This window comes from Centruroides vittatus, unplaced genomic scaffold, assembly GCF_030686945.1.
Source record: "Centruroides vittatus isolate TY-2023 unplaced genomic scaffold, ASM3068694v2 contig_628, whole genome shotgun sequence".
Taxonomy (NCBI): Eukaryota; Metazoa; Arthropoda; class Arachnida; order Scorpiones; family Buthidae; genus Centruroides; species Centruroides vittatus.
Window position 1 is genome coordinate 4,215,412 of NW_027122385.1, and position 144,179 is coordinate 4,359,590.

At 27.4% G+C, this 144,179-nt stretch overlaps 3 protein-coding genes across 3 annotated transcripts; all 3 read right to left on the bottom strand.

The window, feature by feature from the left end:
• Positions 1-7,532: 7,532 nt before the first annotated feature.
• On the bottom strand, positions 7,533-8,820 carry LOC136979524 (techylectin-5A-like). The gene is made up of 5 exons (XM_067275527.1): positions 8,538-8,820; positions 8,301-8,479; positions 8,128-8,233; positions 7,887-8,051; positions 7,533-7,814 (listed from the first exon to the last, which is right to left on the bottom strand). The coding sequence occupies exons 1-5, from the start codon at positions 8,719-8,721 to the stop codon at positions 7,567-7,569; spliced, it is 882 nt and encodes a 293-aa protein (XP_067131628.1). The 5' UTR covers positions 8,722-8,820; the 3' UTR covers positions 7,533-7,566.
• A 5,212-nt stretch (positions 8,821-14,032) lies between these two features.
• Aprt (adenine phosphoribosyltransferase) lies at positions 14,033-30,589 on the bottom strand. The gene is made up of 4 exons (XM_067275568.1): positions 30,362-30,589; positions 25,516-25,753; positions 20,219-20,297; positions 14,033-16,901 (listed from the first exon to the last, which is right to left on the bottom strand). The coding sequence occupies exons 1-4, from the start codon at positions 30,442-30,444 to the stop codon at positions 16,765-16,767; spliced, it is 537 nt and encodes a 178-aa protein (XP_067131669.1). The 5' UTR covers positions 30,445-30,589; the 3' UTR covers positions 14,033-16,764.
• A 4,514-nt stretch (positions 30,590-35,103) lies between these two features.
• Positions 35,104-107,673, bottom strand: ed (echinoid). Its single transcript, XM_067275569.1, has 18 exons — positions 107,422-107,673; positions 56,855-57,187; positions 50,684-50,983; positions 50,226-50,480; positions 49,855-50,136; positions 47,752-48,018; positions 46,731-47,069; positions 46,360-46,656; positions 46,088-46,270; positions 44,080-44,175; positions 43,902-43,913; positions 43,701-43,792; positions 40,883-41,063; positions 40,041-40,181; positions 39,708-39,738; positions 39,109-39,266; positions 38,826-39,032; positions 35,104-37,033 (listed from the first exon to the last, which is right to left on the bottom strand). Exons 1-18 carry the CDS (start codon positions 107,477-107,479, stop codon positions 36,873-36,875), a joined length of 3,393 nt encoding a protein of 1,130 aa, XP_067131670.1. The 5' UTR covers positions 107,480-107,673; the 3' UTR covers positions 35,104-36,872.
• Between the last annotated feature and the right edge of the window lie 36,506 nt (positions 107,674-144,179).

Sequence of the window (144,179 nt, forward strand, 5' to 3'; positions counted from 1 at the left end):
GAATTTGGTCGGTTAACCGATAAGTCGGTCGGACATAAGTCGGATAATCGATGCTCTACTGTATTATCACAACTTTTACAATTAAATAATTATAAATTTTATAATTTAATATTTAAAACATGTATTAGTTTTAATACGAAAAAATGCCACATTTTGTGTAATATTTCTCTCAAAAAGTAATTTTAAAATTATTTTATATGCTAATTTATAGATATTCATTTTTGGAATAATAAACTAAAAAACTAAATAAACAAATGCCTATCGATTTTTTAAATATATGTGAAAAGTATCCCTTTAAACGATATTAAAGTTTATTTGATATTATTTAAGTTACTAAAAAAATGAGAAAAATATAAATGCAATAAGACTAAAAATATAGAAAATTTGATTAAAGCTTTATCTAAAATTGTTATGTAAGTGTTGCAACATTTAAAAAACCTCAGAACATACAGACATCTAAAGAAAGCGAAAAGATATTTAATCTTTTAGATTGTTTACCTTGACTTAAGATAAAAAAATTTAATCTTAACAAATGTATATTTTTAAAAATATGAGATGATTAAGTTACACTACAACACGTAAAACTGCATTAGGCAATAAGGCTAGACATTTTTTTAATTTTAACTTTTTCCACTCAATGAGCACTAAGTGGGCTTTTTCTCATGCCCATCCGATGGAGCCTGACTGAAATCATCGTGGCTTCGATCGGGCCTCTAGTCATGTGAACCACCAAGCGGTGAAGGACACAATTTTCCCATTAGAAATAACGGAATGAATTAATCCATTTCCAGACTTTAAACAAAACCTATTTCGATAAACTTAAAACAGAAAATACGCCTAATTTAAGGTAAAAATAACACAATTAATGCCCTAGCAATAAATTGAAACATGAAAACCATAAATAAAATACGTAAATACTGTATAATAAAATTAAATTGCATTTATTGGTTGCGCATCGTGGACTTTCTTATCTAACAGAGATGTGAGATTTAATTATAACAGTTGTAAAATTTAAATATTATAGAGTGAGATTTTATTCCTTGTTTAGAATCTTACTTTAAACTGTTTACTTCACATTTTATTTGAATAAATTCAAGTTGTATTGTCTTCGGATAAAAAACATATTAGGTTTATTATACTTTATGACTTTCGGGAAGGATTTAACGCCTTACAAACAGTAAAACAAAAAAAAAACAAAAAAAAAAATTGTAGTATGAATGGGGAATATGCTTCTAAACTCCGAACATGCTACATGTGGCATGTTCGGAGTTTAGAAGCATTCGTTCCGTTCGGTAAATTTTGACCTAAAGGATATAAAACGTACGAGTGCCAAGAAATTATCGATAAAGAAAAATTGCAGAAAGAAATTTTTAAAAATCGACGAATAACACACAATACAGTATAAACACAGATTAACACCCAGATGGGACACGGCTATGGCAAGCCGACTGCGCCTTACAACTTGCACCATTCTGTGACAACTGCGGTAAAGTAATAAAACCGCTATTGATTATATCGGCTACTGGAGACTTTTTAATTTCAAACTGTAGTGATGAAAAACGAATAAAAAGACAATAATTAAAAAATGAAAATTGCTTTAAGTTCTTGCGTGCAGCAAAATGACTTGTTGCAATAAATTTAAACTTTATTTTTACTTGATTTCTTTAGCATTTTTTCTTTTTTCCTTTACAAAGTTTTTGCACTTTCTTTTTCATTAGTTTTTTAACGAAATGAAAAGTTCTCATATTACAAAATAATTCTAGACAATTTTTTAAAATATGTCTACATCCTGTAAACCAATTCTAATTAATACATGGTAATCATTAGTCTAATAATCTCCTAATACAATGTAAATATAAAATTTTTAGTAGACAATTACTACAAATTCTTTTCACATGTAGATAAGGCATCCAATTAGTTATAAGTACAGTTAATTTTTCAATACGTCCACTTTCTCCGCTACCTAACTCTTTAAAAAAACAAACATTTGATCGCCTGATAGAAAATTTGCACAATCACTTTTCAAATAATTAAAACATTTTTTGCAATCTTTGTGCTTACTTAGAATCTTTTTAGCTAGCCTACCTGCAATATATGCAAAACACTGTCTACTCATTCCAATTTATTATTTATCATATTAGATATGTTATTTTTCTCGATATTATTTAGCGATTTTGTTAGTTTTACTAATTCATTCAAGTTTATATCTGATAAATTAAGAAGAAATTTAGCTGAATCAAACTGACAATTCAAATTTGTGTGAGACTGCATTAGAGCCCTTAAAACTAACTTGAAAAGTGATTGGAAAAATTTTAAACAATCAGCATTATCACTGAATCCTCTTTTTGTCTAAATTAAATGTGTTTTCTAAGCAATCTTGTCCTAAACGTCTTGTTCGTAATACTTTTTGATTATATGAATTTTTAAAGTACTACGTATAAAGCATTACAATTACATTTAATGATCGAATCCAACCATCTATTCACGGAATTTTAGTTTGAGAGCCAATTATTTCAAGTTTTTTAAACATGTAGGTCCCATTCATGATCACTTCTGAATGCTCGTTTTCTTTACTTATTGTCCCTTTAAACTTGTTGCAATGCTTTATACTAAATAAATTACAAATATCAAATAATCTGTTTATCATGTTTTTCCTAACATCTTTTTTCTTTTGAGACAAATTAATTTATGAATCCAAAGTGTTGTTCACATAAAACATTTTTCCATTATTTGATCCATTCAAATTTTAACAAAATCAGAGCGACGACTGACAATCCATTTTTTACATCTACAAAAACATAAAAGAATTAACATACAGTAACATAATTTTACTTTATTATTTATGTTATCGATTTGTGCTTTTACTCTTTTACTCTCGCCTATCGTTTTCCTTAGAAAATGTGAAAAATGACAAATCAGGATTTTTTCCACGTGAATTTGAACAATTTTAGCTGAACACCATTGAGAATGGATTCTTTTGTATGCATTATAATTTTCATTTTTCATTCTTGCTTAATTTCTTTTAATTTGTTGATAAAATTTCAAGACTTTGCATGCATGTCATGAAATAATATCTAGTTTACCGTATTTGCCGCTAGGGATTACCCACAGTACCGCACGCACTTAGCAAAGCCAGTTTTACCATAACTGTAACCTGTCTGGGTGTTAATCTGTGGTGTAAATGACCAAACATCAAAAATAAAGCGGAAATGGCACTAAAAACATACAAGCATAACGCAAGGGCAAGAGTAAAAGACCACTTAGACACACAAGAGATCGCGTTTACGCTTCGAATACATTTTTTCACTGCGTGCGCAGTTCGAACTCCGAAGCATCGTTCGAACTCCGAGATAATTTTTTTAAATTTTGCGTTCGAACTCTAAAGCATTCGAAGTTAGAATCATTCGAAGTACGAAGTACCACTGTATATGAAAAATAAAAAATATTTGTGGCACGCCTAGCGGTTTGTGTCCAATTTTGCCCACCAATCGGAAGGCTGAGCGACACTGCTCTAACCCATTAGAAGGTGGGTAAAGTAATAAGATTTGGTCATTGATTGAGAGGACCGTTTGAAGATAAGAATCAGAACACCTGGACGAAGAGGGGCTTCATCGTACAAGTTCCCCTTTCCCTTAAAAAAGGTTTTGAAGTTTTCAGAAAAAGAATAACTGAACTAGACTGCTCTGTTCTGTTCTGAATTCTGTTTTTAAAAATTGAACGGAATATTTCAAAACCGCGTGGAACCCTTTTACTGAAGACCGAGAGTTGAATACCAAGAATCGTTACAGGTGAATCTTTAGTAAAAGGGTTCCGCGCGGTTTTGAAGTGCTCCGTTCAATTTTTAAAAACAGAATTAAAGCACATATTACACTCTTCAAAAGTGAAATCGCAACACCACGAAGGAATGCACGTAGTCACATGCAAATTGCAAAACCGATAGATGTGACAGAGATACGCAAATTCTTACGTTTGATTATGCATTGGGTCATGTGTAGGGATTGCAATTGCTGGATCTCTCATCCAGCAATCCAGCTGGATCCAGCGCATTCTTCAGCCTGCTGGATCCAGCACCAGGTGCTGGATCCAGGCCTGCGGATCCGGCTGGATCCAGGTGCTGGATCCGGCAGCATCCAGGTGCTGATCCGGCTGGATCCAGCGCTGCAGATAACTTTCTAAATAATGGCGCAAAAGTCTATGTTGTCGCGTTGCCGCTTTACTGCGCGCGCAATCGTTCGGCGGCGAGAGTGACGTTGCCGTTCAGTGCAGCATGTGCTACACCCCTCTCTACACAGCACCGCCCGCCCTTTTATCTCTGTTGATCTAATTGCCAGTTGACTTTCCGCTCTCGCTAAATAAAGTGTCTTCGCACTAAATAAAATAAGTAACTCCTCTACTAGTCCTGGTGCATAATTTTAATTTACGGTCGGTTGTGACGTCAATGAATTACGTGACGGAACGATTTATGATTATTTGATGACCCTGAAACCAACTAGCGTAGATGCAGAAAGGGCCTTTCCCGTAGCGGGATATATATGCAATTCATTAAGAAGTAGGTTGGGAGACAACACCATTAATACCATTTGTTTCTTGAGATCCTACTTCCAGAAAAGTCAAAAAAATAACAAGTGATTGATTTAATTTTATTTAATCCTTTAAAATATTTTATTCAAGACAAGACTAATATTTTATAACTTCTACTCTAATTCTATTAAATAAGAGTTTTTAACTTTTATTCTATAAGTGGTTAGTGGGCTAGGCTAGGCAATTTTATTGTGAAAATTAGTGAGAAACTGAGACTACCTAGTTAGTTAAATTGTTAATTAAATTAATGAGTATCAATATCTTAGATACATAATGATATGGACGTATGTGATTCATGATTGTGATAATAATAACTAATTACTTACTCACTACTTTACTAACACTAATAATTAAATTACTTATAAATAACTACAGACTGATATGTAGAGCCTATATAAGAAAACTGGTAAACTGATAGCCACATAGCCACTGATTATCTGCCCTTACATTATTATAATATATTAATATAAATTAATTAGTAGTATTACCTTTGCTATTATTTAACTTAAAGATTGAATTATAATTATAATCTAACTAAACATTTAAAGTTAATTATCTCGTTCTCAAGTGTTAAACCGAACCAAAGTTAAGTTTACTACCTAAATGTGTAAGAAGTTTTACTGATTTATAGTGACCAGTCTAAATAATAAAAGCTTCTTAAGTATTTTTTAAAAATGTTTTATTTCTTTAAAAAAACCATAAATTGCTGGATGGATAGATAGATAGATAACACTTTATTGCACCAAAAATACATTGCGCTGGATCCGCGCTGGATCCAGCTGGAATGATGTTGGTCCAGCAAAAATCCAGCTGGATTGAAAACACTGCTGGATTGCAATCCCTAGTCATGTGGTACCAGTTTCGGCCTATAAAGACCAGCAGCCGGCTCGGGCTGTAAATGCTATCAGTGAAGTTTTCGGCAGCCGAACTTTCGAAGAAGCGTAGAAAATGCTTCGGAGACGACAGCGAGTTGAATACCACTAGTTAACTGGGGAACAAGACCGTATCCTGAAGCTGTGAGACTTCGGTGTGTCGAGCCGTACAGTTGCCATGCGTGTCAGGATCGACGTGAATATCATCTAACTAGGTGTGACAAAATGGACACAGGAACATCTGCAAACACGCCGAAGAGGGAGTGGATAACTGGCACACGACAGAGCGCACAGACCGGCACATTCACCGAAAAGGCGGCTTCGAATGTCGACGTCAACGGGTGCATCTGCGTCCACCCAAACCATTCGCAACAGATTGCATAAAGTCGGGCTGTACGCACGGCTACCATTAATTAACCTCTTGACACAGGGCTGCACGTCTGGCGTGGTGTCGTTGTCATCGTAACTGGACTACTGAATGGCATCGAGTATTGTTTATAGATGAATCCCGCTTCTGTGCGAGTCTATGAAGGAATGACGGCTGTGGATGGAGTGGTGATATCCCGGAGAATGCCACGAGCCAACTCTTTTCACCGAGTGTCACACCAGCCCACACCGGGCATCATGGTTTGGGGAGGAATCATTTTCAATTAGCGGACAGCACTGGTGCACATTTCCGGTACTCTGACAGCGGACCAGTACATCACACAAAATGTTGGGCCTGCGGTTCGACCACTGATGCAGGCAGCACCCGACACAGTGTTCCAGGAAGACTTAGACCTACCACACGTCGCATGGTAAACTTTCACCAGCATGAATGGAATTCACATCCTTTCCTGGCCGGCAGCCTCGCCGGATCCCTCTCCCATCGAACACTTGTGGGACCTCATCCGACGTGAGATACACCGGGGAACACCGCCACACACCGTAAATGACATGTGTGCTGCAACGGACACAGCTTGGCAAGGATACCTCAGGTAATCATTAATCGCCATTTATAGTATGCCTCACCATATAACAGCCCGTCATATTCGTTATTGAATAAACAGGTATCTGTTGCATATTTTTGCTTCTTTTTTTAATCATTTGTATATCTCTATCACCTCTACCGGTCCTGCAATGTGCAGTGAATACGCGCATTCCTTCGTGGTGTTGCGATTTCACTTTTGAGGCGTATAGGGTATCAAACAGCCTTCTTTGAAAAGAAATCCTCATTCATCAAAAATAAAAAAAGAATTAGCAAATATCATCTGTTATTAGAAAGAGTACTTGATAGGATGAAAATGGCTAATAATGTAACAATTTTTAACATGTTTATCATTATACTATTTTGAATTACACAATATCAGTTTTTAATAAATAAATAAAAAACCAGTAAAAAAATTTTATTACAACTTTCTTTCCCAGTGAAGACATCTTGAAAGTGAAGAAATTATAAAATATCATATAATCACAAATGGCCACACAGTAATGGCGTCATTAATATGAATGACAGCATTACTGTGTGGCATGGCGTTATCACCTCGGTTATCGGGATAATTTCGTCATTGTGTAGGTTTTTATAATTAATTATAACCACTGTACTATCAATCTGTACATTAGGCTTATCAATAAGGTATGATATAAAGCAATTTAAACCTTGTAGCTTTCATTTCTTTAAGAATTTAATTTATTATCAGTAATCATTCACAATCTGTAGTGATAATTTCCTTAAAGCCATGGAGTCTACCCTATTATAATTATTAAAAATATTATAAAATGCTTATTTTAGTGAAAAATGAAAAATATAATGCAAGAAATATTTTCACAGTTCGAGTTACAAATAAAATTTAAGATATGTAATCGGACTCCCAGAAGAATGTGTTGCAAAACATACTTCTCAAATGGAGAATAACTGTTTATTCCGTTAGTTGATTTTGCTATAAAAGATTTCAGAACAAATAATCAATTGAAATTTTATATTAAATTTATTTCTTTAGTATTTAAAATCAATACAAAATTCTCATAAATTCTCAAAATTCTCATAACATTCACAACTATTATATCATTAATTCGTAAGTTTTTATAGAAACAGTTTGATTATTTTAAATAATTGTTGTAAATAATCACTTTCCTAAATTCGTCGCATTTTCATTTCCACTATCGGAATAGAGTAATAATATCCTTTCCATTTATACCAAATCACTCCACTACCAAGTGATTTATGAGAACCATCCAGATAAAGACCATTCAAATTAGAAGAATGGCAGTCATAGTACCACCACGCTCCTTTGTATAAACGTGCACAGTTACTTTGTGAATAATCGTTATCCCTATCTTTCGCAGTAAACAACAAATTATTATGGTCAGATAATGAATCGCCTAGAAGAAATTAAGATAATTACGTCACATTGCAAGTTACTTAATAAAACAAAAATTCAAAAAGTAATTCACCGGCATTTCCACTGTAACCAGAAACATGTAGTCTGTATTGCTGTCTTTCGTTTTCGATCCAGAAATCGTTGTATAATGCATAAACTTCGTTACCTTCTTCGTCTTTCATGTCGATTCTAAGAGAATAGTTTCCTTGATTTGTTAAGGAAAAAATTCTTTCATTTCCTGCAATAAGGCATCCATTTTTAATATAAACCCACTTTTAAAATTACCATTGTTATGTGTTATTTTAATGCTTTACCTAACCAAAACTCTCTCATTAAATGACCAAATCCAACACTATAATCAGACCAGGTCCCATCAAAATAATTTTTTGGAGAATTAAATTTTCCTCTTCTTTGAAAAACCTAAAAAATTTTCAAAAAATCAATATTTTGATTTACTGTAAAGTAAATCATACAGAACGTTACGTACGGTCCAACCTCCCTCATCAGTTTCCATATCACAATAAACAAGAAAACTACCATAGATTTGCCAGTTTAGTGGCCAAATTCTGTAAACTCCAGATTTAATAATACCATTATTTCGAATTTCGGAACAATCTCTGGGACCGAGATGATAATTAACAGTTTGTTGCGGTCTTGTTGAACCTCCTAGAATTAATCATTTCGGTAATTTAAATGTACAGTACTTAAATAATTTCATACGTACCATTATCAGGAACATTTGTTATGCACATTTTTAAGTTCGATAAGGTGCAAGAATTCTCTGAGCATGTAGAACAGAAGATAAATTCTGGATACCAGAACAAAATGGCATACAAGAACACATAGATTGATGTTCGCATCTTCGAAATGCAATAATTTAAATTTATATCTTTTACAGAACAAAACATTTTCTGATAATTTTATTTTATCATATATTAATTAATCAACTTATCAAAATGACAACATTGCAAAAATCTTATTATTTATTATTTTAATATCTTCGCAACGTCATCATTTTCTTTTGTATTTTTATTTTCTGTATTTAAATATTTCATACGTTTGCATAAATTATGTCTAATTTTCATATAACTACTTAGAAAATTTATATATTCATTAATTAAGTCATTTCATAAAATTTCTTTGTAATATGTTGTGGGATGTTTTTGAATTACAGGTAGGCCTCATACAACGCGGTAGATACGTTCCTTGAAAATACCGCGTTGTGGGAAATCGCGTTATAGGAGACACCAACTTAATACAAAAACTGGGATTCAGTTCTAAAAAGAGAAAAACTGCCTTTTATGGTGTAACATTTTCGTCATTTTTTAAATTTATGTACATAAAAAGCTTAAATAAAATTCAACATCATATAAAAACTAAAAAGATTATGATTTCAAGTCAAAATCAAAAAGAAACATAATGTTATGCTCAAATTCAGTTCTCATCGTCACTTATAGTTGTTCGAGAATGTTTGACTGGCCTTATTTCAAGATCTGAGCTTGTTCCATCAAGTTCCGCTGCACTTATGTGATCCGTTGCGATTTTTCTGTTATGTGAAAGATAATTCGTTTCTAAATACCCTAAACCGCGTTGTAAGAAAATTTCCGCTTTTTTCCAAACGCGTTGGAGCGAAAACGCGTTGTAAAGGTACCGCGTTGTAGGAGGCCTACCTGTACATTGTAAAAATAATATATCACTTAAATGTTTTTCGAAAAAAAAGCAACTTCTATTGAAATTTCAGAAAAACATATATGGAAGTAACTTGCTATAATTGCAAATAATTTATATTACAACCAGGGCCGGATTATCGAATAGGCAAAGTAGACAAATGTCTAGGGCCCGTAATTCGGAGGGGCCCGGCTTCAGTGCAGAAGATTTCTCTGTTTCAACGGGAGTTAAAAATTATTTAAGGAATTCGACAGGACAGAAAAGGCTGTATTTAACAATTTCTACTAAGCTCCGCTCGACTAGCCATTACCTAAAAAAAAAAAGAAGGTCAACAGCCACCCGTGCGTCAGAAGTAATGTACGCCACGAGATCTCTCGCACCATCTAGAAATATTCCTGGGGCCGCCTCTCGTGATAGTACTGATGTATGGTTATGATTTATTTCCTAAATCTAAACTTATACGTCGCGACATCGCATATTCGATATAGCGTTCAAGTTGCTCGAGTGCGAAGATATTACAATTCATTTGTGTTTTATAAAAGAGTTAAAAAGGGTGACACTACGGTGTGACTTGGGGTGACACCACGATATCCGCACCGGGTGTCACCCATGCTAGCTACGCTAATGTCACATTATATAAGATTTGTTTAGAAGCAACTTATTTAAATGGGGCCCCAATTTAAATTTTGTCTAGGGCCCGCTAGAGGCTTAATCAGGCGCTGATTACAACAAACAACAGTAATAGCTGCTTTTAATAAAATTTTGCATTTTCCCCATGATTTTTCCAAAGAATTAAAAATAATTGTAATTTATATAATACCAGTTCTATCATCATTTTCCAATTTAATACTTTTGATTATGTAACAAAATAATTTCTGATTAAATTTTTTCCGGCTTATTAATACTAATAAATTTTACAAATTTTATGAAAAGAACAATTTAATAAATTTATACTTCTCTAACGGATTTATTAATAAAAACTAATAAATTTTCTTTTTAATACATTTTAATTATCTTAATAACTTGTAAATATTTGTAATAATTGTCTTAATAATTTTAATAATTCTAAAAAGATTTATTTGGCTAATTAAAAATTTTTGCTTGCAAACTGATCTTTGAAAAATTCAAAATGATAATTCATTAGAAAAAAGTTCAACAAAAATTACTAAACAGATTAAATTATAAGAAAAACATTTACTAATCATATTTTAAAATCATTTTGCACATTTACGATTTTCATATTATACATCACTATTTCAAGCCTCCTAAATCAAATGATAACTTGAAATTTTCAAAGTCAGACGGCCAGACACAAGTCATCCACGGCGCGATTTAAGTTCTTAAATATTAATGATGTAGGCTAACACGTGGCAATTTGGCGTGGAAAATTGCCACGTTGCTCACAGCGGCAGAAAAACTGAGAAATAGTGATAGATCACCAAAATAGTTGAGAACAAGTAACTAATTTAAAAACAGTGATCCGTTAGAGCCTATATTTTTGTTTTAAAAAAATTATTTGTTTTCATGAAATGTAGATTTGGTTTGGTTACGGCAACGCGACACGTGGACCATCTGCCGAGAGGACGCCGCATTCTGGGGAGGACTTTCAATGGGAAACCTGTCACTATTTAGGTGTTACTAACGTGAAGAAAAGTCCTCGTGGTCAGCCCATTGGCCAGGCGCGAACCCACGTACAACTAACGCCTAACGGCATTCAGTGATTTTATCCACTCCGCCACTGGACTTACGAAATCTATCTTTATTGTCTAGTAACTGTAAATTAAAAATTTATAGCATGTAAAACTTGTTAATGTAAATAGATTTCACAATTAAAAGAGAGGTTGCGGCCGAAGTTTTCATCTTTAAAACGTGAATGTCGAACGTTGAGCGCCGCCATCTTGTAAGCCTAGAAGTTTGACAATGGCGTTTGGAACGTCGAGCATGATTCCAATGACGTTTCAAAAGCCATTGTCAAACTTCTAGGCTTACAAGATGGCGGCGCTCAACGTTCGACGTTTCACGTTTTAAAGATGAAAAATTCGGCCGCAACCTCTCTAATATCAATGAAATTTCAATACATGGGCGACACTCAAATGACATAAAATCGATCAACCATACTGAAATCTGTTAAAATTACAATTAACAGGTTTAACATGCTATAATATTGGAAACGATACTGTCACTTAACACGTTTTACTTCGAGGTTCTCATTTATACTTCGAATCTAAATCTAATTCGCACTTAATTTCTGAGCTCTGAAAAGGTCGAAAAGGGTGCACATTAAAATTGAATAAATACGGTAACATCATCTTTCCAAAAAAGACTTACCTTAGTGACATTTTTCGAAAATAATGATAAACAAAAAAGTGACTTTTAGTTTAGTTAAATAGCGAAGCCGTTCCAAACCCTTGCAATCAGTGTAAATTGCAAGCATTGCCGAAATGTAGACTGATTCTACATGCCGTTTACTCGAACGACACTTTGAAACCAGCTGCAATCGGACTTCCAAAAGAAGCTAACTGCTGAAGGCCGTGACACACTAAGTGATTTCTCGCCCCAAAGAACGTCAACAGGTTTTTGACGCCCTCTGAGCGACAAAAACAACCTGTTGATGTTCAGCGATGTTCGGACACACGAGGGGACAAATTTCATACGATTGGCATTTCTACATGGTAATCGTGATAATTTTCGCTAACGCATGTATCTGTGAGAACCTTGTAATATTCTTTAATAATGTGGTTGTACCTTCAATTGATTCTTAGGATTGAATTAATGAAATTAAACGTCGTGTTCTATCAACCGTCAACGACCGACTATCCTCCATTTTTATTTTTGTGTTGTAAACAAGAGTTGTACTTGCGTGATATATCTACGCGCGCTCATTGGTTACAGCGAACGACGGAACTTTTTTTCATCCAAAAGTTAAAGCGATTTGGCTCCTCGACGAATGCTCTCCCACTACCGAGAAACAAGTTTTTCTGTCGCTCGACGACAAGGTTGCCAATTACTTTTCAATGAATCCCGCAAGAAGGCGCACCTACAGTAGACTAGAGTACCTAGATATCAGGTACTCTACAGTAGACAGTAGGAAATCGCGTTATACGGGGCATACATTATCGGACCAATTTATGCAAGTTGAACAAGTCTATAACGTTGATGAATTAGCTTTGTATTAAAAAAAATGCCCACAGAACATATATTGCGAAAGATGAGATTTCCGCTTCTAGTTTCAAGGCATCAAGGCAGGATTACTTTTGTGTTCTAACGCAGCTGGAGAACATATAACTAGGCCAATGTATATAAACAACTGGTAAGTGTATATTTTCGCTTTTCTATACAAAAAATGTGAAACTATGTGAAAACGTTAAATTTATCTTACGCGTTATGAGGGGCTGTTTATCGCGCTGTATGAGTTCAAGTCGCAAAATTTTCGTCGCGTTATAAGAGAGCACGTTGTACGGGAGTTCACTAAGCTATTTATGATTGTAAAACCTAATATTTTTTTCATAAAACAAGTCACAAAATAATAAAATTTAAAGTCACATAATTCAAATTTGTTTTTTCTTGGAACATAGGAGTAAAAATTAGTAATTATTATTATACTTAAATTTGTAATCCATATGCATGAATCTTAAAATCATGCTTGTCACGTAACACAACGACACGAGCACTCAAATGGCTTCTGTCATTACCTTTTCCATTGTGCGATACGTCCTGCAATAATAATTTCTTTTTACGTTTTTCAGGTTTAATACCAAATTCCGAGATTTCCATGACTTTTTCCTGATCTAATAAATGCCCTGACATTTCCTGGCTTCCAGATTCGTTAGACACCCTGATCAGGGCGTCTAACATGTGATCAAAGGGTTTAAAGAGCATTTTTATCAAGTTACGTAAAATTATGATTGCATAATCATCCGAAATTATTATTAGCCTGGAATCTCACTGGTTTTGCGTAATTTTAATTTAGTGTCGTATAAAACTAACTGCTCATACAAGTTTGTTTAAATCCTGCACTATTCAAAAAGCACAAAATGGCGGCTCCATAAGCAATGTAACGTTCGTGTCCAGATCTATTTATATAGACCTTGTTGGGAATTGGGAACCACTGCTCTAGCCAGGATGAAAGATTAAGAAAGAAAATTCGTTTGCGCTCAGTTCACCAATATAAAAACATTTATACTTATGTATACTGTATTTTCTGTTCTAAATGCAAAACATAACTATACTCTAGATTCGAAATTGCTGCAGTTTTATTAATTTCACATTTTAAAAAACAGACTTAGTTCTGGAAAAAAAGAGAGAAAGTAAAGATTGATAGATGAATCAGTGTTTTATTGAATCTGTGATTACAATAATATATCATCCAGAATAAAATTTCTTCTTTTGATGGAACTTTTTAATGTTCAAATGTAAGTTCAAAAGAGTATCAAGTTACTAAAAAAATGAATACAAAACTAATAAAGGTTTTATGGATTTAGTAAGGTAGAGAACAGTTTTTCAAAGAATTTCATTATCTACTCTTAATTAATATCAGAAATAAAATTATAATTTATAGTTTTTAAACATCTTTAATACTTTCATAGCTCTTGTATTTCCAAGTGGTGCCTCACATCTTCAGGGATGCTTGCATCCCAAGTTAAAATCCACTGTTTAGAGACATGGAATGAGTATAATAAATGGGTCAAGGGTGTAATGTTAAATTATATTGTTTTAATATACAGTAAACTCTCGATTATCCGCACATGAATTTAATTTTTTTAAAAATAATTATACGTGTATGTATTTTTTAAATAGCTGCTCGCTTTCATGTTTACACATACTATAAGTTGCATGTGTTCGTATTTAGATGTTTGAAGCGAGTGGTGGGGGTATCTGAAGTCAGCTGGGCTGGTTTTAGTTAGGCGGCTTCTTTTGTGCCGGACGTTTCTTTTCAGAGGAGAAAACGAGTGAGTACATTTATACAAAGTTTCATTTAGTTGCATGTTATAATACGTATTACAATTTAAGATTTGATTATATGTACGTATGTATAATACATATTATACATAATATTTTTTCAAATAACTCTCCCACAAATACTTTTAGTGTAAAATTACTTAAAATAATGCATTTTTTTTTTCTTTCTAATTTTCGGATAAGTACCTTTAAAATGCCTAATAATCGAAAGAAAGTTGTACTTACTATAAAACAAAAACTAACGTTAATTAAAAAATTTGAAAAAGGTGAATCTACATAGAAGCTTTCTGAAGAATATGGAGTTGGTACCCAAACAGTTCGCGATATAATTAAACAAAACAGAAAATTAAAGTTTACAAGAGATTGTGACAGTAATGCAGGTCCTTCAAATCGAAAAACTATGAAAATGTCGTCATATGAAAATTTAGATTCAGCCATGCTTAAATGGTTTAAACAAAAACGATCAGAAGGAATACCAATTAACGGTCGAATGTGTACACATAAAGCTAAATTTTTCCATGATGCATTGGGGTTAAATGGCAACTTCAATGCCTCATCTGGATGGCTTACCAGATTTAAGCAGAGACATGGTATTCGGGAACTTACGATGCAAGGAGACCACCTCAGTGGAGACGTTGAAGCTGCTGATAAATTCTGCATCGAATTTGAAAAATATTTACAATCGGAAGATTTGCAACTCGATCAAATATATAATGCCGATGAGACAGGCTTATACTGGAAGTGTTTGCCTAGTAAGACACTTGCTTCGTCTAAAGATACATCCACCCCAGGTCATAAATCATCAAAAGAACGTATCACAATCATGTGTTGCGGCAACGCTTCTGAAACACACAAAATGAAACTTTTGGTGATTGGGAAAGCGAAAAAACCAAGATCATTTAAGGGAACAGTAATAAGAAATCTTCCTGTTGATTATTACAACCAGAAAGGAGCATGGATGGATAAAAGAATCTTTGAAGATTGGTTCAAAACTAAATGGGTTCTAGAAGTGACAGATTTTTTGAAAAGTAAGGAGTTATCACAGAAAGCAGTGCTGTTATTAGATAATGCTCCATCTCATCCAAATCAAAGCATATTGAAAACAGACGACGGCCTTATGGTTGCAAAATTTTTACCAGCTAATGTTACATCTTTAATTCAACCCATGGATCCGGGTTATCTCATTAATGAAACGACATTATCGCAATGACCTTATTAAAAGCCTTTGTAATGAAGGTGATGATTTGATTAAATTTTGGAAAAAAATGACAATACTGGATGCGATACGTGGTGTAACTCAATCTTGGAACAAAATAAAGCCAATAACACTAGTTCCAATCGTGGAGGAAAATTCTACCAAATGTAGAAGGTGACTTTTTGGATTCTATCGAGCCTGAGACAAGTGAAATAGTATCTGAAATAAGTGAGCTAAGTGCAAATTTACATGGCTTTGAAAATGTTGATAGAGAAAATATTGAGGAGTGGTTACTGATTGGAGAACATGATTCATGTGATGGAGGTTTTCAACTAATGAGTGATACAGATATTATTTCCAATCTCATTCAACCAGAAGAACAACAGAATGAAGCTGAAAGTGGAGAAGAAGAAATTATCAATCGCATTAGTCACAACAGAGCCCTGAATTCTGTTGACACTTTGTTGGAATACATCTACCAATGGGAATTTGAGTGTAACGACATAATAGCTCTTAGAAAAATTCAAACTGATATTAAAAAATCATCAAGAGATTCCTGCAAAAACCAAAATCACAGATTTTCTTAATAATAATGAGCATTAAACATGTTAAAATAATTGTCTGCCTTAGAAATATATAATATGTTGTATTTTAGAAATAAATAATTATAGTTTGGATTATCTGTGCCACCTCTCCCCACCTTAGCTCGGATAATCAGGAGTTTACAGTAACTCCCGAAATCTCCAGAATCAAAAGTACCAAAGAATTGAGGGTATTCCTATATGTCTATAGCATAGTTGTAAATATTGCTCTATTTTACCATTTCAATGTTCTATTTTCTTCATAGATAACTCAATTAAAGGTTCAATTGATATTTATATTTCCCTAAACCCTATAATTTTTTAATTATATAAAAAATAAACTTTTTAAAATTATTAAAATTTTAATGTTCATAAAATCACAATTATTAAATTTAAAATCAATTTAATTCAGTAATTGTTTAAAATTTTCTTAAAAAGTTTTTTATATTCATTTATATCTCTTGATTAAAAAATAATAAATGTTAAATATAATTTTATATCTAACAAGTAAAGTTTAGATTACAAATAAAATAAAAAAATTAAAAAAACTAAATTTTAACAAGAGAAAAGTGTGGAACAGACAAGTCACGTCCTCCATGTAAGTCCATTAACTCTATAACTACAATACATTCTGATACAATTGTTCCAACTTGCTGAACAAGTTCTATTGCTGCTTTCATAGTTCCTAAAAGATATAAGTAACTTAATTAAAAACTTAGTAATACACAATAAAAAGAAATTTAATAAAAATTTATAAAATTAAAAGTTTAATATTATATTTATAAGAAGTGTTTCTCATATCAAGGAGAAAATCTTATAAAACTTCTATAAGAGCTGTCCATAAATGATGTCCACACTGGGAGGGAGGGAGGGAGGGAGGGAGGGGGTTGACAAGTTGCACAAAGTCAGACAAGGGGGATGACTTGAATTGATGTCTGTTTTATTTTATTAAATTTTGTAGTTTATGAATTTTATTATTCATAAAATGATAAAGGCTTTCAGGGAGATTGAGTTTTGTTGGATGGACATCCAACAAATCTCAGGAGAAGCAGCAAAAGAGCAGGAGAAGGTTACAGAAACTTGGGCAAACAAGGACAATAGAAGAGGGAGAGTAAAAATTTCAAGAAAAATGCAGACATAATTTATGACAGCCCCTAATGCCTAGATTTTCCATAAATGTAAAGATACTGCTTTTATCTTCTTAATGAGGAAGTCTATAACTTAAACCACCAAAACTTACAACCAAGTAGGAACTTTTGAAAAATGTTCTCCAAAACTTTCTGGTAGTTTGTAAAATTTTTCTGGCTTAAGTTACAAGTACTCAGTAAAAGAGATCACTAGTTTACAAATTCCATATTGTGGAAATCAAAATTGGGGTACTTTTTTAATCAGAACATCATTCATAAGACAGCACATTATATTGCAAGTTATATTAAGCATATTATATTGCAAGTTAAATAGATGCAAACCTTCAGAATATATACATAATCTCAAAAGAAATCATATAATTAATTAAGTGAAACAATAAAAAATATACTACTTGTTCATAAATTACTTGTTTTAGTCAATTTATTTGAAAGGGGATGAAAAATAAACATGCAAAAACTTGTTTCAATGCTATACATTTTATATTTTATCAGGATGCAACAGAAGTTGCAAAAAAGGCTGCAGGGTTCACACCCCTGATCTATCTTTTTCAAAAAAAAATCATTTTATTCATTTTTATAATTATAAAAACAAATGAAAAAATTTATTATCCTTGTTCTTCATATATTTAGAATATATTCCCTCAAAGCCCAAAATAAACTGCTTCTAGTTAACTTAAGATTATCTTTTATTTTCCCAGTATGACTAAATAAATAAATAAAATAAATAATAAATAAAGATTATCTTTTATGAAAGATAATCTTAACTTTTCAAACTTTATTTGACATATATGGTAAACTTTAAATATACAATCACCAATAATAAAATATCTATTTAGGTTAAAGGTTAAATTTCCGAATCAAAACAAAAAACTTTTTCAAAATACTTCACAGAAAATTTAAAATGAAAATATTTTTATTTATGATATTGAAATATTTAAAAGTTATGAAAACAAAGTTATTGTTACTTTTTACATCATTGGTGTTTCTGAAAACTAATGCTTTAAAATTTATTACAAGAATCTGCATAAAAATATACCTTATCAAAAAAGTAAATTATTGTATTTTCATATAATTCCATTTGAAAACTTTCTTTTTGAACTGTTACATTCAAAATACATTTAATACTTTCTTTATACAGTAAGACCCCGCTTAACGCTAATTTGATATAACATGATCGGCTCAAAACGTAAAAAAAGCTCAACAATTTATACTGATTGAAATTATCATGGCATTTCATTGATTCATATATAATACAATTATTCCCAAACATGAACCAATCAGCAAAAGGTGGCAATTCATCATAGCACTGTACTTTCCTTAAATCTATGTTTGTTGGTGCAATTTTGAAAAAATATAACATCATGGATGCCATAGGCAATATCAACTTCGCTTGGCAAGAATTAACTGATAAATGCATGAATGAATTGTGGAAGAAGTTATGGCTGAAGGTATTCAAGAATTCTCAACAAGAAAAGCCTATTGCTGTATCGTTAGGTTGACTAAATTGTCAACCTAATCAATACAGCAGGACTAGGAAATGTAGACGAGCAGGATATTGAGGAGTTATTGCAGGTTTCTGGTGAGAGCCTTACCAACAATGATCTTCAAAAACAAGGAATTTATGTAGAACTGGAAAATAGTGATTCTGAAAATGAAGAACCCAAAGAATTTTTCTGCAGATTTCCTTAGTAAAAGTTTGGTAACAACTACCGAAATCATTGATCAAATTGTAACGAATGGTCCAGATTTTGAAAGGAGTGCAAAAGCAAAATCAGGCATTTTGGATGTGATATTCTGCTACTGACATTTGCTTAAGGAAAGAAAAAGAAAGCGACAAGTGAAACTACACAACTTTATTGCAAAAAACAAGAATTTCAGAAAAGTAAAGACCTTCATCACAAAAAATGAACTTTATATTTCTGTGTTCATATGTTTATATGTTATTTAACATATTTTTATATTAATTTGCATAATAATATAACTTAAAATTAAAGTAAAATCTGTTTATTTTTGGTCACGTGTTACCCTTTCCCTATTTACTCTGTGTTAAAATGAACTCGCTTAATACTGTTTCATTTAGCACTTTGTCGTCTAGGAATGTATCCCCCGGGGTCTTACTGTATTTACATTTAATATATATAAACAATAAAACCACGATACAAAATTACTAAAATATTTGTAGATAGACACAAGAACAACAAAAAACATTTTCTGAATTCTTCACATTGTTCTTTCACCTTCAGAACACAGTTGACCTTTATTAAGCTCTGTCTGAGCTTTGCATACTTAGGAAAAGCTTATTAAGTTCTAAGTTTGTAAAATTCTCAAAAAGTTTCTGGAAATAGTATAAAGAAAAAACTTCATATAAGTAATAAAACTAGGATGTAGAAAGGCGTAATGTGAAAACTTCAGAAAATAATTTTTCTTTTTCTTTTTGTTATGTCTACATATCTTAAATTTTCAAGTTTTTGAATTAAAAATTAGAGTTTATATAAATAAATGGAATCTGTTAATTTAAAATATTCAATTAACCATTTTAAATGTACTTTATATTTTAAGTTCTTGTGTTTTATATTAAAATTTTACATGATAAGTTTTCTGTAATAAGATAAAATCATATGAATTTATATAAAAGTTACAAAACTAATTTTTTGTTTATTTTAAAAAATTCTATATTCATTTTTCTATTTTCCTAATTATCTAATTTTCCAGTTTATATTTATTTACATAAAATAATTCAAGTAAAGAACTACAAAATAGATATATATTTTATGTCTTCCATTACTATATTAATTTGTTACCTTAACATAAAACTCTGTAAAAGCATAGAAAAACTGAAATTTGATGTTCTTACCTCCTGTAGCCAACAGATCATCAATTATTACAACTTTCTTAATATCTGTAAAAGCATTCACTTGCAATTCAAGAGAATCCTAAAATATAAAGGAAATGAAATAAATTATATTAATAAATAATTATTTCAATATTCTGTACATATGTTTTACAATGTGTTGCATAGGTTTGCTTTCTATAAATAGTGATGATTCACTTTAATTTTTACTTTATGAATGATGAAGTATGCTTGAGATTTTTATATATTCTTATGCAAATGTTTCAAAATCAAAATAATTTTGTTTTATTTTGCAATTAATTAATGAATGGAGCAATAAAAACATTTCATATATATATATATATATATACACTTGCATATTTAAAATAAAATGCTATAAAAAGAAAGTTAAAAATTAATTTTAAAATTAGATATCATAAACATATATTTTGTCAAAAAATCTTCTTTATTCTCCTATAAATTCTGACCAGCATCATCAAAATTAATTAAAGATTTGAGGAACCTAATGATGCTGGTCAGAATTTATAGAAAAATGAAGATAATTAAAGCTCATTCAAGACATTCTCTAAGAGGAATTTCTTGACAGTGTTTAAGGAATAAAGTTCCTTTAAGGTGAATAAAAATGAATATCAGCATTTTAGTATTGTTAATAGCTTTTTTGAGTTGGAATTTGAAATAAAACAAATTTTTTTTTCATTAAGGCAAAGTTTTCTTACTAAAAACACATCTACAAGTATTTATTTATTTGAAATTATTGTCATCAAGTTCAAGACTGAATTGTAAGTATTATCTTTTATGGAAGAGAATGGAATATTTAGAACTAGGAACCCGGGACGCCCCCTAGTAGGCGTTCATTACAAATTTTATGATAATTAAAAATCATTATTTAGTGTTATTAAACATTCTATAAATACTTTAAAATAGTTCAATTTGTTTATTTACCTTCGCTGGTAACATTCGCTAGGGCACCCCTAGTGGGTGTTAATTTAAATAATAATTTATATTGTTAATTTAAATGTTTGAAATATGATACACGATAGGGGCGCCTCTAGTGCCCGTTTTTGGCATACCGTTACGCGGACGGACGGTCGGACAGGCACGCGTTCAATAGGTTATATATATAGAAGATTAGCTTAACTATTTCACTTATCGTTTTATCGTAGCGGTTCAAATCTATCCGGTTTTTCGTTATTCGCCCCCTAGTGAACATTACAGGCATTCCGTGACAGTAATAAATTCCTATTACAAATATACTGAATTATTTATATTGTTATATTGACCAAATAATAATGTATTGGCCAAATGAATAATAATAAAATTGTTAATTTAAATAATAATTAAAATTGTTAATTTAATTTGAATGTTTGAAATATGACACACGATAGGGGCGCCTCTAGTGTCAGTTATCAAACGGTTATGGGACAGACGGACGGACACCTGTTGAATGGGTTATATATATAGATATTTTATAAATAATTTTTTTAATCTGATAAACTGTAAAAGTGAATTTAAAAAAAAAATTGTACCTTTTACACAACCAAATGATCACCTTAATTAATTGGCCTATAAATCCACTATTATTAGTGATTAGAAACTAAGTAATTTGGTACTAGAGATAGACTGACTGGAAAAGGGGTTCATGGAATAACAAAGGTTAACCCTTAACATATGATGACATTAATGATTAAGTATATAGATCAGGGTTGCAACTAGAAAGCAAACAGGGAATGTGGCCCTTGCACCAGTTAAAAGGAGTGCCAAGAAAATAATGTGTCAGAAGGAAGGTAGAATAAAGGCTGAATGGATTGACTTATCAAGTCATTGTATCAAATCTCCAAAATGAGAGATGGCCAGGCTCTTACTCTGTCTCAGGTAACATAAAGCCTAGTTACACTCCCACACAGATGAAAAAATTTTGAAGTGTTGAAAGTAGCATTTGCAAGATGACAGGCTCATAACTCAATCATTTTTGAGCTGAAAAATGAACAAGAGTTAAAACAAACCCAAATTTATAGATTGGACTTAAGAATGCAACCAACTATTATGATATATTCTTATGGGATATAATTTTTGTTTAATGTTGTTTTTCCTTGGCATGTTACTTTCAAGGAACATATCTATGATATTAACTCAATTGATTTATAATAGTATCCCAAACTTACATTGTTACACATTTTCAAGATTTATTTTAAAATAATAATAACTAAATAAATTTATTCTAGAATAATTTCAAAATATTAAGTGATGAAAATTTATGATAATCAAAACACTTATTTTATGCAGTCCGCAATGTGTTCAGCAGAGATAAATTAAAAACTTACTACCACACCCATGCATTTGCCGAGAGAATATTTTTATTAACAAACATTTTCAGCCTACTCCCAGAGGCCATCATCATGTTTTAAAGAACCATGATTATAAAACATGAACTATAAAACATGATGGGCCTTTGGGAGTGGGCTGAAAATGCCTATAAAAAATATTCTCTCAGGTGTGGTAATAAGTTTGCAATTTATTTTATATTTTAACACATTGACTGCCAACTACAATATAACTCGTAGTTTGTGTTATTGCCTAGGACGCCAACTATGAGTTATATCATAGTATATCAGTGTAAATATAAATACAGTCGACTCTGCATAAGTTGACACCGTAGGTTAATTAGTCAGCTTTCTGTGGTCCCGGCCGACTTACATAGGCAATAATGTTATTAAATGTTAAAAAACTCAGTTTACTCAACATCATTTAACTCATCACCACTGGATAAATCAACATACTTTTTCTGTTTCACACTTTAGATGTCTGGTAAGTCAACTCCCCTCCTGAAAAAATGAGTTCACACCATACAATAAGATGTGTGGTGTGAACTTATTTTTCAGGGATGGAGTCAACTTATCGGAATTCTAAAAAGTGTGAAACAGAAAAAGTATGTTGATTTATCCAGTGATGACGAGTTACACGATGTCGAGTAAACAGAGTTTTTTAAGGTTAATAACATTAATGCCTATGTAAGTCGGCCAGGACCACAAAAAACTGACTAAGTAACCGATGAGTGTTGTGTTATCCGGGTGTCGACTTATGCGAAGTCGACTGTAGATAGCCTCAGGGGCAAGAACAAAAAATCAGGTTTACTTACATGAACAGAATATTTATTAAGAAATGAACAGAAAATATAATCATAAAAAGTTTATTCAAAATCAAAAGAATATTTTTATTGTTTGTGATAATTTTTAAAACAATCTTCCATGCAAAGGGCTGGCTTCTCTGGACAGACTGGACAGAAATAATGCGTTTCTTGGGGTTTTTGGCTTTGGAACAAATTCGACATGACTTTGTTGGATGCTGTTTTTTTTCAGTAGGTGAGATACTTTGTAAATAATGAAGCTCTTGCAATCTAATCTTTTTTGAAATTGGTTGAATCTTTTCTCCAATCAATGCCTCGACAAATGCTTATCTAACTTTATAAGTTTTATTTTAGAAGAAGTTGCTTTTTGAAACAGTTTGTGTGCATTGTGTATATATATATATATATACATTGTTTATATATTTATAAACAAATTATAAATATATATATATATATATATTTATTTATTTATTTATAATTTGTTTGATTATAAAAATAATTATAAAACAACACACTCAAGAAAGATGTAAACGTGATAAACTTGACTCTATATCTGATTTATTACTAACAAATTTAGACGCATATCTCTGACTCGGCTGTAGCAAAGCAACAAATTGAATTGTGTTGGTGTACGAATTAACTCATAGTTTGGCTTTGGCAAAGAGCTTTTTGTTACATAAGCCAACTACAAGATAATTCGTAAGATCTTTTTTTTAAAAAAAAAACACATTCTATATGCGTTTTGATTATTACTATGTACTCTAATTAGAGTTTTTAATAATATAATATAATTAAATTAAGTTGGCGTTTTACATTGGAATCCTGAAAAGCAAACGTGGCAGTCAACGTGTTAATCAGAAGCTTAAAATTGTTCTAATAATGAATTTTGAGTTCTGAAAACATTTAAGAATGAATTAAATTTATAATATTGCTATAAAAATTATTCTTAAGTAGGGTTTCTCCAACAGGATCCTGGCTATATTTTTAACCTGGGAAATTCTTCTTATATCAGGAAATTCCACAAATTTCTTAAAAATTCACTTTTTTCTTATTTTGTGTTAAAGTTGAGGAAATTTTGCAAATAGAAAGTATAATTAACCTGTAAACTGTCAGAATACATTTGTATTTATTAATTTTAAGCCTGCTTGTTAATTTTTTAAATTTTTGCTTATTATGTCATGTGACAGATTGTCAATAATCAATATGTAGCCTATTTGTGATAGGACACTGAAAATTCTTTGTCATAACCTGTAATATCTGAAATAATTATGCTTATGCTATCTTAATTTTTAACCATGCCCAGTAGCTTCAATAACTGCATTATGCCAGGTTGTGCAAATTGGGCAAGGATACAAATGAATACAAAGTATGCAAGTATGAAGTTTTTCTTCATAAACCTGATTATCAAAGCCAAACAAACTGCTGAATTATCAGGCTGTAAGCTTGATGCCACTACTAAAGGTAGACAAATCAAGAATACTACATGGCAAAAGAAGTACTATAATGCATCTTGAAAATGAACTAGAAATCTTCCAAGCTACAGGTGAAAAAACATATAACATCCATCTTCTCTTAAATGTATTAAGACAATTCCACCCACATCAACTGAATTGAAAAGGAGAGTTTTGTTGCAGGACTTTTCTTTAGCAAAATAAGAATCAAATTGAGTGATCGAAGTATTGACCATCTTTGCTTTTTAAATCTTATTATAAAAATTTTTAATAAGATTTTGTATTATGATTTATTTAAAAAAACGAAAATATCTTAAACCTTAGAAGTTTGATATAAGTTCATTTTTTTCTTTATATTTTCAACTCAATTCAAAGACATTTTTGTTGTAAGCAGTTTCCAACAAACTTTAATAAATTTTTTTATTTTGTGAAAATTTCTACATAATTCAAAAGTAATTTTTAATACATATTTTACACAGCATTATTAATATTATTATTTTGGAGGTTGCAAGACATATTGAGTTACTTATAAATGGAAAATAATTATATAAGATTTATTTTATATCTTAAAAATAATTAATTATATCCCGGAATCCCAGGAAACAGTTCACTTTTTTCCTGGAATTCTGGCATAAGCAAAAGATTGGAAAATGAGAAACCCTATTCTTAAGTAATAAATTTACAACTCAGTTATAGTATAAAAATTGTAATGAATTTTATCTTACCATGCCATATTCTAAAGAATAATCTACTTTTTTAACTTCACCTGGAAGTTTTCCACTTTTACGGATTGGTAAAAAAGGCACTTTTAATTTTAATGCAATTATTGGTGCTATTAAAAATCCTCTCGATTCTAATCCTACAATACCATTCACATCTGGTATATTTCTTTTGATATGATCACATAATACATCTATTAGATCCTCAAATAATTCTGGCTTCTGTAATATTGGAAACAAATCTCTGAAACAAAATTGCAAAAATATATATATTAATTAAACATATAATGACATGTATAATAAACAGTAATATTTGATAAATGAAAAGATTATTTTATAATAATTCTACAAACTTTGCTCTCAGATATTTCTGATATCAAAATTCAATATTAATTTTGAAATCATATCAAACATATCTTGTATTAAACATTTAAAGTGTTTAACACCTCATCTTTCAAAAAACAGACAATCATTTTTTTGAATTGATTAATAAATGTTATTAACTTCAGGAAGTATGTAATCATTATCTAGTTATTTTGGATATTAGGCTAATAATTAATATTATTATCAATAATAATAATAATCAATATTAATAACAATTCCATTACTAATTTAGAGTATATGTCAATTACATTTATATGCTATTACATATATATAGTAATAAAATATTAGGCTACAGCTAATTGTTGAATATTGTGATGTTAAATACACATACTATGAATTGATTTAACACAATATTCATCAAAATTCTCCCATGAAAGAAAATGTGATTCTTTTATATACTTTAGTGGGGTATACTATAGATTACTCCCTATGGAATTTCGTGTGTTTGGGTATATATCTGAACTCAGGGGACCGAGACGAGTTCAACGATACTCTACTTTTGGACCGGAGACGAAAAATAAAAAAGTTATCATACTTTTTTCCGGCGATCGCACGATGATAGGGAGTCGCGTCGCTCTCCGCTAAGTCGGCCTCACTATCGCAATCGGGAGTCGCGTGCTTGCCGTTAAAATTGCCTTTAGTAGACATTTCCCCCCTTTTTTACTTTGTTCAAGAACTACCGTGAATCGATCACTAGTTTAGCACATGGCAGCGTGTGGTGGCTCTCATACGAGAGGTCAGTCGGGTCACCATGTTCGCTGCCATAAGTAACATTAACCGAGATGGCAATCACGCGATGATCGGAAGTCGCGTCGCTCTCTCCGCTCTCGTATCGCGTGTTTAACGCTCCGGGAGATGACCGTAGTCCGACGTCACGGTTTGCAGACTTTACTGCAAGATGGCAATACTAGCAACTACGGTGCCGTCTGCATGAGAGCATTAAAAAAGTATGGTAACTTAAAAAGTGTGATAACTTTTTTATTTTTCGTCTCCGGTCCAAAAATAGGGTACCGTTGAACTCGTCTTGGTCCCCTGAGTTCAACTATATAATCAAAGTCCTGAAATTCCATAGGGAGTAATCTATAGTACACCCCTTTAGTGTACTGAATATGAATCTGAAGTCCAAAATCTATTACCCAATTTTTTTTAAAATATCACTTTTTGCAGAAATATACCACTTTTAGACAAACTTTCTATTACCGTCATTTGAATGAAATATAAAACCACAGAAATCATATTTGTTTAATGTTAGAAATCATAAGAAGTAGCACTGGACTCTCATGGATCAAGTTATTCATCTTATTAGACCACAGGTGTCAGTTGTCAGGTTCCAGATTGCCCCATTCACCCACCTGTCAGAAATTGAGGTGTGGTCTGCCAGCTAGGTAAGATCCAGCAGAGATACAAAGAATTCAGTCTTGGACTCACACACACACACTCACTCTCAACATGTCACATGTGCAAAAACCAGCCAGAATATTTCTGCTACATTTGTGAACTGACTTTGAATGCACAATCATCAATGCCACTGATGAAGAAAGCATACCATTATTATTTCAGCTGTAAGTTGGGAGATCAAGACAAAACCTGGGCTTCTAAAATACAATGTAAGGCATGCATGCAGACACTGACTGGATGGTTGAAGAGCACATACAAATCAATGTCTTTTCTGTCCGTATAATCTGGCAGGAACCTCAGAATCACATAAATGATTGTTCTGTTACAACAGAAGAGAATCATGAAATATGAAATTTTTTCACTGGAAGACAATCGCAGTTTTTGCAATGATATACCACATTTGTTGGAGGAGCTTCAACTGCCAGAGTGAAGACTCATTGACTGAAAGGTTAGCCTTAAAAGAGTTTTGCTGCACAATGGCAACAAAAATCTGTCTGTTCTGGTCACTCATGCTGTTCACATGAAAGAAACTTACAAGAAGGTAATGCTGGATAAGGTAAAATACAATGAGCATAAGTAGAATGTATGTGCTGACCTCAAAATTGTTGCAATGCTAACAGGTCTTCAAGGATACAATAAATTCTCCTGTTCAGTGAATGGGGCAGTCAAGCAAGAACCAGTCATTACTTGGTAAAAAAAGTGGCCCAACCACACAGCAAACCTACTAGATCAAAAGAATATTGCTTTTCCTGCTCTGGTGGAGAAAAATAAAATTCTCTTCTTCATATCAATTTCAATTTGATCTTTGTGAAAGGTATGGACAGAGCAGCAGAAGGCTTTATTTACCTGAAACAAAAGTTTTCTCATCTGAGCTATGCAAAAATAAGAGGGAATTTTTACTGATCTCCAAGTAAGACAGGTTTGAAGGATCCTAGTTTCAAGAAAAAACTTAACCCAGCGGAAAGGACAGCATGGGACACATTCAAAAATGTGAGCAAGAATTTTTTGGTGAATGTGTGAACTAACAATTATGAGGAAATTGTGGAGAAATTGGTAACATCCTACTAAACACAATATATCACTCAAGATGCATTTAGATTTATTTCATGCCAATCTAGGAGCTGTTTCTGATGAACATGGAGTAAGGTTCCATTAGATCCTTTCTCAAATGGAAAAGTGATATAGCAGAAGATGGAACAAGAACATGTTAGTGGATTACTGCTGGACTCTACAGCAACAGTCTTAGAAGAATGTAAAAGGAAGAAAACATGTCATTAAGTGTTTCAGTTTTTAAATGTATAGAATTATGAAAAAGGAGTAATCAATATATATTTATTTGTATCTAATTAGCAATGTTTGTAGTCAATCTTCTTCTTTCCTAGCATTTGTCTTGCATTGAGGCAGGATCCACTTCTTTACATGCATTCATTAAACTTCGAAGAAAATGTAAAGAAGAAGCAAGCAGGTAAAGAAAAGCAGATTATTTACAATTGAAAAATAGCCCAATTTTACTCATTTTACCAATTTACCCAATCTAGCACATCTTTTGGTGGAATTTTTATTGTTTCCATATCTTCTACGATTCGGTCAAGCCACTGTCTTTTTGGGATGTCCACGAGGTTTGGTTCTCCCCGGGTCATGACTTTTTGCTTTTGAGTTGTCATCACTGCACATAACATGTCCATAACAGTACAATTGAGTTTCTCACATCTTGTCCATAATTAGCCTAACTCCTATGTGGTTAAACTGCATAAGACCCAATAGCCATCTTAGCATTTTCATTTCCATAGCATGCAGCACCTGTTGGTGCTTCTTTGTGACAGGTTCACATTCTGATTCATACATTGCTAGTGCTTAGACAACTGACTTATAAAATTTTTCCCTAAGATGTATTGATATTTTTTTATCACCAAATAACCCAGTTACCTCTCTCCATTTCATCCAGGCAGCATTGATGCATGCATGAATGTGTGGTGTTATTTCACCATCCGATGAGGTAAGAAAGCCTATATATTTGAATTTCATAGTTTTTATAATTTCTTAGTCTTCTATTAAGATTTCCCATTTGTCCATATGCTACTAAATATTCAGTTTTCTGGATTCTGAATATTTAGTTTTCTGGATGTTTAATTACAAGCCATTTTTGCTCAGGCAATGTTTCCAGCCTTGTGCTTGGTTTTTAAGGTTTTTGATTCTAGTCTGCAATGAAAACATCACCCGCATATTGTCCATGGGTGATGTGTTTATATATCTGCTGATACAGTATCTAGGCATAAAATAGATAGTAAGGGAGACAATGCCGATCCCTGATGCATCCCCACAGTGATTGGAAAAGGACCACAAAGTGTGATGGTATAAAACCTGAGCTCATTTCACATAAGCTTCAGATACACTATATGCTGAGTGTGCTTTCAATATGAGCTCATGCAGTACTTTGTCAAATGCTTTTTTCCAGATCCAGTAAAGTATGTAGCCAATAAATATGATATTTTGAACTGAAAATGTTTTCCTTCAAAAATCTAATATCTCTCAAAAGTGGTGGGTGTTAGGCCAATTCTGCTGACAGATTTGGATTCAGCATCATTGAAACTGAAAAAAAATCAGTGAAAATATTAACATTTGACAAGAGTGGAAATAAATTTCTTTTGCAGAACAGTGCAATCCATTGAAAATGTTAAAAATCTATTGAATATATTTCTTTAAAAACATTTTCTCAAATTATTAATTAAATACTTTTCTGAGAAATATATTATTAAAGAATGATAATCCAGATTTTATTATCTATTTATATCTTATCATTAATTAAATATATTAAAATTGGTAAATACAATTTAATGAAGTTTGTGCACGATGTTGAAATTATAAATTTTTTTCTATTATTTCTTCATAAAAATTAAATTGACGATGCCTTAAAAAATGCCTCATAATTGCTTGTCATCGTCAATCAGGTTACCATATCAGTATAATTATATATATATATATATATATATATTATACCGAAAACTGTTTATAATTAATATTAAAATTTATAAGTTACTTAAAATCATTGATTCATATGATTTGAATTTACCTGAAAATAATTCCTTTCTTCGGAAAGTCCGGATAATTTTCGATTGCATTTTTAATTCTTTCCACTTTACTTCCAGCTGACATTTGCAAATTAAGAAAAAAAAATTAACGACAAATCAATTCAGAAAATACGAAGTAATAACAGCGATGATACAACACGATTGCGGGTGGAATCTATAAACAAATGTATCGAGCATCACGTGAAAAACTATACGAAAAACCACGTGAGCCATCCTGAGCAAACCGCTAGAGGCCTACGTGTTGCCAGCTCAAATTTTTAGCTATAAATTTAGTTACGTACAAATGAAAATATATATTTTTTTAATTTTAAAGAAATGCTTTTTATTCACATAAATGCACTAAAAGGTAAAAATATTTTTTCAGCTTTCACGGTATTTTTGATATTATACGACCATAAATAAAAGCGATGTTTAGAAATAATCTTATACTTTCTATCAATTTTTATGGGTTTCCCGTGAGCTTTTTATTTTTGGACGCATAATATCAAGAATACCAGGAAAGACGAAAAAAAATATTTTTTTCCTTTCCTGTATTTATGTGAATAAAAAGCGTTTCTTTAAATATTTTTTTATTTTTTTACTTTTATAAATGTAACATTGACTTATCAAAATTCTTCTTGGTTTAGCATTTAAAGGAAAAGTATGATGTACAGGGCAAGACACTACAGTACTAATTTGAGGTGGAGAGCATATATTTTAAATTAAATAAATTAAAAATATGATTAAAAACTGTGACCCGGCATTTTGACGGTGTCACGATAAATAATTGCTCGTTTAGAAATAGGTGGCGAAAATTGAGTTACATCAGTGGCGCACTTAGGATTTACTCTTGGGGAACTGAGTTGAACAGATAAAAACAGCGAATTCAATGAAATTCCCACCGCTAATTCATAAGTAATATAGAAATAGAAGACACCACAGAATAAATAAAAAACTGAATTTTAATTAGGAAAAGATTTCTGAAAAATTTTCTACTGTTTGTTTTTATTTTACTTTGGAGGGTCCAGGCAAGATCCTCCAAAGACAGGGACCCTTGCTCCATCCCCGGGTACGCCACTGGTTACAAGATTTTATGTAGACAGTAAGACTAAAAAGGGAGCGAGGGCTAGCCGCTTTGGACTCAGTTTATTAAACTACATGTAGCAGCATCTGTTATTAGATTTGTACCAACGTTAATTTTTCGTTAATTTTTTGATAATTTCTAAAACTGTTTACAAACTCTTAGGAAAATGTATTATCATCAAGAATATGTATTTAGGCAAAGTTTCAACTAGATCGGAAATTGTGAAGTAGGTGAATATTGAGTTATAAAATATCTGAATAGAAGGCCAAACAGGGTAAGTTAATAAAAAGCGTAAAAAAGTGCTTTTATTAAAAAAATAAAAAATAAATGTACCTGTATAAATATGCATTCAGTAAATCAGTCATAATGAAGTTAAAATTTATTGCAAGATACGAAAACTTAAGCAACATTAAAAAGTACAAAATACAAAATAATGTTGAAATTAACATAACCGTCTCAAACCTAAATTTCTGCATATACAATAAATTTCATAAATTTTTTGCGTCCCATATATTCTGATTGATATTTATTATAAATTTCTTAAATTTAGTTGTGATAATCCGGGCTATTTTTTTAATTTCATTCAAATATTATATTTTATGAAGTTTAACAACAGCTAAAACCTTTGAAGTTCGTGAGATTTTCATCTCTTGATCACGCTTCTTCTCGAAATGATACATCATTCTTTGAGTTCGACTCACCTAAAGAAGTTTGACAAGAAAGCTCTGAATTGGATAATAATCTCACTCTCTATCCGATTTTACCGAATTTGAGTATGTCCAGATACATGAGAAAGAACAGAATAAAAGGGGAAGATGAAGGTCAGTTTGTCGTTTGTTCTTCAAGCACACTTTTTCGCCTGCCGTTTACCGCCGATCGCTCAAGAATAGTCCAATCCTGCCACATCGTCTTATCATCTTACCCAGAACTGTTCCTCTCTGATAAGTCCGAATGATCATTATGAAGCTCTAATAATTCGAAGGTATTTAGGCCTATATCCACACGCAAACCGATTGTAAACTCTCTCTAGCAGAGTTATTTAAAATTCTTTTTGCCCTGTGGGCACTAACAGGGCCTCTTTTAGCAGGTTCATTATGGGTTTAACCAGGCCCACAATAGGGCGACCGGGTAGTGAGGGGTGGAGCTTGACATATTGGAATGGACCATTCCCCGAAAAATTCTTGGAGATTTCTCAACCCATCCGAACAGTGGCATAGCGAACATAATTGGTGTCCGACACTTTATTGACGCCCCCTTCCCCCTCCAGAAACATATATAGTTTGTCTTGGAGACCATTTGGGCACCCTCTGTGAGTGGCGCCCGGTGCATTATACACCCCCTTGCATCCCCCTCGCTACGCCACTGCATCTGGATTCAATTCCGGGTCATCCAGAGCTGTAGCTGCCACCTTGACCGCTCAGCCATTTGTCCTTTCTCTGGCGGAGGTAGGCGTAATAGAATAGGTTTAATTATAAATGGTTTACATTTCGATGTGTTATATTAAATGGAGCTTTGTGTCATAGTACACTCCTCAAAAGTGAAATTGCAAAACTGCGAAGGAATGCACGTTGCCACATGCACGTTGCAAGATTGTAAGAGGTGACAGAGATATGCAAATGATTAAAAGAACAAGCAAAGATAGTGCCCACCAGTGGCAAAGTGGTTTTCAACAAAAAGCTTATTCACTTTCACACACGATTTTACTTTTAATTAAATTTTAAATATATAAAGACCATAAAACAACGACGAGACAATAACCTCCAAGTGCCCTGATGTTAACAATACAACAATGATCAAAATGAACGTGGCTGATAGCGTTAACTACTGTACATGTAAATCTCAGCTAGTTTGACAGATTTGCTTAGAGGTGGCGCCCTCCTTCAAATTAATTTAGATTCTTGTCTCACAGCATACTTTTGTTTGTGTGTGTAATGTTGCGAGACTTAAGATTGTGGTAGTTTCAAGATCGCTCAACAAATGTCATATAGTATAGTAGGGCGCGTCTACACCCGTAAACACGATACAAAATATTGCATGTATGCTATTAACTATGGGTCGGCCAACTTGCACCTGTACTAGATAGTTATTTTTTCTTTGGATTGGCAGCAACTTGTCTTTCTTTTGTCAAACATAAGGACCAATTTTTGGGGCATGCATGGCATGCTTGACCCAAAACTTGGTCCAGGCCATTTCTGCGCCCTGTACCTGGGCGCCGCTCTAGTTACAGCACTGTTGGAAAGTAACAGAGTAAATGCCTGTATACTTTGGAAGTGGACAGTACAATTAAAAGAGGAGAGTGCTGTGGTAAAGCTGAAGATGATTTGTGGTATCAACATCTTAGTCACTCACTAAGGGATGCACTGCAAAAGGAAAGACTTCTCGAATCCTTTCCACCGTAATGAAAGATGTGCTACTGACATAGATGACCTTGTGCATAGCATTTTGTGTGGATCAATTATGCCATCTATAATTTTTTTTAAAACTCTTTTCACCCTGTGGCACTAAGAGGGCAAGCCCATTATGGGTTTGAGTGATGAGGGACAGAGGCAGACATATCTGGTCAGACTACCCCAGAAAAATTCCTGGGAATTTTTTGACCCATCTGGATTTGGTCCTGGGTCCCCAGAGCTGTAGACTGCCCCCTTGACCACCATCTACAATTAATGGTGAAAGTATTTTCAGACAATCTTAGATGGCTTCTAACATTTTGTTGTTTGTTAAAGAACAAGAATGAAACAGAAGATAGCTTGGAAACAAATAAATAAAAGAAATAACTCAAGAAATAAAATCTCAACATGGCCATATTATGAAAAGATTACTGCTGGCAAATTTAATTCAAATAATTTTAAAGAATTTGCTAAACATAATGGCAACCTATTGGAATACACAATGAGCTACATCCCACAGATGGAAGAAAAGCTGAATGCATGAATAAGACATTATTAAACATGATCTGCACAAAACTCATTGACTCAGGAATCCCAAAGAAGTTGTGGAGGAGAAGCATTAAAGAACTCAGCCTATGAACTAAATAATCTCCAACAAGTGCTCTTTAGAGAAAGAAAATGCCATCACTTCTATGGCATAGATGGAGCAATCTCAGTAACCTGAAAATACTTGGGTGTCGAGTGTGGCAGAACATCCTACCAAAGCAAAATGTTATGGTAATCCCACCATAACTGCACGTTGTGACAGTAGGGCCTAAAACATACCGGAAAGCATGCAAGTCACCAGAGTGGAGGAAAGCTTTAGAGAATGAATTGGACTCTCATCAGAAACCTCAAACGTGGACATCTGTGGATTTGCCACAAGGCCATATAGCTGTAGACACAAAATGGATAATTTAAAACTAAAGATAGAACATAGGTCAGGTTAGTGGCAAGAGGATTCTAATTACTTTATGGAGAAAAATTTTTCTATGCACTAGTCTGTAGAATGCCTACAATTAGAGTCAGAGCTGCATTAAGCTTTTTGTAGGCTCTAGGCACTGTTTAAATTTTTAAATATAACCTTATTTTTAAATTTTTAAAAGTAATGAACTTATTTTGTTCCTTACAATTGTTTTTAATAATTGTGTGTGTAAATTTTAAGTTTATTAAGTGAAAAATGTTACATATAAAATATTTATAAGCAGTATAACAAAAAAGAAATTCATACAAATTGTTAAAAATGAACTGTTTTATTAACCAAATACACGATACATAACATAAGGCACACAAACAATTTGTTCTCTGCACATAACATATTATATACAACTATACTGTTCAATAAGTAATGTTACAAAGATACTACAAATTGTCAAATGGCATTTAGTAAAAAGACAATGTATCATGTAAAGTTTTAACAGTGAAACTTTTAAATAAAATTAGTTAAAAGATAAATTCTTGATATTTTCTGTAGATTAAAATGAAATGAAGGACAGGATAATAAAATATAACAAATTAAAATTCTTATCTTTTAACTAATTTTATTTCATGGCTTCAGTTTAAAATAAGTAAAAAAATTGTCAAAAATCCATATACATATATATGCTGAAGACACATTTAAATGGTTATAATTGATAGAACATAATATCAATTTAAGATCATAAATAATCTATACAATGATTTACATCACTGTTTTTCTTAAGTATTTAATATTACAATTTGTTTAGCTCAACAAAAATCATCACGACATCAGCTGGGCATTTTCAGCTTCAAGCAAGGCACAAGTCACACACTATAAAAAAGTGTTTTTTTTTCCTTTTTTTATTTATGAGAAACATTTTTTCAACATAAATATATCTAGCATGATTGATACTGTTTGTAGCAATGAGGAATGTTATTTACAAATAGGTATTAAAATGTCTGCCGTACTGCTATCACACAGTAAATCAATCCTTTGTCCGATACTGTGTCGAAGCTATCTCTTGTGGCTAATCTTCCGCGAAGTTTTGATTGAGACTTGTTTCTTTTCTTAGAAGAAACAAGTTAACATGTTACAACTATGTCACATTCAATAAATTTGGCACTGCGATAATTAATACCATTGCCAAATTATTAGCACTGTATAGCAATTATTAATTCCTACACAAATGTAGGTTTGAAATACTTAAAAAATGTAATTATAACATAGTCTATAATGAATACTGGTTTCTGTATCAGTGAAATCACTGATTACTTATAAAACAATTTAAACTTTATTTTGAATATATTAACGTAGCAAAACTTAACTGTTTTAATGATTATAAGATCTTGCAATAACTATTTGTTAAAATTCTAATGTCTATTAACATGACTTTATTTAATATTCAACAGAACAATAAATAATATCATAAATTGTTATAATTGCCACAATATATAGGAAAACTGTTTGATTCTTTCACTTCTGTTATGACGTATCTCCATTCATTAACTGTATTTCATGTTCAATCCTTTTTCATACTTTTTAACTGGGAGGAATTCATTTTCCACCTTAAAGCTATGCAGTATTTTGACTTGTGTAAGCTTTGGTTGTTTAAAATTCATTGACCTGATTTAAGTGTGTATATATATAGATAACTATTTATAATAATGAAATGAGAGTTTCTAGATGGGATCCAAAAATCTACAGAAATTATTATAATGCATGGCATTATTTTATTCTGCAAATAAGTAATGGCCTCTTAGTTCAAAGGCAGGTGTAAAGATGAATAAGTTCAAACACTGTGATAAACACAATCCAGATGATAATTGTGCAGTACTTCATCAATGATCACACTCATGAAGATTCTTTTTTATGATGCTAATTAATTATCCACTTACCGAAACAGTAAATATCAACTCAAATATCTTATTTCTGAACATCTTGCTAGGAAGTCTTTCATTTCTTTCAGTCAATTGTGAGATCATTGAACCACACCAAATAACTTTCTAAAGATATTTATTTGGCAACAGATTGAGCAAATTGACTCAGACGATAATTTCTCTTATAACTCTACGAGATCGTGAATTGGGAGTTGAATAACCACTCTCTAAACTTTCATCAAAAGAGAGAGACATTTGTTGAGTTTTTTCTTCTTCTCCCATTGCATATGGATCTGGCAAACCACTAACATCGTAGTATGGTGCTCCTGCAATATATTAAATTTTAATATTGTTTTATAAAACTAAAAAAAATATAAAAATTGAACAATATTTCTAAAAATACAGGAAAACATTTAAAAAAATTTTGTGGTCATAACATAATAACAGCAGAAAATTTGAAATTCTATTTTCAAAGTCTATGTCTTTAATAGAAAAGCTTTAGATTTATTCACAATTAAAAGCCTTAAATTAAACAATTTGATAAACCATTTCACTCTGCTGATTTGAACCTTATAGTTGTGGGAGTTTTGAGCTTTCAACCTTTCCTGAAATAATATATGTGATGTTTGCAATAGAAATTGGCTTCTTACATTTTCTACTTGAACCTATTTGGCAAATGTGTCACTCTGCCACTCCATTTTCAAAATTAATTCAGAAGATTTAGGAACTACTTTGGAACCAAATTTTAGGTATTTATTGACAACTAGAGGCACAATGACATCAGAAAAATTGTAATATTTATAGTTTAGATCTCTTTTTTCAGTTTATTTTGCTTTTTAACCAGCCAATGCAACTTTTTTTAAATTCAGTTGCATGATTCAAATCCCTTTGTAATAGTCTAACTTGTCAATGTTTCAGCTTTAGGTCAGATCATGGGTATGCTCGTGCAAAACCTTTTTTGTGCATAAAAGTCACATTTTTAGTTTTAATGTGTATGTAGGTCACAATTTGTTCATTTTAAAAACAATTTCCAACTTTCTCCTATGGCAAAATATGAGGAATTTCAAATTGACCCTAATCAAAAAACTCTAGCCAAGTTAATGCTATTAATAATACAGACTGCTCTAAACTAAGATCAAGAGTTTGATCAGTTAAAAGAAGTGTTAGCAATTAAGCAGTTGCTAAACCTTTTTCTTTTCAAATTAATTCCAGATCAAATGAAATATTCTAAATTCAGAAATTAGGATTAGTGATGGGATTTCTTTTGTTGGCAATATTAACAGAAACAGTGCTCAAAGCTATTGAATCCTATATATCTGATGCCCCATTCACAATAAGATACCTGTTGACATACCATAGATATATAGATGATGTACTAATATTATGGCAAAAAGAGACTAATCTCATTGATTTACTTACTGTCTTAATTGCTGCAAATTTTACATCAATTTTACTCTAGAGAAGAAAGTGGTAGCATAAGTTCTGGACCTTTGCAAAACTAGATTTTGGGTACATTCAGAAAGTCAGGATCTGACTGAGTGATGTTAAAAGAAATTTTATTAACATCAACTCATAAGATAATACAAGTGTTGTTTTCAACTGATTTTCCAAATGTGTTTTCTAGCTAAGATGGCAAAAGCTTCTAACTTAATATCAAAAATTGTTTCTACCTTGGCAGTAATAGTTGACAATGACAATAAATTAGCTTCATTTTATAAATTCAGATGAAGTTGCTGCACTTATTGTTTCCATTAGTGAAAGCAGATTTTACCACTTTAAATATACTCTCAATGCTGACCTGCAATGCTTTGTGATATAAACTCAGACAATTGAAACATGACTAAGTAAATATCTTGATTTCTGACCTGCCAGATCTGAATTTTTGCATGTGTTTCAGCAGACAAGCTCACATTGCTGACTTTTCAAATATGCCCTTAATTTTACTTTCTTTAAAAAATTTCTACTGATGGCTTTTAATTACATTTAGTTTTATGAATATAAATTTTTTAGCAACACAAAAATTAACCTTCTTAAAATAAACAAAAAAATGTGTTGAAACTAAAGTGTGCATATAAATAATATTCATAAAATAAAAATGTTAAGTAATTATATACTTACGTAAATGTTCTCTATTTTTAATATTCATGACTTCTTCAGTTAAAGGTTGATAATCTTCAGGATAAAAATAACCATTAGGCATGTTGGCATCATAAGGATGATATGAACCATCTTGTGGATAATCACCAGATTTAATCCACATGTCAGATTGTCCATCACTCCCTAGTGTTGGATTACCATCTCTTATTGAAGAGTTGTAAAGCATTCCTATAATTTTAATAATATGTTAATACAAAATAATAACATCTATTAATTAAATGTTTAAAATTTTAATTATTAATACCATTATTAGATTGTTGCATCATATGGCTATTCAATGATCCAGGAGTACCATCCACAATATTACTCATATATATGTTTGGTTTAAGATCTAGATTATTTTCAATACTTTTATTGAGTCCTTCAGAATAAAATGGAGCACTAACAGTTTTTGGGTGGCCACTGAAATAACAAAAGAATTAAATTATTACTGTTTATGTTATAGGAATAAATAGAATGAAAATCATTATTTTGTAAAGAAATTAATATATGTAGTCAACAATGTTAAAGATGATCAAAAACATTCGTCCTCCAAACGCTCCTATTGAATTATAAGGTTTTTGTGGTTTAAGTAATATACTTTAAGCTAAATTTATTTTTTGTTTATATTTATCAAGTTTTGTAGACTAAACTGTATAAACAGGTCTTCCATTTATTTGAAAAACATACAGTTTACTAGTAAAAATATAAAAACATGTCTGTTTATTTTTACACTTTTAGCCTTTAATAGCTTTAATTAAGCAACAATTATTTCTGGTTTTGCAAATATTTGTTTTACACTATGTGACCGTATAATTTCTAAACTTACACTAATTCTTAAAAAATTATTTTTAAAATAATCACCTTCCAGATTCCATTTCATAGTTCTTTTTCTCTGAAATTTAAAAAACAAAGAGGTTATCAGTAAGTTGTAATTATATATATATATATATATATATATAAACTAATAATTTACAGTTAGACAACATGAATCCAGATTCTTACAGAATAGCTTATTATAACAAACATTAAAGTCTATACACAAATTGATACCATTCATTTGTGATGAATTGCTAAGATATGAAGCAATCCATCAGTGTAAATTTAGCTGAAATAGTTGAAAATTAGGGCAGATCACAAAATATCTGGATTCATAGAATCTTTGTTTTAAAATTTTTATTACAGATAGCAACATACCATTTTTGCCTTTTCGACACCAACAACAACATATCACACTAATAATTAAAATGATAAGAACACAGCCTGCAATGACAATGATGATTACAATGTTGATTGTCGATAGTGCTGGTTTTGATTCCTTGGATTTTTCTACAGTAACTATAAAAATAAAAATATACTTATTGTAAACATGCAGAAAATTTTATTATAAATACAAAGATGTTTGAATGATCAGTGCAATTAAGGGTTTGAATTTGGGTTGAAATCTCAGAATTGGCAGTTTGATCAAGTTATAAACTCTTTCTGTCCTGCAAGTACTAAAAATTCTTTTTTTTAATGCCATTCATGGGTTCAGACAATCTATAATGATCTTAATTGTGAACTGTCTCAATGCATTATAAGCATGGAAAAAAGGCATCTTAGTGCACTTAAGGCAGAAATTGTTTTTTAAATGTAAAAATTTAACTCATGTTTTACTAATCTTTTATCACGATCAAGTTCATTATTTAATTCTTTTGTACCATCTTACAAACATAAAATGTTATATTGTATGTGAATATTTTTTGTCATGTGTAAAATAATGAAAGATAAAAATTTATCATCGCAATATGTTTCGCTAAAATATGTTAAATTTATTAATCATCACCTATTTACTTTTTTAAGGGTGTAGAATTTTATAATGTATATCATAATTATTTAACATTTTGATTATTTCACTATTACTAAATAATAATATAATACATTTCTGCAATCAGTTATAAAAACAAACAAAAAAATTTAAGTAATGTAATTTAATTCAACCTGCATTTGACAAAATGATAAATCAAAACCTAATATTTAAGAAGTTTTTATTCACTTACTTAGAGGACTAACTAATCTTTCATCACCACACCAAGAATGATTGGTTTGAAGACAAAGTACAACTCTAATATCAGTAAATCCTTCAACAGGAGGATTTATTTCAATTTCTTCTTCATAATTTTGCAAAGGGAATAACTTTTGTAATTGCCATTCTTCACTTCCAGGTGAACGTGCCTCTACCTGAAGTTTAATAAAATATAATTATTTAAAACTGTTGTAAAATTAAACAATTAAACTTTTCATAAATCCTTTAAATAATGAATTTTCAATTGAAAATTAAAGACAATATAAACTGATTAAAATTAAAACTTATTCATTTGTTGTTTATAAATGGATTTTTGAAATGCCAAATTGTAATGATAGCTTATAATTGTTTATTATATATCATTTATTATTTGGTTGCATTTATAGCTTAAATTGCTTGTTGGATGCATCTTTTTAATCAGATTATTTTCTCATATTTGTTTATTTTTAAAACAGAAAAGGATATACTTAAAAATTACTATTTAATCAATCCTTTTAATAGAAACTCCATTTTGATAGAAATTAAATTTAGAATTTTAAAAATAAAAATTTAATTTAAACACTTAAATAATTCTCTTATAAGCACTTAACTGAGTTTCATCTTCATACAAAAGTAAATAAGTTGTACTAAAGTTTCTAAAATCAACAGATGGTTATTTTCAATCTTAAAATTATGAGTATGTATTTTATATCATTAGTGATTTTTCAAAGATATCATTCGTATATTTATTCACAAAATATCTGCTACATGCATTGCTATCAAAAATAAATATGGGCCAATTTTCAACTAAATGATAAAGAATGTCATCTGTCATAAATCTTTCAAAAGATGCATGCAGGAATGAAAACAGTGTATATACAATCTGTTTAACCACTCAGCAGTGAGGGATGTATATATATGTCAAGGGCAATCGTGTGACAGTAGTGAGGGACATATATCCGCTAAATTCTTTTGGGGTATCGCCAAAAACTATCGCAAAAAAAAATTCACATAAAAAATGAATTATGTAACAATAAAAAATACTTTTTTTACTAGACATAACTGTTTACAAAACAGTAATGAGAAAAATCGCATGAAAAAATACTTTAAAAATTTCCCAGGTACATTCTCCACTACTAAGGGATAGCACCATACCTGACTATCCGACTGCTGAAAGGTTAACATATGAACACTGACATGATCAATGACAAGTTTCAATTACTTTCAATCTTTCTGAGGTGCTTTAAAAATAATCTCAGAACTGCATTAAGAATGATCCTGAAGACAATTTTAGATATTCATTCAGTAACATTATATCTTTATTCAGTGTCAACTTTTCTTCAAACTTGTGTCATACAATGTTATAGACGGAAACTGTACTGTCTAAGCCATCCTAGATGTACATTATCAAGTAATCATATCAAAAATTTTTTACATGCAACAACATTGAATTAATGTTAAACTAAGAATTATTTTAATTACAATGTAATCTGCACAAATATATTCTTGTATGAATATAAACATCAAACAAAACCCTATATTAAGCAAATATACACCATAACTGCCATAAACGATCGGGCTAAATTTGGATATAATGATTATAAATTAGAAATGAATTTGGCACTAGAGTGAGGCGTTAGATGTCATCTCGTATTAAAATTAATAATTATAATATTTAATTAATTAATTTAGATTAAACTGGAAGAAAAGAATTGGCCTGAAGCGGGACTTAAACCCGCAAATCCCACTTACCTTGCGGACGTGTTGCCAGTTACACTACCTGGACCTTCAGTCTGATCTCCTCTTCCAATGTCTATAAGTTTAACACATAATCATCAATGGTTACATGTTAAATTATATAGCGTAACTGGCAATGTGTCTGCACGGTAAGTGGGAGTTGTGGGTTTGAGTCCCACTTTTCTTCCAGTTTAATCTAAATTAATTAATTAAATATTACAATTATTAATTTTAATACAAGATGGCACCTAACAAATCACTCTAGTGCCAAGTTCCCTTCTAATTTATAATCATTATATCCTAATTTAGCCCAATCATTTATGGCAGTTGTGGGTGTATATACACTCTTATTAATAAATACAAGCTTATTATAGATCTAAAATTATTTAATATGATTACCCGATAATGTTCTAGATGTAGTAAAACCATGCAGTAAAAGGAAATTATATACTTCTAGAATTAGTGAATATTAATCTTTAATATGGATAGATTCTAAAGCATCCAAATACAAATATATTCTAACAATTAAATTAATTTCTTATTTTAATTCAATGAAAGCTTTGAATCAATTTCTGATTTAAATGAAATTATTTAATTTGTACAATTTATTTATTTATATTTTAAATCCTTTTTATTAACTAATTTGTAAACTAACAGATTTAAATCTGCTTCTTCCAATCTTAAGAAATACATCTTAGATGGTACACTACAAAATAAGAGAAAAACTGTCAGGACCTCATGTATTGAAAAGACCCTACTCAGTTCAGGAAAGTAAATTTGTTGGATTATAAATTGTTAGTTTTTTGTTATTTGGGCTATATAATGAGTAATAAAATATAGTAAATTAATTTTAAAAGATAAAAATCTAACAATCAAATTTATTAATATAGAAATATTACTGATTTAGTGTTTCATATATTTCTTAAATTCATACAAAATATTTTTTGTTTAAAAAATCTTTACTTTCATTTTAATTTCATTATTGATAATTTTTTTAAAGTTTTTTTAGTCAAGAATTTAAATGCAATCAAGTAATTTAAATATTAATAATTCTTAGTGAAATTTTAAAAAATTACCTTTGCTGCAAGAGGATATTCAGTCTTTTCTACTTTAAAATAAAGTTTATTTGAAGTCCGATCATAATAAGCATCAGAAGCACGGGGCATATCTATAAAATAATTATAAATGTTCATTATTATTCTGTTTAAAAATTGAAATTATTTAATAAAAAAATTTGTTTAACAAAATATTTTTAAAATATTGAATAAAAAACTCACCTTTCAAATTCACTGTAAAGAAAAGAAATAAATAAATAATTAATCAACATTTATAAATTGGAAAATACATATTTTATATCTCTAACTAGCAATAATAATATAATAGATAAAAAAATTTTAAATTTACATGTTATATAAAATGTAAAATTAAGAAAATAAATAAATTAATTAAAAATACCTTTAGTCATTACAACAATTTCAGGTGAATAAGGGCTGTGACCACGTGAATTTACAGCAAAAACTTTAAAGCGATACTGTGTTTTGGATTGTAAACCTATTAAATGAATTTAAAAATAAATACAATAAAATATTAGAATAAAACTATGTAAAACTTTATATAATTGTTCTATAATGCCAATCATAAATTTGAAAAATATATTATTCTAGCCTTTATGAGTAAATTATCAAAAATAAACAGTAAATAATGTTAATATCTGATTACTACTAAATAAACACATCTTTATCATATTAAGTAGAAAATATGTAAGAGATTATACAGTTATCTATATTACTTTTAAAAAATATAATGTATTGTAGAATAATTACCATTTAAAACAAATTCATTAATTCTAATAATAATATTTGTTCCTTATGGTTGATAAAATGACAAACGATCAAATTTTTGCAATATTTATTTGATATTTATTAGATTCAAAATACTGCTGTAATATGAAAGTAAAAATTTCAAATACTTAATATAGGTAACACCAATATTTATGTTCTATAAATAATCTGCAGTTATTAAAGAAATTCAAGAAAATTGACATTATTATAGTTATTATCTAACCTTCCTGTGTAATTAAAATTTCTTCTGTGCTACATCACAATGATTAAAAAAAAATAAGGTTGATGTATTGTCCTATATATCAAACATTCATAATTTTTACAAAGTTTTCTAGGTGAGAATTCTTAATGGTTTTCATTGTAGTATTACTACAATAAACATATTTTTATCTTACATTTTTAAAATCTTTTTAATAAATTAAAAAGATTTTAATGATTTAAATTATAAAATATGAATTTAGAATTTTAAAAATAAATATTTAAAATTTATATCTTAAAATTGGAAAATGCTATCCTATATCATTTTCTTATCTTCATTCTTGTGTTATTCTAATTTATTGTTCTAAAACCAGCTAACAATGAATAAAGATGGTTTGGAAACATACCTGACAATAAAAAAATATGTTAAACTTTTACATTTAAATGTGTTTGTGTTCTTGTTATGATCGGATGACTATGAAATAATTTGTTATTTTAAGTGAATCTGCACAAGAATGTAGTAAGGTTAGGCAGAGTGAGTATGTTCAAGGGCTAAATGAGAATGGGTGCTATTGACTTTCTTAATATACAGTAAATAATGAAAAGTTAATTGTTATACTAATATTAATTCTGACAATAGTAAAGCATTGTGTTACAAATGATATTTGTAAGCTGAAATTTTCAATTTGTCCAAAGTAAATATATTAAACATGATTCTTAAAAAGCTAGAACTGAATAAATACTACAAAATATAGTTTTTAATATAAATAAAATTTTACAGAAAAATACAATATTGTTTAAGTACATTATTTGTCAGCATTATTAATCATAAATGTTTTAGAAAAATTTTCATTTATTTTGGAATTTACTAGCCAACAGATAATGCTTTCAATACTTAAAACTTTATTTTTAGCAAATTTCCTATGGTACAGATTAGACAGATTAGATAGATTCCTATGGTACATTATCCAACAGATAATGCTTTCAATACTTAAAACTTTATTTTTAGCAAATTTCCTATGGTAAACTGTCATTAACATACTGATATTGTTTAATAGTTGAAAATTTTTAGCTCCATAAGAAAATGTCTCATTTAAATATGAACTAAAAGTTTCTTTCTCTGAAATATTATTCAAACAAAACAAAGCAAGCATTACAAAAACATCATTTTTTACAAATAATTCTTATAAATTATTTAAGAATCTATTCCTAAATTTATATTTAAGATTGTATATCTACATAACTGATTTATAAAGCAAATAAATAAATTATTTGTTAAAACCATAATGTAGCAAAACAGTGGAAATAATCACTAATGACCTATATTATGCCAATATATTAATTTAATTTCATCACTCTAAATATAAAGATAGTATGTTGGTTGATTTTTAACTTTGTATTAAATAAAAAATGTTCATATTTACCCAATATTTGGCAAGGATTATGTGAATGACAGGATTCATTTTTCTCATCATTTGTTTCTGTATTAATGTAAGTAACAACAAAATTAGTATTTGACATCCCACCATTGAAGCCTTCCAACCACATTAAATTGACTCTATCAGAGCTAGCGTCAGCTGTTAATTCTGATGGTCTTTCTGGTGGTCCTAGTTAAATAAAAATTGACATATTCATTAAATAAATAATTTCATAATAATTGAATATAACTTATTTTTAATGAATTCAAAAAATTTACCCTTTTTGACAAGAGTTACAATGGTCTTTTTATCTCCTCCAATCTGATTCCATACTCTACAAGTGTATTCACCATAATCATCTTCTTTCAAGTCTCTTATATAAAGAGTTCCGACATATATATCATCACCAAGATCCGTAACATTAGTTTTGTAATTACCATAGTTTTCTAATATCCTCTTATCATATTGCCATTCAAACATTGGTTGTGGATAAGCTTGCATTTTACACTGAAGTATTGCTAACTCCCCAACATCAAATGCAATACGATTATATGTGTGTCTAATAATTGGAGAATCTAAAATATTTACACAATTATAAAATTATATATGATTTAAGTTAACTAATTGAATATGTGATGATGACACTTACGTTCAATGCGTAAATTCATCTCTGACTGTGCTGGTTCACCAACATTATTTTCAAATTCACATATATAAAGGCCTCTATCATCAGCATTTAATGCATTTCCTTTACGGCCTAGTCCTTCAAAAATTAATGTACTTTGTACAGAATATGCATTATTATCTTCTATATTATCCAAAGTTTCTATCCTATAAATAGAGCTATTATCTAATATAACTTTTCCACGATGAAACCATTTCACAGAAGGTTTTGGTTTTCCTCTTGCCCTGCATGTTATACTGAATCCTATATCACCAGTTTTTTTACTATTTTGAGGTTTTAGACGAAGTGAAATTCTTGGTTGTTCTGTAATTACGAAAGAAAACAGTTTTTAATTTTCTACTTAAATAAAATTTACTTTATATTAAACAATAATTTACACTTATCATTTAAAAAATTAAAACAACCATAATTTCTTATTCCTAAAGTCATATGTTTTCAACATATTTAACTTTTAACATAAACATACAGCAGATTCAACCACTGATATCAAATTAATCCAGCAGTTCATTTGGTAGTATTTAACTTTTTATATATTTTATCAGTTGAAAGCAAATAATACATATACATAATACTTAAATTAGGAAATTATGTTATATAATAATAAGATCTCAATCACATGAATTTATTATTATAATAATAAATTTATATAGAAGATTGCATTGTGTGAATTGTTCCATCTGTTGGAAGAATCAGAAGTGACACTCGATGGTGAAAAGAGGATAAAAATCAAGGAAAAAGAACATTGTGAAGAACAAAATTTGAGTTTCTCTTCTTTTTTTTGAGAAACAGACTGATTTTGCTAACTGTGTGTGTGAATGCTTCCATTTTATGTTTCTGATTAATATATTTATTTGTTTTAATGAAAAAGCAGTTTTTTGTGTGTTTGAATTTTGAAAAACTCTAGGAGAGAACTGATCAAAAGATGATAGTAAAATCTAACACCATTTATTTGTATAAAAAATGAAATCACTAATTTAAAACTTACCATGTACAGTTAAATAAACTGATCCAATAGAACCTTGTCCAAGAACATTTTCTGGCTGACAAAAATAATCTCCTTCATGACTAACATGAACAGAAATAATGGTGTAATTAATACCATGGCTGGATTCTGATTTTTCTTGACCTTCTTTCCACCATGAATATTCTGGAAGTGGCCATCCTGGAGGTCTCACTGAACAGGTTAAAGTAAATGGTTTTTCTGCAATAGCTATTGGATTGCGTGGTAATATTTCTGTCTCACCAGGTTTATCTAAAAATAAAAAATAAAATAAAATTTATCATTTTTCACTTTACAAATGTAGAAAATTAAAAATATCATGTTTCAAGTTTAAATACATTATCTATATGTTCACAATTAATTATTATAAATGTACATTTTATAAAATCAAAAAAGTTTATTCTGAAACATTTGTTTTATTAATAAAATTTTATAGTTTTATTAATTAATTTTAAATTAGTATAATTTCTATTAATTCAATTAATTACACAAATAGTCTCTATCTTATATAAATAATAATAAAATTAACAGTGAAGTTATATTTATGTTAAATATTTATGTTAATTATAAAATTTTACTATCAGTTCATTTAACATAAATATAACTTCTCTGTTATTTTTATGTTAAATGAACTGATAGTAAAATTTTATAATTATTTAAGTGAAGTCAGTATCATTATTTTATAATCAATATTTGAAATGAATAATTTAAATAGTTGGAAGTAGGAAAATGATGATATCCAGAATTTTTAATTAAAATTTCAATAATGAATAATTTATGATAAGAATTTTATTATACACAAAAATTAAAATATTCTTTTAATCATTAATTATAGAAATAATTCTTGGAAATGATATATTTCTCAATACAATATTCATCAGTTAACACTCGAACTAGCATTTTTAGTTAACTTAATCATAACAAGGTTCTAAATACACACACAAAAAAAAAAGTAAATATTGCATATTGGTCCAAAAAATCTTTTTCAAATTTATGAATGTTGTATATATCCTATTCAAGTAGGCTACATCTTTTTCAAACGGAATGTTCATAATTTTCAAATAATTTTTTGAACCGATGTTCTAGAATCTAGTATTTTATGTATTTGAAACTTAATGATTGCTAAGTAAATTAACTAAAAACATTTGTTCATATGAAAATTATATATTGGAAATTACAGGTTTAGTTTGTGAAGTTAATTTCATTCAGTTATTGTTTACATTAGTTAAGTAAGCATTAAAAATTAAGCATTAGTTATATTATAATAAAATAAAGCTCTCCAACTATTCACAAATCCATAAAGAAATTTAATGTAAATTAACATATCTTTTTCCAAGCACTTTTGGACCAATTATATTTCATCTATAAGAGAATATACTGCTAAAAATAAATTTTATAAAAAAAAAATAAAATACAGGATATTTTATATAATTATTCAAGAACCAGAGAAAATAATAATCACATAATATTTAAATACATAAAATGGAAATTTTAATTTTTAAAAGTAATTGAAAAATTCTATTCATTGATTATAAATTATAAATAATTTATAAAGAAATTAAAAGCTTTGAGGATATGAAAAGTTTTGGTTTAAAAACTTCAAAACTTTTAAACTTATATAAATGACAATGACCTAACCGAAATTCTCAAAATACCAAAGAGATTTTAAATTGATTTGATAGATAGAGACTGAAAGTTTTGATAGTTTTATTAACTCTGAGACTATCAAATATCTAAGTGTTTTCAGGGTGTAAAATCATATCAGTAATTAAATTAAGCAACTATATAGACTTCATAAATATAAAAAAAACTAATTATTTCTTAGAAAGTTGGTGTTTTATTTATGATTTATTAAAGCCTATTATTACATTTCCTTATTTAAAACATATGTTATAACTTTTTTTATATTTAAGAAGTTTCTTTACATTGATAAATGAACAGTTTGTGTATTATAATGGAAAATTGGATCATAAATATCAGAAATCATTAAAAATGTAAATTAAAAAGATAGGAAAAAAATGTTTATATATATATAAATTTATGTATATATTTTTTCTATTACTTTTATATAAATAAATATATACTTACGCCTAACATAAATCAAAATTGTAGCATTGCTAGTTACTTCTTTTTGTATGGTTGTACCAGATGGTCTCAGTGTTGTCGTGGCTTGACAAGTGTATTTTCCTGCATCTTCTGCTGAAATACTAGTTAACCTCAACATATCTCCATTTTGATGAAAGTATTGATCACCTTGCTTTAGCCATTGAAGACTATGTGGAGGAGGATTAGATGCTACATTGCATTTCACATTTACTGATTTACCTAGTGTAATTTCTTTGTCTGGTAACAAACTAACCTTAGGTCCATCTATAAAAATATATAATTAATATCATCAATCTGAATAATGAATTATATATATATATATAAATTTTATAAAAATTTAATTAAATATTTACATAATACTGAGAGTTTTAGATCTGCTTTTGTTGGTTCTCCTATTCCATTATCAGCTATACAAGTATATGTTCCACTATCTTCTGGTGTTACAGCAGTAATTGTATGATTGAGTTTGTTTGAAAGAAACTGACCATTTTTTACCCATTTTATCATTCTAACTGCAGGATTAGCAACAGCAGAACATGTCATGAATGCATCAGTATCAACCATAACATTCAATGGATTGTAAGGACCAACAGTTAAGCGAGGAGAATCTGGAAATAAGTTTATATTGAAATCAACACTTATTTAAACACACATTATCACAATTATATTATCTTTGGAGGAATCTAATTTCTCTCAAAAGATAATGTTTACATTTGTTCGTTATTATTATTTGAAAACTAATAAACATTGCTAAAAGATTATTTTGTTGCATATATTAAATTTGATAGTTATAATGTAGATAGATACTAACAGTGAACATGTAACTTTACAGATGCTTCTCTCCTCTCTTCTTCTCTGATGGCTCTGTTCCAAACTGTGCATCTGTATTTCTTTCCATCATCATCTACTCTTGGATGAATTGTAAGAATATTGTATGTTGGATGATCTCTGGAACCTCCATTTTTTGTCGGACTGGATAAGGCAGTTCCTTCCCTATACCACTGAATTACAGGATCTGGACTTCCACCTTGACTGCTACAGGTAAGTTCAAAAGGTATACCTTCCCTCGCGAGTGGAGTGGCAGGAACAATACGAGGTTCACCTGGCGGAACTGCAAAATAAAAATAACAAAATATTACATATTTTGAGAAATTTATATCTTTAAAACAAAACTATATTTATACAGTATATGTGTTACTTTTAACAATCTGCATCATAATTATGTATTTTACATATATACATAATATATACAGAAATTAATCTTATGTATATATGTATATATATAAGATTAATTTTTATATTCAATAAAATGTGAAAGTATCAAATTTTATCTCACAATTTAAGTATTTTTCATTGATCATAAATACAAATTTTGATTAATAAACTTATCCTCAATTTAATATACCGTATTTTACGGACTATAAGATGCATTTTTTTCTTCAAAAAATTGCCTCCAAAATTCAGGTGCGTCTTATAGTCCGTAAAATACGGTATTTATTGTGTTAATGTTTTCAATGAAGATCTGTATTTAGCTAAGTATAATATAAATTTTCTTTATAACCATTAATAAAAAGGACAAATAATAGTAATAATAAATTGAAATTTAGCAATAAGAAATATATCAAAAAAATTGTACTGCATTTTTAAATAAAATATTTTAGTTCTTTCATCATAATTAAGATAAAGATTTGTTTATGGCAAAATGATATATTGAAAGAGAATTCTTTAAGTTACCAACGATATAATTTTTAGATATATTTTATAACATTTAGAATGAATTTATACAGGAAATTCTTAAGAACAGAATATATTTATTTCACGAATAGCAATGAATATATATTATTTATAATAAAATAATTTCTTGTAATTAAAAAGTTTCTACTTTCATTTTATCAAGCAGATGTCTGTAAAATTTTGAGAAAGGAAATTGAAATTATTATTATTATTTATGGTAGATATAACTATATTTCTTTTCAACATCAGTTTATAGTTTATCATCTTCAACTATCTTATAGCTTAAAAAGCAAAAGTGTTTTCATAAAGAATGATCACAATTCATATAAATATCACTCCCCTATTGACTGCTAAACAATCTAATTAATAAAATTAAAATCAATGCTATATTACATACAGGATTCAAATGCTGCTAATCTACATGATCCTAAAAATTTTCTATAAGAGATGAAAAATTATGACTACAGAAAATTTTACATCATTAAATAGAAACTCTTAAAACAAAAATAGTCATAAAATATGAATAAAGATATAACTTTTGTCTTAGCTATATGATTAAGTACAATTACTGAATTTATCAGAATTATAATAAGGTTTTATAAATATAGTAAATTCAATTAATATCAACTGCATACTCCAGTTGAAGCTGAATCTGTAGTAAATACTACTTTAGCAATGTTTGAATTAATAAAGTGTTTGTTAATTCAGAAACTACTTTTTTATTTATTTATTTTTTTTATTAAAAACTATAAAAGTAAAGCTTTGGAACAACATGCAATTGTCAATGTACACATTATTTTTTTTTACTTATCATCATATATTGTATCTGTTCTATTTGTAAATCTTGGAAATTAGTATCCAAGAGTACCGCATAAACGTTGCAAGTTTGAAAATCCAGCAATGAGTTGCTTAACTTTCCCGGTAATATTTGATGGCGCCATCTGTTATCATATTTTATCAAAAACTTTTTAATATTTTTAACTATTATAAAATGGCAAAAAGCTTAATTTTGAGGGTAGGGATGGGTTTTATAAAAAATTGTAAACGCTAATAACGAGTAAAATCGTCATTAAGTCCGACCCTACTCGAGATATGACAGGCGACTTCCTTTATCTTCCCACCTCCTCGACCGTTAATCACCAAAATTTAATAGCATTCATGTCCCTAATATACAACTATCACTCTCTGCAAAATTTCAGAAATTTTCGACTAAAAGCACAAGAGTTATTAAGCTTCAGACAGGGAGAATAAAATCGTGCCACACACTAACATACTAACACCCATACATTCAGAAATTATTCCCGATTTTTTTTTTTTTTTTTTTTTTGCATTTTCGACGTTTGAAAGTCCCGAGTCCAAAAATGTAATAAACTGGAAGGGTCATTTTTTGACCGATCGCCATACTTTTCCTCTGTAATATAACACAGCCGGGAAAGTAAAAAGATTGCTCATAACGTATGCGAGATGCTTAGATGACAAAAAAAAGTTCTTGCAACAGCTTCAGAACTTCTCACAGATAATGATGTAAAATGATTTTATAAGAAAGTATTGTCTTTGGATCGTTGATATAACTTGTAATCATATAGCATATTATCACGAACAAAAATACTCAGCAAGTAATTCCGTTATACCTCCTACTCAAAGGCTGAATGTTTCTACAAATTTTCTCTTCCATTAGCAATGACGTCGAATTTCTCAATACCAGTAAAATTACTATAGCTAATTAACTTCATTAACTATATAATTAACTGCAGATATAAACAAGTTGAGGTATTATTTTAAAGAATTGTTTCAAAAACGTATTCATAAATAATAAACTCTTAAATTTCATAAATTCTTTACAGATTATATAGTAATAACGTCGCTATTTAAACATTCTTAATATGACTAACTACTGGGAAGTTGCGTGTAATTAAAATTATTATTCCCCGAGTTGTGACCTAAAAATGGAATAAATGATTCGATAATGACGTAAACGTGTTTTTTGTATTTACATCAATGTCGAATGTAGTCAATGAAGTTATCACCTGACCTATATTACTTGTTGAAACATCCGTTAGCCTATATTTTACTATATAAGGAAATACATAATTTATTGTAAGATCTATTTACTCTTAACTGATATAACTTGTCATGTTCTAAATAGTTTTTTAAACAATACAGTATTTCTATTGTTAAAGGGGGTGTAATCTCTAGTCTCCAGACTTTACAAATACAATTTAAAATAAGTAAACAAATTCACATTTTAAAAATAGATTTATAATTCGATATATCGGGGTATGAATGATAAGTAGAATGCTAAAAATAGATCTTAATTGTAGTATCAATAAATTCAAAGCAATGTAAAAAATCAATCCTTTATATTGTACTATATGGTACTATATACCAGAGCTAGATTTCTGGCCTTATGTTATAACATATGAGGCCTTTTCCTCTACTAAATTACAGATTTAAAAGAGCCAGTTGTCTCATTTCGAGACCCTAAGACAAGAATGGCTAACTTTTTGATTCGGCTTATCAGATAGTGAGCATAATTATCCGTAAAAATGTTTATGCGTGCCAAAGTTTTGGACTTCGATATTTAAAGAAATAAAACTAATATGCTGTAATTAGAATAAATGTAAAAGAAGATAATTGAAAAAGGATAATCAGGTGGTAAACCGAAATCGTACGATACGTTATATGCCAGATATTTCTCTAGAGTGCCACTTTGCACACGCGTGCCATAGGTTCGCCACCACTTCCCTAAGCTATAGTTTGCTTAGTTTATTTGTACATTAGCTTTGCTGTATACTTTTAAATTGTACAGTAAAGTTTTGTTAACAAAAATTCCAATAGATGGCATAGCATTGATTGCAAATGAAACATTCACAGAAAATTCAATAAACTGTTTATAAAATTCAGAGTCGCAACGTTTATCGCTGCATAGGCCTACAATTAATTAAATCTGCTTAATTATATTAGCCTAAGTATTAAAAAATGGCAATGTTAAATTGTCATCTAATAATAGACACTACTGACAATAGATAACTGCTTAGAATTGCATTTTAAGCAACTAGTTCCTGAAAAATTGTGATGATGATAATTATACGTGACATCTTCAATTCAAAACTTCAAAAAAGAATTTTTTTTAATAATGTCCTTTGGCGTGTCTTCGATCACAATAAAAAGTAATCTATTGAAAAGTCTTAGAAATTGATCATTAGAATGCATCTCAAGAACGTATTTTTTTATTTATTTACTTTTATTGTTTTTTCTTAAAAAATTTGACTTTTAGATGATCGAATTTCGGATGGTTTTTGCATCGCAAAAATGTCATCTGTTGCTAAACTCACAATTGTTTTGTTTTCGCGTGATTCTTTATACTTGTACTCTTCTTCATCATCTTTTTTTTATCTATCAAAAGAAAATTACAGCAGATAGATTTCCGTCATTAATCACATAAGGATTTTGTTTCCTTGAAGCCATTAGAGAGGAATCAGATAACGGGTCTTTGAAAGATATAGATGACTACAAGTATTATTTTCAGGAACTGCTCTTGGGCAATCACTAAAAGAACATATTGGGTGACTTTTCCTTTCGAACTTTATTGAACATGGATCAATATAAAGATCTCGTTTCTTACCCGGTAAAATTGCTATTTTCAAATCTCAAAATTTGATAAAAGTGAATTCGTAACACGAGTTATCGAAAATCATTGACTGTAAGTTAAGGTAAAAAGTTGTAATATCTGACATTAGATTGAAAAGTTCTTCCAATGCAGCTTCAATTTTTTGAGTAGGTTTTTTTTTTTTTTTTTTGATTTGTCAACATATCAAAAACCGCCAACTTCCATTTAATAGATTAGATACGCGCGATTATACTTTTTCTCCTTTCTAACTTCACAGGAAATTTTCAATTTTCATTTTATTTTTGTAAACAAAACATTTTTCTTTGCTGTTCCTTATACACATTCTACTACAATATGGTTCCATCAACAAATAGTAATTTTTATATATGATTTTTTTAGTTCTGATATCTGGAGAAATCAACACGAATTAGTCAGTTGAGTGAACTTAACCGCAGGTGAAGACTCATAAAACTGTATTACCGCCATAAAAGGCCAATAGATTGTTGTAAGATGGAGGCTGTTTGCGGTTTAGTTGTAAATCATTTGTTGTTCGCCTTCGACTTCGATCATCCATTTAGCTGTTCAATTATCGCTCGGAACAGACGGAGCGCGACTTTTTACGCTTTTAACAACGATTAATATTTATGACAGCGAAAAAAAGAGAGTGAATCTTCTTTAATTTTCAAATTTTTATTATTTCCTGTTAAATATTTAATGTTTGCTATCTGAAGATGAGAAATAACACGAAAAAAATATATTCAAATCTGTGACTAATCAGCATAACTTATCAATTAATGCATTGGAGCAAATAAATTCTATTCTCACTTATGAATATGAAAAAGTACGATGGATGTGGCTAAATATATATATAAAAACTTTTTGATGTTTGTAGAAACTAACGTAATCAGCAAACATGAAAAAGTTATCTAAAAAAAGTGTATAATTAGACAAATGTCAAGATAGAAGCGGATTGTGTTTACCTACAAACCAAGTAAATATTTTGCTTGTTTTGTGGTTATCGCTTTGTTATTCTATTGGTTCGCAGACATGTCACAAGTCAATGATGCACTTGTCGTGTAACAGCTAATTGTATAGAAGATACCTTCCCTAATGGTTTCTGTTTTTTCCTCCGTTAAATCTATCAGAAAAAAAGGGGTAAAAACATTTTAGCTCTTAACATACCTGCAGCTATAAAGAGTCAATACTCCTTTTTTTCCTACTTAGTAACTAGTGAGAATTAAAAAACGGACTTAAAAAAATAAAGAAAAAAACCTTAAGCATTCAGAATTGAATTTACGTATACGAACGTCGATATCCACTTTCTCTTTAGAGAGTTGGTTCATCTTAAGTGAAATCAAAAAAATTACCCTGGAAATCGAAACTATAAAATTTCAAATTATTTTTTTTATATATATACTATAAAATTTCAAAAATTTGCATTGGTATCCAATATTATTTTGCCTCGTCGACTAAAAAAACGAAATGAAATTTTATCAATTTGAAAAAGAATTTTCAATATTTGTATTAGGGGTAAAAAAAGATCGAAAAGTGGATTATATAAAAAAAATATTGAAATGTCAATTTTTACGAGGAGTAAGAATATGCAAATGATATAAAAAATTATTATGATATACTTACTTAGAACTGTAATGACGTAATTGACTGTATATATTTCAGAAGAAGCTGAAGATAAGTCGTAGTGGACTCTACATGTTAATTCTCTTCCATTATCTTTCTCGTATAGTGCTTTGGTAATAGTCAGATCGTATTTTCCTTGATCGGGGAAATAATCAAGTTTATAATGAGTGTCCAAAATGACATCATTGAAGGCAACACTGTATGATTCATTTACAACACTAATCCAGTTATAAGCAGTGTTACTTGTCACAAGAGATGAGCGTGGACGACATTCTAGTTTCACGCTTTCTCCTTCTAGCACATCCTTGTTTTCGATAGTTCTTTGTCCATAACCTGTGCAAAAATAAAAATCAAACTTTAATATAACTATAAAAAAAAGAACAGGAAGAAGATAGAAACATACCCTTCTATAAGAAAACATTCCGTTCAAATTTAATTTAGAAATGAAACAGTAAAATACTTTTCAATTCAGTAATGGAATTTTATCTTAGGATAAGGGTATTGCAACATCTAATCTATTATTTGAAGCGGTTTTATAATAATCGTGTTTTATATTTTTTTAAATAAAACAAATAATAAATTCTTTTTAAAAATTCATTACTCACAACCGCAACACTAATTAAAAAAGTAAAATACTTGTGTAAACACTTTCTCAATATGCTTAGTAGCATTGAAGAGAATTTTATTAACTTTAATAAAAATCCACGCTCCATCTATTTTTGTAAAAGGGAAGAATGTAATAAAATATGATGTTTTTCTCGTCTGAGATTTCGGAAATGACAGTCAATATTCTCTCGCCTTTTTGCCTACCATACGATTGTTTTGTTTGAAAATGTGAAAGCAATGAGATTTTATTTCCTTTTAAAGAGTTGGGAACAAGAATTGTCAAAAAGCTAACCTTTCATTCTTTCACATTTTATGCATGGTTTATTATTTTACTTCGTTTTTGAAATCATCGTCCATCAAATTTTTGAAGTGGTCGATTTCTTTTTATGAATTTCTGTCTTTCGCATTATGTAAGTACAATAAGAATAAAAACGAATATAAATTCATATATAAATGAAGAAATTAATTCCTTTCTCTAACAAAAATAAATTAGATCTTTAATTAATCCATCCCTAAACATTTAATTAAGTGCACCTTTACCATACTTTAAATGAAATTAATTTGTGGATCTAAATGACTTTAATATATATTAAGTTTTAAATCAATATTGCAAAAAATGAATTAAATTGTTAAATTTACATTTAAAATCATTAAAATGTTTCAATTTGTATATTAAGTAGTTACATTTTAGAAAAATACGGATAGATTTGTTTATCACCATCTTCGTCTTCACCATTTTCGATCCATTGCAAGATGGAAAACTCTTGGAGTTCTCCATCTAACAACAGATCGAAATACTCAAAAGTGATGATGATGATGATAATAATAATAATGATGACGATGATTCCAAAATATGAAAATTATCTTCTGTATGTATCTTCAATTTTGCAAACAGAAGATGGAGATAGAAGATAAATATTCCTAGAACTTGTAATTAATTGAGTTACATTATGTTGAGAAAATAATGGAAGCATGTAAGCAGCAAGCCTTTTTACAGCGTAAATTTGTAAAATAAGAAAATCAGTTACATTCTAACGAAAAATAATTGGAAAAAATTCGTAATAATTAATATTTATTCAAGAGTCGCCATTACAAATTCTTGCAATATAACTTCGTTAATGAATAATATACCACTGAAACAATTAAAATACACCGAAAGAATGTATTTAAATTAAGTAAATACTTGGAGATATATTTAAATGACATTAATTTATAACGGTCAATATTAAGTTTAAATACTAATATAAATATAATATAACGAATGCGTGAGAGAAATTAGCATTCTTCTAAAAGAGCGTAAGAGAATCGAAAAGTTGTTTTGAAAGACGAAAGAGGTCAAGAGAGAAATTAATTAAATCTACTATTTCCATCAATTAATAACAATCCAAATAATTCATAACATTATTACAAATTTGCATCCAAATTATGTTACAATATTTGAAGAATAAATTTATTTCCAATTGTAGTTTAGTCATAAACAGTTAAACTTCATCAAAAACTATTAAGTTATAAGTAAAATTCAATTGAATATTTGTATTTTTTACTTACTTCTTTTTATTAAATAAAAAGTTTCGATAGTTTTTAGCAAAACAATTTTAAACAAATTTACAAAAATGATCTACATACTTTTGAAAAACTATTATTGTAGTAGGAGTAGTAGAGAAAAGATTATATATATATACAAACAGTACTTTTTTTATTCTATCTTCAATTCCTTCAGAATTTCTTTAGTATTCTTTTGAAGGTTTGGATCATCATAGTAGAAAGAACTTCGCGTAACCAAATCAACGCGATGCTGGTGAATGATTTTCTTTCAGTATTCAATTCTCTTGAGATGAGAGGAATGGAGACACGTTATAGACAACATGCATACCAAAGACTTTATCGGACGAAATACATGAAACGGGACGTACACTATTTTTTTTTTATTTTATTTTTTATTTTTCAATTTTGTCTTTGACAAAATCGCAAAGTTTGATATTATAATGTCATACGTATAACAAACACTTTCGTGATACATAAATTTTTTACGGTTGTCCAGTTCTTATATCGTTTTATCTATTCGAGAATATAGAATTTATTCAGTAAATTTCCACCGACTTTGAATAATACTAAATTATTTACAAATGACTATTTTTAATATATTTAAGAAATTCCTATTTGAAATGAAATTTAATTATGAATTATTTAAAAAATTGTAAATTATTAAAAGGTTTACTCATTTTATGCATTGCAAATAAGAAAAAGCTATCACAAGTTACTATAAAATGTTCTGCTCAAGAATAGCTTTCTATTTTATGAGTTGAAAATAAGAAAAATTCATTATAAAACATTGCGCTCCAGAGATTTTCATACATTTTATGCATTTAAAACAAATATAAATTTTAAAGAACTCGTAATGATTTTAAGTTATTGCAAGAAACTTTATGCATTATAAATATGAAAAATGATTATAAATCATCGCAAAAAAAATTCTCGAAAATTTCGTTATTTTTTACTACATTTCAAAATAACTGAAATTATTACAAACGATTAGAGAATGTCTTCTGAAATTTCTATTTCGCACATCAAAAGTAAAAAAAAAGTCAATACAAATTATCGATCATGAATAGCATAAATTTCAAATTCAAAATATTATAAAAAGCAAATTTCTAATAAATTTTTTAAAACTTTATAATGTATAAACTTTACTATATCTTAGTATATTAATAAGTCATTGCACTTTTCATGAACAGAAACAAGAGTCATTATTGATCGCGTAAGGCAACGTTTCGCTCTCTCTCTCTTTCTCTCTCTTATTTTCTATTCTACATAAAATATACCTATTAAACATCATTAAAATAGTAGCAGGACCGGTTTTTTTTAACATTTCACTACTGTGCACTCTACAATATGTAAATAACTAGCAGCACTTGACAGTAAACAAGTATCGAATATGATAAATATGCGTTGTCAATTGTGTACCAAATAAAGAATGACAGGATCAATATGTAAAAAAAATTAGAATATTTTAATTTCTTATTGTTCCAAGATGCACCTATTCACTTTTTTAAATTAAACAATAGATAATTTTAATAAAAAAAAGAAGTGACAAGAAGCGCTCGAAGCTTGACTAGTATTCTATTATTATATTGTAGAGGAATTCCATATGATCGATAAGATTACAATCTTACTGATAATTCTCACACTAAAATTTTAGTTAGAACTGTTTTTATTTTACTTAATCCTTTGTAAATCCCTAATATTAAATGGTCATCATGCGAGTGGAAGTAAATCCTTTACGTCTATCGGGAGCAAAGGATTACTAAATAGAAATGTTTGAAAATGAAAGAGGTTGGTAATACGAGAAGTCGGCAAACATCAATCGCACGTCATAATGTAGGAGATACTTAGATAAGATTTGAATAATTCAGTATATTTTGTTAGTTCAAGAAATACGGAAAATGAATAATATATTAAAGACAGATAACAGCCAGAGTACTTATGAGCAGCTAAGAACCTCACGTTGTCACGTGAATGACATTCACTATCAAACTGTCTGTTTTTGTGAACGTTTTTTACGTCAGATTATCCATTTCTAACGTTAAAAAAGCACGTAAAGATGTAATGTACTGTATATATGCTGTGCAATCATATACACTTACATATCACAGTTTTATACTTTAAAAATTTACTTTTTCTTTCTTAAGAATTTACGGTATAAAAATACTGTAAATTCTTAAATTTTTAAGATTTTCTTAAATATTTAAGTTGTAAGAAGTATAGTAGTATTTATACCTTAAATACTGTATTACCATATTTCTTATTCTAGTATCCACAGTAAAGTTTTTACTATAAATTAATTATACTATAACTTTTCCTATAATTTACAATAAGATTTTATCCATAAATATTATACTACTACATTTCTTAGTGGTAATGCTTACAGTAAATTTTATTGTAAATTAAATTATTACATTATAAATTACTATTAATTTTTCTTTGACACCTTTAAAAAGGATCACTTCTTAATTATTTTAAATGTATTTATTCTTCTGGCAATTGAAATATTGTAAAACACATTAATTAAACCATTAATTTAAGAAAAAATTAATTACTATCTATCAAAAATTATTATATAAACAGAAATTATTTATATTTCGAGATTTACCTATTCACAAAAATAAAAATGATAGCATTTTGTAGCTAAGAGTTATAAATAACTGGAAAACTAACATTAATTACACCATGTTACTTTTATATATTTAAAATTACTTTCTTACGTGAATACTTTCATTAAAGTTTAAAAATGAAGCGATTTAATTCATTTATTGTGCTTTATTTTATTATGTTTTTTCTTTTATTATCGATACTCATAAACGTCACGATTATTATTTTTCACGCCCAGTTGTCATTTTATAACCATTTTCGGGTGTGTTGCAGCTGGAAAAATGGCGTCAATCACTAACATCTGGTAGTCATAACTAATATCGACGTTGGCTGATATCTAGGTGTGGCAGATTTTTCACATTCTATAACATTAAGAACGAACAGATTTGTTCTTTCATCCTGTAATGATCCTACACTAATGATATTACGGATGAAAGACACGAAGCATCATTTCGAAAGAGTTATTTATGAATATGTTTGATGACTATTTTACTGTAATGTGAATATATTAATCAACATCACGGTTTACTTTTCTACTTAACAGAGTAGCAAGTAAATGTTTATATATGTTATATATTTCGCATCACGTAGCATCCGTAGCATTGAAAGTAGTACAGATTTTGGTATCATTTATCATTCAGAAAGCTAAAACACTATTAAATATGTAACCGTAAAATTCTTTAAATATAGTAGTAAATGAATTGATGTTGGGAGTTGTAATAATTTGAAAAAGTGTGAACGTGCTTCACTTATATCACAGGACTGTAACAGCTCACAGTCCGAGTTGAGTAGTTGCAATGATTCACGACTGAGTAGCAGGATAGGGAAAGTTTAGTTTTCCAAGCACGTAACTGCAAGGTTTAGTCCATCAAGCGGTGATGCACGGCCTCCCGGGATGACCTGTACCCCTCGCTTCGAACTTTTTATTGCGCATTTACGTCGTGTGGCGATCCCCAGCGACAGATGGTAGTTCTGAAAGGTAGTTCGTAGACACACATCAAATGACTGCCATGGAAGACATCAACGGCTTTCTACTAAGCGACTATGAACTATTTGAATGGAGAAAGACCCTCTAACTGAGTGGGGTGAGATTGTCAGTCGGATAGGACTCTCTACCAAGCTGTGATTCACACTAAAATAAGTCTTCTCGAAGATCGCCAGCTTTGAATAAATCTAACTTTAAAATAAGATTTACAAATCAATTGAAAGAAGAAAGCATTCCCGAAATACTTTGTTTATTGGCTCTGTCGTGTAACTTTTTGTCAATTTGGTTTTTCCCCTTTCTTTTTTTTTTCTTTTGTGTCTTATATGACGACGTGGCAAATACGAATCATTCAAAATTTACAACGAATGAATAAAATACAGTACATTTCTGTATATGGAGCAGTGATTTGTACTGAAATAGTTCCATATTTCTTTATAAAAAATCACAAAAAGTTCTACTTTTTTATATATATATACCAAAAGAAAAATAAGACTTCTTCAGTCCTGCTTTTCTTCTTTTTTTGTCATTCTTTCTTCAACTGGTTCCTTATTTATTTATTTAAAAAATAGCAGTAGAACACTGTTACATCAATAGCGTGCATTATCCTCTATAATACTTCAATATATCTAAACTTTTTGACTCATGAATCACAATATATATTCAAACTTTTATAAAGCGCCCTCCTCAATAGTATAAGCCTCATATAACGCTAATGAGTACTCTATCTTCTCTATCTGGATTGTTAAATGTACGATTTTATATTGTAAACGACATTATCACGTACTTCCAAAATCAAACACGTGTGTAGAGCTCATTACTATAGCTTACGATACTTCTATTTAGCGCCAAACTCGATTTAGTGCCAAGTTTAAAGGCGAACAAAGGATGGTGCTAAATCGAAGTTTGACAGTAATTATTATCAGAATACTTATACACACAACTTTAACACAAAGTTAAATACTTGTTAAATGTTATAAACTTAAAAATATTAAAATTTTCTATTTTTAAAAAAGTTATGAATCAAATTTTATGTAAAAATAAATTAATCTGCAAATGAATTAATTTAAACAATTAATAACGTTGTAAATTTACGTATTCTTTAATTGAATTTTCGATAAATGATAATAATTATTCAAATGACAAATTTTCGATAACATTCAAATTTGAAAATGTTTTATTAAATAATTATGATATTTTTCTTTATTAACAATCATCGAAATGTGATTTATTTATTAAACAAAAATGGAAATTTTAAATCTGTAATTAATTTTGTTTCTCGTCTGATTGATTGCTTTGTTATTTTTTAATTACTGTTTCAAGCATTTAATGACTTGCTACATTTTATTACAATAAATTTGTAATTACTGTCTTGGATAATTATATATTATGTAGTATATTTTTGTAGAAAATGTTGTAAAATGTTTACATTTTATCCTGTTAAAGTATTTAAAAATTTCTATTTAAATACTTCCGAGTTTATAGCTTTATTTTGTTAATTAATTTTGTAATTTTTGATAATTTTTTTCAGTGCTGCGTGATGTAATTAGCTTATACAGTGGACTCTCGATATAGCGAACACACAAAGGACTGAACTTAATAGCTTATTATATCAAGTGTGTATATATATATATATATACATACATATATAGAAATAGAGAGCAGCAAGGACTAGAAAAATTGTTCATTATATTACAGTCTGCTGTGCTTATATAAAAAATTATAAATGGTCTGCTAAAAACAGATTTAGGTTTGTTGAAGCCTGAAGCTATAATATATGAGGCCTTTCTATCTGCAGAAAACAATAACTGACAAAACGTATTGTGTTTCTGAATTGTCCCTCTTAGCGCGAACCGTAAACTATAAGCTTGTTTAATTTACGTGTTAATTTGGGCTCTGGATTTGCTTATACTTTCATTTATGGGTGTTTATAGTATGTAAACATAAGCAGGCCATTAAAACTATTTTGATGTAAAACAATTTATAGCCTCTGTATTCTTATAATATATACAGTGTGTGTGTATAAAAAAGTGAAAGTGCAATTGATAAGATGCAACACATCAACCTAAAAATATCATATAGATTAAATTTCCGTTGTTTAGAAAACAAAACATACTACATTTTTACAACTAAACCTTTTAAAAAACAAAAAAGAGGACTCGTTATGTTAGAGTTAGCAAGAAATACCTTTTTGGTCAGAGATCGTGGACCTTGACTCTCATGGTCTATAGACTAACAAGCTTACCCATTAATGTTATCCTGTTAAACAGTTTGTCAAAGTAATGTTTCTCCGCTGACCGTTTACACAATTTCTTTCACCCGTTCTAATGAAACACACTTCTCAGATAGCACTTAACTTCTGACCTCCGATTTTAAATACCGCACGAAAAATACCCCATTAGTTTTAGGAAGTTTATAACAATGGTATTGGTTTTTTTGAGCAAATAGAAACGAAATAGTCATTATAATCAAAATAGGAAGGACTTTTTTTTAGAAGATATGCCCGACAGCAGACCACGTAATAACAAAAGCGACTGAACGAATACTGTTTACTTCGCCGTGAGCAGTGAAGACAGTGTAGTGTCAGAAGCAGGAGTGTCGTATCCCGCCTTTAGCTGTGTCAGCCAAGCTTACTTGCAACACAAAAAACTTGGTCCCGTCTTGTAATTACCCCGAGAGTTTCGCTAATGACCCGATCTTTGAGTTTATGTCGACCGACTAAGTATGTGCTTCATCACGTTTCACGGTATACAAGCAGACATTATTTAATACTTCTATTGTTTCTTTTGATATCATTTTGTTAGGATTTGCTTTTCTAAACTTGACTTTCACTGATCTAGAAAGGCAAAACTTTCATTTTGAATAATTAATGTGCTGTTTAATCAAAAGAAATATTCATAGCACAACGTTTTTTCAAGTTCAAAAATTCTAGAAAGTATATCACAATTTGTTTTTTTTTTTTTCATGTTCCAAACATACAATGAGAAGTCTCTAGAGGATTTGATAGGTAAGTTAGTGGATGCACCACATAAGAAAAGATCTTTTCTTCTAACTGAAGATAAAAGATTGCTTACCTATCTTTAATTAGTAGCTCGGTAAAGGATTACGAATCACTGTTTTCAGAAAACAGGACCTTTCATGAAAAAATTCAATAAATAAAAAAAAACTAACATCTTCGTTAATTCACTGTTACTAATTATTTTTGTTTAATTAAATGTATAATTAAATTTATTTTGGGTATTAAAAACAACTAATATCTATCGGAAGTCGAATTTTCAATGTTATTTTGTTTTCATGAAATCACTAAAAACTCCTTTTATAGTCTATAATTAAATTTAATTAAAACACCGAAAAGTAAATAAATAAATGCGAATTTTTCTTATATTCTTTAAATATTTATGTAAAATTTAAAAAAAAATTAAATTTTTTAGTTGCCAGGTGTGACCGATATTAATTGTATATAAAGAGAAGTCAAAATTCCAAAGGGAAATAGACGATGACCACATGGCCATAGACAACCCAAGAGGAGATAGAATTACTTTTCAACAACAGTACAGAAAAATCTTCTGGTTTCTGACCCAACACTCCAAGATAACCCGAAAAATGAAAATAAAAAATAAAAAAGTAAGAGTAATACACGGCGTAGGTGTTTCTTAATCTCAACAAAACTGATTTGTTATATTGCGTGTGTTAGATTCGGCAATAGGGGGAAAAAAAACCTTCAAATATTTACTCTTGACCATTTCATGAATGTTTCTTTTATCATATTTATGTAAACATTCCGTTTTCTAAACCTATCATGCTATTAAATAGGAGGTGTGTGTGTGTGTTGATAATAGGAGGTGTGTTGAAATTAATATTTTTCAACAGAAAAATATAGATTTAGATTCGTTTACTTGAAATTAAACTAACACATGTACTGCAGATCCATCTATTGAAACTGAAAAGTGTAAATTTGAATAAATTCACTAGATAATGAAAAATATGTACTGTACTACATTCATTTACTTGAAACTTTAAAGTACATACTTAGATTTATTTCTTTGAAAAATGAAAACGTGTTTAGGTTCATTAACTTGAAAGGGTAAAATACATACTTATTTGTGTAAAGCATTCGTATTGTACGGAAAACACAGATTCGGTTTTCAAAGTGTAGAACACAGATTCATTTATTTAACGCTGTGAAGCATGTGTTTAGATCCATTTATTTGAAGCAGTGACGTATGTTTAGATCAATTTACTTGGAGCGGTGAAGCATTTGTTTACATAATTTATTTAAAGCTATAATGTACACTGTACATATTTAGATTTATTTGAAGGTGTAAAAGCACATATTTAGATTCATTTATTTTAGAATGAAAATAATATATCTAGATTCATTTCTTCGCTACTTTTTACAGATTTTTTTTTATTTGAAAAACGTCGCTGGATAATTAAAACTAAGATATTTTTTTTAACGTTCTTTTCCTCTCTTTTGTGCTTGGAAGAAATGAAAAAGATGTCATTTCTTGTTATCGAAATAGAACTTTCTTCAAAAACAATGATTACAATCTTACAATTTTTGGATATAGTACCAAGTTATGTCCTCAAAAAGTGTGAGTCGATGATAATAAATAATCATAACTGTAGGAATATTTAGATTTTTCTATTCAAACAGGTATTAACAAATCGAGTATACCACGTGTTGCGATTTAGATAGTGAAGTCATGCACGTAAAAAGGAAGATATTACCTTCTTAGTGTCATTAATCAGAAATGCAGTTAACGGTGACACGAATTTGTGTATGATAAATGAATTTTCTTGTGACTCAATACAAGAGAATATCATTAATATTACCTATAAAATGATTCTATGTTCAGAAAAATCGCAACTTTTTCAAAGATAGCACGGTCCATTTATGGGAATAATGTGGTAATAAATAAAGCAAAAAGATGGGAGTTTCTTCGACCGCAAAAATTCTATCATATATTATTGTTTTTTTCTTAAGACACGAGGTTTTAATGTAGAAAATATACCATTTTAAAATTAGAAATTGTTAATAAATATCACAAACTTGAAAATAACATTAACAAATATTAGAATGTGTTTCATCAGTAATTAAAAATCAACATTAAAATTAAAATCAAACGTTTTAATTAATTACTTTTTATTTAAAATTAATTTCGGACTTATATGCATCTAGTATAGGAATGTTGACTAGCTTTATGTGTTAGTGATGAACAATGATTCCTTTATGCATTATAACATCTTCCTTCTGCTTTGATCATTGATTGATGGTGGACTTTTCCAGATATTGTGATTTCCCTTAGGACTAAGTCTGGTTTGTATCAAGTCGTATAAATTACGCAATTTCTTTGACTTGACATCTATAAATTGCTCGAAAACAGTTTTTATGGTTGAAATGTAAGCAATATCTGTAAATAGATTTCGTAGTGACTAGCGTGGAATCCCCACGTGTTAGTTTTAGTTACTTTATATTAAAAATTATTAATATTCTCGACTTAACTTACTTTTTTATTCATACACTTTATCATTTCAATGATTTTCTTAAATGATTCGATTTGAATATATTTATTATTATAATTTCTATCCTGCCTAAGTAAATTTTTATTAATGTTCATGGCCGGACATCATAATAAATACATTACGTACCATCGTTTCTGATTACAAAGACATAGATCGCAATGGACTACATCACATCTCTTTTCATATATCACGAGTGAATGAGGACTTGCATATAGTCTTTTCATGAAAAATTTGACATGAACTTCATTTCTCTCGGATAGTTATGCTCTAAGCAAATTGTCAATATTCTTTTGACATATGCTTTTGCCCTTGGGATTCTAAAAAAATTCAATTTCTCTAAATCTTTCTTTTCTTTTATTTTTTAGATGATCAACTTACGTATATGACCATAGACTAAAGTTTATTTAGTTGTGAAACGATGCAATCAATCGTTTATTTTATGTCGTAAATCTTCTCGTTTAATGCAAAACCTCACTGTTCAGATAAAATTCCAAAAATATGAGAACCTTCATATTTTATTTAAATAAAATAAGAATATAGATATGATCCATATATCACTATAACCATAAATAAAAAGTTTTTTTTTAAAGGTTAGCTCAAAAAATAATAAAATTTATTTATTTACTTTTATTTACAAAGCGTAGGTCTTCAGAGCAAATAAAGCTTTTACATAAAAAATTGGCATTTAAAGAATAATAAATTGAATGTGTATTAATTATATATTACGTTATAAACAAGTTGGTACACTTTCTCCCCATATTTTATTCAATTTTGCTACATAAATCTCTTCTTTTTAAGATAAGAGTAGTAGCTAGAAGATGGTAACATTCATTCAATCACAATTTAGATGATTCCCAACAGGATATGGATAACAAAAAACAGATACTAGTCACTTTTTAAAGAAACGAACCACTCCCTAGGGCGCGGTTTTTATGGAACTGGACCACTGGACCACCAGGTTGGTTACAATTACCGCCCACACTCAGTTGAATTGTAGCCTTCCTAGAAAGAATTCCGAAGAAACTAAAGGTTCGTGAATTGCACTTAAACTGGATTTTTAGTGTGAGATAATCAACAAAGAAATACACCTTTAAGTATAGAATAAAAATTTTCAAACGCTGACCATTTGTAAATCGTTTCTAAGAAGGGAAAGCAATTGGAAAATTTTACAGAAAGAAAAAAAAACCAGAAAATATTATTTTATTTTCGTCCAGACATCTAAAAAATATTGTAAGCTTTAGAAAATGTCATAAATTCGAATTATTGCTAATCCTTTTTTTGTCCTTTTTTGACTTTGAAAGTGATATATTTCTTAGAAAAATGGGAATCCGTTGTATTTTAATTTAAAAACTTATCCACTGTGACGACACGGCTTATTTTCGTGTTCCATTGTTTCGGTAACATGATTGCAAAATATAACTCCAGATGGCGTTTAGTCACGAAATGAAACAATTTTTTTTATTTTTTTACTTTCAGTATTTATTGTTGTTTGTGACTAACCAAGTCTGAAATACAGTAACATCTCGAGTCTTTCTTTTCCGGTTGACTGCAAACAAGTTATAACAAAGTCAGAGCCGAGACAGCAAATCTGACGCTATTGCAGCTAATGAGTTGTCGTAAATCCTACAAGAACTTGTTGCCCATTGTCGAGAGCAAGCAACGTGTTGGACAAAGCAAGTCCTAATACTTTCTGGTGGATTAAGGAGTGTTTTGGTGGCACTAATCCCGCAGCTTCTCTCAGCAATACATCTTCCTTAGAACCCCGTCCTGGCCCCTATTGTTCCTATAAACATCCAAACACCTGTCGTCTATGTCTTTAGTGGTTTTTTTAAAAAAAAAATTCTTTTATTGTAAACAATTTTTTAATAGAAATAAAAAAGATTATAAAGTCGATAAGAGAATTCCTTTTTAAAGTTTTTTTTCTCTACGACAATTATTAGATAAATGAATAATTAATTTTATAAAAATTTTTGCGGCAAAAAGAGAATATTTTTTCTTGCTCTGTATGAATTATTGTCATTTTAATAATAATAATAAAAAAATCCAACTTCTTGTTTGATCCACGTTTTTCTTATTCAGAATTTAAGATCGATATTTATCTTATTATGTTTTTTATGTTATTTATTTTCAAAATCTTACTAAAAGTATAATTTTTTCCTCCGCTTTGGTATAGAACTTGTGTTTTTTAAATGCGGTATGCATAAACGAGATCAAAAATAGATTATTAAGGCAATCTTTTTCTCAAGATATGAAACGACTGTCCATTAGAAAGTTCTGATAAAACAATCAAAACTCCCAGTACAGAACCTAGATAAAAAAAAAGAAGTAGAGCCTGAAGGTTAAGCTTAATGCACTCACGCTATCTACTATACCTCTAAGCAATACGTTTTAACAGGATTCTACCTCCTTTAAATCACTAAAAGCGAGAAACGGGAGTAATGAATTATGCAAAATTTAATTAATAAGTAAATATAATTTCTAAAATAGTATATAACTTCTATATCTTTCTGTATACAGTATTTGAAGAAGTGGGGTGGGCTTTGTCATACTTTGGTCTTTGCCTCGAGTGCCACTAACTCGTCTGACAGGTGGAAGCAGATATTTCAAGGGAGGCAAACATTTCAAGGCTATAATCTCCCGGTATTACGTCTGGTAACTAAGAAAAAGGTTCAAGACTTTTACAGCATGCGTTTGATTTACTTCCGATATTTTATCATTATTATAGACATGTTACAATTAAATTGAGAATTATTTTCGTTTTACGAGAATCGTATGACAAGCATTTATAAATATATATAAAATAATACTAGAAGTGCTGATGAAGATAAACTATCAATATTCCCGGATAATTATTATTAAATGTACAAGTAAAATATCCAAAGGTATATTTTATTCAGTATATAAAGTGATGCAATGTTTTGTGAAAGGAGAAGTAAATATAAGTATTGACGGAAGAATTATCTAGATAAATAATGTCAACAATACGCTTTTTATGATTTATTTTTTTAAAGTTGAACTTGAATATTTGCGAAAGGAAAAGTTGGAAAATTCAGACGATAGCAAAATAAAAGAATGTTGAAGAATCAATGATATCTATTGTACCTGGGGCAGGACAAACAGACACCCCGAGCGAAAGGTGGATAAGAAAAGATAACCAAAAAATCGATTGTTCCAAGCTAAAGTTCTTCAATGTTAGTACTACAATAGTGTAAACTATGTTTCTATCTCACCTCGGGATATAAATTAAATATTACCTCCATTTTTCTCTGTCTGAAGCAGTTTAGACTTAACTGAAAGTACATCTTGAAAAATGCATTTAATATCTTGATGTCAAGAACAATTTTGCCGTTGTTTTCCTTTTTGATATTTTAAGGATTATAGCTATAGACATTATTTTTATTTTTATTGCGTCTTATATTTATTAAGATATTTTTTCACCTTTATATATATTTGAACATGGCGAATAAGCCGGATCGACATTCGAGTCGTTTTAGAATTAATTCGACAAAACCGCGGGGAAAATCTATTATCACTAATGAGCAAGAAAGAAATAAAAAATGAAGAAAGAATTCTTTCACTGGTCTCTATAGCTGTGGTCTGTAAATTCCAACAAATTACACTTCTAGTAAAGTTGCAATGAACCCAGCGGGAGAAAGTAACTAATAACATTAGTAATGGAGGAATTAAGCCGAAGAAACAGCAATGTAATGAAGTCTTAGTTTGTCAAAAACAAATTTCATAGTTTTACGATTGATGAATTATATCAAGTTTTGATGAAAAATGGTATTACTTTATTAACTAAATGTAGAAACATCATCGTTATTTCTTGTTTAAATATCGTGATTTTAAATAGAAAAATCTATATTTTTCATACTTGTTAGTTGCAAAGAGGATAAACTTGATGGATTCGTTGTCCAAGTCATAAAAATTAGTAATTTGAAAGATTGTATGGTCAATATCGATGATTACAGTAACAAATCTATGGTCGATTGTTCTTTTTAATGAAACATAATTAAGTCTCTGGCAATTTTCAAATTAAATTTTTCGATGTTATGTCGTATTTACATGAATTTTATGCAGGTTGCTGCATTTCTGTCGGTGTTCATCCGTCAACTCTCTTTCTATCAAGATCCACTAAGTAAACATACAGTGTTTATTCAATGTCTCGACTGCTCGTTAATCATCTCTCCTATTCTTAATATAATATTAGATGATGCCATTATCCACCTTTAGTTACGATAGTATCTTTCTATGTAGAAGATGTCAACATCACAACATATTTAATGAATATATAGACACTAGAAACTATAATAAACATTGAACAAATGACTCGAACATCATCTTCGAGTTAAGTACTATTTATTTTCAAAAATTATACAAAATTACTCCAAGAAATTATATCAGAGTCTATTTAAAATGGACGAAAACTTGCTAAAGATCATTTCGAATGTAATTTTCCAGTTTAAATTTCTTTTATGGACCAACTATTTTTAGAATTTTCGTGTGATGATCCTAGATATTCTCGAGATTTTCAAAACCCCTGCTAAGGGAATAAATTTAGTAAAGTTAAAGCAACAACCAGGAGTGGAATGTTTTGTATCAAGATGTTATTTTTTGGGAAAAAATATAAAATCCAAACTGTAAAATTTTATAAGTTTTCTCAACGTTATATATTTTATTATTCATTGATTTTTTTTAAATTCACGTTTCAAATTGCATTTTTTAATCTATCACTCTCTCTACTTAATATTTATATAACTAATTTAATAATAAAGTAATTTTAAAAAACAAATATTTCGAAAACTTTTCTTACAGATTTTCAACAGATCTCGAAAATATAAAATTCTTGTGAATTTTCTCAATTGCTAGGATAAAGGAATTCAGAATCGATCTTCATTGATTCTGTTTTTCCCCTTATTTTATTTTCTGTTCGATCCCTCTAGAACAAATTTATCTAGACTATGTGAATATTCGTCAACTCTATAATGGACTTTTAAAACCTTAAAAGTAAATCCTCAAACAATCAATCTGGGTGTTAGATCACACTCTTCAACGTTATTTTCTATGTTAAAGATTGCCTATTTTTTAAATTATAATTAAATTATGTACAATAATAGAAAATTCTGAGCATAAATTTAAGTAATTCTTTAGTGAAAAAAAGGACTATAGAACACCGTACAGAATTGAAAGCAAAAAGCAATTGTTCACCCCTATTATTTTGTAATGGCATGAAAACTATTTACAGGCAACGAACAATGATTTTAAGCTCAAATTTTGTAACTGATTAGATTCACCTCTATTACAGAAAATAACCTTGTAACGAATCCTTTTTTTTTTTTTTTTTTTGAAATTTCCGGGTCAGTAATCATCAATGATTACAATAAAATGACATATTTGTAGTCTTTGTATAGAAAATATTAATTTTTTGAATAAAACAAAATTATTTCAGCAAGAATAAAAGAAATCGGAAAACTAAAATTACGTAGCAATAATATTCTAGTAGTATATGACCATAAAAGATTCGAATCCCTAGCTTCACGATCAACCCGGGGCGATAACAATCTTACAAAATTTTACTATGAAATATGACTTATCCCAACTAGAATGTCAGGTCACATAAAGGATATCCGTGCGACATTTTCGAGATATCAAATATCACAAAGTACTAGAGCAACGTTCCACACACTCATTAAATTCAAACCTCTCCAGGCATGAAAAGTAATTTATACAATTGTTTTAGTTCGCGATTATGCCAGCAGATGGCGGACGAATCGGAAAATTTATTGTCCTCCCGGTGTTTTCCTTTTAAGAATGGGTCTATATTCGTTTGGTTGCATTTTGAAATTATTTCAATGTCAGCTCTTCAATTTTGCAATTAGAAATTTAAAAAATTTCTCTTCATACATATGATCGAACAAACCTGAAATTTTCTTAGAAAAATGACTAGTTTCAAGGGTTTAATCGTTTTTCAAATAAAACAAGCAATACTTTCGGTTTTATTAGTTGTTTTCTATGTAAATTTTATTTAAAAATAGCCTTCAATTAAGACTATAAACAAACAACAATTTAATCCATCTTAGTTTTTAGTCAAGATTTAGAGATAGAAGAGAGGTAAATATATCTTTTGTTCCTTTGTTTTTTGTATATAAATATAACCTATAAATATGTTCATGCATTGAAAAAATAATATTATTTATTAATTAAATAAGTTATCATTTGCTAGAAAACTTATTAACAATTCAGATTATAAAAACATCAATAATTCATTACGATATATGATAATTGTCTACAGGATTAAATCCCGTAGATTTTGTTTACTTTGTTTAGATTTTTCTTTAAAAAATGAAAAGGAAAAAGAAAATTAGTAACACATACAGATGTATTACTAATTCTTGTTTTCTTATAGCTTCCAGTTAAAAGCTCAAAGTAAACAAGAGAAAGAGAACTATGAGTATTAGTCGGAATTAAGATTAGTTTCAATTGAAAATAACCTAATAAAATAAATGTATTTTTTGTAAAATTCTCTTTATTTCTTTCTTTATAAAGTAAATATAGATTATAAATAAATATGAGTACAATAAAAATAAGGAAATTATACTAGAGTAGTAGTTTTGGTTTGGAACTAGTCGTAAAATAAAAAGAAACATCAGAAATTCTTTGTAGCGTGTGTAAAAAAAGGAAAAAAGTAAGATCAGTGATCATGTTCTCTTTAAGAACAGACATTTTTACGTGAAGAATATTGGTTAGGGGATTGAGAAAAGTAAACAGATGAGTTTTGTCTTGAGTGCTGAAAGAATTAGCTAGATCGTGTGGTGATTCGAGAGTTTTAAATAAGTTTAAAAATCTAAAAAAATCAAAAGAAAAACTTTTAAATGTTGACAAATTTTGATCTATATTATTATAACTATATTTTATTCGACTTAAAATAATTTATTCGATTACATAATTTGTTTATATACTTTTATACTTTACGCAATAAACAGGAACAGGTTTTCTTTATGTATTTATATATATTTTCTTTGTTTGGCCTTTATATACATGCCCTGAGGTTATAATAAATTATAACTACAAAAATTCGAATCAGAAATCCATTTTCTTTGAACGTTTCCAGGATTATTACCGCTTATGACTAATGTAATGTCTAAATGGAAAAAAAATACAAAAAGTAAAATGGATACTTATTTTAGATCCACGTAAATCACGGAAATGTCATAAGAATGACTTATAAGTCTGTTTATTCAAAACGAAATGACTTATTTTATCGAATTAAAGATCTATTCATTTTAAGTAGATGAACTTTAATTGCTTATTGAAAAGGGATTTTGTATTTTAAATAATAGAGTTCCATTTTAAAAATATATTTGTTTGAAAAATTCATTTTAGGTTATGATTATTTAAACATCTTTCCTAAAGTAAAAAGCGTATTTTTTTCCTCTTTTTGCCACGTGTATAAACTTATTCTCTGGAGACAGAAAGCTTAGATGTTTGTTCACTTTACTCACCACAGTTCAGCTCCAATACCAGCAATGTCCATCAAATCCATCTTTCTGGATATAGGAGCATGTGAAGATAATCAGATATAACAACTTGGATAAATCCAGGAGTTTCGCTTCAAGCTTTTGCACTCTCTTTCGAACAGATGCAATGTTACATTTTGTGTCGCTTGTCCTTAAGATCAAAGACCATTATTGGCTATTAACGTCCTTAATCAGGCAAGTAACATAACTCTAATGACTTTAGCAATAAATCCAATTTGTACACGTTTCTATCTTTATTATATAATTTAGAGCTTTTAAGATTTTAATTTTATTAATGTGAAGAGTTGCTTAATTTTTAATTAATTCTTTTTTCTTTTTTAAAAGTAATCAAAACAAATAATTAAAGGAGAGAAAAAGTATGTTAAGGAAATGAAACAAATGGTTCTTACAGATAATGGAAATTTTCTATTACAGATGTAATTTTTGATATATAAAATATCCATCTTCTAAATGTTTAATATAACCAAGAAAGGAAATTAATGTTGGAGAAACAATACTTAATTAGCATCTGTCTTGTACCAGAAGTCATACAATTTATCGTATCATCACTATTTGGATAGCCATCTCCTTGGTAAACGGTTAAATTTCCGAGTAATGCTAAATAGTTATAGTTTCAAACAATTTCGTAAATTTGAATGCATAATAATTGCAGAATAGTAAAGACTAATTTTGAATATTTACATATTATTCTATTTTGAATTTCTATTTAAAACTTTACCTTAGTTATAAATATATAAATAAAAATATAAATAAAAGTAAGTACACATATCAATAAATGCTTAATCTAAATATTACTAGTTTCATTTGAATAAAAATTCAATATCCGTTTTTGCGGTTATAAAAATAAAAAAATGTTGAATAATTTTGTTTACTTAATGGGAAAATGTGTTATATATTTGATCTTTAGATCTTTTTTCCTTTATAAATTTAATTTTTCAGGGTTCTATGGTTTAAGAAACTAATTCCATGTAAGCCACATACTACTATTGGAGTACTTTCAAAGGGGGGGATAAAAAGTCAGAGCTTTATGTCCCGATATCTCAAGCAACTGCCATTTCATCCTGGTAAGATCACAAAAATTCTATAACCCTACAAAAATTCCTTCTATTTTCTAATAATTTTTTTCCTTTTCTTTGCTTCTTACTTTTCCAAAAGTCGAAGAAAAAACGTGCTTCTATAAATTATTCGAAGCATCTCTCATAAAAATATCATCTTTATTATACTGTACTTAAATAATAATATAAATTTTTTTTCATTGTGTCTAAAAAACTTCGAAATAATATTTAAAACTATATTACTATATTGTGAAATATCGAAGAAATGTGAACATTTGTAATAACAGTTTAAGAGATTTAAGTTTTTGAAATGTTAAAAAAGTAAATAAATAAAGGTTTTATTTGGCAGAAAATATGATTATTATGTAATTTTCTCTTGAGAAATCGTTTAATTTTATCTAAAAGACATAGAAATAACGTTAAAATTCATTACTAAATTGAAAAACATTGAAGAAATATGTCCAAGTGTAATGTAAGTTGAAGAGATTTTGTTTTTGAAATATTAAAAAATAAATAAAGATTTTATTTGGCAGAAAATATTATTATTATTATTATTATATAATTTTTTTCTTGACAAATTTATCTAAAATTATCCCTTTTTTTAAAGTTAAGATCCATAAATGCGAAAAAGGAAGTTTTTGGAATCAATCCCAATATCAATGCCCATTATGTAGTACATTACATTTTAGGTTCTCTCGTTTGACCGATTTACCAAAATGACTTTTAGAGTTATTCTATATAACTTTTGACGTTTATCAACTTGAAACGAATCCTAGTTCCTTGATTTTTTCACTTTTTGGAAACTTAAAACAATAACCGGGAAATTCGCGCTTTTGTTTTGCACAAACTAATGTATAAATCCATTATTTAAATCAATAAAATTGTTTGCTTCTTTATAACTTCTTTATAATTATGCTTTCTTATAACTGGCATAAAATTTAATTAAATAATATACTTTAAAAAAAAAATATTGCGAAAATCCGTCCAGAACATATTAAAAATGTAAGCTTAAAAAAATGAAATATTTAGTAACTTTTCTTTTCGTTTTATAAATATAATACGAAAAGAAAAGTTACTAAATATTTCATTTTTTTAACATTTTTTAATATTTTAAGATCATAAATGTATATATAACTATTTATAAAAGTTCTATATACATTTATGATGTTGAAATATTATTTATGAAAAGCCTTTTCAATTTTTATACTATAGGGAACATATCTTAATAAAATATGTATAAATTGTACTGTACATCCCACTTTACATCCAACAGAAACTAATTCAATATAAATATATAAAATAATATATATAAAATTATCAATATTCCACACACACGCACATACATATATAGTGAAATGCATAAATATTCAATATATATACACACATACACATAATTTTTTTATTACTTTAAAGCACAAATTTTATAATTTTATAGAATGGCATACTTTAAGTTTAGATTTAATCATTGTTTACAAAGTATTTACAATGCTTTTCGTATTTGAAAACAAGTCAATGCGTATGATTAAAAGAGGTTGAAGGTATAATATGATGCAATACTCTATAGTATAATCCTAAAATTCCCAAATGTTACTGCTTATGATTAGAATTTCCGAAGCAGGAAATGTAAGCAGAACGTCCATTTCGCTTCATCTTTCCATTAACTTCCCCCACAAAGTGGTTGGTAATCGCATTATTATATAATATAGTAAGGTGAACTGGACATATGCTAGATATACTCAGGAGGAAAATCAATAAAGACGAAAAAATTAATATATAGTTTCGTAAACACTTGATTAAACGAGTAGAGAAATGCTCGGAAATAATTGGCAATTGTATGCAAATTTCGAATTATATCTTTATCAAATATTTGGTAATTGCAACAAGGTAACATCAGGATGAAGATATATATTCGGAATAAGTTAAAGACGACCTTTGAAGGAAGATATCGATCAATCTAATCCCTTATAACACGCATTATCGAGGTTAGAAATGATTTCAGTTTTAACGATGAAGGTGATTACAGTATTGAAATCAAGCAAGGATACTTGACAAATTGCCGCAAGAGAACAAACTGCAAACAACTACCATCGAAAGGACATCTAATGCATAATTGACGAAGTCGAGAGTTAGCAATTAGCCGTTGTAGTTTCGGCTGTCGAGCTTTAATAACAGAATTTGGCGAACTATCTCTTGTGTATTTGGCTAAATTAAGTTCTACAACGTGATTGTGGCTCCAGAAAGAAAAAAAATCTATAAATATACAAAAAATTTAATTCAAACTATTGTACAGTTTTAACTCATTAAGAAAGCTTTTATGATCGTATTGCGTGGATATTTTTGTTGACATTTTGATAATTCTCTATAATTTATCATAAATAACCTTAATCTATTAAAGTACAGATTAGACTTAAATATTCTCTAGATGATAATAAATCCACGAGTGTATAAACTACTTAAAAGTAAAAACATTGTTAGAAATCTTCAGAAACTTTGCAATATAGAGGAGGTCATATAAATGAATACCATTCTCATGAGTTACTACTACCTCTTTCAACTGTCATAAGTTCCTGCAAGCTATAAAAATGTTTTTATTGAGTCGGAATTTTTTATTTTTTAAACTAAAAATTTTCACCTAAAATAATCTAGTGCTAAAAAATATCAAACATATTTTTATTACCTTTAATAATTATTTTATTTATACAACGTATGAAAGTCAAGAAAATGCATACCTTAAAGATGGAATTATTGATTAATTAATAGAATTATAGCTTAGTATAAAAAAGGCGTGTACTTCGTAGTATAGTACATGTTTCTTATGATGAAAAATCATTTTTCAATGTGTCAGAATGGAAACGATTGCTGTACACCAAAACTACAACAATTTGTCTGTATCCAAGTTTTCCAGCGAGGGACGATTTGTCTCATGGGGTCTTGTAAAGTCTCGCGGGTTTCTATCACTTCTTTAGAAATTTCCTGGTAATCTGAAACTAGTCTACTAAAATAGGATACCTAAAAAGTTAACGTGCTATCTAAACATAGATATAATAAGAGAAATTCTTATAAAATATCCATCCTAAATTTATAAATTTGGAGAATAAATTTGATTTATTGAGATTCTGGAATATAAAATTTAACACTTGTTTTTTAAATATACTTATCGCTAATTTATGCGTTTTTCTGATATTGAAGTAGTAAAGAGGGGAGTGAACATCTAAAGCAGAAAGTTTTTTGCTCTTTTTGAGAAAGAACTACAATAAAATCATCGTAAGTTAAATGAAGATATTCTACTCGGTTTTATTTGATATCAATTAAATTTAGTAAATTCAATTATCGTCCCTATTCACTAAATAACCATCTTTCACAAAGCATAGTACGAGGATTTAGTAACGTTCTGCAGGATTAATTTTTAATTATGGTAAGTGTTCGTTACAACTTTTTATATACTTTTTGGCTGAAGAAGGAATTTCACAAATTGCTGTTAAATTATCAAATACTAGAAAAATTTCTTATTTCATAAAGAAAAAAAAAAAACTTTTTGTTATATTTTATCTTCTTTTCAATCTAAACTTAACAGCTCTATTCATTAATATGAATTTCTAAATTTTTCATAACTGGCGATGTTTTAAGCGCAATATTCAAAATTAAAATGTAAAAAAATAAATATATACATATATATATTTTAATTCTTTAATTGATTTGTATCTTTTTTCCCACCATTAATTTATCTTTAGAGTGTAATTTATATTAAAAACACGCTCGAATGCCATGTTTCATACACTTTAAATCAATGTAATTTGCCTTCTACATTAATATATGTGAACGATATTAGTAATAGTAATAAAATAAAGGAAGTAAATTTTTCACGAATTACGGAAAATGAAATTAGTTTTCGGATTTCCGAAACGATCCTAATGTTTTTGGGTGGAGTTAAATACTAAAAAAAAATCATTCTAATTCACAAATCGAATGAAGTTTAGTTTCTTTTTTCATCTTCTATTTCTGTAGTTACTTCTAAAAATTTCATAAATAGATTTCTTTGAAAGTATTTTTTAAAGATTCAAGAAAAAGTTGTAGACAAGTTTTATTTTTATGGAAACTACGAATTTATTCTTCAACAGATAAACTAACTTGCATTTTTCCATATGAATTTCTATTCGTTGAATACTTTTCCTAACGAAAGTATTTCAGTAGGAACGTGTTCGAATTCAGTTCCCGTATTTGTTGACTAAACTTGCAAGTTTTGTAGGTAAGTTCTAGTGAATAGATGAAGGTACAATTTAACTATACGGTGGAGATGAGAGCAGCTGTGTTGACTTTAGTTTGTACGTCTTTTGTACGCCATCTTTTCTTTCTCCTGCTCTTTGCAATACCTGTTTACATCGAAAGAACGAAGCTAGAGAAGATCAAACAGCAGTTGGATGCGAAAATAAATAGACTACCGATAACAACATTGTGCACTGAACTGAGTCCTTTTATACTATTCGAATTGAGGTGGGAAACAAAACATCTATCGATACTGTTTCTAGAAACAATAAACAATGCTCGCTACATTTTAAAATAGAACTTAAAGCTTCGTGCTTTGTAAAAAAGACCGCTTTGATTATTCAACAAAAATACAGTTTAAAATTGCGTTTTTTTATAATTTAAATCTTCGCGGGTATAAGAAAGAGACCGTAGATTACTCCCAAACTCTTCAAAGTAGAAAGGAAATTACAGTATAGAGACCACCAGGAAAGACTAATAAAGACGTTGAGATTTGCACAATAAGACCCTCTCACAAAATACCCCAACAGCAGATGTTTGTAATCCTACACCTGGAGATACCTGCGGACAAGTCGTACAGCTGACAGGTAAAGTCGAAAGGTGACAGCACGCGTCTGCCTTCTTTCCATCTTTCCTATACCTCAAGGCACTTATTCCAGGTGGCTTCCTGAAATAGGTGGATGTACGTCTAAGAAGCGCTTAAAAATTATACTTATTAAGCAAGTTTCTTTATGATAGTCGAGCTCATTATCAGATATTATACACGATTAAAAGTGGATTGCCACAAATTAACACGAGTCTCTGCTGTACAATTTGCATCACAGGTGGGAACACCTCGAATGATTTAACTAATTTAAGCCTACTTAAAACTTACACAGAGAACCGTAGAAGATAAAATATCTAGAAAATTGTTCTTTCTAATCATTCGGTTACGGTGAATCACTATTTGGCGCCAAATACACGCTTCATTGAACATCTGATTGTCAGCGCTGATCCTTAAATTGGTTACTATTAATTCATCTACGTTAAAGAAAAGTAAACTTTTATACAGTCGAATATAAAAATACAGTAAAAATTTATGCTTACTTCTTACCTAAAGTCAATAATAATAGATGTATTATTCGACAAAGAATATGAAGAAAGATATTACAATGAAATATGGAACGAAGAAAATCGAATATTAATAAAGCGAATCATCAAAAAATAGTTCCGCTCGAAATGTTCATTGATTAAATTTTTATATTCATGAAATATAATTTTAAAAATTTGACATTTTGTTTAAAAGTTTACTTTGACCTGAAAATATTTTGCCCCAGTTCTTTAAAAGAAGAAAGAAAAAGTTTTGCATCCTTTCCAAAAGTGAATAATAAAAAAAAAACAAAAAATATTTAGTCAAGATTTTGTTGTTCACAAAGAGACCACTGACATGTTTACACATTTCTAACAGTAACCATCAAGATGAAAAAAAAGGTAAGAAAAAAATGTGACAGCTAGAAATGGCAAAGTTTAGTATTGAGGAAGATACTATTATATATAAAAAAAAGCCGCAAACACCGGCATGTCCAAGAGACGTTTGAAAAATGGACACTATATAAAAAACAAATGCATGTAAAGAAAACGAAGAAAATGTGTCCAGATTGAAGAATATATACCTTTGAAGTGATTTTTCGCATGAAGAGATATCTCCAGGGAACACTGTTTTTGTTCGGAAGTTTTCGAGAGCTCTTCTATTTTCTTATGCGAATTTATTGGTTCTTTCGAGCGTTTCTTTGTTAATTATATATATATATTTGTCTGTGTTTATTCAATTTTCTTTCTTGTGTAAAAGGATATTCTGGGAACGTTGTTTTTAGTCAATAAATCAAATTTGTGAATTATTGGTCGTTCAAGTTTTCAATCCGGTATAACCAGTTGCTAAGTTCATAGAACTTTGGAGTAATGAGTTGTGGCTATTCATGTCGACGTACTTTTCGTATGACGTTTTTGATGTGGCACTACAAGTTTTGCTGTGTAGCTGCTGTCTGTACAGTTAATATTACGTTACTGAGCCGCCGTTTTGTGTACAGTTAATGTTAAGTCACTGCGTAAATGCTTCATACAATATATATTATTGTGTAGTTGCTTCGTATGTAATTAAAATTGCTCTGTAGCTACTTTGCGTGCAATTACATCAGCGTGTAGCTGGCTTTGCGTGCAGTTACATTACTGTGTAGATGGCTTTGTGCGCATTTAACATCACTGTGAAGCTTCTTTGTGTGCATTTGACATTTGTAGTCTGTTTTGTGTACAATTAAACCATTATTGTGCAGCTACTTTGTGTATTAATCAATATTATGTGTAGCGTTCTGTGTACAATAAGCGTTATTGTTTTGCTCTTCGCCGTACTATTAACACTGATGTATTGTACAATTAACGTTACTGTGTAGTAACGTTGATGTACGCGCAGTTAATGTTATTGTGCAGCTGATCTATGTACAATTAACGTTACTGTAACCGCTCTGCGTACAATTAATGTATGTTACTATATACCTCTCTGTCTACAATTAATATTATGTTAGTTATTATTTTTTAAATCAAATACCAGAACCACAGCACCGTTTTATTAAGAGCAATTATTTTACTTCATCATTATTGATTAAAAAAAATACTCGAGTTATTTCCTCCTGACATACTTATTTTTATTTTAGTGTCATAAATATTTAGTTGGAATTTTTTAACCTTTTTTGTGATTATTTAAAAGCCCAGAACGACTTAATTTTAACTTTTTTCCCTTCTTTTTTTTATTTCCAAATACTGTAATTTAAATAGGACATTTGAAATATTTGCAAGACATAAAATATTATCCGTACATTTAAAAACGTATTCAAAGTTACTTTCTAATATTCTGATAATTGCTGTCTTAAAAAAATTAATGAAAATATTTTCTTTAATTAGTTATTTTTTCAAAAATTGTGATTTATAGCAACAATTTCAAAGTTATCATTTGTTTCATAACTCTTTCAAGCAGAAACATCTTTATAAATTTTTAAAAAAAATTGAAATTTTCTTATATAAAATTATTTTATTTATAACTTTGAAATTCGAAAAAATTAATTTGAAAAATTTTGCATATATAAATAGACTTTACTTCATTTTTTAAAATTTAAAACACATACATCTTCATTATCTAGAAATGTAAAAATTATCTAAAATGACAATTTCGTGAAATTAAATATAAAAAAAATGTTAAATTTAATAAATTTAATATAAAATCTTAATAAATATTCAAGACATTTAAGAGAAATTGTTGAAGTAATTTCATTAACGACATCATTAAGATCAAATCAAACTAATAGAATCGTTTACTTAATCTCAGCAACTTCGTTTTCTCTCCAGTTACCTTTTGCTGCATAGGGGTAATTTTATGGCTTACCCAAAGCAGAAACTATCATGGTTTTCGACCTCGACTTTCATAAAAAGAACTGAGAATCCTCATAAAACTTTTTAAGTGTTTGACAAAGCGTGCTTCTTTTCAAACTGTATCAACCATAATCCACTCCGAATGGAATTACTGCATCATATTTAATGAAGTTTTACTCGTTTTTTCTTCTTCTTCTTCTTCATGGTTATGCATATCCGACTGCCAAAACGGATCGTTGCAACCATGCGAAGATAATTAATCTCGAAGAAATTTGAATTAATTTTTAAATAAATCCAGAAGATGTAAAAATTTTTAAACTTTCGACCATATTTCTTTACAGATTTAAAGATGTACTATAACGATCTTTCCTGTCTAGAATAGGTAATTAAGGATAGTAGTATATACGAAGACCGGTTATCAGAAGATGATGAACTAATAGGCATCGTAAAAAAGCAGCTTGTGCCTTCAGGCAACGAGTAAGACACGTGCTGAGTTATAATCAAAGACTTGACTACTCGAACAGTCTACTGTATAAAGAGATTCAAGTACCTTTGGCTTGAAGGTCCTTCACGTTGCGGACTCGAGTTGTGTAGTTGCCTATTGTGAAGCAGAAAATATGTGACATTTTGTTTTCATAAAATTTGAGAAAGATAATTTATGGTTTAAATGAAGTTTTAATTAAAACACTTCGAGTACAATATGTTTAGTTTACATGTTGTCTTTCTATATAAAATATGAGAGATGATAATCCGAGACTAGATTTAAAGGTTAAATGAAAGCAGAACACTTATTTGAAGTAGAAATATGTTTTAAAAGAATAAAATTAATGAAAGCTGTTACTTGAAAAATATTCTTGAAAATCGTTAAAACGTAGCCTAGCATGTTAAATATTGTTTAATAATCTCTGCATCTCATATAGTTATCTTATTAAACCTTCAAATACGGTTGATTTAAAGGGTCGCGTGATGGTTTTCACTGGACAATTAAGTGGTAAGAAAGTTAACGGACAGGAAGTTAGGGGGATCGACAATTTTATATCCCCCACCGAGAACAAACAGGTGGTCCAGCAGGTAGAGAACAAAGAGGGGAAAAGTCACAGTCTCTATCTATCTCAGAACATCATTTTCTGAAGGTCACGGTTGGCGAATTTAGCCAGGGAATCACGGATGGTTGCTTGTCTTAACATCGTTACTTTCTACTAAACACTATCTGAAAACTAACAGTTTGAGAATATTCATATAAATAAGTGGTTACGGAAAAGCATCTTTAGCTAGAAAATCGATAGGCGTAACGTTAAAAGACGTATACAAGTTGACAATAACCGAGTACCTCTTATAATAAAGGATAAGAGTTTAGTGATGCAATTTGTTAAGTACGTAACAAGGATGTAAGAAAATTTACTGAATGTCAAAATGCTTAAAGTAAAAATAACCTTAACACATATTTATTTTTGGTTAAAGGACAAAGACCCCCGACTTAGTTCTGCACAGCTGCTTCGTGACATTGCAAAAGCAAAACTAGAGGCTGCCTCTGCAAATTTATGTCAGTCTGACAGTAGCATTAGCTGGAAATAAACAGTAGCAAATTAATAGCTTTGTGAAATGTAGGAAGCATTAAGGTTCGGCGCTTTTGCATTCCATTTTAATCCCAGTAAAACAATGTTTAGAAGTAAAGGGAGTAGAGTAAAAGGCATTTAATGTCTGATTCTCATTTTGTAACTTCAAAGAATTAGTATGGCCGACATTTTAATGACCCTAAAGAAAAATATTTTTAATGTTAGGATAATTAATAAATTAGCTATAAATTACTAGCAACTTATGGAAGCATTTTCAGTCGAAAAATAAATAATGTTATCGTTACATTCTTCCGTTTTCTTAATAAGTAAAATCTTTTAATTGCTATTTTTTCTTTCTTTGCTTATTTTTAAAACTAATAAATGTCTCTTAATTACAAGAAATTTAGCTTTTAATGAAAGTCGTAAGAAACTAAACTGCATGTAATCTTTTTTAAAAAATGGTTTTTAAACAATTTAAATCCTTATAAGATAGTAGAAGGTGGTTCGGAATTTTTAAATTGAAGGTATTCAACTGAGTCAAAATTGACCCTGCCTAATTACCCACCGGGGACCTTGATCGATGAAGTGGGTGCTCTGACCATCTGCGACCAAAGCTAAGAAATTGCAATCGTCAAAGAAGAGAAATGCCAGATACAAAACTCACTCAGGAAACTTCTGACGAATGTTTTTTTCTTTTCTTATAAGAAAAAAGTTAACTTAAAACTATCGAATTGTAATAACGCGCCAAAGAATATAAACGAATCAAAATTCTCGTAATTTATAAGGTACGAATAGCGAATCGTAATTCTTGTGAAGTGCTGCTTGTGGTCAAGAATAGGTCTTAGAATCCATTAGTCCCATAACCACACCATGTCTTTTGTAAAAAAGCCTCTCGAGGAGTTCCCTTTCGGTTCACTTCCCTCAATTCGACCAACTGTTAATAACAAAAAGAGGCGCTTTGTGGTAGGGGCACCTTATTTTCGTCGTCCTTCTTAGCAGAGGGACAAATTGTCTCTCCGCGACATCTGGCTAGCCTGAAGCTGTCGACAAAGAGAACACTTCGCTTGGGAGATTTACAACCTTGAAGTTCAGACCATTTTCCAGGTCCTGATCGATGTCGTATCTGTGCTGTTCCTTCGTCAGTGAAGTAAGGCAATATGTTCTTTCAAGTGTCGATGAAGCCATGACACTTCAGCTATTGAAAAAGATACAGTAGACGTAATATATAAAAACTGTCAGAAACAAATTTTACTTAAATTTTGAGGAGTTTCTTCTCAATAGAATTAATATAGATCGCAATTTTTTATGGTTCATTGTCCTCTTTCGTATTCACTTTTTAACCCTAGCAATTTTAAAGTGCCTTTTCTAACAGGGTTTGGTTCAGAATGTTAACGTCAACTCCCAGCATGGTCCAATTCTTAGAAAGAAGAGGGCATTACCTATGGGTGTAAGCAAATCTTCCTCTAGGACAACTGTAAAAGGTGTAAAAACAGGAAACACCTTTTTCAGATCACAAACAATTTCTAGTTTTATCTACAGCTTGCGATAATAACGATGAAAAATAGGTTATATCAGATGACTAAAGTAGTATAATTATTATTGAAGTGACTTAATCACTTTAAACATCAATATATCATAGGTTGAAACATGAGAAATTTCTTAACAAAAGTATACCCTTACACAATTATTCTTTATCTATTTAGGTAATATTATTAATGGTTAAAATATTCGTAGAAAATTATTTTTAAACTTTTAATAATCCGTATTAAAATATTAAAACCATTCGATTTATCTGCCACTGAAAGTGGAAAGAGTAATTAGCCGCTAGTTTGAGGGCACACCCCTTTGTTATTAAAAGTTGTTGCCAAGTCTATTATCCAACTTTGGTCGTCATGACCTATCACGTGCATTTATGTACTTGGTGATTGGTTAACGGTAATTATGGAAACTGACAACATCATCTGTCATAAAGATCTATTCTGCACTTGTTCAGCACTTTCAATAAATCAACAGTTTTATCGGTTTTTTCTACCCCCCTTTTTCAAATTCCTTTTATGTTTAATCGATGTAAACTAAAGGAATTTACGATTTTTAAGGAAATTTTCCTTTGAAAATATGTAAATGGATCGTTGTAAATACTCTTTTTATACGCTACTTTTCACTTTATTTACTTATAATATTTAGGAAACGATGGTGAAAGGATAAAATGTGTTTTGTAACCAGATTAATTCTATTGCTATAGCTCTATAGATATTAATAGCTTCTTCAGAAAAGCAATTTGTTCGATACTTACATGCTAATATTGCAATTGCTTACATGCAAATACTATCGGTTGCAATTAGTTACAAAGGAATTGCTTACGTGGTAAATATTATTAGTTTATTGTCGTGTGCTATATAATATTAGTTTCCTATACCTGTTGGAATTATAACGTTAAATCTCTATCAAAATATTCCCTTCTATGTATTAAAATCAATCGTAATTTAGAATATGATGAACGCAATTGGAGATATTTTGGATTTGTAATTAATTTTAACACATCTAATCTAATTTATTTTAAATACGCATTCATTAATTCTAACTTATATATTAATTAATTTTATATTATTCTTTATCACTAATGTAATTTATCAAAAATTGCATTAATGTTTTGGGTATAAAGATAATGTATGTGATATTTTTAAAACTAATTTAACTATAAATTATATAAGTTTATATACATTTTACTGTATACTTTAGCTAGTTTTAAAATATAGTAATAATTAGTACGAGGTGAAATCGGCACTAAATCGAGTACGATGCTAAATTGAAGTACTTCAACTAATGAAAATTGAATGTAATAACGGGATCTACACACAACTTTGGGAACTTGGAAGTCACGTGATATGGTAATAATGCCGTTTGTAATACGAAATCGTACATTTTGTAATTACAGATAATGAACGATTCTATATTTAATATTTTTAAAAAGGATTCGTTTACAAGTATTCATTGGCGCTTTATGAAAGTGCCGCCATTTAGATGGCGCTATATCGAAGAGACTACTATGAATGTCACATGTAACAGGGAGTGTCATATATAAAAACTTTAAATACTTCCTCGTAGATAAAAAACAAAGAAATTTACTAAAAATAAGTAGAATAATGCTCCATATGACTATCAGTTCAACAATTGCAAGTATTGTTAAATTGATAGTCATGCAGACTATTATTTTAAACTAACAATAGACAGGTTACGTAATAGAACAGAAATATTTCATATAACGCAATGTATTAGTGCAATTTTCCGCTATCTGTATTGATTCAAAACACAGATAAAATAGTTTTTAAACAGAATGAACAAATAAATATATATATATATATAGTGGTCTTTATTTATACTTTCCTGTAGATTTTCTTTCAACACATGACAGATGATTCCAAGTTTTTTGGCATTGGCCAAGCAATAATTCAAGATTTCAAAGTTTTTTTCCAATAAGAAAAAGTACGAAACTTGTTTATATATATATATTTATTTATAAACTTAAAAGTTTAATAAGTTTTAAGCAAGATATTAACACGAAAATAAGAAAAAAACAATGTTGTATCATTACAACTATATCTAAATTTTAATTAAAATTTTCGAACACTTAATTATCAAGTGTTTCTGCCAATAATTCAGTTAATAATTGCAAAATGTAATTATTACAATAAGATGTAATTAGATACAGAGTTTATTAAATATACATAATTTTCATATAATTAAAAATTCGTTTTTTAATCGAAATTATGTAAAGAAGAAAAATATATGTTTAAAAAAATGATAATAATTTTGAAAACTGATATCTTTTATAATTTGTTTACCTTATAATGTTTATCAAAAGCATGAAATTTGTGCAACGATGTACTGCACATAGTCTTTTATCTTATATTAAAGTCTCGACGATCATTTGGGACTTGTTAAATAAATAATATTCAGAAAGAAGTCTCTCTTGCAACTTTGCATATCCGAGTTGACTTATTAGTGCATGTATAATACTCTTATAATCAAGGGGAATCGTAGATACAGTGAAACAAAAGTCAATATTCTGATTAAATAGACTTTTAATATTGATATTTGAATGTACTGTAACCGAAAAATATTCTTTTTTCGAATGTTTTGCAATTCAAATTTTACACCAAAATGGATACAAACATTGAGAAGATGGAGAATGTTGATTTCTTCTTTCAAAACATTACAGGGAAAAAACAAAATCTCACAATTAAACATTATTATCCGATGAGAATATTGCTTATTATATAGTTAGTTTCTATACAGTATATAAGCACGAGGCTATTTTCAGGAAATTTGAAAAGGTCATCGTTAGAACAATCAGTTCCATCAAGATTGAGGACTGTTGACCTTTTCGGAAACCCTCTTTTGGATGGAAGTAAAAAAGAAATTGAATCAAGCGTACCTTTATCAAAGAACCGTAACCGATTCTCACGTGACAAAACACCAAATCTTTTCTAAAATTACACAAGATCTTGAAAATTTAAAAATATTTTTATAAGGAAAACAATTTTCTCGAATAATTTTGACATACATCAGCAATTACACAGAATGAATCAGTGAGAAAAATCTTATTGTTAACTTTAAAGAGCTTTATATACTTTTATATAAAAGATCCGTTAATTAATATAAATATAACAAAAAATTGTTTAATTAAAAGCTAAATAAAGCTTTTACAATTTTAATTTGTTTTAATGAATATTTGAAGTTGACTAAATTCATAAATTTTAAATTCTAATGTTCTAGTGGAATTGTTTTAAAGGGTACTTTAACGCAGATTGTTGGACACTTTATGCGGTTAATTTTAAATCTATCAATTTTTAATGCGTTTTATTTGCTTTTCTGTAAAGAAATTTGAGTTACATTTTTATTTAGATATAAATTTTTTATGTGGATATATTTTTAAAACATTATTTTCGAACGTAACGAGTAAAGTACTTCTCTCTCTCTCTCTCTCTGTACATTTCTAGAAATAGTAGGTAAATCCCATTCAGTTGTTATTGTCATAATCCATAAACGGATATAATAAGTGACAGAAGACACTCATGTGGAATTAGTGCATCGTCAACGTGATCCGAATTTTATCGAAATAATGAGCAACATTTCTAGAAGATCGAAGAATCTTCCTCTTTCTCTTGTTAGACATTTGGCTTGTACAGAGTAAAGGCTAAAGCTAGTTTTAGGAAGTCTTCTGAACATTGTGCCGTACCCCCCGATGTTCAGATGGATTTACTTGACTAAAATCGAAGCTTAGAGTATGATGTCCTGTCTCCAAAGATAGTAAATATTCACTTACACACACATACACAAAAAATAATAATATTTAATGTCAAACGCCTTAACACATCTTACTTATTCAATTACTTGTTTAATATGTTAAATATTGGCATTGAAAATGTAAATTCTATTCGTATATTTAATAAAAACTAAATAAAAAATATAGATTTTTTTAAAATAAAATAATTCAAAATAGCTTAAGAATTTTATTCTCCTTTTTTATGATTGTTGGTATTTCAAATTTAATTTTTAAATTTAAATATTGTGAAAAAAACTTCTTTTCTTTTAATTTAAATGATATTTTTTCATAACTATATTACTTCGGATACAGTAAGGAATTTATAGCGAATGTCACATCCAATGTGAAATATATTATACTTAGATAAATATGATCTGTTGAGGCAAAATGTGAAACTTATGTAACTGTCTTTCATCATTTGTCATGATTTTTTTTTAACTCTCTCGGAACTGAAATTTCCCACATCGTTAGAAAAATATACTTTTCTCTCCTCTCTTCTGTCATTTTTACATATTTATACTATGAAAACTACTCTAGCATTGATTCCTTACTTCATTAAAAAGTATATGTTTATTATAAGAATATTTTTCTGTATCATTGATTTAATTTATCTTTCGTATCAATCAAATGAATAGCAAATGATGCAGAGAATATAAAAGTATAAAAATTCCATCATAACTTGGACAATCAATGTTCCATATAAATCCCAATCCTGAGATAAAGAATAACAACTCCTTTATACTTTACCTTCTCCGACTTTCATCTTGTACAGAGATGCTGACGATCAATAGTGATGTACGATATACTGTGTAGGATGGGGTGTCGTGACGCTATCTTTTACTGCGTGTTCCTTTCTCTCTTTCTTATTTCCCTATATCTAATATCCTAGATTGAGCAATATATAGTCTTGACATAAGCCGAGACAGATGGAAATGCATAAGCATTTTGTCATTTACTCACTAAAATATGCAGATATTTTGCAATTTCTTATCTATAAAGTATAGTATAATATAGTATATGCTGTAAAAATTCAGTAAAAATCTTATTTACAAATTGGTTCGAAAGTTAGGAAAATGGAAACAATTCAATTATTAGAAATAAATTTGTTGCCAACTGAAAATAAATATTTTCCTATTTTATAAGTAACTTTTAATGGAATGTAATTCTTTGCAAATCTTTCAACCGACAAATGTTTAGAACAAAAAGACGGATGAGTGATGGATGAAGAAACACTCAGATTTTTCCCCCCTACTAAAAATATCAATACATCCTCTGAAATCAGTTACCATAGCAACATGAAGAGAAAGCTTTACTTCCATCAAGTAAACGCGATGTGTCCTACTTCATAATGATCTATGGCTTTGAGTACAGAAATGTTGACAGTACTTTTTTTGTGTCTAGTCATTTCCAAACCCCACATTTCTGTTGTATAAAGTATATTTTTGTTCTGTATTTTCGGTATCGCTCGTTAACAATACCATTATCCCACAGGTGCGACCGCTAAAGATATCTTTTATCCACAGCAACATTATCCAAAAAACACTCGCAGATGATATTTTCTATCCATTTTTTTCCCTCTATAAAAAATTGATATTTTGGAATTATTAAATGTAATAATTTCGTCAATTATACTTTTGGATTTTTTTTTACTAATGGCATTTTTTCCCATATTTTTCTCTTCCTTTTAGAAACGATACTGATATACAGTAGTCATTTAGCTGATATAGAGTCTTCATAAAATTTGATACCCAAGAGAACAGAATCTTCAAAACGTTTCTGATCGGGTCACTGCTTCAATTAAGCATTTATCCAAATCGATTTTTGTTCTTGAAACCAGATATTTAAACTTTAAATTATTATTTTAAATTAAAAATATAAAAAAATCTAACGTGTGATATCTTTTATAAAGAACATTTCCAAAATGAGAAAAAACGATTTCACTTAAAATTTATGTAAAAAACTAGAAAAATTGAAGAAGAAATTATAATTTTTCTCAATTAAATTTATGTCTAGAGAAAATTATTATTTATGAATATAATTTTTTTCTCTTTATAACGAATACGAAATGATCAGGAAATTGTAATTTAGCATCCGATATTACCTCATAAATTTATAATAATTTAAAGTTAGATCTAGTTTAAGTATCGGAAATATAATAATTTACATCTAGACATAATTTTACTATCAGGAAGATGGAAATTTCCTAACAAAACAAAAATAACCGAGGTTTCTCTAACTGTAAAAGTCATTAAAAGCCATCAATTCAAATGTTTTGATTGTATCTACAGAAAGATAAATTTTATCAAAATCGATTTAGAAAATAATCTAAATATATTTATTACTGTTATTATTGTTTGTTGGATTCTTTTTTTAAAGCATTTTTCAATAATTTATAACTTCATTTGATTGCCCATAAAGACAATTTATTTTAATGTAATTTGATATCTCTAAAATTCTAACTTGTAATTTTCGTTACACAGATTGTTAATTAAACTGTATGTAATTATCTTGTTAAGAAATAATTAAAGTACTTTCCTTAGTAACGTGTTATTTTATTAAAACTGTAATATTACTCCATTTAAATGTACAGTAAATATTTATCTGTAAAGGGAAAAAACATATGAAAAGTAATTTTCATCAAATGATTTGTTAATAATTTATTAAATATATATATATATATTTTTAACAAATATATATATATTTATTTATTTATTTATTTATATATCTTTACTGAGAGATTTTTATCTCTTCTGAAAAGATTTTTATCATAAATTATTGAATTTTTCTATACAAAATTCAGATTTCGATCTTCACGGTATAAACAAGATATCTATAATCCACAATATTAAATTTGTTATAGAAATTTTTTATTAGTAACACAGTCAAAAAATAAAGTAAAATTGATAAATGAGATTTCTTTTTTAAAAATATTTTTACGTAGATAAAAAGATATTTTTCTTTATTAAATATTTAAATTAAAATTTATATACACACATATATATATATATTCCGTACGACATATATTAACTATCTTTATCAAGTTTAAAATTTACTTAAATATTTTTTTAAAATAATTTTTTATTTACTAAAAATGTTATAAATCAAACTTTCTTAAATATATAGTTTAATTTAATATTTAATATATATATTATGTATATAGTTTATGTAATGTACAGCACAGTAGAAGACTTTACGAAGTTTAAACTTTATTAAAAAATATATATTTTTTAATATTTTTCATTTAAAAAAATTATTTTATAAAAGTAAAAATGTCTTTAAAACATTATTTAATTTAATATTAATTTAGTTAAATGTGTAATTTTTTATTACTTGAATGCTTTATATAATTAAAAGAAAACAAAAGAATGTTATAAAATTAATATTTTAAAGAAGAATAAATGACTTAATTAAACAAAATATATATAATTTTATTTTTAATCTTATTCAAAATAGATAAAATGTTTTTAAAAGGATAAAAAGGAACAATTGGTTTAATCCTTTAGTAATTATCACTAAGCTTACATGAATGATTTTACAGAATAAGATAAAAATGTCTAAATAAAATAAAATAAAATGTTAATTTTATTCTATTCAATAAAATCTTTTCTATTCCAAATGACATTTTAGTCTACACAGGAATTGGTGTTAGTGAATATATTTAAATTCCTAAAGATAGGATTTCCTATTTTTATATAATCAGTTTAGTCAATTGGGAGCGAGAAAATGGTCAAACTTAATAAAAATAAAAACGCTATCAAACCCACAAACACCACCCTACCCTACACCATCATCATTTGTATCTGTACGGGCTGTCTGTTCGGCACAATTGCTAAAAATAGATAATATCCGAATGCATTCAATAATTTAACTGTTCTAAATATACTTACTACACTATCGAAGATATAATGGCATTTTACTACATTTGCTATAATGCTAGTTATGAAAATTTTATTGATTTTTTTTCCAGATATTTTTCTTCTCTTTCTACTTCTTTGGAATAAATTTTGAATAAGAACTTATTAGATTTTTAAATATATAAATAAAATAAAATATTTATAAATATAATTATTTGTATTCGTAAATATATTTTATTTTTTATGCAGAATTTTTTACAAAATTATTGATTTTCTTTTAGAAAAATGAAATTTCAATTTTTGATTGTTTTGATGCGATCAATACAATATTTGTACTTTGTTAAGTGTTCTGCTGACAGCTTCTTCCGAGTTGTTAACCTCTTTGCTATATTTATATACTTATTTTTCTATTAAAAAGTATACCTTCGAGCATCTTCGCGTGTTAAGTTTCGATAAAATTGTGTAAAAAAAATTTATCGTAAAATTGCTATTTCTAAAACTAAATTGGTTATAACACATCGAAAAATTAAAATAGATCAAATATAAGGTTATGCTTTCATTAATGGTTTGAAAACTTACTAAATCCAAGGGAAAAAAATCTCGTATACAAAAATAAAAAAATGCTGTTAAAAAATTTAAAAAAAAACCAAAAGTTTAAAAATGTAATGTACTTTCTTAAATAATTTAAAATACATTTTTAAATAAAGAGAAAATGTGGAAGAGTGAAAAGGATAATTTTTAGCTTTTTTCGGATACGTGACTTCATACTTAACATTTGAAAATGTGTCTTTTGAGAATAGCTAGAATGTCTGTAATACTTCAAACAGACAGAATTTTGACTAGAGTGGTCAACCTCAGATATATCGGGTTAAAAACTAGTGATTACTATTTCAAATATCTGACAGATGGAGAAAAAAATAATAATAAACTGGTTTTCTCCCCTTCCTTTTTCCTTCCTTTACTTATATGTAACAAATAACTGAAATACTTTAGCAATTCCTTATCTATTGGTAGCAGAGAGGTTGCTGAAATAATCCTCATAGTAAGCGACCCCATTCGACAGTGAGCGAGTACCTGTCGAGTGTGTTTGGAGAGTACCAGGTGGCATGCATCGATACCTGAAGAGAAGGACAAAAGTCGTAAATTTTCTACGGTATTCCCTACACTTCATTCGTAACTCCCTTTGATAAAATAAGGATCCTTCCGAGTGTTGGAAATGTTACCGCGGGAAATGTACCGGACACGTGGTTTATGATCTCAACTCTAGGTGCCAAAAACAGGGAAAAAAAAAAAAAAAATATATATATATATATATATATTGCACTTGGGTGAAAGCCAAACACTTTCTAGATTACCTGTTTCTGTTATTCTAAGCAACATAAAAATATTTATTTCTGTTATGCCAATAAGTAATCGGTTGTTCATTTTTTTTTTGTTATGCAAAACAATTGATGTCATGCTAATTAAAAATTATTTGTTTGTCAAGCAAATATAGATTGCTTGTCGCTGTTGTGCTAAACAGCAACAAGCAAAAACCTATTACAGATTACTTATATTTGTTCTGAAATTGTATACTGCTTATATGTTATGCCAAAAAGCTGTGAGTTGCTTATTTACATTACGCTAAATAGATTATACATTTTTCATGTCAAAGAATTACTGACAGCATATTTCTATTATGTGAAGCGATTGTAGATAGATTGTTATGCAAAACAATTACACAGCTTATTTGTTGTAGATTGCATACTTCCGTTGTGCCAAACAATTGCAGATTACATATGTTTTTTATGCAAAACAATTTTAGATTGCTTATTTATGCCAAAAAGCCGAAGCAAGCCACAGAAGAAATAAGCAGACTGAGTATTTCCATTACATCAAGCAATTGTAGATTACTTGTTTCTGTTCGTGTCAAATCGTTTCAGATTACATATTTCTGTCATTTTTGGTAATAGCACGTGTCGTATAATAAAGTGTAAGATAGATAAGAGTAGTAAAAGCGAATCGGATTTTTTTATTTATTTTTGACAGTCGTGTAAGCTGATATTTTAACATTCACCAACACAATAGTTTCTTCCTAAGAAAAATCAGAAAAGATATCTTTTCACGTATACTTTGACATTTTTGCAAGATAATATCTACAATACACACTATATCTCTTTCAAACGACTTTTGTATTTTTGAAAAGCGCATTAGATAATATTACAATAGTTCAACTAGTAAAAGTATCCACTTTATAACGTTGGAAAAAAAGATATTTTACAATATCTTTTGTAGCTTTTTTATTTAATTTAATTGAAATTTAAAATAAAATGAATATTTTGAAAATTGATTACAGTACATCTGTAGTAATAAATTTAAAACAGGAAAAAAATACATTACGACCGTTACTTCATAGTTTATTCAAAAGTGTAACTTTACTAAGATGTGTTACAAGTTAATATAAGTAGGATGTACGTGAGCCAAAGCTCGTTTAAGATTTTTGCAATACTCTTTTTTGACTGATTTAATTTTCCGCTCTCCTACATCTCTATGTCTAGCATTCAATCAAGATAACAAAAGACGTGAATCAAGAATTGTTCGAATCTCGGAAGTACATCGGATTGTATGGAATGAGTCTTGAAGAAGAAAAAGGAAAAAAATAATAATAAAAATAAAAAAGAATGCATCGATAAATCAGTACGGAGTTTGTAAGTTATATACCATCTCCAATTTCATTTCAAACTATGGAACAGAAATGATCCGAGACAGAGTTAAACTATTCCTATCCAGGTAATATCATCATAAAACTTAAAAAGAGGAAGTTCTTCAACAAAGCATATTAAAACAAATCTAATATATTCCACATATTTCTCCAACAACTCCAGATAATCATTTCCTGAGAGTGCAATTACATTTTTAAAAGTTGATAAAACTTTATTTACGCTCGTTGCTTGAAGAATTCTTTCATTTATTTTAAATGTGTAATATAATTTAGATAAAATAATTTATATATTTAAAAAATTTTCTATAATTTCCACGATTTTCCATAATTGTAACGTTATATGACCTATCAGTAACTGAGTAATCTGATTTTAATCTTGCCCTTACAACGTTCAAAATTAAATGGATTAGTTTATATTCAATCATCGTAAACTATGAGAGTATGATAATTCTAGCATATAATGAATAAATAGGCGAATTAATCTAAATATGATCGAGTTAATCTAGTTTTGATCAATTAAAATCATTAAAAGTGGATGAACGATATACATAAAAAATCATTTACTCGCTTCAAAAACCGAATATAGGGTAAGATTATTTGATACATGATATTATGGCAATCAATCTGTCATATCTTCTGCCAGCTGCTAGGTGGAGCATTTTTTTTTTTCTTTTTTTTCCGAGCCCCAGAAGGAGAGAAAAAGGAGATACTAAGCCTCAGGCTGTTTTGGGACAAACAGGTAGGCCAGACCCATCTACCGTACTAGGGGTGTAAAGAACATTTACATACAGGTGAAAAATTTGGCCGAAGGTTTAAGCCAACACTAATTACTCGGAAAAGCTGTTTTCCTTTGTAAATAGGCAGAAGAAAACGTGTGCCACCTGTTCCTGTTAGTGCCTCTAAGAAACAGATGGCGAACGTAAGAAATGAACACCTGCCGTTTTCTAAGACGTTTTATGTCGTTGGAGAGCAGTTGTTACAGCTAAAGGTTAATAGCTCGTTTCGAGGATAGAAAATTGTCGCCCTGCTTTGAGAATTAACTAGAACTGGAGACTTTAAAGTTACTCCCTGAAGGATCAAATATGTCGATATACTTATCGGATATATAAAGAGATATCGCTAAAAACTAGGATTTTTATAAAATTCTCTTCCAATAAAGTTGTTGTTGTATTAAATGAGGCCAAGGGAAATGACCAAACTTCAAGGTTATATCGGTCCATAACTAGTTGCACCCTCTCCAACGGCCCAGTTTGTTAAGATAAAAAAGAAACTAGATGCTGGAGATAGATGCAGATTGCCATTTATCTAAACTGCTTAATGGCATTGCGTTTTGTCAAACGGGATTAATGCAAAATGTAATTTAATAATAATAAAATTCAATACGTTTTTATTTTCTTCTTATTATTGTTATTTTCAATAAGACGGATTAAAAAATTGAAAATAAAATAGATTTAGTCTATATTTTATATGGATTTACAAAATATTGATGCCATGTCATTTCTTTAAGTTGATTTTTTATTTTCTTTAGAAATAAAACAAAAAATATATACCTGTTTATATTTTTAAGTCTTATAAAAAGAAATAAAACAAATGATAAAACTAGGTAAACAGAAAAATAAATTCTGCTACAAGAACAATAATAAAATATATTAAAAACTTTCTGTACATTTTTATTTTTAAAATATTTAAATGAAAAATATACATTATAAATTTCTTGTAAATCTTAAAACAATAGTAAAATATAATTTTCATTTAAAACTAAAAAATTTATGTACTTTTTCTTTATTTTCAAACTTTTTTATGGATAAAAACAAAATATATAAATTCACACGTTTAAATAATAAAAAATAAATTAAAAAAAAATATTTATAGAATATTTCCATGAAGAAAATTTTCGAGTTGAACGAACAAGTAAACTGTTCGTACTTGTTGCCAATTTAAGTATTCTTTTTCTTAATTCTTTAAGTTAAAAAAGAATTTTTATGGTAAGGATATTTAAGTAAATATTTATTAATTCTAGCACCTAAATTAATGACTTAAATTCGGATCATTAAAGAAACCATTGACGATTTTTACAAATGAAAAGTGTACTGGATGTAACGAGATGGCCTTTTCAAATATGATATGAAAATTTTAGAGCTATTAAAACTGTTCCCCATCTAAAGAATATTAACCTTAATTTTTGTTTTTTCATTCCCCCGTTAAGCGCTATCTAAGCAATATCCTGTAATGTTACTGAAACGATAAGAAAAGGAAAGGAACACTTTTGTTCTTTTGTCTACTAATAGCCCATTCGTTAAGTAGTTAGTGCTTTTTTTTGTATAAAGAAACGTTTCCCCCTCTAAAAAACAGAATGATTACTACCCTCCCTTTTAAAATACCAATATATAATATCGATTAAAGCTTAAATTATAATCGATATATTAAAAATTTAATTTCGAATACGACTTTTTTATATTCACCTTTATCAAATAGAGTAACCAAACCAGATCGGACACGACGTTATAATTAATAAAATTAGGCCAAGGTTTTTATGGTCCACCCTCACAAAAGTAAGTAAAACCTGTATGAACGTTAACCTGATCAACGTTTAACGCATGCTACGGCATATAATGCTATAACACGATGACACAGACGAAAGGGGTCAAGGAAGAAAATCTCTAACGCATCATAAAGCCTTTAACGATCTCTATTGATTTATATACCATATCGTTTAGTTTGAATGTATTCCATTATGCGAGTCATTGTTTTTTCTTTTTTTTAAAAAAAATAGAAGAACCGCAAATTCGTTTTAGGTTTTTCCAGCAAATTAAAAAGAATTTCAAGTTTTTCCATCAATTTCTGCACGCCTGTTTTATGTTTATTTATTTCAATAAAGTCTTCTTTCGTCTAGTTGATGCATCGTGATGGATTCTCGACTATCGTGTATTTCCTTACAAATTATCGCATTGACAATCGCTGTAATTTTATAAAGTCTCTTTCCATTTATTCCAAACCTATAAATTCCCCAAGTTATTTCGCTTATATAAAGTAAAATGATGGAGGAAACGCGTGAGTCGACTACATGTTCTTCCCGGTGTATTTCCTGCTGCGTAGTTTTATGTGCACACGTAAAGTTAAAGTGAATAACTCGAAGCCATAGACGAATGTTAAAAATATTTTGTCCATTTTTAACATTCAAGAAACGATGGTGGGGTCGTTCGTCAACATGGGTGGGTGTGGCAGAATTACGGACTATGCCATGTACCGAAGGGGAAGAAGCCATTTGTCTTATGCATAAGACATTGTCTAGGCTAGTCTATTGTTTTTTCTTTGTTCTTTTGTTTTCTAGGTCAGGTGCGGTAGGTTAATGGGCTCAATATATCTCATCTGTATAAACTCGACTTTCAGATTTTCTATAATTCTAGGTAATAGAAAGTTTAAATTTGTTAGATTGAAAGCTGTGATTTCAAGTTTTAAATAGGGCCTACTAGACATTAAGTTATTTTCAAACAGGTAATATCCAATCTTGTCAGTAGATCTAGACACAGTATGTGGGCGTCAAAACGACACAAGTTGCCAAACCTGATCATTTTTGTACGTCTCCCAGCTCCGCCCAAGTTTTGATCATAGAGAACTCTCTATAAAGTGATATGACTTAGAACAACTTGCGTATTAATGATGACAGAAAGATGATCGATTACTTATATCTCAACAGAAAATATCCATTTTTAAATTCAAACTTTTCTGATTTATATAATACTTCTAAGTCAAATTCTCAAGAGGAATCATTTCTTTTATTATTATATTTCTATGTAAAAATATTCGAAAATTTAGAAAAACTAAAATAATAGAAGTTTCAGAAGCTAATCGGTAGCTTACAATTTGGATTGCTTCAACAATTCTCTAGTTCGATAACTGGAAATGAGACTAGAACAGACTGTTGTGCCCGAGATAATGGATGGACAAAACCTGTTCTACACAAGACAGGTCGATGACTTTCGTGAAAGAAATTATAGAATAACTTTTTAGATTTAAAGAAACACTCACAAAAACTTTTATTTATTTAAAATTTTTTAATCGTGATTGACTACTGCATCAATACGTGACTTACAAAAAAGTAATATCGAAATTTCAACTTTTGAGCGGTTTTATTGCTACATCGAAAGCATGAATAAGAACTTCACGTTTCCTTCTTCCCGCTGAGACATTAGATTGAGTTTTGTAGCATTCTTACATATATACGGAACCGAATTTTTTTTAGTAAACACACTACGACTTTTTTACGAGTGCATTCTATCTATATAAATGTATATAGATATAGATATGTATACGTTCTACGGCATTATATATATACAAATTTTTCTTTTTTATTATTTTTCTCTGATTATGATTGGGTTTTAATATATTATCTTTTAAACCATTTTTAGATATATAAAGCGTGCTTAAAATATATATAAACTCCTTAGATGGTAGGTAATGTTTAGGAGAAGTTCGGCGCCAAGTAAAACGTCTAGGAGTCAATTATGAGCCAGGCCTCAGACAAGTGGCAATGACCCACGAACTAAGGTCCAAACCGGCTTTCTAGGTGCGTTTTCTTGAACTTAAGTCACTGTAAAAACGTACTTGATTCCATGTCTAGTGCACAATGCAGTTTCTTTATAGTAAATTGAATTTTCCCGCTTTCTCGTTTCTTATTGTCGGCAGCAGATGGCAATTCTTTCACATAAAGTAATTCGATTTTTGTTAGGTTACATCGCGCGATGTTGTAAGAAAAGAAAATCTTATTATTTTATCAAATTCAAAATATTAAGTAATGATAATAATTTAGAGTTCGAGCCTTTAACGCTTTGTTTCTTCCGAGTATACTCGTGCTACTAGAGTTTAAATGAAGAGAGTGTTAGAGTAAATCAGATATGCAAGCTATTCTAACCCTTTTAGATGCGGGAAAATCTAGTAATAGAGTTCAAGCTGAAGCCTCAGAGAGTGGGCCAAGTAGGAGCCCAAAGGCAAAATATTGTGGCAAGAAGGGTCGATGCAACTTTGTCAAGTTTGCAATGGATTGCGGAAGTTATGAAGACGGAAGGAAAAAGACATATATATATAAAGCATTATATATTAGTTACTTTTTTAAATATTAACGCTAAAAGAAAGAAAACTGTTTAAGAAAAAGAATATATATAATAATTTCTTTTGAAAATTTTCAATATATATATATATCTGTATGAAATTTATTGAAAATTTTTCGATAGAAGTGGTATAGATTTTCAATACGTTTCCTATATTTTTGAGTTTCGGCTAGATTTACTTTAAATGTAACTATAAAAATAAGTAAAAAATATATATATTTTTTGATTTTTATATTAATTCTTTTAATTTAAATTCATTTTTAAGTAAGAAATTAGTAAATTATACCGTTTAAAACAAATTTAGGCAATATAAATTTCATTAATAATATATTTACACACATTACACGGGGTTGGAAGTTGTATATACTGTCCAAAGAATTGCTCATACTGTATACGGTAGATGCATACATTTTGTAAATATCGTAAATTTTAAAGTTATATAGAGCTATACTTTATATTACCAACAACATCGAATAGATAAACAATTTATGATTTCATAAAAGTTGCTATAACGCGAATAGGTCTAACACATTACAAATGTCAACAGCAATTTCATACAATTAACAAATTACAAGAAATAATAAACATTAACGCTGGCTAGTTACAGGATTCAGTTAATATAAAATTCAAGTATTCACCGACAAACACATGCACATACACACCTCTTATAAACAGCAATGGATTAGAAATATCAATTTATTTAAAGTTTTATTATTAAAAAAGCAATTATTTTAATTAAAAATAATTAAATTAATTGATAATGAATTGTTTTTATATCATAAAATTTTAATTATGTATGTTATTAATTATTAAATAATTTCTGCACTTAACTCCTCTATGTATGTGTTTGGACTTATTAAATTATCCTCCCAAGTATATAGAATTTTAGAAAAATGTCATGTGAAATACTGTATTACTAAAAGAACACGCTTAAAAATCCATTTATGCATGTAAAAAAAATTATTATTTTTTAACTTAAAGCTTTTACTAGATTCCTTATATAAAACTTCATATAAAATTTTTGCTAGTTGAGTAATTGGATTCTGCTGTTTACTAGACATTCGAGAATAATCGGATTATACAGAAAAGGGCTGTTTTATGTATTATTAAAAATATTTATGCATTTATATACATATATATTTTAAAAAATTACGTTTAATCCCTTCTAGAATATAAAAAATAATTCAAAAAACTGGATTTTTCTTTATGTTATACTTGAATAAATCTGGTTCAGTAATAGCTACTGATATTTGAAAAGCACATACTGTATAATAGCTATTCAAAGCAGTCGCGTTAAAGATCTAAATGGTATATCAAGCACGAATCGGAACAGGTACCCTATTCCATATGTAGGAGGCTCGTGTTGGATTGCTGACGTCAGCTCGACCAGAGCATTGATATGAACAGCAGCGTCATACATCCTGTGACCTCAGTCGTGGCTAGTCATCGTATGACTTACCTTAAGCTTCCGTCTACTAAAATTAATACTTTAGTGAATGCAATAATTACGAAACGTTTCCATTGAAAACTATATATATACATAACCTAAGGAGGAGTGAAGAAAATCGTTCAACCTTATAAAATTATAGGTGATAAGAAATATATTGAAACATTTTGAACTCACTGTTTATATAAGAAGTGTTTATTTGTTTTTTAAAAAAGGTGAATTTATATAGATTTTTTTAAAAGATAAATTCATTTTAATCTATAGTTTTTGAGTGTAAATAAAATTTACAGAAAAATTTTCCAGATTCACACACACACAATTCGTGTTAAAAAAAAGTAAAATAAAATACTGTATCTAGAGTTTGAAAAATTATTGAGGAGTTATTTTTTGGTAAAGTTTAGATTTGTTTTATTATACGAGTAACATAATACGAAAAACTTTTTCTATTTTATATATTTTTTTCTTATTTTTTATCATTCACGAAACGTTTAACGCTCGCTCGCATGTAATGTTAATAGCTAAAAATATTTATTTTTAAAAACAAAAAATACAAATATAAATCTAAATACTTGACATTTGTAATTATAATATTTTATTCAGAAATAATTTCTAATAACGTAAAGCAACCGGAAATAATAAAAGTAGAATTCACTTATGTCAAATAATAAAAGATATTAAAACAGTTAAAACATTTAATTTCCTAACATACCTCATACTGTGTAATATCTGAGACAATAATTATATATAATTAGAAATGGCGAAAGTTTGCTCGATAACAAAAGCATTGCTAGAAGCATTGCCAGAATCTTTTGCCAATGTTAAGAATATACTTTTCATGCAGAAAATTGTTCCAACATCTGTTTATGCCGTGATGTGATTTCAAAGATACCCCCTATCTAACTCTTGGACTATAAAACTAAACTTGTAACATTACCTTTGTCATTATATCTCTTCTAGTTAAAAATACAAAACCTAGACATAATATATGATATATTTATTCCGGTCATAGTTGACTTTAAACAATACTACATCAACACTCTTCCATATATTGTTAGGGTAATGAATTGTAAAGTACGTACCAATTCAAGCCTTCGATAATGCTTGATTTAATCGTGTTTATAAAACTTATTCTGTTATAGAGAAATAAAACTTATCGAACTATAAACGGAAGAAAACTAACTAATCGGTATCTATGCTTGGGCGCCATTGTTTCAATCATTGAACAAAGCCAGGACATCAAGATATTGTCCACTATTGTGTATCAACCAAGTGGAAATATGAACCATAAGAGGCAAGCTGTCAATGTATACTAACAGAATGTCAAGCTGTGTTATGGACAGTATCTAGCAAGAATACTCTAAAATTGATTTTTCTTATTTTTATTTTATTTTTTTACCTTTTTTTTTACTTTTTAAAGTTTAAATGTTTTCCAATATCGGTTTTTGGAAGATATATTACTTGGTTTTACAGATTAAATTCCATATATTTTTATGTAACTTATTATGTACGTATGAACGTATTTACCACTGTTATAAAGTGTAAACATTGCTTTAATGGTACAATCATTTATTTTTCACTTTATTTTTTTCCTTTCTCTAATCCTTTAAAAGTCTTTATATGTTTAAATATTACAGAAAATTCTCGTTACCGAACTAGAGTGGATAAGTCCACTTGAGAAAAGAGGCATTACCTATATATAGAAACAAGAATTTACAACAAAACCTGACCCTGAAAATTGTATCATTATTCTTTATCAAGTAAACATATCGTATTAAAGAACAAGAGAAAAAAAAACCGTCAGAAATTTTGTTAAAGTGAAGCAGAGCAGAAACAATTATCGTTTTGTTACGAAAAAATATTCCTTACAAAAATATAATTTTACATAATAACAGTTTACCTAAAATTATATTTATTTAGTTGTACTTTATTTGCATAATAAACGTTACAGTAATTAATTATGTTTATAATTCAAAATTCTTTTCCTGAATCAGAAAAAAATGTAATATTTATATTTCTTTAGCACTTGAACTACTTAAACGTTATTCAAGTTTCCTAAAATAGTCTTGCAACTAAATTCTTTTATAATGAATAATATAACGTAAAGCCTCTGTGGACAATGTTAGATTGAAGCAACAGGACCATATCACGTTTCAAAAAAATAAGAGCTACATATCTTTATACAAGGCAGACTGTATATTTCCATTCTCATCTTAAACAGAAAAAATTCGAAATCTCAGTTCTTTTGTAAAATATTTCTATAAAAATTCTTATAAAATATAAAATACTCTAGTATAGAATTGTATAAACATGTCTAGGAAACGAGCGTTATTAAGGGAAGCATGGATAGTCTAAGAGTGAATTCATCCATGCATCCCCTATAGTCAACCTTGAAAGCCCGTTTTCCCGAACCTAGAAACCAGTTGGGACTTATTTATCCTGTAAAATACGGGTAGCCCTCACGTACACGTGTCTATAATACAAGATTCTTTAATATCAAGGAAAAAGCAAGAAAAATTAAACGATTATATTCCTTATTTACTTTTTACAGATTAAAGTAATTAAATAAGATTAAATATGTACGAAGTGAAAATCTTCATCCTTGCGCTTATATACATTTTTTAATATATAAAATATTAATAAATGATTTAAGAAATGCTTTAGAATAATTAATTATGTTGATTTTACTAAATTTAATCAGCAAAAAACTATTTTGTATGAAGAGATTTTAATTAAATTGCATACAAACAATGTTTTTACTAAGAATTATTCCGAGAAATTTTACACGAGAACATAAATTAAGAATTAAAAATAAAAAATAAAAAATATCAAAGTCTAAGTAACTGAATATTTTTTATTCTTTAGAAGTGAATAACTAAGTTTCTAAATATAAAATATTTATAAAAGTATGTATTTTTCGCATCATTTTTCCAATTTTTAAAAGAGAAATTCAAATATTTTCTTAACATTTTGCTACACTTCGCCTTACTTGAAGCGATAAATAAAGAATTGCTAACTATAGTTATGAATATAAATGTTAAGAAAGAGGCAATTACATACCTTGATTCAACAAGATAGTTGCTAGCAACAAGTGGGCGACGTTAAGAGTTTTAAACATAGTTTATGACAAAAATCACGATATATTCAACAAAAAAGAAGTTTTTTTTAAAGAATATATTTTAGTCCTTATACGAGTATGAAAGTTTTGGACGAAGTCACTTTATGAGAACATGTTCTGTGTGTCTTCCACTCCGTACCTGCACAATTCACTAGCAACCACAACACCTTACACGACTGAAGGCAACCAGTACAGTGAACTGGCCACAGATCTGTTGCCAGAGTCAGCAGTTAGGAGGAAATAGGTTGCTGTAACATTGAGCAGAGAATGTAGTTCCTCACAAAAACCGTTATTTCTCTTAAATCACTTTCTATAAACCCTATAACTATAAAGGAATTAGACGTGTTAATTCGTTTAAGTATAAATTTAATCAATTTTTTAGTGTAATTTTAATGTAGCGCTTGATGAAAGTATGCCTTGATGTCGCCTTGTTTAAATCATTTTTCTTTTACCTGAGGCGCTTTACCTGTTGAGGTTTTAAGTTGGGACAAAAGAACAGAATAATAGGATTTACTTTACATCAGGCATTACTCTTTTGTTTATCTAAGTACGGTCGAACTCAATCTGATAATCTCGATAATCTCCCAAAGAAAAAGAAAAATATTAAAAAAAAGAAAATTTTCATAATTTAACAATGATATTTTAAATAAATATTAAAATAAATAAATAAATTATATTTAATTAATTAATAATTTTTTAATATTATTATTAACGTTAAAATTGATTTATTTAGTGAAAAATAAGAAGTAGGATGTTTCTTATATAACGCGCTTATTTGTAGATTTAAAGAAAATATTTTTAATCGAATAAAGTTTAAATTATATTTATGTCTATTTTAAATAAAAAATAAATTATTTTAAATATATTTTTACGATTATAAAACGAAATTAATTGTAAAAATTCGTTTTAAATGACTAAAACGAATTTTTATTACTAAATTAAAGAGCGTTTTGTATTATAAAATATCATCAAATATTTTTATTGCATAATTTTAAAGTAACTTATTGGATTATTTTCAATTTTTACATGTGATGTTTTATATATTAATGTAAATTATAATTTTAATCAAATTTAACCTACTTTTTCTTGGTAGAAATTCAACGCAATGCTAGTAAATTGTACAGGACTGGTCTGTTATAACATAATCCACTTTCAAGTATTAGTTTAACCTATTTAGATGTATAGTTATATAGAATAAATAACTTTGCTATAATAGGACTATTATAGATTATGTCAGTGTTTCTCAACCAGTAGCTCGCAAACCACAAGAAAATCGAAATGATCTTCCTGGATAATGTCACGATCTTTCAGTATGATTAAAGGAGTAGGCATATAAAATATAGAGGAAAACTTTAGCTTATATCATTGCATAAGTACTACTCGAAAAAAAATTATATACTGTTTTTTGGAAAAGGATAAAGTGCAATATAGAGAGAGGATAAAAGAGAAAATATTTAAATAAGACTATATAATTTATTTAAGGACATATATATATGTATCCTTACGTGAACTAAGTTACATTGCCTTATTTAAATATTATACTTTTTCTTATTCTATATGAATTATAGTTATATAGGATACATATAATTTCTAGACTCATTTAAATATTATACTTTATACACTCTTTCTGCTATCCTTCTATCTACATTAACTATATATGCGTAGGTACAGAGTGGGAAATATGGAGAGAGAAAGAATTTGAGAAAAACATAATTTAGACAATTATTTTACTGTTTTTAATCAAATATAACGTTAATTTTATTTATTTATTTATTTATTTTTTGAATATACGAAATACAGCTTATCTTTTATACTTTGAAGTTTAAAACAATGATATTTGCTAATAAATGAAATTATAATTAGCATTTAAATACAAAATTTTTATTTTTTATCGTTTTTTTTTATCGATCACATTTTTCGAAACATTAAAACATATATATATATATATATATATCACTCTCACTCTCTAATTGATTGTTTCTTATATTGATTATTCTTTCAAATTTAATTACCTAGTAAAAAAATAATTTTAATTAACTGAAAATATTAATTGATTTTTTTTTTAAATGAAATTAATAAAATTGCATAACTTTTTTTTAAGTTAATGATTAATAATATCAAAAGGTAATGCTATTTTGTAAGTAATACATTTTCATTTCTATTAGCATAAAGAATAATTTAATCAAAGACTTGTTAAAATCTATAAGGAATTGTTTACAAAATCGCTATGTCAAAACTAATGATAATCAAACTTTGTAGAATGTTCTTTTTAACTCAGGATTTCTAAATTCATATTCACAAATCCCAAATGGCTTTACATTGATTCTGATGAAATTACAACAAAACTATTTTACAATTGAAATTATTATTAAAATTTGGTTTCATTTACAGAAAATAATGAAAATGAATATAATTTCAACTAAGAAAAGTAGTAACATTTACTTTTTTTTTATTTTAGTTTTAATTATTTTCAAAAATATCATAAAGTGAATTAACAATAAAGAATTCTATTTAAGAGAAGTTTAATGATTAAAAATAATTATAATTATAATTAAGAATGGTCTTTACATTAAAATAATAAAATATTATTTAAGAAAAAAAAAAGAAAATGTTTTGGTAAAATTTTAAAAGATTCAATTAATTAACAAGCCATAGGAAATAATTATAAATTAAAGAATTGTAATTAGTTTATACTAACTCATTTTAGGATTATAGAACCTTAGGGAAAATAGTAACTATAATTAGTAACAAGAAATTTTTGTTAAAAATAGATTTCCTTTTAGGTTTCATATTAACTTTGTTCTTCAAAAAAAAGGGGGGAAAAGGATGGAGGATCAAAATTCAGTTATACCAAAGCCTAATCAGAATTTTAAATTTTATACTAAGTGATCTAAAGAATACAAAGAGTGTATATTTTTTTAAAATCCTTATAAATTTTTTACATAAATATTTAATTATTAAACATATTTAAAACAAGAAAGAAAATGAGAGAATAGCAAAGTTAAATCTTTGCAATTAAAGTTAAAATCCTCTTAGTAAGGATTATTTCTTTCTGTATTTTTTTCGGATCTTGTTTCGTTATTTTTATGTGAACAAAACTTACTCTTTTGTAATTCTTTGTTATTTTTATGTATCTGAATTTTTTTCTTTTCGTAAAAATTAAGCTTGCTTCTGTATATTATTATTCTTATAATTTTCTTACATGATTATTTTTGAAACATAAAACATTAACAACAAATAAAACAATGTATTACTCCATCCCCAATTTGTTTGATTTCTATTTAGATTTTTGTTTAATGTTCTTGTTTGTCTTAATATTTAGAATAAACAAATAAATTGTGTAAATGATTTTGTTTTCTCTTTCTGTTATGGATCAATATTAGTTACAATTATGCAAGAAAAAATACAAAACAAAGAAAATATATATATAAAAAATTCAAAATCCTTGTTGAATTTTCTTAACGTGAGTTAGAATTAATATGGTATATTTTCAAGTTTTTATATAATATTATATTTCAAAAAAAAGAAAGAAAACGACCCTCTTATTGCTGTAAATTCTAATAATATTCTGCTTACAATTCATAAGTTCCAATATATTCTGTAATATTTCTTTCTTTCTTTTTTATTTAAAGAAATGAAATAGTAAAATAAAATAAACTTATATAAAAACTGAACATAGTAACTTGTTTAAAATTTAAGAATTTTCTAAAAATTTGTTTTATTTTATTATAAATTGGGGTTTATAAATAAAAGTTTCAAGATCTAAGAAACAACTAGAGAGAAAAATATATTGTAAAGGATTGCCTTATTTTATTTACTTTATTCTGATCCATTGATAAAATAAAAACTTTTCTAATGATTTTGTTACTCATTTTTGTGGATTTAAAATAAAAATCTTAGAATTTATTGATCATTTATATTTAAATCCAATACTTTTACATGTATAAATGTATGAAATTTGTATATAAAATTTCACAAAAAAATTAATTAATAATATAAAAACATAGAAATAAATAAATCATATATAAAAATTAATTAATGTAAAGAAATTAATATCAAAATTTCATACATGTAAATGAGTAAATTAGATTAATTAATTAATTTCATATATTAATACGTTAATGAAATTAATTAATACAAAACTATAAAAATAAATTAATTATATACAAAAATTAATTAAGTAATATAAAGATAAGTCAAGATAAAGAAATTAAAATTAAAATTTCATATATATAAATTAGTGTATTATTAAATTTTGATATTAATTAATTTCGTGCAAGTGTAATATATATATATATACATACAAATATACAGACATACATATATACATACACACACACACATATATATATATATATAAAATCAATTAATACAAAAATTTATAAAATTTCATACATGTTAATAAAAATAATTTAATTAAATTAATATATAAAATAAATTAAAATCAAACTTTTGCATTAATTAATTTCATGTATTAAATTAATTAATAGAAAAATTTATAAAAATCAAAGTTAATCCCAAATTTTTGATTTTTTCAGGAAATAAATGAATATTCCGAAATTATAATCTCATTAAATTGAACTAATTATGCATTATATAATCTTTAAGGTTATCAAATAATGATTATGATAACCTTTGTAGAAATAAAGGTAAAGTTCTGCAAAGTAAAAGATAGTACTTAAGCTTTTATATCACGTTATCCGATAGAAGTTTATTGTGATGCTGAACCATCAATAAAAAACATTATCTAGCTCCAGATAACACTTCTTGGTTTAAAATGAATTCTTTGCTTTCATTTCTTCGATATTGTTACAAATTTTTATATTAAAGAAATTTAATATAGATTTTTTAACAATAAAAAAAATTGCTTAAAATAAATCTATAATTTTGTCATGGTAACAATTAATAATTGAAAAAGTATGCAGCATATTTGTAAATACCTAAATTAAAAACGAATGCTATAATCAAATGTATAAGACTAGAAATAATAAATTTTATTGATTACGAAGCATTAGTTTTCATAATGTTCTCTTATAAATTTTTTTATAATACAAAAAAGGAAAAGAAAAAAATTCAATCGATTAATGGATTCTTCATTATAAATCCTTTTATTAATAATAAATTGAAAATATTTTTTTAATACAATGTATACAAATAAATATAGTAAAGTCAAATTAAATCTAATCAAAAATTTAAATTTTTTTTCTGTGTTTCTAACGAAATAATACAGCTATATTAATATCGTTTATTTCTTCTATCTTAGAGATAAACAAAAATAAAAATAAAATGTTTTTAAATTTCTCTCCAACCAACTTAGTAAGAAATAATTTTAATCGATATATAAATAGGAAATATGAAATTGAATTTTAGAATCTTATTTTTGACTGTTTCATGTAAATTTTATAATAATTCATGTTTATAAAACAGAAAATAAGCATTAAATATTTTAATAGCATGTATATGATTATTTTCCAATTATTTCTACTTGAATAAAGGAGTCGTGAGCTACTGGTTGAAAAAAAAAAAAAATCTAATTTAGCTATAGTAGCCTGAAATAAGTTTTTCATATAAATAAATCACATTTTTCAGCCTTTTCTATTTGGTAATTTTTTTTATAAATAAGGAACCGCGATCTAATAACTGATAAACGTTAATTGAGATGCAAAAACATTAATAATAAGTTTATGTAGTAGATAAATACATTAAATTTATTTTGCTTTTTATATATATATATTGAAAAATAATTTTTATTATGAAAAACACATAAATAATAAATTACAACTATTGTAAACACAACAAATATTGTTTTTACAATAAATTTTTAAAATTTTTTACATTGTAAAATTCTAGATAAATATTTAACTTGAAAATTAAATTATGTTTCTTGGTTTCCATATATATAAGTATTTAAGATCATACATTATTTATACATAAACTTCTATATATAAATTTACTCATTACAAAATTAATAATACACATCATATCCATAATTGCAACGTAACATGTAATGTATTAAGTTTAAATTTATATTATTATATGTCTACATATAAATTATAGTAAAGTAACTCAACTGGTAGTTTGCGAACTCCCGGAGATGAGGACTACATTCTTTAATAATACCACATTGTTCTTAATTTAAAAAAGGTTGAAAAGTTAAATTCACTATTACGTTTATATTACAGATTTTAAATTTAAAAATAATAAATATTCTTTGTTTAATTAATAAACTTTAGTAAGCTTTTTAATGATAAAAAGAATTTTTTATTATTATTTCATAGTAAATTTATTTGTAAGGATGGGTGTTTTATAGAAAAATAGCTGATTAAATAAATTTAATAATTAAATTTTGAATCACTTACGCATTATATCTTTTTATAATTCTTAAAATGTTTTATTAAAAATTTTATTTTATTAGTTAAAAAAATAAAAAAATATAAACTTCTTTGTGAATCTGAACTCTTTCCCCTAGAATATTTATTAATAAATCTTTATATATAAAATAAGAACCTTAATTTTAATATATTTATTATACAATACGTAAAAAGACGCTACATACATTAAATAATAAGCTTATATCTAGAATTCTTGTATAGCTTATATAAGAAATAATATAAAAGTTTTTAAACATTTATTCTAAATTTCTGAAAATAACTAATTTAATTTATTAGTTTTTTAAATAAAGATAGATAGGCTATATATAATAAATTTGCTTTAATTTTTTAGAATCTATTCTTATTTTACATCTCCATAATTTTTTTTTCAAATCTCTATTTTATTTTCATTATTTATTCATTTTATTATCCCAAAAGACTAGTGTTTATAATTGAATCTCTTGTTAAAATTTATGTATTTTAAAATTTAAATATTTTTTTAAACTCCAAATTATTTATTATTGAAATAGAAAAACTGAGGTAATTAATTTGATTCCACAAGGCATATCTTTTATCATCATCAATAATTATATACTTTAATAAATATATTAAGAACATAGCCTTCATTGTTTACTAAGATTATAATTACTTTTCTTTGTTTAAGAATGTAATCTAAACTATATTATTTTTGTATCGCAGCTAGAATTTATTTGTAATTTTCTATTAAAATCTTCTTTCAAGAATTAACATTTTCAATATATAAATCAAGTCGTAAGTGTAAGTATATTCTTGTTATTTTTCATTCTACAATGTAAAAACAGTATTTGCACTCCTTAGAAATTTATTATACCTTTTATAAAACTTATTATTTAAACTTATTTACATTAATCAAATCTAAAATTTACATAATAAGTATATGTGTATGTAATGCTTACATACAATGTTATAAGAATCTACATTCTTATTTTTCTAGACATTTTCTTTAAATATATAATTACTTAGAGAAATCAATAATAAAATTACTTACTTTTGAATTAAAATATCCAGTTACAGAGGTGATAATCATGGTTTTAAATCTTCTAATCTGTATTTAACTACATTTAAATCAAGCTGGATCCTTCTCTAATTTAATATTAAGAGAATTCATTATTTGGCTTAGTAATCCGAAAAGAATTTATAAATTACACATAAATTATACTGTTAGTAAAAAGTATTTAATTTATACTCTTCTATCTAACTTTAGAAACCATAGAGTAAAGCAGGATTTACAATTAATGTACAGTACATGACATGATATTTCTTTCTTTTTTTTTTTTTTCTTATTTTCACTTTAAGAGACAGATCAATATCTCAATATTGTTAAGTTCTTCATCTAAATTAGATGAAGGTTTAAAGATGAACCCAAGTAATAGTTATCATCAATCACCATTTCAATTAAGGTAGATTTGTTAGGAGAATGCCAAGCAATTAAAGTTGCTGTTAGGAAGGAATTACAACAGAATTGCAGATTTAACAAAATTTTTATACAAGTTACAAATCAATTGACAATATGAAGAAAAAGTAATATACAGTTTATATAAATAATGTTTTTACTACTTTTATAAATTGAGTTGATTTCTATATATATCCTTAATATAAACATATTTATCAATAGCAAAATGATTAATTAAACAGTTTAATGAATTTATTACACTCATAAAATAAATTTATATTAAAATTGCTCAATAAATTTATATGATATTAAAGTCAAATACATAAAGTTTTGCAATTCATTTCACCAATTTATTCATTTGTTTTATATATATATATAAATAATTATAAAAAATCCGAATTATTTGAAAATAAATAGAAGAATCTAAACAGGAAATAATAGAAAATAGAATTAATAAAATTTATTAGTTTTATTTAAAATAATATCATTTGATCAAACTTATTCCCAAATGTCATATATTACTTATATTTATAATTAATTTTATTAATTCTACTTCTACTTCAAATTAATTAAGTTTATATTATTTTAACTTATTAGTTTGTTATTAAAATGAAGCAATTTATTTATTATATAATTAGAAATTTAAAATGTTTTTATAATTTCAAATTTTAATATCTGCATTATTATATTTAATTGGGAATTTATGTGAGCTTTTTAGATTTCTTATTTAAATTTAATTAATTTCTAAACCTTTAAATAAAAAATAAATAAATAAATAAATAAATATAATCCGATAAAGTAATTATAAAAATTAATTTTTTATTCTAAAAATTAACATATTCTTAATAATAAATTAAGAAAAATCATTCAAATAATTTTATAGCATTGCTAATAATGTTTCTGTTTGAATTGTTAATTATATTTCCATATCAAAATTTAATGTAAGAACGTTTTCTACTTCTTGTAAGATACTTTCTGCTTGGTTGAAAACTTGTGGGAAATATGAAAAATAATTAAATTATCTTATTATAAATGTAACTAATATAAACATTATACATTAAATTATTTCATCTGCTGTTATTTATTTATGTAAACATTTTAAATATTCATTCATTCTATTCTTAATTAGCTAATTTTTAAAACTTAGTAAAAATGAATAAAAATGATATACAGCATTTACGATTATTTCACAGGCGTTATAAAAGGAATATCACGAAATTAAACTACAGGTAAATACATACTACTGTACATTTATTTTTCCAATTTTTATACGTTTTTTTTATTATAAAACTTTACAAAGGTATAATTACTTATTTTTTAAGTTAAATACAAGTTATTAAAGTTCATATTCAACAGTTAAGTGATTTTTATATATCAGATCACGTGTTTTCTAAAAATTATAAAAAAGACAATGAAAAATATTATTACAGTATATAAAAATTTCTAAAATTACCTAACTTAAAATTTATAAAGGTAGTCTAGACAAGAAAATTGTACATTTGATTTCAGTTTTATTTTATGATTTTAAATCATGATTATAGTTTTAAAATATTTATTTAATAATAAATTAACTATATTTTTTTGCTTTTGTTTTTTAAATTTATATGGAATTTTTAGAATTTTTTAAAATGAGTATTTATTTAAGGCATACAGATACAAATACACACACATATATATAGTTATTATTGCTATTTTTAACCCGTGTGATATTTTATATAAAACCTCTTTGGTTTCCTCACAATCTGCTAAACCGTTTTCCAACATGTTTTCAACATCTATCTATCTATACACATTCTATCAGTTTACGTGGAACTCTGTTGCGTCAATACCAGGATTTCAATTGCTATTCAGTTTCAATACAACTATGCATTTCTTTCAGTCTTCCTCCAATGTACTATTTGTTTATTTATTTTCAAATCTTTTTTCAGATAAATCCCTTTTAAAAAATTGAATAACTTCCACTAAATATTAAGGAAGAAAAAAAATGGAAGAGGAAAAAGCGGGAAAACTAATATTTTCCTATCATATTATTTGTGTAATTGAATTATTAAAATTGATTTAGTTTCAAATAAATTATAACTGTCGAAAGGATTTTTGTAGTTGAAATTAATTTATTTTTGCTGTCAAAATAAGTTTAATCGTGTTTATTACATTTTATTTAATATATTTTAAATGCTAATTAATGTTTTTATTCTCTTATTTTTGTGTTTATAGATTATTTATATACCGCTCTCTATATATTTATATAAATGTAGGAGAAGTACAGGTAAAACTTATATATAATGAAAGATTTTTAAGGTAAATTTATAGTAAACATTTTTGCATTTCCTTTTCTTCCTCTTGGTTATGGATCAGAATACACGTGAGATGTAGACAGACATGGATTTACCATATTGGAATTTATACATGCATCTATTCCACTTCAAGGCTGTAGAGCTTAGATCTGTTGCTACACATGCCAAAAGAATCCACAGCAACGTCTTTTCCCGTAGTTGCATTTATTTAGACTGTATTTGATCCATGCAGTTGACTAACTTCATATGTAATCATTTAGAAAATTGAAATTTTATTAAAAAGTTCTATCTATGAGAAGAAGAATATTGTATAGTTATATATATTTATATTTATACTTATATATAAATATATTTTTTAACGTTTATTATAATAAAAAAAAAGAATTTCTAATAAGTTAGAACATCCATTTTTCTTTGAATTGGTATGCAGTTGACGTAGTTCCATTTATGCAGCCTCGTGGGCAAAGTGACACGATGGAATTTGAAAAGGTTTTTCTTATTCGGAGACCACCAAATCCCTGTTCGATGTAACTTGTCCTTTTTTGTATAAACTCGATGTAAATCTTCAGTTTTTGTTATGATTCTATTCGCTTTGAATTTTAATAAATCCTTAATGAAGAAATTCCTATTTGAAATTTAAGTATATCCATGATATAGAAGCTAAGAATATTTTAAAAATATATACAGAAATTAAGTTTCTTTACTTATTTTTAGTAAAGAAACTTAACTAGAGTTAACAAGAAGAAGGGGAAAAGGTTATATTTTGGAAGAAAATTCTTTTTGAAAGGAAGAAAAAGAAGAAAATGACGAAAATAATTTTCTGAAAGAACTAACTTAATTATTAAATAATTTATTTCTACTCAGTAGAGAATGGTTTTTATATTAAAAAAAAAAGTCTAAAAATCCAGATGTCTGTGATATTTTCAACAAGTTCGGATATACAGATTCCTTAATTATTCTTCCATTAAAACTCTATTTCTTCTCCTTCTATATAGTAAACAAATAAATTAATTATTGATTTAAATATTTATAATTTCTGCATAAATTGCATACATAAAATAAAATTTGCATATCAAGTGTAGATTAGATTTTAAAAAAATTAAATTAAAAAAAGGGAAAACGAAAAATTCATGTATGAAAGCTTAAACATAAATTTCATTAAAATGAGAAAAATTTTAAAAAGCTAAATGAATTTTAATATTATTATTTTTTCTTTTTACTTTTTAATAAAATTAATCTTCAAGTGCAGATTTCATTAAAACTTTTCTGTTTTTTTTTTAAACTAATTTATCGCATTAAATATTTTATACAAAAATAAACTAAAATTCGTGTATTTAATTATTTAATTATTTACTACATATATATAAATATTCTGTTTAATAATTAATTAAACAGAAGAAGATTATTGATATATAATTATTATTTTGAATTTTATTATTTATAAGATATAAAAATAAAAATGATATTTAGAATGTGCATAAATTACATTGAGAGTGGCCCAAAGTCAGTTAACTATGATATATATATATATGTTTCTTTTTAAAATTATTTTAAGAACTTTTTTAACTAGTTTGGAACAGCTACATACACATTTTATTTATTATTCATGATTGTAATGATTTTATAGGTTAAATGCAGGACGACCTAAAAGCTATGTAACTAAAATGTATTTTTAAGGTTATTTTAAGAAAATCGGTTTGGAACAGCTACATGTTATTATTCACACTTTTAAAATTAAAATATATCTCGTTAAATGACTTTTGGGCTACTCTACTTTATTCACCTAAGATTATATATTTATTATTCTAAAGAGAGAAATAAAGCACTAAAATTCTGCCTCCAGCATTAATCTATTAATTATAGTTATAAATTATGATAATAAATGTGTCTAAATTATTTTTTGGTTATTTATAAGTTACATTCAGTTTTTCTCGTTTTTTGAAAATTTTAAACCATTATTACTGTATTGTTATTTTCGTGTCATTTACTTTATTAGATGAGATGTTAGAATGTAATAAACATGTAAAAACAATACACTCGTATAACAAATAAATAAATAAATAAAAATGTTGGTAAACATTTTAAAAATTATCTTATTATTTATTTACTTTAACGTATTAAATTAAGTATGATTTTCCTAATTTTATATTTTTCTATCTGATATTCCCATCGTGGGAATATCTAAACAAAACGTTATAATTTACATAATAAATATCAAAATAAGTTTACAAAAGAGGAAATTAAAGTGACAAAAGGGTAGATAGGATGTTATGAAACACGTTGAAACATTTGATGTTAAAAATTGAAGGCAAGTAATTGGCCAAAATAAACACAACAAATTAAATTACATTTTCTACTTAAGACACACACCGTACTTTAAATACGGTATAATTAACATTAGTAGTCATGTCCAAAAATTCTTGATACAATAGATTCGTTTTGTTGATAATTTTAGAGTGTAGTTTCGTGTAGTTAATACATTGTACTGCTACACGATAAGAATTATTGTTAACGTTCATTATAACGCGACTACAGTGTGCTTCAGACTAATGCCACAATGAATTAAAAAGTTAAATATTTATATCTGATTTTAAGCGTTTTAAAATTTGATACAAAAACAATTTATTATAAAAACAAAAGTAATTAAAACTTTTAATATAAGAAAATCCTTAAACGATACATTATTTCTATCATTTATAAAAGGCATTCGCTAAAGTTGCCACGATTTGCACTGTGTAAGTTTATATTTATTTGAAAATCGTGTGCAATAATTTTATAAATGATTTGCACTATAAATTGTATTTAATTGTCTAATACGAAGTTTTAAATGTTTTAATTGTTCAAATGCTATGATTTTTAAATACATTTACTGATTTCTGCATACGATTCGCACTGTTATAATTGTGTTTATTAATTTTGCGTATGACTTGCACTACAAGCTGTTATAGCAAGCGTGTACCAGACCAGAAACTTATTCTTCAAATAGTAAAACTGATTCACAAGACCTTTCAGCATGATATTTCCTAATTTTTGCGCCTGATTTACACTATATAATGTTATATAGTAGTTTGAGAATCATGAACACTAATTTTACTTATGACGTATAGTACATTGCAAACTGATTGATTAAACCTACAAAATTATGAGTGTCTTGCTAAAATGAAATACTCATCATTTTTGCATAAAATCTGCACAGCAACAAATTTAATTTATCAAAACTTCATGTACAGTTCTTCAAATCAGTAGATAAATTATTTATTAATTTATTATAATCTATTTTAGATAATAATATTTAAAAAACTTCTTAATTCTGAAAAAATAAAATTCAACGCATGACTTTACAAAAAACAAATCTTAAAAACTTCTTGAAATCCACTTAAGTATACAAAAACATGTGTAACGAATATATTTAAGTCAAGTCTGTTGTGCATCACTGCAATAAATTATTATTATTACAGTTATATTTAATTTTTATTTTATCTTTTATTAAATTTTTATAAAAAATCAAAACTTTGTTGAGTTTTATTACAGTGATTTATATTTCGTTTAGAAATTTATTTTCTAAAAATTTTTATTTACAAGAATTTTATTAAAATAAATTTAAAACTTACTGATAATTTGATTCTTGAAATAAAATTTCAAAAAAGTTTAAAAATAAAATAAAATAAAATATATTATAATAGAAATTTTATTAAAAAACATAAAATATACTATTTTTATTTTTATATTTTCTTCCTGTTCAATCTCAAAAAAATATTTTTAAATTATAACAAACAGCAAATTTTTATAATTTTTGACATATAAAAATATATTTTTACAATAATTAAATTTTCTTTTATGTTTTTTATTTCATTTCCAAAAAAAATTTTTTCAAATAAAATCAGTTTTTAAATAAAATCATCATATTACATTAAAAATTAAATCTTATTTTCGTGTTTTATTTTATTTACGTATTTTAACATAATTAAAAATAAGAATAATATTTTAAAATTTTCTCATTTTTTAACAGATTTATTAATTTAAATGATTAAAAAAAAATTTTAAATAAACTTTAATATTGTCTGTCCCTAATGATCTATCTAATAGATTTAAGGATTTATCATCTAATTTTATATATATATATGTATATATATATATATATATTGTTTTTATATTTATTTTTTATAAACCATACAGAGTGGCTTAAATGTCAGTTAGCCGTGTTGTTCGAAAAAGCAATAGTTAATAGTTTGAACCACTTTGTACATGACTTTGTATATGTAAATTTAAATGACGTGTAGGTCTATGTACTGTACATGTCTTTCATGAAATATTTGAATAAAACAATAATTTAAAGTTTACTGACTTTGCGCCATTCTTTATATGAACAATACATATGATATATTTATTTATAAAAAATAATTTAACTATTTTTATTATTTATTTTTTAAAATTTAATTTATACAAACAGCATACAAAAATTATCAGCATAACATAAAAATATTTGGTTAGAAGAAAAAAAAATGTATTTTCAAAAATAAAAATCCGATTATTTTATTTTTATTTTATTTTATTTTATTTATTTACTTATTCTAATGATGACAAATATAATTACTGTTATTGTCAGAATATTATTAAGATAATAATTTTAGATAATATTAAATGAATGGAACCAATTTATCTTTTATGATGTAACATCTCTGAACTAACATTTATGATTACAGAAATATAATTATAACCTCGGAAAAGATGAAGAAAAATCTAATTATTATCTTTTCAATAAAAATTATGTAGTATATTAATGATATTGATGTCATTAGTTTCTGCAATCGCAGCAAAAATATAATCTGATTTTTTTCCTTTTTTGGAACGTAACAGATTCTTCTTGGATGGTAAATGTTGCTGAATATTGCACTTTATCCAGATTCTAACTTTGTTATTTTTCTTGTAAACTTATCTTTTCATTACTTTAAATGTTCATTTAAAGTAAAATTAATAAAAATATAAAATAAAATTAAAACAAAGTAAAATAAAATGTTAATTATATTTAATATCATATGCAATATAATCTGCAATATCATTAAACATGCAGATTTTAATGATTTTTATTTAGTTTTTTAATCATTTCTGTTGATTTTATTCTATTTTTTTAATAAAATTGCTAGTTATATTGATTTTTTCTGTAGATATTTCTAATTACATTTATTTTTATTGGTATTGCTGACTTTATTGATTTTTATTGGCATTTAACTATATAAATTTTGTTAAAATTATATTCATGCAGTTAAATAAATACATTGTTCTTCTGAACAAATGTAAATATTATTTAACAAACAACAGAAGTAAAATAAAATATTAATTATATTCAATATTATAAGAAACATCGTTAAAAATTCCGTTTTTAATAACCTTTTTTATTTTTTGCTAGATTTATTCAATTTTTATATTCTATCTTTTACATTTTTATTTAGTAACGTTGCTATTTATAGCAGTAGCAGTAGCACAAAGGGGATGAAGACCCAGGACTACTCATAGGTATTGCCTGGATGTGGAAGGGGGATAGGAAAGATGAGAAGAGTTGAGGAAGGCGGGAGGTGAAGAAAAAGTAGCTGTTTATATTTATTTTTATTAGTATTTAATTGTATAAATTAAATTAAAACTATATTTACGAAAAATATTGTTTATAAAGCATAGATTTTCTAAAAAAAATTACTTTAAAATAAGTTTATAAAATATTAAATTTTATTGGCATTGCTTATTATATCTATTTATATGATATTGAGAATTATGTTGAATTTTATTAGCATTTAACTGTATAAATTTAATTAAAATTGTATTTTTACAATTAAATAACTGATTATTTTATATCATCATCATCATCATCATCAACCATTATCAATCCACTGCAGGATGAAGGTCTCCCCAAGCCTCTTCCACAGTATTTTGTTTTGGGCGTTTCGCTTCCATGTTGTGCCAAGATGCCTCTTGATCTCATCAACCCACCGAATGTGAGGACGTTTTCTTGGTCGTTTTCGATCTCTTGGTATCCAATCAAGAACTTCAGATGTCCAGCGATGGTCAGTTCTTCTTGCAATATGTCCAGCCCACTGCCACTTGATTATTATTTTATATTATTATATATATATAATTTTATAAAACAAAAATATAAAACAAAATATTAATTACATTTAATATCATATCATTAAAAATTCAACTTTAATGACTTTTTTTCTAGTTTTGTTTACTTTTTAAAATCATTTTACTATTTTTTTTTCATTTTTTAGTATTATTACTGTTTATATTGACTTTTATTAACATTGCTGATTATACTGATTTTTAATGACATTTAATTATGTAAGTTTAATTTAAAATACTGTATCATTTGTATAGAAATATTTTTTTTAATTTCTAGAAAAAGTATACTATTTTAAAGATAAGATTATTTTTAAGAAAAATTATTTTAAAACTAGTTTCTAAGATACATTAGTCAATGTGTATTTGATTATAACAAATCAGTTTAATAATAATCTGCACGCTCTTTTATCAACAAATACTCCACATAATAAATGAATTAAAACAAACCAGTAAACAGGATTAAATGCAAAACAGACGTTTGGAAAGCAATTTACTTTTGTCCACTCAACCACAAATTCTAAAAATACTCTCTTAAAACACTCTGTTGAAGACAATTGGTACTAATCTGTACTCTATCTTTCAACTATAATTATCAAATTTTAAATAGGCCATTATGTAAAAATGTTAAATTAACTCTCAAAAATCGAATTTTCAAAGTGTTAAAATAAATATTTAATAATTCAAATCTGACTAGCGTACACATATTAATTAATACAACATGAGTATAAGGAATTTGTTCCGATTCATGAATTCTCACCAATGATAAATTTTTCTATAAAGTTTTAATGCTTTTAAAATTACGATAATGTCTTTTATAAATTTAAGAAAAAATCGATAATTTTTCCACTAATAATTTACTACTTAAAAGTTTAAAAATTTTCATATACAATGCTTTTATACATGTTAATAGTTATGATAATTAATTATATTTACAAGACTTTGGAAAACCTAATATAATGATAAAATACAAATTATTATATTAGTAAGCAGATTAAATTCTAATTTCCTAATACGGGAGTAATTATTAAAAAATATATATATATAAATTAATTTCTGATATTAAAATTCAGAAGTTCTTAAATTATTCGTGCAAAATACATAAAATAATCTAATTTTTAATGAAATATAATTAAATATACGTACGTATATTAAAATATATTTCTAGTTATTTTCTTTTAATGCGAAAGATAATTTTAATTTATTAAATATAAATTTGATTTTTATTTATTAATTTATATTTAGTACTTACTTAGAATAAAAGAAAATAATAATAATAACAAAAATTATCGATGAATGTAAAATTATATTTTACATTATATAATATTAAATTTTCGAATATAATCCACTTAAATTCAAATATTACCGACTTTTTAGACGATATATAAAAATATATTTTTTTTGGAACTTCTAAAAAATTTGGCATTCATCCAAAATACTTGAAAGTAGAAAGATTACAAAAATCACTTTTTTTTTCCTTTCATACTAAAAACTATTGAACTTACTACAGTAAATTCAATAGTTTAAATTTAAAAAAAATTACAATATTGTTTAAAATAAAAATAAGGAAATAAGGAAAAAAATTATATAGATATATAACAGAAAAATCACATATTGAGTTTTTAAATTTTGATTTAAAAATATCTATTTTTTAGGTACTTTTGTTAAATAAAACATGCGATTTTTTTGTTTCCGAAAATATTCACCTTAATTTTTTTATAAAAAAATTATTATTGAATTTAAAATACTTTATCCCTAATATAATTAAAATTTTATAAGATCTTTAAAGTAATTTTATTAAATATTTTAATAGTACAAAACATCAAATATATTGTTAAATTCTTTTATTAATTAAGTTATTATATTTTAATTAAATCGTTAAAACTAATTATAACATATTAATTAAGTTAATCTTAAAAAGATGATTTATATGTACCTGTACATTTTATTTTTATTTATTTTTTTTAAGAAATATATTTTTAAAATATATAAGATTAAATTTCATATATTTAATCATTTTAATTAGTAAAATTTTTTTTTATGTCTTATTTTTTTATGATAAATTATATATTTAAAGTTGCCTTATTTGTTAGTTTTATATTAAAGTTAGCTTTATATAGTGACTTATAATGTTACTTGAATTTTTTAAGAATTTTATTATAAAAGATAATTTTTTAAATTTTAAAAGTATTTAAATTAAAATATTTAAATATAGTGTAAAGCCTTTTTTATATTTTTACTATATATAGGAACCATTAGGCCTATTCTTAACGGAATTTATAATGAAATTTCACGTAAAATTGTTGTTATTCAGCAAAAAATTGTGAAATTTAACAGCATTTTTATACTTCCAGAAAATTAATTTTTTAAATCAAAATTTTATATTTCCATTAATAAAGTAAAGAAATTAATATTTTTACTTATAATATTTTACAAATAGTTATTAATTTCTCAATATTTTACAAATACAATCTAACCTCGATTTTAACTTCTTCATTTGTTTGCCTTTTAATTAAATTGGCACTAAGAGCAATGGAGGATCCAGAAGAGTCGAAAGGGGAGACTAACTGAAAAATTAAATATATTTGATTAACTAACAGATACCATATTTACTATCATAAATTGTTTTAAAAACAATGTTTTGAAGTTCGAACATACAAATTTTAATTTATTTTGTGTCAATAGAGAAGGCCCTTGTAGTCCCTCCATGGATCAGCTCATTACTACGAAGAGTGTGATACTAAATACTAAACTGAAGAACTTCAACCAATGAAAATTATATATAGCATGTAATGAGATCTACAGAAAAGTTCGAGTTTGAAAGTCACGTGATTTGGTGACAACGTCATTGCAGTACAAAATTTAGTAATTTCAGATACTGAAAAAACTCCCAATTTAGTATTTGTAGGAAATATCTGTTCACGAGTATTCATTGCCGCTTTATAGCAGTGGCAGTATTTAGAAGAGCGCTGTATCGAAGTGTAACTCTGTTGATTTCTGTTGACTATTTTATATTTATCAGAAATTTGCAAATATTTAATAAATATTTGCGAATATTCACAAATATTTTATAAATATTTGTGAATTTGTTAAATAATATATAAATAATTGTTAGCTTCAGTTGAATATTTCACAAATACTTGTTAGTTTCTGTTGAATACTTCACAAGTAATTGCTAATTTATGTTTAGTATTTTATAAATAATTGTTAATTTCTGCTTAATATTTCATAAATAATTGTCGCTTTCTTTTATAAATTATGAAAATAAATAAATAAAAATACGAAAAATTTTGTAAAACGTTACATAATAAAATCAAGTAAACGCAAACACTTTTTTCACATTTTGTAACCGCTGTCAGTCATTTATTTTCGAAAAAGACTATTTGTATACTTTATAATTATACAAATTTTAAAATACAAATTTATGAAACATATTTTCAAAGTTAATGTTATTTAAAAGTGAATTCAAGCATCTAAACTCATCTATATTTCATCGATTAGATAGAAGTTTTTTGCATTAGATTTGTTTGAATGTTCCCCCCTCTTTAGCATTTTCTATTGTCTTTATTTTCCTGATGAAAACAGACTAAGTTCTTTAGCTTCGTACTTTATTCATGAGATCCATTATCTAAATGACGTATTTTTTGAAGAAGAATTCTTTCAAAGACAATTCTTGATAAGTATGGGGGTAAAATACAGTATATATATATATATATATTTAACTTGTCAAGACAATTAGTTTTGTATGAAGAATACGTACATGTATGATTTCTTTTTTTAATTTAAGAAAAAAAGATGTTTTTATATTAGACCGTTTCATAAAACTTAAAAAGTATTTCTGCATAATTACCACAATATACTTTTGAATTGTTCTCTAGAAAAGATGCATTTAAAAAAAAAAATATTATTTTAGATTTGATTTAAAGAGAATTTTTAGTGTTTTAAAAAATGTTCTTGAAGACGGAAAAATATATAGAAAGTATTACATTTTATATAGGTTATATACACATTTTATTGACATAAAAAGTTTTATTTTCTTCCACAAAGTGTGATTTTACAAAATAGTTTTCGACTTGTAAAAGATTCTCCATATTTATACATGTTGGATATTTACAAATCCCTTAGATAGTCCTGTTGAAATTCGGCATATGTGTTTCGCTCCCTTTTACAGAATTTCTAGTGACAAGTCAACGGTCAAATGGCAGATTTCGAGAAATTTGTTGTAATCGCTAGGGAAATTCCTTTCTGACTTGATCCTACCCCAATGGAAAACAACGATAGAACAGATGGAAGTGTCATCCTACATTCTCTCGAGGGATAGATAGTTCTGACCGCCAACAGATACTCAAGATGTTAAACCCAATATCTGAGTCAACCTTAATGGTTTCTTTTTTTTTTACTAGTTTATACTTATAAAGATATGAAGTTATGTCTTTAATCTTTTGATATCTTTTTACAAAACTAAACTTTAATCATTAATGATTATATATATATATATATATATCATACACATATTTTAAAAGAAAGTATTTAAATATGAAAAAAATGATGATATAAAAGTTATAAAGTAAATTATTGGATAAATATATACAATAATTTGATGAAAAATACGTCTAATAAATGTAAAATGGTAAAGAAAAGGAAGTTAAAGCATTAAAGCATGAAATCGCCAGAAAATAATATAAAAATTTATTTTTTAAGTCTCTGGGGTATTGTATATATATAAATAAATAAATATATATATATATATAAAATTTTTCCTTGATTTTCACAAGTGGACACAATTTCCTTTACTGAATTGTTTTCCAATGCCTCATTGCTTGCTTTAGAAGCAACGTAACCAATAAAAAACAACGATAGTTGAGTGAATTGGTCGAAACTCATTCGAAAACAAGAGTTATATATAAGGAAATAAAAAGTTTTTTTCGTGTTTACCTGGATTTTGACATCACTTTAACACATTTTTCATTAAATTTTATGATTACAATTTTTTGATATATAATAATATTATATAAATTCTTAAAAAGTTATTATAAATATTACAGAGAATGAAAAAAAATGCAGAAAACGTAATAATGTTTTGACATTTTAAACAGAAATTTACTTATTGTTCAATCTTTTCTTAAATGAAAAGAATTTTTTCTTTTTAACTTTTGTTCTTAATAATAATGTATTAAAAAAATATTTAAAAAAATAACATTTTCACCATTAAGAATAAAAGAAAATTGTAGTTATTTAACTTAAAAGATTTCTAAATAAAGTATACAATCAAATTTTCTAGATTTAAAATTTGATTCCATCACTCAATAAGATATTAATAAACTTTTTTCCATTCAAATAATTAAATGTAAGGAAGGGAAAGAGAGAAAAATTGTAAAAATAATTATATCATAAATTACAGACTTTATATTTAATTTTAAAATTTATTTATTATAATAATTATATTTTCTTTTAAATTATTAAAGATACCAGTACTTTAATTTAGGGAAAAAAATATATTAATATAAATGATAAAATAATGTGTAAATAAATAAAATATTAAAAATTTGAAAAAATACGCATTAAATATTAATAGTATTATAAATTTATTTAAGTGTATCTCAATAGATGAAGTAAACAAATATAAAGTTATGTATACATATATATTCACTTGAGATTATTTTATATTATTTTTAATCTTGATTTTAAATGTATTGTAGAGAATAATAAAAAAATAAACTTACTTTTGAAAAATTTTGATATATAACAAGAGTGTTTGTTAAATATCGACTAAATTGAAATTTCTGCATACATCTTGTTTTGAATATATAAATACGTAAATATTAAATTTCATTCTTATAAAATAAGCAAACAAATAATATAAAATAAACAGTTTTAAAAAAGAATTATTGTTTATGATAAATATTAAATATTACATTATTTCTAAGTTTCGGGGATTTTTTTGGAATAGGAATTATCTTACAATATAATTTAAGTTTAATTTAAAATTTAATAAAATTGTAAGTAAGTTTATTGTAATAGGGTTCAACCTGTTACAAGGGGATTTCAGATGTTAACCAACCACAGATGGTTTAATCTTATTATAACATATTATTTCCACTGTAATAACATCTTATCCATTTTATTTAATCATACATTTTTGTAATAATATAAACTTAAATGTTTAAAGTCACAAAACATATTACTCAATTCCAAAAACTTATTTGAGCTATTTATAAACTATAATATATATAATTTTTAACAAAGATGCTTACTTTGTTCATTAAAAATCTTGTTCAATGTGCGAAGGTGGTATCTGAATCATTAGAGAGAATCTTAAATGACTTAATAAAATTGTAAAAACGTTAATAATGTATTTAAAAATAAAGTAAAACTTAATTAATATAAGGCATAAAACAAATGTAAATACTATAAAATTTTTATTACATATATTGTAAAGAAAATTGATAAATAATAACGAAAAGTACGTCTACTTTTAATAAGAAATTTTCAGAAAGAATAATTGAATGATAATTATATGTAAATATACTTTTAAAGAATTTATTAAAAACTAAAAAACTGTTAGTAATATATTTAAAATAAAACATAATTAAAAGAAAATATAAAATAAATGTGAAATGCTGTAAGAATTTACATTATAGACTTATGAAGACTGACAAAAAGCATTTCAAATTTAAGGAATATGAAAAATTAATAAACACACAATATCTAAAGGAACGTTTGTCCTAAATTCGAACTAATAATGTATTAAAAATTAAATAAATTTATTTAATAATAACATTATACATTTTTATTATAATATTAATTACAATTTTAATTGATTATTTATATCGGTAATTTTAATAAAACAGCAATAAAAACGCATCAAATAGAATATTAAAGCAATTTAAATGACAGTATTTATATAACATATTTTTTAATATTTACTTTATAATTAGATTTTTAAATAATTTTTGTAACATGTTTTATAGTTAGTTTTATTCTGCAATAATTTAAAAAATAAAAAAATTTACGTTTTCACTTATTTAAATTTTGTAGTTTATATTGTTATAAATAACCCTGCAGTTCTTTCTAGAAAACATGGACCATATATTGTCCATACCAAAAGATCGCATATATTAAGACTTTACCAGAAAACATAATGCTATGTAACTATTTATTCATTTATTTAATAATTTATATAAGTCATTTTATAGCATATTTATAATTTATGTAGATTATCCTGTATATTTTGCAAAACTGCTTTTAAAAAATGTTAAAAATTTTTTAAGTATAAAATAATGTTTTTCCATTAATTTTTTATTTTTATTATTATTTTTTAATGCAAAGTTTTGAAAAATATAAATTAGGTTTTCACCAAAAAAAAAATGTATAAAAATCTCCAATAGAAGCTTTTTAATGATTTACTTTGATTATATTTCCAATGTTTAAAAAAAAAAGAAAATCATTATTATAAAGACAAATATGAAAATTTTGATTACAGTCGACAGTTTATCAATTTCTTAATATTTGAAAAGCTTTCACGCTTAAATTTCTTTATTGATCTTAAAGAAGGAACCATCATTATTTATTTAAAATATTCTAAATATTGACGATTTTCCTTGAAAGCACAAATTTGATACTGATGTTTTAAGCGTTACTTATATTTTATTCAATCGAATTTAAACAATTTAATTTTCTATTTGCGGTTTTATTCCCCTTTTATATAATTAAAGAATATCTAAATAAATTAAATGAATTTATATTCAAACATTTGAATTATTAAAAGATATAATTTTGTGAGAAATTGTTAGTACATTTTTAAATTTTACTTTATTCGATGTAAGATAAATGTAAGTCTATTAATAAAAGATTTATAAAAGACATTTCCTTTATTTTTAACAACGACTGTATTTACGACATTTGATTAAATATTCAATAATATAGAATTAAATTTAAATATATTTATTAAATTACTTAAATGTTTTTAAAACTAAAAGTATTATATAGGCCCTATAATTTGTTTAGTCTTTTAAAAAGTTATTCGATTTTGTTTAATCAAAATGTTTAAATAAGAAAAACCTTTATTTAAAATTAAAGAATAATATTTACATAAATTTTATTTACATGTGATATGTTCTTAATTATATTTAATTAATATAAATAAAAATGTGTTGTACAATAATCCTACATCTTTTATGAAGTTTCGATGGATTAAAATTTTTAAAAATCTAAAATAATGAGTTTTAAATTTATTAGAAAATTCTATATATATTTTAATTATTTTTAATTAATTATTTAATTTAATTCATTATTGACGTAAGGATTATGCAGGCGGTTCATCTTGTACAGTACCCTATCCATAATCTTAGGTGGATGAGGTGCAAAATGAGTCCTCTATCTGGGAGTGAAAATTTTTTTTTAAAATATAATATCACATATAGTTAACTTAGCATAATAATTAAAAATTAATTTCATAAATTTAACATATTTATATAAATTGTTTAAACCAGAGGTTCTCAATCATTTTTTTTCCTCGTCGATTCCGTTCCAAACTTAAATTTAATTTGCCGATCTTTTTCTATAATTATTATTAATTTTTATCATTTTTTAAGTTTAAAATAAATACTATTGCTTAGAAACCTAAACCTAATTTAGTGATCCTGATAAATCGTTTGGCTCCTTTGAGAGTCTCAAACGACTAGATTGGGAACCCTCGATTTAGCCAATATCGAATAACAATCTGTTTTTTGAATTCCATCAAAATGTTCACAAATTTTTATTTATTTAATATTCATTTATACCTATTTGTACAACATATGATTCAATAAAGTAAATGATAAATGAGTGTTCGAAACTTAAATCATGTCTTATAAAAAATTATCAATCATCATTAAAAAGATTATCTTCTATTTTTTGGTATTGTAAGAAAGTAAGTAAGTAAGAAAAAGAAAACTGTAAGAAACAGAAAAGCGATGTTTATAATCTAGCTTTTTTTTTTATAAGAGTGTCTGAAACTTTCAAAAGTCATCCAATTCTCAGACACGTATGTTCTCTATGAAGATAATTCAACCAGGTTACTTATATCTCTTATATTTGGACAAGGCAGTGAATTTTTTAAATTGTCTGACTACAAATAAAATGAAAGAAAAAGTTCTTTTTCCCCAAAAACTTTTTGCTTAACTGTTGTACTATTTCAACATTATTATATTATGAGAATATTCTTTTTGGTTGTGTGTATATATATATGAAACCAAAAAGTTATAAATTTTATTATTTTTTAACTTTATTATTTCAATATGTTACTTTTTTACTGTAAAATGTAAAAAAATCTATTAATTCGCTTAATTTATATATATATATATATTTCAATTCTTAAATTTATTTACTGTAGAAAGAATTTATTATATAATTTATTTATTTTGTTCTTTAAATATTAAGTCAATAGTCAGGGTGATTGTAGGAGAACGGACTAAACTCTTAAATACCTCATTCCAATGGCAGTTCTCAGTTAAAATTTTAGTGGGTGAAAATAGTATCAATCTAATCTTCCCAATGGCCAATAATATGAAATTCCTTAATAAGAACAGGATAAATTCTTTATTGGTAGTGCAACATCGCAGCATTCATCTTATCCTGTACATTTACACTTCTACAAACTGGATAGTTTGTAGAAGTGGTATAGTAGTTTGTAGAATAGTCCAAATGTACAGGATAAAACGATAGACTTTGTAAATATATATCATATCCGGGGCGTGTCTGATAGTCGAGACTACGGGTGACTTTTTTTGTGCACTTTGTTAACTTGTAAGAACCGCGGTGTTGGCTATTTTCGTTCAATTAATTTTACTAAACAAAGTTTCATTTCAAATTCTATCTAATATTTTTGAAGAAACACTACATACTAATTAAAATGCAACGTTTACCGGTCAAAAGAGGGAGATCACCGCTAAACCGTGCCAAACAGGGTAGTAAAAAAGACTTGTCTTCTCCGTCCACTTCTAAACTTATAACGGATTATAACTTTCTCGGCGATAAAGTTTCACACGAATCATCTTCGGCTGCTATTGATTTGTTTCAAAGTATAACTCCCCATAGCCCGCAAAGACCACCAGATAAGCCAAATATTTCTTTAAATAATCCGAACATTTCGCCGGATATCCCAACGACAATTCTATGGAACAAAATTTCTGACTTAATTCTTTCTTTTAATGAAAAACTTTCAACCCAAATATAATCTATTAAGGAAGATCTGAACCTTATACGCGAAAGTATCTGAGAAACCAAATAGCAATATAAAGATATGCAAGGACAAATTAATAACCTAAAATAGCAAATTGAGACTTTAAAATCAGAAAAAGAAATGATGCAATACAAAATGGATGTTCTAATTAATAAACTTCATCGTAATAAAATAATTCTTTATAATTATCTGACCTCAAGAAATATTTCAAAAGTAGAAATACATAATTTTATTACTACAGTATTGAATATACAAAATACTGTACATCACATGAAGATATTCTGGAGATGACTCAACTAACTAAATCAATGAACCCAGTAATAAGATTAACTTTACAAAACAATCAAATCCATGATAACTTTTTCACAAAATTTATAAAAATGAAACAAAAAAAAACTCTCTGAAGGAATGGACAAATATGCAAATCTCCCATGATCTAACAAAGGAATCCAGAATTAGACGTAAACTATTACTCCCAATCTTTCATGATATTAGAAACAAAACCAGCAAGTAAAATTAATAATAGGTCGAGACAGGCTGACATTCAGTGCTGTTTTTGGAAAAATTGGTTCATGTAGAGACTTTTTTCCCTTTTTCCCTGCCAAAGACAACTACAAGTTGATGTCCGTTGAGACATAATACATTCCATCATAAGAAACCTATTTTAATTAATCAGCCCTTTGTGATCATGAACTGGAACTGCCAGGGACTTAAAACTGAAATGCCAGTACTCAATTTTTTACAATCCGAATTTAATCCAGATATTATTGGAATAATCGAGACATGGACGACATCTAACATAATATATAAATCAAATTTCTTTAATCATTTCATAATTGAAACAGCATTAGCATGTAAATGAACTGAATCTGGTCGCCCTAGTGGTGGTGGGTTATGTATTTTATTAAAAAAGAACCTTTGTACAATTCTTCACACGGAAAAGTCTTATAACTATATACTATTATTAATATCCATGAAAGAATCTATACTTGGAAATGAAAATAATAAATTAATTATAGTAATGATTACCTATATTCCACCTGATTCCTTGGAAAAACTAAAAGCAATTTTTAACATTATTGATGTCTGGCAACATATTTATTTATATCCGTTTATATCCATTTATTTTATTACTGGGAGATTTTAATTCAGGTATTTCTAACTTGATGGATTCTTAGTATGATGGTCCTAATTTCCGCATTCAGAACATTCGTCTTTCTAAAGATAAGTATACTAATAGACTTGGAATCGACTTAATCAAAATAATAACTGATAGCAAATTATTCATTCTTAATGGATTTATTAAACCCGATTATCCGGCTGAATTTACCTGTCTGCAGCATAATGGAAAATCCACCATCGATTACATAATTTGCTCAGAATTCCTACTGGACTGTTGCTCCGAATTCATCACAACAATAATTGACGCATCTGATCACTTCCAAACTATAATTAAATTTTTAATATTCTCGCAAAAGGAAGCTATTAAACCTCATAAGAAGAATCAAAAAATTTTCTACAATAGTTCAAGATATTTAACAGAAATTGAGAATCGCTTTTTTAATATTCCTGATTCTACTGACTCTAATAGTAATGACAGCTATAATCTTATGATTCAAATATTGAATAATTATATTCAAGTCAAAAAGCTTAAAGGTAATAGATACACTACGTATAAAAACCCCTGGTACGACCATCACTGTCACAAAATGAAAAAAAATTAAACAAATTAACTTGAAATTATTTAGAAAGGATTTGAATGCTGTAAACTTTTCTAATTATAGAAAGGCTAAACAAACTTACAATAATCTGCTTAAGGAAAAAAGAGGAATTATTTTAGAAACGTCGAATCAACCCTAATCAACAACAGTAAGGACAATATCTTATTTCGCTTCAATATAAATGCTAGTACAAATTCTTTAGTTTTAGACTTTAACGTATGGAAAAGTTTCTATCAAAGATTCTCAGATAAGTTTTATTATTGATACTCATAATAAATATTTAGATACTTACTTTACAATTAATGACTTAGAAGATGTTATTAATAAAACCAAAATTAAATCTACGTCAGGTAGCGACAACTTCCCAACTAGCTTCCCAAAGATGCTTCCTCATCAAAACTACTAAAAATATTTAATTCTATGTACAAAGAAATTACATACCCTGACTCTTGGAATTCAGCTACGATTACAATGATATATAAAAAAGGCGACCATCTTTCTCCGGATAATTATAGATCCATTGCTTTGCTTTCAGTATTAAGGAAATGCTTTACGTCAATGTTAGCCTCTAAATTTTGTCAGCGGACCAAAGATACGGATCCAGATGCAAAATTTCAATATGCTTACCAATTATTTAGAAAGGATAAAGAATAAAGGAACCGAATTCGCAATTTTTCTACTACTGTCTTTTTTCTACCACTACTTTCTACTACTAATACAACTTCAACTAATAATAAAACATAGGAAAGTATACGCAGCATTTATAGATATCAAAAAGGCTTTTGACTTTGTCAACGTTCCTCTACTGGTTCATAAATTAAAAATTAAGGGTGAAGGTGACCGATTTTTAACAACAATACTTAAATTATTTTCAAACTATTGCATAAACTCACATCTCAATTCGCTGCATCTAACAATAAATCCAGCTAAAACAAAGATTATAATATTCCGTAATAATTGTAAAATTTCACAAACAGAATCGACGTTATATCTAAATAATACTCTCCTACAAATAGTTAAAGAAGTTAATTTTTCGGGAGTCATATTTGATTGAAATATTACCTTTAAAGCACATCTAACTACTATTAATAACAAAGGAAAGCTGGCAATTGACAATCTCTTGTATCTATGTTCTATTCTGAAAACATCAAACTTGAATATCCATATGAAGTTATATAATTCAATAATTAATCCCATTATATACTATGCCAGTCCAATTTGGGGTCTCGATTACTTATATAAACTGGAATCTTTTCAAATTTATTTTCTTCGTAAACTTCTCCATCTAGAACGATCTATTCCTGGTTATGCTATACGTAACGAAACCAACCGTATATGCTCATTCCCTTTTTTCTCAAACGTATAATAAAAGTCTACTACGGTATAAAATTTAAAAGTGATAATAATTTAATTGTTCTACATCAGGAAATTATCAAAAAAAGCAAAAACATAAGTTAAAATCAACTATGGCAAACTAAGTTTCAAAAACTTTTAAACTCATTCGGTGTATCTGACCTGCTATTCAAAGAAAATTTGCAAGACTGGAAATATGGCTATACTTTATTAATCGAATCTGCAATATCTCAGTCTATTAACAAGAATCAAACAAGTTTAAATCAGAGTAAATATCATCCCTGGTGCACCAATCTACTCCATATTCCATCTTCACAACCATATATATCTAAATCAATTAATTTAAATGTGAAAAGATTAATAGCACAAATACGCCTTAATAAATATTCTATTTACATCAACAACAGTTATATTAATTTTGCAAATAAGCATTGTATTTGGTGCAATTCCGAAAAACTCTCACTCTACCATCTGATACAGGATTGTCAAGGCTTAAACGTGCGCGACTCACTTATATCAAACGAACAATTTCTTGAACTTAGAATGAGTATCAACAAAGATAATAAAAAAGTTTTATATAAACTATATAATTACTTTATCAAAATTACAGAAATGTTAGAAAACCTAACTTAATAGTTCATTGTTCATTACTACTAAATAACTATGATTTTATCTGTATTAATAACTTTAAGACTTTGATTGTTATTATCCAACATAAATATACTTGTAATTAATGTATTATTTATATATGTAAACTGTTCAACATTTTTGTAATCTTCCCTATTAGATGTAACACCCCCTTAACAGGGAAACTCTCCCTTTTTGTGAATAAACGTTTATTATTATTATTATTATTTTAATAGCTAAAACATAAAATATTTAAATAACTTAAATTATTCTTTTTATTATGCACTTGAAGAACATTTCATTAATTGAAAAATGTAAACAAATTTTATAATCTTTTTCATAGTTTATATTAAAATGTTTATTTCATTACGAAAAAATATATATATGTATATCATATCCACTAATCTTATTGTTTATAATTTATTTACCTCATATAGATATTGAATTATCCTTCAGAATAATTCTTTTAATCCAATTTTACCTTATTACCTATTTTATCATTACATATTCTACGTGATAGCATAATCATAATTTATGTATCCTTATACAGGATAACCTATTTAAATACTCTTGATTTATGTATAATGCATCCAATAAAACACCGACAAGTTCTTTTATTTATAGATCAAAGTAATTGGTTTAATGATCTTATAAATAAATACTACGATAGTGGAGTATAAAAAAATATAAGTACAGGAATTTAATTAATTAAAACTTTAACTAAGGCAGTTTAATAATAGTCAGTGTAATATTTGAATTAATTATCGTAGCACTAATAATTCTTGTTATTATCCTTATCTCGAATATCCGAGATTTAATTAGTACTATTATTAATAATTAGGGCAATGTATATTTGAGTAATCTGATACACGTTAATAACGACTAACCGCATAGAAATGGAAACAATAATTATATTTTTATAACAATGTCTAATGGTTTGCGTATCAACATTTTGAAAATTTATTTAATTATTATAAAATTAATTTAAAACTTAATAAAGTTCAAGACTATAGATGTGCCCATTTAGTTGGGGTAGTGTACATGTTACGTCAATTTCATGTCATTTTTTCAATTTTATAATGAGAAATTCTAAAGAATGATGTCAAATTCACGTAAAAATGTACACTATAACCAAACTGACAGACCCCTAGTGTTGTAGTTTTTTTAATTTTATAATACTGTAATTAAATGTTAACTTTTTAAAAATTTAATATATAAAATCGTTTAAAATGGTTACAAAAATACACAATTGATTACTTTATTGTATTCTTATAACCATTTTTAACTGCTTTACATATTAACTTTTTTTAAAATTAACATTTAATTATTATAAAATTAAAAAAAGTAATAATGGGTCTGTTTATCTGATTGGAGTAGTCAACATTTTACACTAATTTGACATCATTTTTTTAGTTTTACAATGAGAAATTCAAAAGAATGACAACAAATTCACATAAAATATGCAGTATTCTAACCATTCGAACAGACTATATAATATATGCTTTTTGCATAAAAATATAAATAAATTATAATTTTAATAACAAATGTTTATTGAATTTTAGTTAAAATCGTATAGAAACATTTTACTAAAATAAGTATTAAGCTATAATAATCTTTAGCGAGAACAATAGTAAAATATTCAATAGATATATAATATATTTGTTACAACAATGACATATTATATTCTAGAATATTTAGGACATTTCTCAGCTACAAGTTACACCCTTCAAAAAACCACCACACCCTACACACAATTGCAACTCGAAGACGTGACATCATTAGAGATAACTATTATGATTCTCACTACAAATATGACACTCAACATACTAGGAACACAAATGTCAAGATCATTTTGGTGTAACAGGAGATATAAAAAAATTCTTTATACGTATATATAATGTTACAATATTGGTTTAGAACTGCTTTGTTTACTCGATATTTACGAATTTTTATTGTCAAAACTTGTTAACTATAAATAGAAAAAGTAACACAAATGGCAAAGTAATAAATAGTAAATGACGTTAAGTAAAAAAAAAAATATTATATACTGATATATTTATATATATATATAGATATATATAAAAATCTATTTTTAATCAATTAAGATAACACATGGTGTCAGTTTATTTTATATAGAAATTTGTTATTTTTCTAAAGAAATAAATTTTTATTTTTATTTTCTTCTTCGAAAAATTTTATCGATTTTAGTACATGTGAAATAGTTTATAAGAGAAAAAGTTTTTTTATTTTATTTATATATATATATATATACACATCTATATACTTTATATTTTCTTTATAAAAAATTTAATTTTGAAAACATTCTTGTAGAATAAATCAATAATTGCTTCAGTTATTTGTAACTAAATAAGATATTCCATTAAAGTTGTCAGAGCTCATAAGTTGTATTTTTTTAAATATTTTATTTTATTACAGAACATTCTCGATTTAACGCAGGGACGAATTAAAAAGACAGAAAGATGATCACCCTTTAGATTATTTTACTGTTAATAAGAGCTTCATTAATTTTTTAAAAATAATATGTTTACGTTTTAATATTCTTATCATTTACTTTTGTACATTTTTATGAAGTTCATTTTAAGTAATTATTAAAGGGATGAAACTTTTATATATTGTATATTTTATTACACAGATTTAATTTTCCCTTCTAAGGTTTGATCTTGGATCATGTAACAGACAACATAGGGAAAGGTTAAGTCCGTTAGTGGTGAATGCCCGTTATATATAGTTCTAACGTAATAGCAAAGTAAGAGTAAATAAATGCCCAAATTAAAACAATTAAACGGATAAATAAACAACAACATATTCACTGTTCTTACCTTAAAAATACTATAGACTTGCTTGAAATTCATAAAATATGCCATATCTTATAGTGATGAATTCAGAGTTATTTATTTTGGTTTGGCCCTTTATATCCACAGTCAGTATATAAAGGATATTAAAAGCATATCCTCGACATAACGATCCTTAATATAGTTGGTATATTAGGGATCATTATGTCGAGAATGTGTTGTATTTGTAAATGTTATCACATAAAAAACTTCAAATTTTAATAATAATAATAATAATAAAAATAAAATTATTAGTAATTAGTAATAAATATTAGTATAATTATCTAATAAATATTTCATAAAATTAAAAATTAAATGTTTTAATTGAATTAAAATTTTGTACAAATTTTCTTTATACAAAATTACAGCATTAAATGTAAGTATGCTATGCAGTTATAGATATTTTTACAATTGCAATTGTTTGCAGTTATAATTGTGAAAATGGCGTTGCTTGATTGATAATAACTGTTTAAATATTTACATCGTGGCAGAAATATATTCTTTCACTTATTTGAGAAGAAATATTAGTACTTGAAGTATATTACTTTGCAAAATAATAAGTGTTACAACATTTATTTCTCGAGTTCTAGCGTAGCAACAATTAGAAAGTTTCTTGCTCTTAGTGTCTTCATTTATTTGTAATTAGTCACTATTACTCTGACATCATTTTAATGGACAATAATAGTAGTACCGTAATGCTCTTGGTAGAGTGATAGTTGGAAGCAGTACGTAAAGCGTATGACCATGAATATCCCACAGTGCATGTCTAGTACGCTTTGGGAGACGTTTAGTCGCTTACAATCATCTCCAGATGCCTTTCCATTCTAAGATGTTCTCTCGAATGGTGGAAATTGTCATGTGCTCTTTGTGACACTGTCGTTTCCAACTCAGGGGCGTTCTATAGCTCAGGCTTACATTATCCAGATACTTTTAGATACTTATTTCTAACCAATTCTTTCTGAACTCATAAAACTTAAACCTTTTTTGTAAGTTTTTATAATGTAATTTGTAATATAGATACATGTACTTTTGATATATTTTACCTGAAAATGTGTAATCTAATTAGAAACTATTTATGTAATTTTTTAACATTATAGAAAAGTATGTCTTAGTTTAGTAAGTAGGGCTATTATGATTCTTATTTGTAAGGACTTAATAAATAATTATGTTTATCACAGTTTAGAAAATAACTTTAGTAAAAATTGTGTTAAATGAGAAAATAGCGATGTGGAAATTTAATGGATTAGATCCACTTGTGGACTGGTCATCTTCATTTCTCTATGATCTTAAAGTAAAGTATTTAACTTCTGTTGAAGCTAAATTAGAATGGATATAACCAAATTTATTCAAGGATGAACATCTATCAGAAGGCTTGAAGTTAGCTCAGAGCTTGAAACAACGTAAGAAATGATATGATCATAGAGAAATAGTCACAGATTAATTCACAACATCTTCTTTAATAAAGAAGTTTTTAAATTTTCGCTAACTTTTAATATACTTTCTTATATTCCTTTTTGAATGTTATTCGGAATTGATATTCTATATGAATCATAGTGCAATAAAAAGGAGAAAGTTCCGCTTTACTATAAAGTGGTCTCTATCGTTTGCACAAATGGACAGTCGTGAAAAAACTCGCTCGTAATGTGATGTGACTTTTATTTTTACAAGATACAAAAATGAAGTATATATAAGAAACCATTAAAAATTAGTTATTTATTCACATAAAATATAGATAGTGAAACAGAACAAAAACAGTATGAAGTAGAATCAGTCATAAATACTATTGAAACTGACAGCTAATTTTTGGTGAGAAGAGAACAAGTAAAGCACTCATTGCTTCAAGAGTGTCGACGTCAGCAGTAATGGTGCTAAACTCGGTAAAGATTACATTGGAGAACTCCACTGAGTACATCAAAGTCCAAATCAAAACAAAGTTAAATACTTGACGTGTTATCATTTACATTGGCTGGGGATGTCACATGTCACTCACTTAATGACACACATTATCTGCTAAGTTCATCAAGTGATTGATCCCTTGGAGAACAAAATGTCCTTAGAATCTCCAAACTTTTACAATGTGCTTAATATCTCGACCCTTTTAAGCTCAACTTGTACAAATATCCTATTGTATAACGCAAGAAAATTATGTGATTTTGCTTATTTATACATATTAAGTGTATTTTACTCATTTATTTACATTTACCAAAATTTATTTTGATATATTCGATCGCCAGACAAAAGTACTTTATCATTGCTATAAATATGTATCCGATACTTGTAATTTTAAAAGAATCCAGAAATATTATTATTTATTTTGTGATTGATTTTTTAACTTAAATTTAGATAAAATTTACGTTCGATTAAATTCTTTTCAATATAAGGTATGAATAACCCGGATTTAATTATTAAATATTGTAGCGCTACAAGCATGAATTACAAAATAGGCTAACGCCCTGAAATAAAGTATTTTCAAGGATCTTAATTTCTTTTCACTAGATTTTAAAGATGCACAACACAATTGAGTTTATAGCTTATTGTAAAATATATTTCGAACTTCATAAAATTTTATTATTATTTATTAGATTTTGTTTATTTATTCTTTCTGTCATCGTTATTTATTTCTTTTATTGATATTTGGGGTTGGAAAGTAGACGTATAGCTGACACTTTATTATAAATGAATGCCAGATTTGTTTTTTTGAAAATTGAAAGTTGGAAAAAAAATGTTCAAAAAAGAACTTTCATAAACTAAAAGAGTAATATTTTTGTTTTGTGCTCTAGAACATAAAATAAGTAACCGATCAATGTCAACTTTATCTATTTTCTCAATCAAGACGGCAAAAATCATTTCCCAAAAGGTACGATACCAATGTCTTGGAAATCGCCACAAAACCCATGAGAAACGATCAAATATAAAACAATTGAGATTATTCGTAGAGAATTTCATTCGAAATAACTAAAAATAGAAATATATATATATTATCATTGATATTTTTTGTGAATTTTTCAGCGATTTGACCAAAATATTCGAATGAAATCTTTAGGGAAATGAGTTTTCTTAAGCTGTCATCTCAACTGAAAAATAAGAGAAAGTAAAAGTATAAATTGCTCCAATGATTTTTTAGTAACTTACTTTTTTATTTTCAAGTTTAAAGACGAAGAATAGAAATTATAATTTTTAAAGTTTTACACAAACGTTTTTAATTAATTAAATGGAATATCGAAATAATCACTAATTATTGATTTATAACACTATGTATGCAAAAGAATTAAGTGCTTTTTACACTTTAACTCAGCAAATATCTTTGAAATTTATTATTATTATTTAATCAATATTTTAATTGTACTTTCTGCTTTATTTAGAGCTGTACACAGTAAAGTAAAATATAATCGAGCTTAAACTATAAAAAATTATTCGAAAATAAAGTTTGTTTATCTGGCATTTTTCATTTACGTATTGTAATTATTATTTAATCAGCGTTTAGCAATCTGAGTTTCGCAGAACCTTAAACTTCTCGAAGGAATGTAAAGAGTTCCTGGAAAATGCGTAATGGTAGAAAAAAACTTTATTGGTGGTCCGAAATTTGTATGCAAGACATTCAACATTAATCATTCGGCCACTAATAGAGGAACAATCCATTATTGCTTCACTTCAGAAGCTTTTTAACAGACAAATAACTGATGCTATTCATTCTATTTTTGTTAAAGTATCAGCAAT

Coding starts and splice junctions, on each gene's coding strand:
- LOC136979524 (XM_067275527.1), bottom strand. CDS start 8,721: ATGTTTTGTTCTGTAAAAGATATAAATTTAAATTATTGCATTTCGAAG. Junction 8,234..8,300: donor CTGATGAGGGAGGTTGGACC/GTACGTAACGTT, acceptor AAAATTTTTTAG/GTTTTTCAAAGAAGAGGAAA. Junction 8,052..8,127: donor AATGAGAGAGTTTTGGTTAG/GTAAAGCATTAA, acceptor GCCTTATTGCAG/GAAATGAAAGAATTTTTTCC.
- Aprt (XM_067275568.1), bottom strand. CDS start 30,444: ATGTCAGCTGGAAGTAAAGTGGAAAGAATTAAAAATGCAATCGAAAAT. Junction 25,754..30,361: donor AAGAAAGGAATTATTTTCAG/GTAAATTCAAAT, acceptor ATTTTGTTTCAG/AGATTTGTTTCCAATATTAC. Junction 20,298..25,515: donor ATTCTTTAGAATATGGCATG/GTAAGATAAAAT, acceptor TTTATATTTTAG/GATTCTCTTGAATTGCAAGT.
- ed (XM_067275569.1), bottom strand. CDS start 107,479: ATGTTTAAAACTCTTAACGTCGCCCACTTGTTGCTAGCAACTATCTTG. Junction 57,188..107,421: donor AACTATCTTGTTGAATCAAG/GTATGTAATTGC, acceptor ATTTTTGCACAG/GTTATGGACAAAGAACTATC. Junction 50,137..50,225: donor TCTAAAACTCTCAGTATTAT/GTAAATATTTAA, acceptor ATATTTTTATAG/ATGGACCTAAGGTTAGTTTG.